At 45.2% G+C, this 144,179-nt stretch overlaps 1 long non-coding RNA gene and 2 pseudogenes across 1 annotated transcript; 1 reads left to right on the top strand and 2 right to left on the bottom strand.

The window, feature by feature from the left end:
* Nucleotides 1–41,655: 41,655 nt before the first annotated feature.
* Nucleotides 41,656–98,782, top strand: LOC115846675 (uncharacterized). The gene is made up of 3 exons (XR_011377359.1): nt 41,656–41,813; nt 64,979–65,104; nt 96,427–98,782. It is a non-coding gene; the product is annotated as an uncharacterized lncRNA (long non-coding RNA).
* On the bottom strand, nt 82,364–84,341 carry LOC115846681 (protein FAM76A pseudogene; annotated as a pseudogene).
* LOC115846682 (protein KHNYN pseudogene) lies at nt 84,411–86,555 on the bottom strand (annotated as a pseudogene).
* Nucleotides 98,783–144,179: the final 45,397 nt, after the last annotated feature.

Below are 144,179 nucleotides of genomic sequence, written 5' to 3'. Positions count from 1 at the left end.
TACTACTGTGTGTAGTCATCGCCTGCATTTTTTTTTTTTTGCCCCCCTCCCAACATTATTTTTGGGATTTAGTTTTTATACCCCAGGGTTTCTCAAACTTAACACTGTTGACATTCAGTACCAGATAGTTCTTTTTTGGGGGGCCGTTCTGTGCACTGTAGGGTGTTGAGCAGCATCCCTGGCCTCCACTCACCAGATGCCAGTGACAGCCCCTCCCCAATCAGTCGTGACGTTCAAAACTGTCTCCAGACACTGCCAAGGTCCCACCAGGGGGCAAAATTGCCCCTGGTAGAGAACCAGTATATATGTTAAGATGTAATTAGTTCCAGACATCTCCTTTGTATGTGGTATTTTTTTTCTCAGTGTTTTACTTTTGTTACCCACTTGGCTCCTTGGACTCTTTAATCAATAGAAATTGATAGGAAGCCAGATGAGGAATTCAGGCAGGGCTTTACTGGGACTCGTGCTGTGAAGGAGAGAAAACAAGGATCGGGGGCCCTTGCTCGCTCCCTGAGGTGGGGGAGCTGGTCCTTTAAATGGGATGGGGGGGGCAGGTCCATGGGTCCCCCCAGAGGGGTGGCGTAGGTGGCCTCACGCCCTTGGTGGTGCTGTGTGCAGGTATCATGCACAGTACACTGCTTTTCCCCCAGCACCTCAGAAGTAGCAACTGGGTTTTCGGTCATTTTATATCTTGTTCAGAATTCGCCACAACTATGCTTGGATGCAGTTATTTTTAGTCCCTTATAGTTTCTCTGTATTCTGTTGCGGAGATTCTGGTGCTCCAGGAGATGTTTGTCCAGGTGCAAGCACTGCAGCAAAGGGTCCCAGGTCCCAGCCTACCTCAATTTGTGTAGTTAAGTGAACAAATTCTCCTTGTTAAAAACTGGGCAACGTATGGCACCAAATGGTATACTGTGAAAAAGAGGTCTCCCATGCCAGTCCTCATGTCATTTGGTTGAGCTCCTTGAAAGCCATCAAAATTTCCAGTTGCTTTTGTGAGTTTTTAGATCTCTGCATGTACCAACGCGTGTTCTGTAAGCCCAAGAAGACAACTGATGGATACATTTTCGATTGTAATAGAAAATGCCACATTGTCCTCAGAGTGGCTCCCCGGGGTGTGAAACGAGCTTCCCGCCCGAATTCTGGCCAGTACTTGAAAGCACACAGCTCTCAAGTTCATGGTGAGGTGGAAGGGTTGAGTCAGCTCTCACTTGTGTGGCTGGGTTCACCTTACTCACCTAAGCTAGCTTTGCATCTTTTTGAAGTTTCCTTCTATGGCAAGATTCCCTGGCCAGGTTTTGCAGAGCTCACTTTTGCTAAGAAGATTTGATTCTTCTGTCAATTTTAGTCCACAGTTTTTTTTTTTTCTACCATGTCTGATTTCTCAGAGTGAATACTTGCAGTTTTCAGTGTCCTGCAAGCTCTGATTTTTCTGGTGTTTTTCTTTCACGGAGGCATGTGCTGACCAGTATGATAGCCAGTAGCCACAAATCTTGTTTTTATTTAAACAGCTTAGTGTGTATTTTTTTTTCAAAAAGCTTCATTGAAATATAACTCACGTACCATACCATTCACCATTTGAAGTGTACACTTTAATGGCTTTTCCTATTCACAGAGTTGTACAACCATCATCACAGTCATTTTTTTAAATAAATTTATGTATTTATATTTATTTTTAGCTGCATTGGGTCTTCGTTGCTGGGTGTGGGCCTTCTCTAGTTGTGGCGAGCTCGGGCTTCTCATTATGGTGGCTTCTCGTTGCAGAACACGAGCTCTAGGTGCGCGGGCTCAGTAGTTGTGGCATGTGGACTCAGTAGTTGTGGCTCGCAGGCTCAGTAGTTGTGGCGCACTGGCTTAGTTGCTCCGTGGCATGTGGGATCTTCCCGGACCAGGGATCGAACCCGTGTCCCCTGCATTGGTAGGCGGATTCTTAACCACTGCACCACCAGGGAACTCCTGTCGCAGTCATTTTAAGAATATCTTCACTACCTCAAAAAGAAACCCTGTACCCTTTACCTGTCGCCCCCTATCTCCCCAACCCCTACCCCAGCCCTAAGCAACCACCAATCTACTTCTGTCTTATGAGATTTCCCTCTTTGGGATATTTCATATAAATAGAATCATACAATATGTGGTCTTTTGTGATTGGCTTCATTTATAATGTTTTCATGGTTCATCCATGTTGTAGCATATGTCAGAATTTCCTTTTTAAGGCTGAATAATATTCCTGTGTAAGGATGGACCCCATGTTTATCCATTCATCTGCTGATGGACACTTGGGTGGCTAACACCTTTTGGCTGTTGTGAACATTTGTGTACAAGTATGTGTTTGAAGCTGTTCTCAACTCTTTTGCTAGATCCCTGGGAGTGGAATTGCTGGGTCATGTGGTAACTGTATGTTTACTCATTTGAGGAACTGCCAGACCTTTTTCCACAGCAGCTACACCATTTTACATTCCCACTAGCAGTGAATGAGGATTCTGATTTCTCCACGTGTCACCAAGACTCGTTGTTATTTGACTTTTTGATTCCAACTGCCCTAGTGGGTGTGATACCTCGTCGTGGTTTGGGTTTGCACTTCCTGGTGGCTCATGGTGTTGAGCATCTTTTCATGTGTTTATTGGCTCCCTGCGTACCTTTCTTGGAGAAATGTCTCTTTAGCTCCTTTGCCCACTTTTATTGGATAACATCTTTTTATTCTTGAGTTGTAGGAGTGTTTAAAAATCCATTCTAGATACAATTCCCTTATCACATATATGATTTCCAATTATTTCCTCCTATCCTGTGGATTGGCTTTTCACTTTCTAGATCACATAAACACATCCCCAGTCTTGCCCCAACCCCTGTTCAGTCACCCTGGGTGAGCCCTCCAGCACCAGAAGCATTCCTTCTAGAACCTGGAAAAGGTTGGGGCTGGCTCTCTGGGGAGGTGGGGTGTGGGTGAGGTGGGGGTCGGCAGAGCAGAGGCTTCCCTGTGTGTGATGGGAATCAAACAGCTGTGCTGGGCCTGGGAGAGGCAGCAGAGGACAGGTGCTCACAGACACTCCCCTATTCCTTACCTGTGTACTATGCCCTTAACATGTGCCCCCATACTGGGATATATTATATTTATTATATATGCTCTTAATATGGTTAATTCTTTCTTTTTTTTTTTTTTTTTTTGCGGTACGCGGGCCTCTCGCTGTTGTGGCCTCTCCTGTTGTGGAGCACAGGCTCCGAACGCGCAGGCTCAGCAGCCATGGCTCACGGGCCTAGCAGCTCTGCGGCATGTGGGATCTTCCCGGACCGGGGCACGAACCTGTGTCCCCTGCATCGGCAGGTGGACTCTCAACAACTGCGCCACCAGGGAAGCACGGTTATTTCTTTATTTTAAATTGGAGTATAGTTGATTTACAATATTGTGCCAGTCTCTGCTGTATAGCAGAGTGACTCAGTTATACAAATACGTACACATATATGTACATTATTTTTTTATAATTCTTTTCCATTATGGTTTATCAGGATATTGAATATAGTTCCCTGTGCTATACATTAGGACCTTGTTGCTTATCCATTCTAAATGTAATAGTTTGCATCTATCAACCCCAAAATCCCAGTCCATCTCTCCCCCCAGCCCCCTCCCCCTTGGTAACCACAAGTCTGATCTCTGTGTCTGTGAGTCTGTTTCTGTTTTGTAGATGGGTTCACTTATGCCATATTTTAGATTCCACATATAAGTGATATTATTTGGTATTTGTCTTTCTCTTTCTAACTTACTTCACTTAGTATGATAATCTCTAGTTGCATCCATTGTTTATTTTTTTGGCCTTGCCCAGAGGCTTGTGCGATCTTAGTTCCCCCACCAAAGATTGAACCCGCTCCCCTGGCAGTGGAAGCATGGAGTCCTAACCACTGGACAGCCAGGGAATTCCCAATATGGTTATTTCTTGTCCCTCCTCACTGGAATCTAAGAAGGGTAAGGGATTTTTGCGGTCATTTACCACCATATTGTCCAGTGCAGAGACCGGTCCGGGACATAGGAGATGTTTAATGAGTATTTATTAGAGGAATCAGCCGCATTTTTGTTTGTGCACACACAGAAAGTCTTTGGGGAGAGCGCTGGGGGACAGGGTGTTGGGACTGAGAGGATCTTTTGATTGATAATGGATTGCCACAAAAAATCCTTATCCTTCAAAGAGACCCTATGCTTTGGTTTGGGCAGATTATCATTGTATTATTTAGTTGTTTTTTTTTTAAACTAGTTGCATAGAAATGTGTATGAAACGATCCCATTTTTCTAAAAAAATTAAGAGAAAATCCTGAATATGGGCATATTGTCCTCGAGCACGGGGTGGGTGTGGGGGACAGGGTGGGTGAGGGGGACAAAAACTACGACGCAGAGGTGGAGACAAATAGAAACCACACCCCCGAGGAAGCGGCATCTGTTAGGTACGCCCCCAGAAGGGCGGGGACAGATACAGCTACGCCCATGGGGCGGTCTCAGCCTCAAAACACGCCCTAGATGCACGGATTCTGTCTTAGAGCCCAATCGCGTTGCAGTGGGCGGGAACTCCAGTGCTTCCGTCCATGATCAGCGGATGCTGCTCGCCCCTCCCACCTCAGAGGTTCCGCGAATTCCCGGAACGTCCCATCTCTTCCGGCCTCGGAGTGGTGGTGGTAGCTTCCGCCACCGCTGGCTGCGGCCGCAGTTCTCCGAGGCCAGCGGGGCTCAGCGAGGGGTGGGGTGGTCACAGGCCAGGGCGGAGCTCTACGGGCAGCGGGTAGGGTCGTTTTGACACGTCTCCTGCCCCATGGAGGTAGCTCCGAAGGCCGGTGGACCTCGGGGACCTAGGTAGGGGCTCCCGACGTTTTCACCCCGGGAGTCCGGGACCCCCGATGGCCCCGCCGCCAGACTCCTCTGCCGGCGCCGGTCTGGGGTCCCACTGCCATGGTAGGCGAGTTGCGCCCCCTCCCACTGCCTCAGATTCTCCATTTATTTATTTGAGTTTTGGCTGCGTTGGGTTTTCATTGTTGCACGCGGGCTTTCTCTAGTTGCGGTGAGCGTGGGCTACTCTTCATTGTGGCGCGCGGGCTGCTCATTGCCGTGGCTTCTCTTTGTTGCTGGACACGGGCTCTAGGCGCGTGGGCTTCAGTAATTGTGGCATGCAGGCTCAGTAGTTGTGGCTCGCGGGCTCTAGAACGCAGGCTCAGTAGTTGTGGCGCACGGGCTTAGTTGCTCCATGGTATGTGGGATCTTCTCGGACCAGGGCTCGAACTCGTGTGCCCTGCATTGGCAGGCGGATTCTTAACTACCGTGCCACCAGGGAAGCCCAAGCCTGGCTCTCTTTAAGCCTTCCTCAATATCACCAAACCTAGTTTCCTTCTTTCTTTTTTTTTTTTTTTTTGTCCCCACCTCCGCTTGCGGGATCTTAGTTCCCCAACCAGGGATGGAACCTGTGCCCCCAGCAGTGAAAGCACCAAGTCCTAACCACTGGCCGCCAGGGAATTCCCTCAGTATCATCGCACCTAAGCCAAATCACTGTAAGTCTTTTCTAGCACCCTCTTAGAGCAACCCCATGATTCCTTATGCTATGTGTTCTTCCTGGCTGCAGGGAGTGATAAACCCACTCTGTTCAACCACAGGCATGTGCCTGGTGGTCTTTGCCTGGGGAGGCCCTGATGGGCTAACACAGAAGCATTTCCAGCAGTGTCGGCACCTGGCAAGTATTGTATTAGTGCAGCTGAGATTTTTATCATCATCCATCGCACGTGCAAAAGGGTGCAGACCAATTTCTGACAAACGGGACATCCTCATTACTATTCAATTTCATCGCAAATTACTTTCAAAAGCCAATTCTTGAATCTTGTGTTCGGGCATTTAAACCATTTCCTTCCATCTGCATTTTATTTCTTGTTGAGTGTGAAATAGTTCAAACAAAGGAAAGTTCAGAGACCAATAAAACAAATCCCTCGCATATTTGCCACCCAGGTTTAATAAAATTGAACAGTGTGGCATTTTGGCTGCATAAAAATATAAAACATGTATTTGAAGCTCCCTTTGAAGCCCCTTCCACTCTCCCCAGAGGTAAGCAGGGTTTAGCGTCTGTGAGTCTTTGTGTTTATGTTGTTACACTTTTACTACCTGAGTGAGCATCCTTGAGCAGTGTGTGGAATTCTTCTCTGGCTTTGGAAAGTTTACATAAATGTAAATGGTATTTATTGTATTTCACATAGCTATCTTTTTTTTTTTTTTTTTGCGGTACGCGGGCCTCTCACTGTTGTGGCCTCTCCCGTTGCGGAGCAACAGGCTCCGGACGCACAGGCTCAGCGTCCATGGCTCATGGGCCTAGCCTCTTCGCAGCATGTGGGATCTTTCCAGACCGGGACACGAACCTGTGTCCCCTGCATCGGCAGGCGGACTCTCAACCACTGCGCCACCAGGGAAGCCCCACATAGCTATCTTTGAAAGACTATGAAGCAGTCATTAAAATTGTATTTAAATTATCTGATGACAGAGGAAAGTGTTCAATATATATTATTAAATGAAAATGTTACAAAGCAGTATGTATAATATAATTTTTTAAAATTTTTGTTGAAATATAGTTGATTTACAATGTGTAGTTTGAGGTATACGGCAAAGTGACTCAGTTATACGTATACATATATATCTATTCTTTTAAAGATTATTTTCCATTATAGATTATTACAAGATATTGAGTATAGTTCCCTGTGCTCTACAGTAGGACCTTATTGGTTATCTATTTTATATACAGTAGTATATATATTTTAATCACAAACTCCTAATTTATCCCTCCCCACTTTCTCCTTTGGTAACCATAAGTTTGTTTTCTATGTCTATGAGTCTGTTTCTGTTTTGTAAGTAAGTTCATTTGTATCTCTTTTTTTTTTTTAGATTCCACATATAAGCAATATCATATATTTGTCTTTCTCTGTCTGACTTCCTTCAGTTAGCATGATAATCTCTAGGTCCATCCATGTTGCTGCAAATGCCAATATTTCATTCATTTTTATGGCTGAGTAGTATTCCATTGCATATATGTACTGCATCTTCTTTATCCATTCATGTGTAGAGGGACACTTAGGTTGCTTCCATGTCTTGGCTATTGTAAATAGTGCTGCTATGAACATTGGGGTATGTGTATCTTTTCAAATTATGGTTTTGTCTGGATATATACCCAGGAGCAGGATTACTGGATCATATGGTAACTCTATTTTTACTTTTTAAAGGACCCTCCATACTGTTTTACATAGTGGCTGCACCAATTTATATTCCTACCAACAATATAGGAGGGTTCCCTTTTCTCCACACCCTCTCTAGCACTTATTATTGGTAGACTTTTTGATGATGGCCATTCTGACTGGTGTGAAGTGATATCTCATTGTAGTTTTGATTTGCATTTCTCTAACAATTAGTGATGTTGAGCATATTTTCATGCGCTTTTTGGCCATCTGTACATCTTCTTTGGAGAAATGTCTATTTAGATCTTCTGCCCATTGTTTTATTTTTATTTTTTTTATATATAGAGCTGTATGAGCCATTTAGATATTTTGGAAATTAATCCCTTCTGGGTCACATCATTTGCAAATATTTTCTCCTATTCTGTAGGTTGTCTTTTCATTTTGTTCATGATTTCCTTTGCTGAGCAAAAGCTTTTGAGTTTAATTAGGTCCCATTTGTTTATTTTTATTTCTATCACTCTAGGACAGAGATCCAAAAAAATATTGTTGCGATTTATGTCAAAGAGTGTTCTGCCTGTTGTCTTCTAGGAGTTTTATAGTATCCGGTCTTACATTTAGGTCTTTAATCCATTTTGAGTTTATTTTGTACATGGTGTTAGAGAATGTTCTAATTCGATTCTTTTATGTGTAGATGTCCAGTTTTCCCAGCACCACTTGTTGAAGGGACTGTCTTTTCTCCATTGTACATTCTTGCCTCCTTTGTCGTAGATTAATTGACCATAAGTGCATGGGTTTATTTCTGGGCTTTCTATCCTGTTCCATTGATTTAATGTTTCTGTCTTTGTGCCCTTACCATACTGTTTTTTTGTTTGTTTTTTGTTTGTTTGTTTTTTGCAGTATGCAGGCCTCTCACTGTTGTGGCCTCTCCTGTTGCGGAGCACAGGCTCTGGACGCACAGGCTCAGCAGCCATGGCTCACGGGCCCAGCCACGCCGCAGCATGTGGGATCTACCCAGACCGGGCACAAACCCGTGTCCCCTGCATCAGCAGGCGGACTCTCAACCACGGCGCCACCAGGGAAGCCCTACCATACTGTTTTGATGACTGTAGCTTTGTAGTATGGTCTGAAGTCAGGGAACCTGATTCCTCCAGCTCTGTTTTTCTTTCTCAAGATTGCTTTGGCTTTTTGGGATCTTTTGTGTTTCCATACAAATTTTTTAATTTTTGTTCTAGTTCTGTGAAAAATGCCATTGGTAATTTGATAGGGATTGCATTGAATCTATAGATTGCCTTGGGTAGTATGGTCATTTTAACAATATTGATTCTTCCAATCCAAGAACATGGTACATCTCTCCATCTGTTTCTGTCCTCTTTGATTTCTTTCATCAGTATCTTATAGTTTTCAGAGTACAAGTCTTTTGCTCCCTTAGGTAGGTTTATTCCTAGGTATTTTATTCTTTTCGATGCAGTGGTAAATGGGGTTGTTTCCTTAATTTCTCTTTCTGCTATTTCATTGTTAGTGTATAGAAATGCAATTTCTGTATATCAATTTTGTATCCCACAACTTTACCTAATTCATTAATGAGTTCTAGTAATTCTCTGGCATCTTTCGGATTTTGTACATATAGTATCATGTCGTCTGCAAAACAGTGACAGTTTTACTTCTACTTCTTCTTTTCTAATTTGCACTACTTTTATTACTTTGTCTTCTCTGATTGCTGTGGCTAGGAATTCCAAAACTATGTCGAATAAAAGTGGTGAGAGTGGGCATCCTTGTCTTGTTCCTGATTTAGAGGAAATGCTTTCAGCTTTTCACCGTTGAGTATGATGTTAGCTATGGGTTTGTCATATATGGCCTTGATTATATTGAGATATAGTCCCTCTATGCCCACTTTTTTGAGAGTTTTTATCATAAATGGATGTTGAATTTTATGAAGAGCTTTTTCTACACCTCTTGAGGTGATCATATGGTTTTTATTCTTCAGTTTGTTAATGTGGTATATCACATTGATTGATTTGTGGATATTGAAGAATCTTTGCATCCCTGGGATAAATCCTACTTGATCATGGTGTATGATCCTTTTGATGTATTGTTGGAGTTGGTTTGCTAGTATTTTGTTGAGGATTCTTACATCTATTTTTCATCAATGATACTGGCCTGTAGTTTTCTTTTTTTGTGATATATATATATATATATATATATATATATAATCTTAATTGTTTAAATTTTTTTAAATTAATAAACCTTATCTTTTAGAGCAGTTTTAGGTTTGTAGAAAATTTGAGCAGAGGGTACAGAAAGTTCCCACCTACCCTTTGCCCACCACACACACACACACACACACAAACACACACACACACACACACACACACACACACACACACACAGAGTTTCCCTGCCTTGCATTCATGTAGTACATTTGTTACAATTGATGAGCTGATATTGATTCATTATTATTTTTAACATTTTTTTATTGAAGTATAGTTGATTTACAATGTTGTGCCAGTCTCTGCTGTACAGTAAAGTGGCTCAGTTATACACGTATAGACATTCTTTCTTTTAATATTCTTTTCCATTATGTTTTATCACAGGATATTGACTATAGTTGCCTGTGCTATACAGTAGGACCTTGTTTATCCAGATACATTATTATTAACTAAAGTTCTTAGCTGACATTAGGCTTCACCCTTGGCTTTGTACAGTTCAGTGGTTTTCGACACATGTATAATGGCATGTGTCCATCATTATTGTATTATACAGAATAGGGTCACTGCCCTAAAAATCCCCTGTGCTCCACCTCTTCATCCCTCCCTCCCCCAACCCCTGGCAACCACTGATTTTCTTTTTTAAGTTTTTTTTTTTTAATTTTTGGCTGCATTGGGTCTTCGATGCTGTGCATGGGCTTTCTCTAGTTGTGGCGAGCGGGGGCTACTCTTCATTGCAGTGTGCAGGCTTCTCATTGAGGTGGCTTCTCTTGTTGCTGAGCACGGGCTCTAGTCATGCGGGCTTCAGTAGTTGTGGCACGTGGGCTCAGTAGTTGTGGCTCACAGGTTCTAGAGCAAGGCTCCGTAGTTGTGGCACATGGGCTTAGTTGCTCCGCGGCATGTGGAATCTTCCTGGACCAGGGCTTGAACCCATGTCCCCTGCACTGGCAGGTGGATTCTTAACCACTGTGCCACCAGGGAAGTCCAGCCACTTATCTTTTTATTGTCTCCATAGTTTTGCCTTTTTCAGAATGTCCTAGAGTTGGAATCATAGTGTGTAGCCTTTTGAGATTGGCTTCTTTAACTTAGTAATATGCACTTGAGGTTTCTCTGTGTCTTTTTGTGGCTTGTTGGCTCATTTCTCTTTATCACTGAATAACATTCCCCTGTCTGAATGTACCATACTTTATCCATTTACCTACTGAAGGATATCTTGGTTGCTCCCAGTTTTGGTCAGTTACAAATAAGGCTGCTGTAAACATCCATGTGCAAATTTTTGTGTGGATATAAGTTTTCAACTCCTTTGGATAAATACCAGGGAGTGCTATTGCTGGATCATATGGTGAGAGTATGTTTAGTTTTGTAAGAAATCACCAACCTGTGAAATCGCCAACCTTCCAGAGTGGCTGGACCACTTTGCATTCCCACCAGCAATGGATGAGAGTTCCTGTAGCTCCACATCCTTGACAGCACTTGGTGGTGTCAGTGTTCTGGATTTTGGCCATGCTTATAGATGTGTAGTGGTTTCTCATTTTAATTTGCATTTCCCTGATGACACAGGATGTAGAGCATCTTTTCATATGCTCATTGGTATCTTCTTTGCTGAGATGTCTGTTTAGGTCTTCTGCCCATTTTTAGATTGGGTCATTTGTTTCCTTATTGTTGAATTTGAAGCATGCTTTGTATATTTTCAACACAAGTCCTGTATCAGATGTGTGGTTTTTTTTTTTTTTGCGGTACGCGGGCCTCTCACTGCTGTGGCCTTACCCCTTGGAGAGCACAGGCTCCGGACGCTCAGGCCCAGCAGCCATGGCTCACGGGCCCAGCTGCTCCACGGCATGTGGGATCTTCCCGGCCCGGGGCACGAACCCATGTCCCCCACACTGGCAGGCGGACTCCCAACCACTGTGCCACCAGGGAAGCCCCAGATGTGTGTTTTGCAGATTTTTTTTCTGCCAGTCTGTGGCTTGTCTTCTCATTCTCTTAGCAGCGCCTGTCACAGGGCAGGAAGTCCAGCTTGTCAAACTTTTTTTAAAAAAATGTTTATGTATTTATTTTGTTGCACTGGGTCTTAGTTGTGGCACGTGGGCTCCTTAGTTGCGGCTTGCCAGCTCCTTAGTTGTGGCATGTGAGCTCTTAGTTGCGACATGCATGTGGGATCTAGTTCCCTGACCAGGGATTGAACCCCTGCATTGGGAGCGTGGAGTCTTAACCACCACGCCACAAGAGAAGTCCCTATCAATCCTTTCTTTCATGGATCGTGGGGGTGTTGAGGTTGCAGGTGGAAGTGCTGTGTCTCAGTTGCACGGGTGGGTACAGATCACATCTGGGAGAGCTTGGCTGGCGCCAGGGCCTTTCAGGTGGCCTGTGGGTGCCGGAAGAGAGACATAGCAGGAGGGAAGAGGGAGTCAGCTGAAAGTTTTGGTTTGAGATCAAAATGATCTGAGCGTGGGTGAGCGCTGAGGGGAAGGGCCCCTGGGCTGGGGCTGCCATAACAAAGGACCACCAACTCAGATGGCATCAAACGGGGAGCTTATTAAGGTGTTGGCAGGTGTCTGAAGGCTCTGAAAGAGGATGCTTCCTGTCTCCTCCAGCTTCTGGTGGCTGGCAATCCCTTGGTGCTCCTTGGCTTGTAGACCATCACGCCAGTCTCTGCCAGCATCTTCATGTGGCCTTTTTTTTTTAATATTTATTTTTTTATTTAGGCTGCACCAGGTCTTAGTTGTGGCATGTGGGATCTAGTTCCTGACCAGGGATCAAAGCCGGGCCCCCTGCATTGGGAGCGCAGAGTCTTATCCATTGGACCACCTGGGAAGTCCCTTCATATGGCCGTTTCCTTGTGTGTCTGTGTCGGGTTTCCCTCTTATAAGGTCACCAGTCATTAGATAAAGGCCCACCCTACTCCAATATGACTTCATCTCAACTAATGAAATCTGCCATGACTTGTTTCCAAATAAAGCCCACTTCTCAGGTGCCAGGGGTTGGGCTTTGAACATATCTTTTTGGAGGACACAACTTGACCTGCAGCAGAGGGGGGACCCTGGCGGGTGATGACAAGGCAGGAGCAGAGGCCATGGGAGTTGGGGGGCGGGTTAGGCGGTGAGGAGTCCAGGATGTGGAGGACAGAGCACTGGGAGTGTCCTTGTTGGGGACTTTGGGACCCTGAATGATGCAGCTCCGAGGGTGCTAGGTAGCACCAGAGGGAGAAGGGGAGTGAACAGGGGAGGGGGATGTGACAGAGACCGGAGAGGAAGTTGGTGATGGCAATGGGGAGAGGATGACTTGGGGGAGTGTGGGTAGCAGAAATAGGCGGAAGAGCCTTTGGGAATGGACAAACTGTCCTGCTCACCAGCAGTACCAGTCATTGTCCTGATTGCAAAGAGAGACTTAGGACCTAAGACAGAAGAGGCTGTGCAGTGGCAGCCAGGAGGGGGGCCCAAGGGAGCACTCTGTCCAGAGTTCTTTCAGTTCTGGGAACGTTCACCCCCTCTCTTCCCTTTGTTCTCCCACATGGGCCAAATTTCCATGTCCATATGGAGTCTCACCTGTTTGCACCACTGCATAGTTCCCTTGCATGGTCCTGATAAAGTTCATTATACTCTCTGACACTTCAGTGCGGTATTTGGTCACTTTGAACTCTGTTGCTTTTATCATCCTTTTATATCCACGCTTAGTATCTGCTGTAGACTGAATGTGTCCCCCCAGGTTCATGCTGACTCCTACTCCCTCCCTTCCGTGGGATGGTGTTGGGAGATGGGGCCTTTGGGAGGTCATTAGTCATGAGGGTGGGGCCCCATGATGGGATTAGTGCCCAGTCTGTGGATTCTGTTATGGCAGCCTGAGCAGGCACTGAATTATGAAATTTACTGAACTCACCTGTGCCGAGTTCCCAGCCCATCTGGTGTGTCATCATTGCTCAGGGGTGGCGTCTTTTATTATTAATAAGACTGTTCCCTATCTTAAACTTGGGGTGGTTTTCATGTTAAGCCTCTTCCTCTGGGATGGGGACCTGTTCGGTGCTGGCATTAGTGACTGATGGCTCAGACAGGACCCAGAAACCATTCCCTGAGAGGTCACAGGGCCATGAAGGGGAACATTCTGGCATTGCTGCTGCTGAGCCCAGCAACAGTGGTACGGATGTTCTCACCAGACGGCAGCTGCTGACTGGCACCCCGAGTGAGGTGAATCCCTGGTCTTGGTGTGGGCACCTTCCCTCAGTGGGGATGCTGCATGGTCCTGCCAGAGGCTGGCCAGATGGAGGCCCAGGCGCCCAGCTGGCTGATGTCTGAGTTGGGCAGGGCATTTTCTGAGGGTGCAACTCCAGAACCCCACTCAAAAGTTCATTTGCCCCCTTAAACAGCCAATCTCTCTGAGCTGGTCTCCTCTCGTGCACACCGGGGATATTGTCACCCCTTCCGTGGGCTGTGCGGGTGGGCCCTGGGTGTGATGCGGCCACAGGTCTCTGGGAGTAGGAGTGTGGTGGCCTGGAGGACTTGGGGATGCGTGGGGTCACCTGGCCTCTGTCTCCCCAACTCCCTCCAGCCCTGCCTGCTCAGGATCTTGTCCTCTCCATGAGGGGGACTCAGTAGAAGATGGGACGTTTGCTGGGCTTCTGATGATTTGGTTGTAAGTGAATGAATGGAAAATCCCTCCTCCTTCAGAAGGACTTTCCCTTTTCTTTTTTTTTTTAGGATTCTTTTCACGTGGACCACTTTTAAAGTCTTTATTGAACTTGTTACACTATTGCTTCTGTTTTTATGTTTTGGTCTTTTGGCTGCGAGGCATGTGGGATCTTAGCTCCCCAACCAGGTATCGAACCCACACCCCCTGCACTGGAAGGCGCAGTCTTAACCACTGGACCTCCAGGGAAGTCCCAGGACTTTCCATTTTCTCAAGGGTGGACACCTCTCCTTCCCAGCCTGGAGTCAGCAGCCAGCCAAGGCCGGGCTCCGGTTTCCCTCAAGTCCTTGGGCCTCTTAGGGGCTGGAGGGGCTGCCCTGACACACGGGTCTCTCTCACACCTCTTTTTAGCCGACTAGTTGCTGCATGTCCTGAGGTCCTGTGGGGACACAGAAGGAGCTGTGAGGCCCCAACGTCCCAAGAACTCGTGGTCCCCGTGGGGAGATGTTGACTTGTTCACTGGATGTTCCCTCCGTGCCCTCAGTGGGCCTGGGCCTCTGTGGACCCGGGACAGGTCTGGGTGAGGTAGGACGAGCCCGTCTGACAGCAGAAAGCCACATTCAGCCTCCAGACCTGCATCAGAGAGATTCTGCAACCTCTAGCTGGTAGGTGATCACCGCCAGGCGCCCACAGTGCCGGCCAGGTTGGAGGGCGGGCTCAGAACAGCGCTGCGTGTGCTGGTTCCCCTCCTCAGCCAGCCCCGTAGGCGTGTGGGGTGGCGTAGGACTCCGGAGTGTTTGAGGATGTGGCCGTGGACTTCACCCCGAGGGGTGGGTGTTGCCGAATCCTTCCCAAAGGAATGTCCACAGAGAAATGATGCTGAAGACCTGGCCTTGCTTGGGAACACTGTCCACTCCTCCACGTTCCCTGGGCCAGGGCTCCCCGGCACTGCTGACATGGGCGCCGTCCTGGGCGCTGTGGGGTTTGGAGTGGCATCCCTGGCCCCGCCCCCTCGATGCCGGGAGCCCCCCAGTCGTAACAATCCCAGAGGTCGCCAGACATGTGCGCGTGTCCAGGGGCAAGCTCACCTGGGTGAGAACAGGCAGATTCACACCTTAAGGCAAGGTGTGTTTATTTGGCTTATGCTCTTGCTGGAGTGTTCCCCGGATTCGGGAGCCGTGGCAACAGCACCGGGACCCGCCCTCAGTGAAGAGCCCTCCCCAGGCGGCCACGTTTCCCCAGCAGTGACTCGACCTCCTGTTTCCTGATCCCCTTTGGCGTGCAGGGTGAGGGCGGCTGGGGGATTTGGTCCCGTGAAAACCATCACCTGCGTCCACAGAAGTCTGGGTCCCCGTTGGCAGGTCTAGGGTCAGATTTGCCAATCCTTGGAGCCCTGGAGACGGCAGTATCGGCTCCAGTCTGAGGGAAGGATTTGTAGTTCGGGGCTGCGTCCTCCTACACCATCCATCCCGCATCTTCCTGTGCGATCAGGAAGCCCCACAGACCTCCCAGGATCTCCCAGTGGGACCAAGAAGAGTCAGGGACTCTGGATGGAAAAATTGTCCAGGGCACCTGGAGAAAAAACTAAATTAAAAAAACTAAAAAAAAAAAAAAAAAGTATTTGCTATTTCTACCCTTTGTTGCCAAGATCAGCAGACCCCTCGGAGGTCAACACCAGCCCTGTTCTCTACCCAGTGGTGGATGCTGCTTCCCCACATTTCCCTTCACATTTTGGGGCCCATGTTTTAAGATATCTCTATGGGGTTTGCCTGGTTTTACTCACCTTTGTCCAGCCATTTCTTTCTTTCTTTCTAGCATTTTAAAATTGAGATATAATTCACATACCATAAAAGTCACCATTTTAAACGGTCCAATTCACTTGTTTATAGTATATTCACAGGGTTGTGCAGCCATCACCACTATCTAGTTCCAGAACATTCTCATCACTCCCAAAACAAGACCCCCTGCCCATTAGTAGTCAGTCCCCACCCTCCTTCCCCAGCCCCTGACAACCACAGGTGCACTCTCTATATATTTGCCTGTTCTGGATGGGTTTTTTTTTTTTAATTTTTTAAAATTATTTTTATTTTATTTTATTATTATTATTTTTGGTTGCATTGGGTCTTCGTTGCTGTGCATGGGCTTTCCCTAGTTGTGGCGAGCAGGGGCTACTCTTCGTTGTGGTGCACGGGCTGCTCATTGCAGTGGATTCTTTTGTTGTGGCGCACAGGCTCTAGGCGCACATGCTTCGGTAGTTGGAGCACACAGCCTCAGTAGTTGTGGCATGTGGGCTCAGTAGTTGTGGCGCATGGGCTTAGTTGCTCCGTGGCATGTGGGATCTTCCCGGACCAGGGATTGAACCCGTGTCCCCTGCGTTGGCAGGCAGAATCTTAACCCCTGCGCCACTAGGGAAGTCTGTTCTGGATGTTTTGCATCAATGGAATCACATTCTGTGTGTCCTTTTGTGTCTGGCTTCTCTCACCGAGCATCGTGTTCTCAAGGTCCATCCATGTTGTAGTGAGTGTCAGTGCTTCTCTCCTTTTCATGGCTGAGTAATATTCCATTGTATGGATGCACACATAGTGTTTATCTCTTCATCAATTGATGGACATTTGGGTTGTTTCTACGTTTTGGCTGTTGTGAATCATGCTGCTGTGAACATTTGGGTACAAGTTTTTGTGTGGACATCTGTTTTCATTTCTCTTGTAACTCCATGTTTAACTTCTTGGGGAACTGCCAAACTTTTCCACAGTGGCTGCACAGTTTAACATTCCCACCAGCAGTGCATGAGGTCCACTTTCTCCACATCTTCGCCAACACTCTTTTGTATGAGTTTTTGTTTTCGGCCATGCTGTGCAGCATGGAATCAAATCCGCCCCCCCTGCAGTGGAAGCATGGAGTCTTAACCACTGGATCACCAGGGAAGTCCCCTGTATGAGTCTTCTTTTTTTTTTTTAATAAATTAATTAATTTATTTAGTTTTGGCTGCATTGGGTCTTTGTTGCTGCATGTGGGCTTTCTCTGGTTGCAGCGAGCGGGGGCTACTCTTTGTTGCGGTGTTCGGGCTTCTTATTGAGGTGGCTTCTGTTGTTGCTGAGCACAGGCTCTAGGCGCATGGGCTTCAGTAATTGCGGCTCGTGGGCTCTAGAGCACAGGCTCAGTAGTTTTGGCACACAGGCTTAGTTGCTCCGCGGCATGTGGGATCTTCCTGGACCAGGGATCAAACCTGTGTCCCCTGCATTGGCAGGCAGATTCCTAACCACTGAGCCACCAGGAAAGTCCCTGTATGAGTCTTCTTGATCCTACTATGTGTGAAGTGGTATCTCATTGTCGTTTTGATTTACATTTCCCTATTGAGTAGTGATGTTGAACATCTTTTCATCTGCTTATTGGCCATTTATATGTCTTATTTGGAGAAATGTGTATTAAAATCCTTTGTCCATTTTTTTTTTTTTTTTTTGCGGTACGCAGGCCTCTCACTGTTGTGGCCTCTCCCGTTGCGGAGCACAGACTCCGGATGCGCAGGCTCAGCAGCCATAGCTCAGGGACCTAACCGCTCCACAAGATGTGGGATCTTCCCGGACCAGGGCACGAACCCGTGTCCCCTGCATCGGCAGGCAGACTCTCAACCACTGCGCCACCAGGGAAGCCCCTTTGTCCATTTTTAATTGTTTTTTTTTCTCTCTATTGTTCAGTGTCACTCTCTTTTTCTAAGACTTTAGTAATTTTTTTGTCCATTTTATTGTAGACTGGAGGACTCAGCTTACAACCAAGGAGTCAACTTCTAAACAGGATATTTTTGGAGAAAACACATTTGAGGGCATAAAAATGGTAAGATTCAGAAGCGATAGATCCTGGTCCTTTGCTCTCAGTAAAGTCAGTTGGGGTCAGGAGAGAAATGTGAGGCAAATGACTTTTATTCAAGACAAATTGTATCTCTGGGGAAAGTCTTTGAAAAGTATGAATCAGGAGAAAACTAATGCAAACTTTTTCTGCCTAAAGCCAGTTGGCAAATGTTTTTGGTTTTGAGGTCCGTGGGTTTTCTATGACAGCACCTCAGGCAATAAAGGAAGGAACGTGTCCGTGTTCCAATACCCCCCTTTTTCCCTCCCAGTAACCCTTTATTTACATGGGGTTGGATTTGGCCGGCAGGCCAGAGTTTGCCGGCCCCACCCTAAACCTAACTCAAAAGTTTTTTTTCTGGAACATTCCCAGAAGTAAACATTTCCACAGACGTTCCTCAGTTGGAGTGAGTGTTTGAAGGAGAATTCAGAATTAAACAGGGATCCAAAACTGACTTCCTGTAATCTGCCTCAGGAGAGCCACAAATGTGATGGAGTCTCTGGCAGTGCATTCACCCTCCTCGCTTCACACACACTTACTCAGGACCCAGGCACCTCTCACACTTGCTCACGCTCGCCCAGAACCAGAGACTCTGCGTCTGTGATCACAGCCGGGCTCGTGCTGGGGAAGGCCCTATGGGGCGGAAGAGCCTCCAGGAGGAGCCCAGATGTGGCACAAGCACCGGCAGGAAACTTGGGAAGTCCGTCATCCTTCTGGAAGCGTGTGAGAACTCACCAGGGGGAGGCCCTGCAAGGATGCCCAGTGCTCAGAGCCTTCAGCCCACACAAAACATATTAATAATTCTACAGTGAAATGTAGAAAGAGTCATCCTAAGTGGGATAAATAATACTACAAAGTGCTGTACAAAAGTTGAGGTCAGATTTTCCCAAAAATTAATGCAGAAATGATCTTACATTACTGCAAAATGAGTTGCCAAAATTACACATTCAAAGACTTGTGGATTTTGGAATTGCAGATAAGGGTCTGGGGAGCTCTATAAAATTTCTAAACCTGTATGCACCTAATAACTTGGCCTCAAAATACTGTAAGGAAAAAAGAATTAAAGGAATTAAATTAAATTAAATTAAAGGAGAAACTGCAAAATTCACAGTCAAAATGGGAGATTTAGGGCTTCCCTCGTGGCACAGTGGTTGAGAGTCTGCCTGCCAATGCAGGGGACATGGGTTCGTGCCCTGGTCCGGGAAGATCCCACATGCCGTGGAGTGGCTGGGCCCGTGAGCCATGGCCGCTGAGCATGTGCATCTGGAGCCTGTGCTCTGCAACGGGAGAGGCCACAACAGTGAGAAGCCCGCGTACTGCAAAAAAAAAAAAAAGGAGATTTAGGCACAACTCTCTGAGTAAGAGGAAGTTCCAGCAGTTAAAAATTAGTTTACACAGTTGTTTTTCAGGTTTTCTCATAGCTTGATCTAATGAACTTACATAAAACTATTAAACCAACAATTAGAAAATACACAATCATAACGAACCCACATGGAGAGTTAACGTTAAAGTAACAACATATTGGACGCATCAGGGATTGCAAGCATCCTTAAAACAATGGCTTCAAGAGGGATCTATAGGGCTTCCCTGATGGCACAGTGGTTGAGAATCTGCCTGTTAATGGAGGGGACACGGGTTTGAGCCCTGGTCTGGGAGGATCCCACATGCCGCGGAGCAACTAGGCCCGTGAGCCACAACTACTGAGCCTGTGCGTCTGGAGCCTGTGCTCCGCAACGAGAGGCCGCAACAGTGAGAGGCCCGCTCACCGCGATGAAGAGTGGCCCCCGCTTGCCACAACTAGAGAAAGCCCTCGCACAGAAACGAAGACGCAACACAGCAAAAATAAATTAATTAATTAATAAACTCCTACCCCCAACATCTCCAAAAAAAAAAACCAACGTATCTATAGGGACTTCCCTGGTGGTCCAGTGGGTAAGACATCAGGCTCCCAATGCAGGGGGCCTGGGTTTGATCCCTGGTCGGAGAACTAGATCCCGCATGCATGCTGCAACTAAGAGTTCACATGCCACGGTGAAGAAGTCCGCATGCCACAACTAAGAGTACACATGCTGCAACGAAGATCCCACATGCCTCAATGAAGACCTGGCTCAGCCGAAATAGATAAATAAATAATTTTTTTTTTTAAAAGAGGGATCTATGTAGTGACAAACAGCAGTGTGGGGACTCCCCTGGTTGCACAGTGGTTAAGAATCCACCTGCTGGGGCTTCCCTGGTGGCGCAGTGGTTGAGAGTCCGCCTGTCGATGCAGGGGACACGGGTTCGTGCCCTGGTCCGGGAAGATCCCACGTGCCATGGAGTGGCTGGGCCCATGAGCCATGGCCGCTGAGCCTGTGCATCTGGAGCCTGTGCTCCACAACGGGAAAGGCCACAGCGGTGAGAGGCCCGCGTACCACAAAAAAAAAAAAAAAAAAGAATCCACCTGCCAATGCAGGGGACATGGGTTCGAGCCCTGGTCTGGGAAGATCCCACATGCCATGGAGCAACTAAGCCCATGCACCACAACTACTGAGCCTGCGCTCTAGAGCCCACGAGCCACAACTACTGAAGCCCGCACGCCTAAAGCCCAAGCTCCGCAAGAAGAGAAGCCAATGCAATGAAAAGCCCACGAACCACAACAAAGAGGAGACCCCACTCACCGCAACTAGAGAAAGCCTACACGCAGCAACGAAGACCCAATGCAACCAAATAAATAAAAATTAAAAACAAACAAAAAACAGCAGTGTGACCTGATTTTGTTGGCAGGTGCAAGAACCTACTCACATGGTAAAATGGCACAGGACTCCACACACATGTAAATACACACACACACACACACACACACACACACAAATGTGTGCATGAGAAAATGGCGAAATCTGAATAAGGCCTTTGTATTGTACCAAAGCCAGTCTCCTGGTTTTGACACCACACTGCAGTTACATAAGATGTTACCGCTGGGGGAAGCTGGGGAAAAAGCACACGAGAGGTCTCTGTACTATTACTGCATCTTCCACTGACAGATGAGCAGATAAAGATGTGGTACACATATACAATAGAATACTACTTGACCATAAAAAAGAATGAAATAATGCCATTTGCAGCAACATGGATGGACCTAGAGATTATCATACTAAGTGAAGTAAGTCTGAAAGAGAAAGACAAATACCCAATGATGTCACTCATATGTTGAATCTAAAACAGGACACAGATGTACTTACCTACAAACCAGAAACAGACTCGCAGACATAGAGAACAGACCTGTGGTTGCCAAGGGGGAGAGGGGATGGGGAAGGGCTGGACTGGGAGTTTGGGATTAGCAGATGCAGACTATAATACATAGAATGGATAAACAACAGGTCTTACTATACAGCACAGGGAACTATATTCAATGTACAGCAGTAACAATGTCCTGTGATAAACCATAATAGAAAAGAGTAGGAAAAAGAATGTATATATACACTCCTTAACATGGGAAAGGAAATAGTCACCCAAGTCCAGGAAGCACAGAGTCCCATACAGGATAAACCCTAGGAAAAACACACCAAGGCACATATTAATCAAACTAACAAAAATTAAATTCAAAGGAAAAGTATTAAAAGCAGCGAGGGAAAAACAAAAAATAACATACAATGGAATCCCCATAACGTTATCAGCTGATTTTTCAGCAGAAACTCTGCAGGCCAGAAGGGAGTGGCAGGATATACTTAAAGTGATGAAAGAGAAAAACCTACAACCAAGATTACTCTACCCAGCAAGGAACTCATTCAGATTCGATGGGGAAATCAAAAGCTTTTCAGACAAGCAAAAGCTAAGAGAATTCAGCACCACGAAACCAGCTTTACAACAAATGCTAAAGAAACTTCTCTAAGCAGGAAACACGAGAAGAAGACCCACGAAAACACACCCAAATGGACTTCCTTGGGGGCACAGTGGTTAAGAATCTGCCTGCCAATGTAGGGGACACAGGTTTGAGCCCTGGTCCAGGAAGATCCCACATGCCATGGAGCAACTAAGCCTGTGTGCCATAACTACTGAGCCTGTGCACAACAACAACTGAAGTCCGCATGCCTAGAGCCCGTGCTCTGCAACAAGAGAAGCCACCACAATGAGAAGCCAGTGTACCATGATGAAGTTGCTGCAACTAGAGAAAGCCCGCACACAACAAAGAAGACCCAGTGCAGCCAAAGATACATAAATTAATTAATTAAACAAACAAACCCAAAAGAATTAAGAAACTGGTAATAGAAACATACATATTGATAATAACCTTGAATGTAAATGGATTAAATGCCCCAAACAAAAAATACAGACTGGCTGAATGGATACAAAACAAGACCTATATATATATATATATATATATGCTGTCTACAAGAGACCCACTTCAGACCTAGGGACACATACAGACTGAAAGTGAAGGGATGGAAAAAGATATTCCATGCAAATGGAAATCAAAAGAAAGCTAGAGTAGCAATACTCGTATCAGATAAAGTAGACTTTAAAATAAAGACTGTTACAAGAGATAAGGAGGGACACTACATAATTATCAAAGGATCAATCCAAGAAGAAGATATAAGAACTATAAATGTTTATGCACCCAATATAGGAGCCCCTCAATACATAAGGCAAATGCTAACAACCATGAAAGGAGAAATCGACAGTAACACATTAATAGTAGGGGACTTTAACACCCCACTTACACAAATGGACAGATCATCCAAATGGAAAATAAACAAGGAATCACAAGCTTTAAATGACACAATAGACCAGATAGGTCTAATTGATATTTATAGAACATTCCACCCAAAAGTGGCAGAATACACTTTCTTCTCAAGGGCACACAGAACATTCTCCAGGATAGATCACATCTTGGGTCACAAATCAAGCCTCGGAAAATTTAAGAAAATTGAAATCATGTCAAGATCTTTTCTGACCACAACACTATGAGATTGGAAATCAATTACAGGAATGCAGCAAAAGCAGTTCTAAGATGGAAGTTTATAGCAATTCAATCTCACCTCAAGAAACAAGAAAAATCTCAAATAAACAATCTAACCCTACACTTAAAACAACTAGAGAAAGAAGAACAAAGAAAACCCAAAGTCAGTAGAAGGAAAGCAATCATAAAGATCAGAGCAGAAATAAATGAAATAGAAACGAAGAAAACAATAGCAAAGATCAATAAAACTAAAAGCTGGTTCTTTGAGAAAAACAAAATTGATAAACCTTAGCTAGACTCATCAAGAAAAAAAGGGAGAGGACGCAAATCAATAAAATCAGAAATGAAAAAGGAGAAATCACAACTGACACTGCAGAAATACAAAGGATTATAAGACTATTACAAACAACTATATACCACTAAAATGGACAACCATGAAGAAATGGAAAAATTCTTGGAAATGTACAATTTTCCAAGACTGAACCAGGAAGAATTAGAAAATATAAACAGACCTATCACAAGTAATGAAATTGAAACCATAATTACAAATATTCCAACAAACAAAAGTCCAGGGCCAGATGGCTTCACAGGCAAATTCTATCAAACATTTAGAGAGGAGCTAAGGCCAATCGTTCTCAAACTCTTCCAAAAATTTGGAGAGGGAGAAACACTCTCAAATTCATTCTACGAAGCCACCATCACCCTGATACCAAAACCAAAAAAAGATATCACAAAAAAAGAAAATTATAGACCAGTATCACTGATGAACATAGATGCAAAAATGCTGAACAAAATACTAGCAAACAGAATCCAATAGCACATCAAAGGGATCATACACCATGATCAACTGGGATTTATCCCAGGGATGCAAGGATTCTTCAATATATGGAAATCAATCAATGTGATACATCACATTAACAAATTAAGGAATAAAAACCATATGATCATTTCAATAGATGCAGAAAAACCTTTTGACAAAATTCAACACCATTTATGATAAAAACTCTCCAGAAAATGGGCATAGAGGGAACCTACCTCAACATAATAGAGGCCATATATGATAAACCCACAGCAAGCATCATACTCAATGATGAGAAACTGAAAGCATTTCCACTAAGATCAGGAACAAGACAAGGATATCCACTCTTGCCACTCTTATTCAACATAGTTTTGGAAGTCCTAGCCACAGCAATCAGAGAAGAAAAAGAAATAAAAGGAATACAAATTGGAAAAGAAGAAGTAAAACTGTCACTGTTTGCTGATGACATGATAGTGTACATAGAAAATCATAAAGATGCCACCAGAAAACTACTAGAACTAATCAATGAATTTGGTAAGGTTGCAGGATACAAAATTAATGCACAGAAATCTCTGGCATTCCTATACACCAACAATGAAAAATCAGGAAGAGAAATTAAGGAAACACTCTCATTTACCATCGCAAGAGAAAGAATAAAATACCTAGGAATAAACCTGCCTAAGGAGGTGAAAGACTCATACTCAGAAAACTATAATACACTGATGAAGGAAATCAAAGATGACATAAACAAATGGGGAAATATACCATGTTCTTGGATTGGAAGAATCAATATTGTGAAAATGACTATACTACCCAAAGCAATCTACAGATTCAATGCCATCCCTATCAAACTACCAATGGCATTCTTCACAGAATTAGAACAAAAATCTTACAATTCGTATGGAAACACAAAAGACCCTGAATAGCCAAAGCAATCTTGAGAAAGAAAAATGGAGTTGGAGGAATCAGGCTCCCTGACTTCAAACTATACCACAAGGCTACAGTAATTAAGACAGTATGGTACTGGCAAAAAAACAGAAATATAGATCAATGGTACAGGATAGAATGCCAGAGATAAACCCACGCACATATGGGCACCTAATTTATGACAAAGGAGTCAGGAATATACAATGGAGAAAAGACAGCCTCTTCAATAAGTGGTGCTGGGGAAACTGGACAGCTACATGTAAAAGAATGAAATTAGAACACTACCTAACACCATACACAAAAATAAACTCCAAATGGATTGAAGACTTAAATGTAAGACCAGACACTATAAAACTCTTAGAGGAAAATATTGGAAAAACACTCTTTGACATAAACCACAGCAAGATCTTTTTTGACCCACCTCCTAAAGTAATGGAAATAAAAACAAAAATAAACAAATGGGACTTAAAACCTTTTGCACAGCAAAGGAAACCATAAACAAGACAAAAAGACAACCCTCAGAATGGGAGAAAATATTTGCAAATGAAACAACAGACAAAGGATTAATTTCCAAAATATACAAACAGCTCATGGAGCTCAATATCAAAAAAACAAATAATCCAGTTAAAAAATGGGTGGGGGCTTCCCTGGTGGCGCAGTAGTTGAGAGTCCGCCTGCCGATGCGGGGGACACGAGTTCATTCCCCGGCCCAGGAGGATCCCACATGTCGCAGAACGGCTGGTCCCGTGAGCCATGGCCGCTAAGCCTGTGCGTCCGGAGGCTGTGCTCTGCAACGGGAGAGGCCACAACAGTGAGAGGCCCACGTACCGCAAAAAAAAAAAAAAAAAAGGCGGAAGACCTAAATAGACATTTCACCAAGGAAGACGTACAAATGGCCAAGAGGCACATGAAAAGGTGCTCAACATCACTTATTACTAGAGAAATGCAAATCAAAACTACGAGGAGTTATCACCTCACACTGGTCAGAATGACCATTATCCAAAAATCTCGAAATAGTAAATGCTGGAAAGGATGTGGTGAGAAGGGAACCCTCTTACACTGTTGATGGGAATGTAAATTGATACAGCCACTATGGAGAACAGTATGGAGGTTCCTTAAAAAACTAAAAATAGAACTACCATGTGACCCAGCAATCCCACTACTGGGCATATACCCTGAGAAAACCATAATTCAGAAAGAGACATGTACCACAATGTTCATTGCAGCACTATTTACAATGGCCAGGACACGGAACCAACCTAAATGTCCATCAACAGATGCATGGATAAAGAAGATGTGGCACATATATACAATGGAATATTACTTAGCCATAAAAAGAAAAGAAATTTAGTCATTTGTAGTGAGGTGGATGGACCTAGAGTCTGTCATACAGAGTGAAGTAAGTCAGAAAGAGAAAAACAAATACCATATGCTAACGCATATATATGGAATCTAGGGGAAAAAAATTGGTACTGATGTACCTAGTGGCACGGCAGGAATAAAGAGGTAGACATAGAGAATGGACTTGAGGACATGGGGTGGGAGGGCAAAGCTGGGGCGAAGTGAGAGTAGCATCGACATATGTACACTACTGAATGTAAAATAGATAGCTAGTGGGAAGCAGCAGCATAGCACAGGGAGATCGGCTCTGTGCTTTGCGATGATCTAGAGGGGTGGGATAGGGAGGATGGCAGGGAGGCTCAAGAGGGAGGGGATATGGGGACATGTGTATGCATATGGCTGATTTGCTTTGTTGTGCAACAGAAACTAACACAGTATTGTGAAGCAATTATACTCCAGTAAAGATGTATTAAAATAAAAATATACATGTACCCCTATGTTCATAGCAGCACTATTTACAGTATAGCAGCACTATTTACAGTAGCCAAGACATGGAAGCAACCTACGTGTCCATCAACAGATGAATGGATAAAGAAGATGTGGTACACACACACACACTGGAATACTACTCAGCCATAAAAAAAATGAAATAATGCCATTTGCAGCAACATGGATGGACCTAGAGATGATCATACTAAGTAAGCCAGAAATGAACTTATTTACAAAACAGAAACAGACTCACAGACATAGAAAACAAACATGGTTATCAGAGGGGAAGGTGGGGAGAGATTAATTAGGAGTTTGGGATTAACAGATACTACTATACATAAAATAAATAAAAAACAAAGTCCTACTGTATAGCACAGGGAACTATATTTAATATCTTGTAATACTCTATAATGGAAAAGAATCTGAAAAAGAATATATACATGTATAGATAGATAGACAGATACATGTATAACTGAATCACTTTGCTGTGCACCAGAAACTATCACAACATTGTAAACCAACTATACTTCAATAAATAAAAAGCTTTGTACTTTAGCACTTACATTTTGATCTATAATTCATCTCAAAATAACTTTTGTTTATAGTGTGAAATTGGGATTAGAATTTATTTATATATGGATTTCCAGGTGTTGCAGAACAATTTCTACCTTGAATTGCCTTTTGGCAAAATTAATTGAACATATATGTAGGGTCTACCACTGGATTTTTAAATTCCATTTCATCCATCAATTCAACTATCTTTTAAAAAAAATTTTAAATAAACTTATTTATTTTTGGCTGCATTGGGTCTTCGTTGCTGTGCTTGGACTTTCTCTAGTTGCGGCGAGCGGGGGCTACTCCTTGTTGCGGTGCGTGGTCTTCCCATTTCGGTGGCTTCTCTTGTTGCAGAGCACGGGCTCTAGATGCGCGGGCTTCAGTAGTTGTGGGACGCGGGCTCAGTAGTTGTGGCTTGCAGGCTCTAGAGCACAGGCTCAGTAGTTGTGGCGCGTGGGCTTAGTTGTTCCACGCATGTGGGATCTTCCTGGATCAGGGCTCGAACCCATGTCCTCTGCATTGGCAGGCGGCTTCCCAACCACTGCGCCACCAGGGAAGCCCAATTCAACTATCTTTATGGCAATACAACACTGTCTTGATTACTAGATGTATTAGTTTGTTGGGGAAAACTAATTGGAAGTATTTAGGGATGTGAACATTGCCTTCAATTTTGACTTAGATATAAATAGTAAATATGCACTGTCAATTGAGAAGGAATGCACAACCTAAAAGTTGAGAATTACGCCTTTCAGATAGGTCTAAGGGACTGCTCCAAAGAGATAACGGAGGGGCCAGAATATATATGAGTTTTGTTTTTTTTTAAATTTTATGTAGTTTATTTATCTGGTTGCGCTGGGTCTTAGTTGCACCAGACGGGCTCCTTAGTTGTGGCAGGCACTCTTAATTGTGGCATGCATGCGGGATCTAGTTCCCCAACCAGGGATGGAACCCTGGCCCCCTGCATTGGGAGGGCGGAGTCTTAACCACTGGACCACCAGGGAAGTCCCATATGAGTTTTTGCAAAACAAAAAAATTCCCAGGTAGTCAGAACAGCTCATTAAAGGAAACCAGACATCTTTTAAGTTAGTGAATTTAGCACTTTTCTAGGTAAGGGAAGATGCGGAGTCTGGGCTTATTTTTATTTTTTGAACTTTATTAATTTAAGTATAGCTGATTTACAGTGTTGTGTTAGTTTCAGGTGTACAGCAAAGTGATACAGTTATGCATATATATCTATATCTATATTCTTTTTCAGATTCTTTTCCATTATAGGTTATTACAAGATATTTAGCATAGTTCCTGTGCTATAGAGTAGGTCCCTGTTATTTTATTCTTTTTTCTTTTAAGACGCTATGCTAGTTTTGCAATACTGTACTTGTTTTGTGTGTGTGTGTGTGTGCGTGTGCGTGTGTGTGTGTGTGTGTGTGCGTGTTTTAGTTTTGGCTGTGCTGGGTCTTCACTGTGGCATGCGAACTCTTAGTTGTGGCACGCGGGATCTAGTTCCCCGACCAGGGATCGAACCGGGGCCCCCTGCCTTGGGAGTGGGGAGTCTTACCCACTGGACCACCAGGCAAGCCCCTCTATTCTGTTTTAGTCTGGGCTGATTGAAATAATTCCTTTCCTATGCACCTTAACCATCTAGGGCCAGTATCCTGCTTTTCTCCATCCTGAATCGCCCCAGGGTGCACCGCTGAGGGCGGCTGCAGGGGCTGCTGGTTGGCCAGGCTCAACGTCCTTTGTTTATTGATGGGGCAGGCAACATTCTTAGTCCAGGACAGGCACTGTCAGGGCTGCCTGAACACCTGCGTTTTGAGCACAGATGGGTTACAAGATGACTTCCATATAAGGGAGTGAATTGAGCATAACATGAACTTCACATTTGTTTGGGTGCAGTTTTCTCCGAGGGAAACACTAAGTGAGCTTAAGAAACTGTACACAGGGACTTCCCTGGTGGCGTGGTGGTTGAGACTCTGCCTGCCAATGCAGGGGACACGGGTTCGAGCCCTGGTCCAGGAAGATCCCACATGCCGCGGAGCAGCTAAGCCCGGGCACCACAACTACTGAAGCCCGCGTGCCACAACTACTGAAGCCCGTGCGTCTACAACCCGTGCTCCGCAACAAGAGAAGCCACCGCAATGAGAAGCCTGTGCACCACAAGGAAGAGTAGCCCCCCGCTTGCCGCAACTAGAGAAAGCCCAGGCGCAGCTACGAAGACCCAATGCAGCCAAAAATAAAATTAATTAATTAATTAATTAATTTTTTAAAAAAGAAAAGAAACTGCACACACTCGGTTGAACAGAGCCTGATAAGAACACATAGATACATACACACCACAGGAAAGGCTTTTCAGGATAATTCCAGGAATAGTTTCTGAAATTTCAAAGGCGGCAGAATTACACCCAACCCTACTTAGTAATAAATAATAGATGATACAAGTTATGAAGAATTACCACAAAATTCAGGGTGGTGGTGACCGCTGGGGTCTGGGGGAGTAGCAGTCAGGGTGGGGCACCCTCAAAAGACCAGGAGTTGCCTTAGTCTGTTCATAAGTGTGGGTGCCCAGTCTATGGTGCCCATTTATTATTTATTCCTCAAGCTTAGCAAGTGAAAAAAAAAAGCACAACCTAAATGTTGAGAATTATGTTTTATTTGGCAGATGTTCTGAGGACTCAAGCCCAGAAGACAGCTTCTCAGATCACTCTGAGGGACCGCTCCAAAGAGGTAAGGGAGGAACCAGGGTACAGAGAAGTTTTGCAACAAAACCCAAGTAGTTGGAACAGCAAAAAGATTACTGTTAATTAAAGAAAACCAGGGAGTTCCCTGGTGGCCTAGTGGTTAGGATTTGGCCTTTTCACTGCAAAGGCCTGGGTTCGATCCCTGGTCCGGGAAGCATCCCGCATGCCACTCGGTGTGGGCAAAATACAAAAAAACAAATTAAAAGGAAAAAAAAAAAAAAAGAAATCCAGACATCTCAAGTTAATGAATTTAGCACTTTTCTGGGTATGTGAAGATGCAGGAGTCTGGGCTCATTGAAATCATTCCTTTGCTGTGCACCTTGACTGTCTAGGACCAGTATCTTGTTCTTTCTAATCCTGAGTCCCCACCCCCCCGCCCCCAGTGTGCACCGTTTTGGGGGGTGGCTGCAGTGGCCGAGGACTTGGTGGGCAGCAGCCCCTTTGTCTCCATCCTGAGTTCCCTCCTGGCTCACTGTTGGGGCTTGGGGGCGGCGGGGTAGGGCTGGTAGTGGCTGATGGCTTTATGGCCACAGCACCCTTTGTCTGCTGATATGGCAGGCAACATTTTTCATTCACAATCTGAACACGATTTTTTTAACTTAAAATGATTAAACGTAGCGTACAACATTTAGTGCATTCTTTTCTGAGTGCCACGTATTGTACTTCTCCATAATATTTCAAAGGCGATTTTAAGCATGAAACAATATCCAGTTTTCCAATATTTTCTTCACCATATTAGGTCACCCCCTCCCAGTTTTTTTTTTTTTTTTTTTTGCGGTACGCGGGCCTCTCACTGTTGTGGCCTCTCCCGTTGCGGAGCACAGGCTCCGTCCCTCCCAGTTTTGATTCCAATCTTGGTTTGGAAGAGCTTCTAAAATCTTTCATTCCGGTCCCTTGAAACTTAACCATTGTTTTGTTTTTGTTTTTTACAGATGTAAGGGCAAATCAAATTGAGAACAAGAGCCCTAACTCTCCCTGTTGAAAATAAGGAAAGAGATTTATCCCTTCTCCTTTTGGTAGACCATTTTCTTTAGAGAACGTGTGGTGGGGTAAATTCTTTCTCTGTCCTTTGAAATGTAAATAAACCTTTTTAAAAGCTAAATAAGGCTCTTGCGAGCTTTACCACCTGGGAGTCTTTCGGGAGGACCTGAGAGCCTTCTCCCTGAAATGCAGTTGTCAGGGGAGCTCGTGCCCCTCTGTGCAAAACTCCCTCCTGTCCTAAAGGTAAAAGTGGGTTTTGCCTTTGAATAAAGTCAGTTAACTAACACAGATGGTCACCCAATTACCAGGAGGAGTGAATTTGAACTAAGCGTGACCGATGCTCTCGGGGTCTCTCACCTGAGGACTGGTTATGGCTTATCTTGAGAACAGGTATTCATGAGTTGCATCCATTTAGCTCCAAAAGGGGACGAAATGTTTTTCTGTTTTTGCAACCTCTTAGCGGATTGCCTGCCATGTGCCTCACATTTTGGCTTAGTGCTGTCAATAATAAAAGTTTTTTTTTTTAATTTTTATTGGAGTATAGTTGATTCACAATGCTGTGTTAGTTTCTGCTGTACAGCAAAGTGAATAAGTTATACATATATCTACTCTTTTTTAGATTCTTTTTCCATATAGATCATTACAGAATATTGAGCAGAGTTCCCTGTGCTATACAGTAGGTCCTTATTAGTTATCTGTTTTATATATAATAGTGTGTGTATGTCAATCCCAATCTCCCAATTTATCCCTCCCCCCTTTTCCCCGCTGGTAACCATAAGTTTGTTTTCTACACCTATGACTCTATATCTGTTTTCTTTCTTTTCTACATTTGTGAGAGGTTTTCTGGGTTGGCAGGAGGTCTTGTTTTGAACTCTTTGTGAATTAAAAATGCTACTTGCCGGGAATTCCCTGGTGGTCCAGTGGTTAGGACTCGGTGCTTTCACTGCTGGGGGGCCCGGGTTCAATCCCTGTTCGGGGAACTAAGATCCCAAAGCCCTGCGGGGCAGCCAAAAAATAAATAAAAATTAAAAAAATTACAATGCTGCCTTCCCTATCAGTAAACAAAGGACGTTGCAGCCATCACAGGACAGCCACCCCTGAAGGGGAGCCCCGAGGGAACTCAAGGTGGAGACAGGATGTCCCCCAGCAAGCTGTCAGCCTCTGTAGCCACCCCCCACCCTCCAATGATGCACCCTGAGGACACTCAGGATGAGAAAGCCCAGGATACTGGCCCCAGATAGCTGAGGTGTATCTTGGAATTTAAAAAGCCACTAGCCTTAACTGTCTCTTCCTCTTTTATCTGAATTGCCTGATCCCGAGGCGCTCTCTCCCTCTCTCTCTCTCTCTCTCTCTCTCTCTCTCTCTCTCTCTCCCCCTCTGTCTCTCTCTCCCCCATCAACCTCGCCTCCTGCTGCTTCCCCTTTCCCAGCAAAGGAAGACAGAAAGTCAGAAGCAATCACAGCTCCCTTTATGGAGAAACCTGTTACAGGGAGAGATGAACTGTCCTTGGTGCTTAGGTGCACACCCTTGGACCAGAGCAGAACTTAGAGCTTTAGCTAAGGAATTTCCCAAACCTAGTCAAGATCCACCGGGATTTGCTAAGGAGTTTGAGTTAACCATCCGAACCTATGAGCCCAGCTTTGCAGATCTATATCAATTAATATAGCTGTTAGTTTCCGAAAGTAAAGCACAGGAGTGGATAGAGAAAGCAAGCTGAAAGACACCCTCAGAGAATTTCCATCTACGTAGCCCGCAGACTGGAGCTGAATGCAGGCAGTTGGCTGGTAAACTACTCAGACTTATCCCAGGGCTTTTCCCCAAAGCCTTAGACTGGGCAAAGATTCAGCAATGTAGACAAAGACCAGAGGAATCAATCGCGGATTACTATGAGGGCTTCGAGAAAACTTCGAAACAATATTCAGGCGTGACACCTGACTCATTCTCTAACCACCAAAATGATCCTCTACTTAACTCTGCCTTTTTAGAAGGCATAGATGGTGAATTGGCTACTCTATTTTATTATTATTATTATTTTTATTGAAGTAGAGTTGTTAATTTCTGCTGTACAGCAAAGTGTACACTCTTCTTCATATTCTCTTCCATTATGGTTTATCACAGGATATTGAATATAGTTCCCTGTGCTAGACAGTAGGACCTTGTTTATGCATCCTATATATAATAGTTTGCATCTGCTAACCCCAAACTCCCACACCTTCCCACCTCCACCCCCTTCCCTTGGCAACCACAAGTCTGTTCTCTATGTCTGTGAGTCTGTTTCTGTTTTGTAGATAAGTTCATTTGTGTTGTATTTTACTTTATTTTTTAATTTTTGGCTGCACCACGAGGCTTGTGGGATCTTAGTTCCCTGACCAGGGATTGAACCCGGGCCCTCAGCAGTGAGAGCATGGAATCCTAACCACTGGAGCTCCAGGGAATTCCCTGTGTCATATTTTAGATTCCACATATAAGTGATATCGTATGGTATTTGTCTTTCTCTTTCTGGCTTACTTCACTTAGTATGATAATCTCTGGGGCCATCCATGTTGCTGCAAATGGCATTATTTCATTCTTTTTTATGGCTGAGTAATATTCCATTGTATATATATACCATATCTTCTTTATCTAGTCATCTGTCGATAGACATTTAGGTTCTTTCCATGCCTTGGCTATTGTAAATAGTGCTGCTATGAACATAGGGGTGCATGTATCTTTTTGAATTACAGTTTTGTCTAGATATATGCCCACGAGTGGGATTGCTGGCTTACCTGGCAACTCTATTTTTATTAACTGACAATCCTTTATCTCCTAGGATTGACCTTCGAGAAAGCCCAATGGATAATGCTGATTTTATATTACTCACTGATGGTTCACGTCTACAAGGACCTCAGGAAGGTACCAGGCTGGCTATGCCATTGTTTCTCCAGTGTCTATCTTTGAAAATGGTCCCTTGCCTTATATCTCTTCCACCCAACAGGCTGAATTAATAGCACTAATAAGAGCCTGTTTGTTGGCAAAAGGAAAATTTGTTAATATTTACACAACTAGTATGCTTTTGGAGTGGCATATGATTTTGGTATGCTTTGGAAACAAAGAGGACTTTTTTTTTTTTTTTTTGGGCCTCGCTGCATGTGGAATCTTAGTGCCCCAACCAGGGATCGAACCCATATCCCCTGTATTGGAAGTAGAGTCTTAACCACTGGACAGCCAGGGAAGTTCCAAAGAGGACTTTTTAACATCCTCAGGACCGTGTATCAAAAATGGGAAACAGACACAAATGAACCTATCTACAAAACAGACAAACTCACAGACATAGAGAATAGACTTGTGGGGACTTCCCTGGTGGTGCAGTGGTTAAGAATCCGCCTGCCAATGCAGGGGACACGGGTTCGAGCCCTGGTCTGGGAAGATCCCACATGCCGCGGAGCAACTAAGCCCACGCGCCACAACTACTGAGCCTGAGCTCTAGAGCCCTCGAGCCACAACTACTGAGCCCGCGTGCCACAACTACTGAAGCCCGAGCGCCTAGAGCCTGTGCTCCGCATCAAGAGAAGCCACAGCAATGAGAAGCTGTACACCGCAACGAAGAGTGGCCCCCGCTCGCCACAACTAGAGAAAGCCGGAGTGCAGCAACAAAGACCCAACACAGCCAAAAATAAATAATAAATAAATAAATAAATTTATTTAAAAAAAAAAAAAGAGAGAGAATAGACTTGTAGATGCCAAGGCAGAGGGGGTGGTGGAGGAGGGATGGGTTGGGAGTTTGGGGTTAGCAGATGCAAACTACTATATATAGAATGGATAGACAACAAGGTCCTACTATATAGCACAGGGAACCATATTCAATATCCTGTGATAAACCATATTGGAAAAGAATATATGTATAAAAAAGAATGTATATATATATATATGCATAACTGAATCACTTTGCTGGACAGTAGAAAGTAATACAACATTGAAAATCAGCTATACTTAAATTTAAAAAAATAGGAAATAAGTAGTGGAGTTACTAGATGCAATTCTTTTTTTTTTTAAATTTATTTAAATTTGAGTCTTTGTTGCAGCCCTCGGGCTTTCTCTAGTTGCGGCGAGCAGGGGCTACTCTTCGTCGCGGTGGGTAGGCTTCTCATTACGGTGGCTTCTCTTGTTGCGGAGCACGGGCTCTAGGTGCGTGGGCTTCAGTAGTTGTGGCACGTGGGCTCAGTAGTTGTGGCTTGTGGGCTCTAGAGCGCAGGCTCAGTAGTGGCGCACGGGCTTAGTTGCTCCACGGCATGTGGGATCTTCCCGGACCAGGGCTCGAACCTGTGTCCCCTGCATTGGCAGGCGGATTCTTAACCACTGCACCACCAGGGAAGTCCCTAGATGCAATTCTGCTACCAAGGGCACTTGCCATTGTTAAGGCATCAGATCATTCTAAGGGTGACACTGCAGAAGCAAAAGGAAATTCTCTAGTGGATAACACTCCCAAGCAGAAGCTTTACAAGCCAACAAGGACCAACTAACCGCTGCCTTTCCCTTTCAGCCTCCCAGTAACCTTACTGACATATTGTTCAAGTTTCAGAGAATGGTACCAGACAAAGAAAAAGACACCTGGACACAGAATGCAGGAAGATTCAACTCCAATACAGAGCTGTGGATAGGCCCAAAAGGGAAGCCTATCCTTCTGTTTGGAGTTCAATATCCTATTTTACAATATACTCATGAGTTAACCCGTTGGAACCCAGATAAGATGGTGTTATGGGGTAAACAATATTTTTGGAAGCCTTCTTTTACTATACCTCCAAAGGTCTATTCAGGATACAGTCCTTGTCCCAAATATAACCCATGGAAGCCAATCCATTGTTCTCAAGGACATTTTCCATTACCTGTGGGTCCTTTTGAAGTATACCAGGTTGGTTTTATACAAATGCCTCCTTCCCATGGTTATCAATATGTTCTTGTTATGATTTGTACGTTTTCACACTGGGTTGAGGCATTCCCATGTAGATGTGCCACAGCACAATCAGTAGGGAAATTGATTTTAATATTTATTTATTTGTTATTTTTATTTATTTATTTTTGTTGCGCCGGATCTTAGTTGCAGCATTCAGGATCTTCAGTTGTGGCAAGCGGGATCTTTAGTTGAGGCACGTGGGATCTTTAGTTGCGGGATGCGGACTCTTGGTTGTGGCATGCATGCAGGATCTAGTTCCCTGAACAGGGATCAAACACGGGCCCCCTGCATTGGGAGAGTGGGGTTCGATCCCTGGTTGGGGAACTAAGATCCCACAAGCCGTTTGCTGTGGCCAAAAAAAAAAAAAGATAGTGATTGGTATGGAGCATTTTGGGTCAGGTGACCAGGAATATAATGGGTCGCACCTAATGGGACTCGATGGCTTTGTGGGTTCAACCTATGGCCCTGACTTCTGCCATGATGGATAGGAAGATGTACTTTGGGATTCCCTTAGACGCAACCCCAGCAAATTTACCATCAATATGAGCCCGATGAACCAAAAGATCTGTGTCTCACTGGTAGGATCACTTAACAGCTATTTTGTACCTTCAGTAGGACTGGAAGATGTAATTTCCCACAGTGAAGTCTTAACAGAATTCACCATAAGGCCTTAAATGATAGTAACCAGGCTATTAGCCTACTGAATTCTGAGGTCTCTGTAAGGTCCGTTGGTTCGGGTGAAAGGAGGCCCGGGGGGTAAGAGAAAACATCGACCAGTATGAGGTAGGAGAGGCATTGAGACATAACGACTTCACCTGTTCTGGGAATCAACAAGAGACTCTAACTTCCTGCCCAGAAAACAATGGGGCTGACTGGAAGGGAAAATGGGCTTACGCCCCACAACAGACCAACCAACACCTGGCCCTGCTGTATCCTCACCAAATAAGGAATTACCCTGTATAGCAAACCACCCCTCCCCTTGCAAGCCGCCTTCTGCTTTTACCCCAATAAAAATCCCCCTTATCCAGTACTGGACGTGACTTCTCTGGCCCCTTTCTTTCAGACCAGTGAAACTCGCCCGGGAGCGCTCCCTAATAAAGCTCACATGAAGCTTTCCTTTGTTTCGCGGTGCCGTTTGTTAAGATCCGACCTTACAGTCTCTATGATGAGGAAAGCTGTGTTACAAAATCATATGGTCCTTGATATCCTTACAACATCTCAGGGAGGCACCTGTGCCATAATTCAAACTGAATCCTGTGTTTTCATACCAGATGAATACTCCAATATAGTACATTTAATAAGCTACCTGAAAAATCAGATTGCTGCCTTAGAGGACCTACTTCCTAGCCTTGGTGAACTTTTGGGAAGCTGGTTTTGCTCTGGAAGCTCGTAGCTTAAATCCCTACTTGTGACTTCATTAATGTTACTAGGTATATTACTTATATCCTGTCTATTTTATAAGATTGTTGTCTCTTACATTACCCAGTATGTAACCAGGCCTCCAACAAAATTGATGATGGCTAAACATCTTGAGGAAATAGATCTCATTTATAACTCTAGACAGAACAGTTGTAATAGTGTAATTCTAGGTATGGGAAAAAGCAACAGGGGAAAACATTTCCTGGATCATAGTAAACTAGTAAGACAGGTGATCCAGAGAATTTTAAATTATCAACAGGGCCCCATCTGGGACTTCCTTGGTGGCGCAGTGGTTAAGAATCCGCCTGCCAATGCAGGAGACACGGGTTCGAGCCCTGGCCCAGGAAGATACCACATGCCGTGGAGCAACTAAGCCCTTGTACCACAATTACTGAGCCTGAGCTCTAGAGCATGTGAGCCACAACTACTGAGCCCACGTGCCACAACTACTGAAGCCCGCATGCCTAGAGCCCGTGCTCTACAACAAGAGAAGCCACCGCAATGAGAAGCCCGCGCACCACAACGAAGAGTAGCCCCCGCTCACCGCAACTAGAGAGAGCCTGTGCAGCAACAAAGACCCAACACAGACAAAAAAAAAAAAGTCATTACATTTCTAATCACTATGGAAAAGAGGTTGAGGATTTAATTTAAAAGATAATGTGTCGGGCTTCATTGGGTGCAGTGGTTGAGAGTACGCCTGCCGATGCAGGGGGCACGGGTTCGTGCCCCGGTCCGGGAAGATCCCACATGCCTCGGAGCGGCTGCACCCGTGAGCCATGGCCGCTGAGCCTGCGCGTCCGGAGCCTGTACTCCGCAACGGGAGAGGCCACAACAGTGAGAGGCCCGCGTACCGCAAAAAAAAAAAAAAAAAAAAAAGATAATGTGTCCAAAAGTAGAAATGACAGTCATGTCAAAATAAGTCTAATGAAAGATTGAACCTAATGTAAAAAATGTAGGATTATGTTGAATGACATCAAACCAAATAAATGGAAAGGTAAAGCATGTTCTAAGAAAGGAGAGAGCAGTATCACCGTGATGTCAGTTCTTCACAAATACCTATAGTGTCTTCATAAAATCCCTTTTTTCTACAATCAGTGTTTCTTAGAACTTCACAAATCTCACTTCTAAGCTTTACAAATAAGGACAAATGTTTAGTAGTAGCAGTGTTTTTCTAAACAACGTTGGGGGGTGGTTAGCTTAAAATGATCAAGGATTAAAAACTTACATTGGTAGCTTAATTATGAAAATATGAAAGTAAAGTATGTTCCCATAGGAATGGATGATTACCATTTAAAAGAGTGAAAATGGGCAGAAGACCTAAATAGACATTTCTCCAAAGAAAGATATACAGACTGCCAACAAACACATGAAAGAATGCTCAACATTATTAATCATTAGATAAATGCAAATCAAAACTACAATGAGATATCATCTCACACTGGTCAGAATGGCCATCATCAAAAAATCTAGAAACAATAAGTGCTGGAGAGGGTGTGGAGAAAAGGGAACCCTCTTGCCCTGCTGGTGGGAATGTGAATTGATACAGCCACTATGGAGAACAGTATGGAGGTTCCTTAAAAAACTACAAATAGAACTACCATATGACCCAGCAATCCCACTATTGGGCATATACCCTGAGAAAACTACAATTCAAAAAGTCATGTACCAAAATGTTCATTGCAGCTGTATTTACAATAGCTAGGCGATGGAAACAACCTAAGTGTCCATCATCGGATGAATGGATGAATGGATAAAGAAGATGTGGCACATATATACAATGGAATATTACTCAGCCATAAAAAGAAACGAAATTGAGTTATTTCTAGTGAGGTGGATGGACCTAGAGTCCGTCATACAGAGTGAAGTAAGTCAGAAAGACAAATACCGTATGCTAACACATATATATGGAATCTAAGAAAAAAAAATGTCATGAAGAACCTAGGGGTAAGACAGGAATAAAGACACAGACCTACCAGAGAATAGACTTGAGGATATGGGGAGGGAGAAGGGTAAGCTGTGACAAATTGAGAGAGTGGCATGGACATATATACACTACCAAACGTAAAATAGATAGCTAGTGGGAAGCAGCCGCATAACACAGGGAGAACAGCTCGGTGCTTTGTGACCACCTAGAGGGGTGGGAGGGAGGGAGACGCAAGAGGGAAGAGATATGGGAACATATGTATATGTATAACTGATTCACTTTGTTATAAAGCAGAAACTAACACACCATTGTAAAGCAATTATACACCAATAAAGATGTAAAAAAAAAAAAGAGTGATATACCTTAAACTTCACTGGCTTTCACATTAAAAATTTACCTAGGGACACCTGCTTTACCAGGAGCTTCTTTCCAGTTCCAGGAGTTGAAAGTGTCTGCTGAGAATCCCATCCCCACCCCACGGGCTATCCTGAGTAACCCAGTGAATGAAGGAAACACAGGGATAAATCTATGAACTTGGATTTCATAATGATTTCTTAATATGACACCAAAGGCACAAGCAACACAAGAAAAAATAAAGTGGACATCATCAAAATTAAAATCTCTTGTGCATCAAAGGATACTGGAAAGACATCCCTACAGAATAGAAGAACATATTTGCAAATCATAAATGTGATAAGGTTTTATTGTCCAGAGAACATTAAAAAGCCTAACATGTCAATCACAAAAATGCACACAACTCAATTAAAAAACGGGCCAAGGGCTTCCCTGGTGGCGCAGTGGTTGAGAGTCCGCCTGCCGATGCAGGGGACACGGGTTCATGTCCCGGTCCGGGAAGATCCCACATGCCGCGGAGCGGCTGGGCCCGTGAGCCATGGCCGCTGAGCCTGCGCATCCGGAGCCTGCGCTCCGCAACGGGAGAGGCCACAAGAGTGAGAGGCCCGCGTACCACACACAAAAAAAACAAAAACACAAAAAACGGGCCAAGGAGGTAAACAGACATTTATCCAAGGATAACATACTAGTAGCCAATAAAGACATGAAAATATTCATCACTAATCATCAGGGAAATGCAAGTCAAAACCACAATGAGATAACCACTTTGCAACCACCAGGACGGGTAGAATTAAAAAGTCAGAAAAGAAATGTCAAGGATATGGAGAAATTAGAACCCTGTACACTGCTGGGGGGAATGTAAAATGGTGCAGCCACTACAGGTAAGATGTTGGTAGTTCCTCAGAAAGTTAAACATAGAATTAGCCTATGACCCAACGATTCCACTCCTGTCTTTACTGAAAGAGATGCTCAAATACGTGTACATGAATACTGGTTGCAGTACTATTTAAAATAGCTAAAAGGTGAAACCTTCCAAATGTCCATCAGTGGATGAATGGATAAAGTGTAACCTGTACATAAGATGAGAATAATAGTCACAAAAAGGAAGGAAGCTCTGACACATGCTGCAACGTGGATGAACCTTGAAAACATGCTGAGGAAAAAAACAGGCAGAAAAGGCCAATATTGTATGATTTTATATACATATAAGATCCAGAATAGGCAAATCTAGAGTCAGAAAACATTTTAGTGGTGACTAAATGGAGGCAGGAGGTAGAGTTATCATGGCTATTACTGCTTTTAATTCTTTTTCAATGGCGATATAACTCACATACCATAACGTTCACTTTTTTTTTATTTTTGCGGTACGCGGGCCTCTCACTGTTGTGGCCTCTCCCGTTGCGGAGCACAGGCTCCGGACGCGCAGGCTCAGCGGCCATGGCTCACGGGGCCAGCCGCTCTGCACCATGTAGGATCCTCCCAGACCAGGGCACGAACCCGAGTCCCCTGCATTGGCAGGCGTACTCTCAACGACTGCGCCACCAGGGAAGCCCCGTTCACTCTTTTAAGTGTAAAACTCACTGTTTTTTGTATGTCGCTCACCTGTGCAACCATCACTCAATAATCTGAAAAAGGAAATAATAGCTTTTAACGTTTCAAATTTCACATGGACTGACTAAAGCCTGGTCTGACATAAATTTCCTTGTAGTGTAAAATGCACACCTGTGGCTGTGCTAAGACCAGTCCTGCACGTAGTCTGGGGACTGGGGGTCCGAATTCCCACGGGGCAAAGGTCCCTGGCTGAGGGCTGCTGACCTCTAGCCCAAGAGATGGGGAAGGGGATGGAAGGCGGGCCCTCCCCGTGTCAAAGGTCACCTGTGGGACGGAACCTGACCCTTCGTTGCACGCGGTGACGTCACTGAGTCTTTGTTCTTTAAGGGCACAGGCCTAGGATGACCTCGCATCGGGCCGACCCCTGACCCCGAAGGTCACCACAACAGGACCCCCTGCCCTGTCCCATTCTCGTCCTTCCAGTCCCCGCTCCGGACAAGGGGCGGACGGCGAGTCCTCCTTGCAGGGAGGGGTTTCCGCTCGGAGACCCGTCCCGGGAAGGAGGCCACGTAGGTACCGTCTGAGGCAGACAACACGTGACCTCAGCCGGCCTTTTGCTCGGGTTCCCAGAGAGTCCGTGATGCTGTTCAATTAGGAACGGCGGGGGCGGGGCCTGGAGGACTAACCTCTCACCTGTAAGTAGGGGCTGGAGAACTGCCCAATCAAGTGTCAGGGAAGAATTTGGAAACCCGCCAATCAGGGCTGGAGTCCCGAACTCCGTCCAATCAGGGCGCGGGGCCCAGGGCACCGTCCAATTAGGGTCTGGGGCGGGCGCAATTTCGGCCCGTGTTGTCGTGGCTCTTGTACTTAAGCAGCGCTGGTGCGCACGCTGAGCTCGTGAGCACGCCGAGCTCTTGCGCGCTCGGCCCACGGTATCCTAGGTGTACGTTCCCCATCGCTCTCACCTACCCAAGTCTCGGGGCCGCTGGCGTGACGCCGGGGAGAGCTCAGAGCGAGGAGGAGATGGTGAGTGCCCGAGCTGGGGCCGGAGACCAGGAGGGGCTGGTTCCAACCGGCAAAGAACCCGCTGGAAGCTGACGGGGTCCCGCGTCTCCCTCCCCGCTCCCCCTGCTAGTCTCCACCCCAATAAGTCCTCCGCCCCGGGGTGGGGTCTTGGCGTCCTGTCCCGTCCCCACACGGGGGTCCCTCCCCGAGTCCTTGGCTGGGTGGGGTCGGAGGGAGGACAGGACTTGGGGAGGGCGGTTGGGGTGTCTGCAGGGGACCCACCCTGGACCTGACGGTTCTGCTTTCACTCTGGCCTCAGTTTTCAGTAAAGGTAAAATAACGGCTCCTTTCCCCCTCTCTTTCCACTTAGAGTAGTAAGTTCCTCAGGTCTGTTCTTGGTCTCCTGGCGCGGAGCGTGTTGTTTCGACTCGTGTTCTGGGAAGGGTCTCAGGAATGTCCTGTCTTCCACTGCAGTTGTGGGGAAAATGCAGAAAGTTCTGCGGAATTAATTGAAGAAAGCTCAGCTAAAGTTGGAGTGGAAATGGGTCTATAGGGAGAGCTCTCTGCGTCCCCCTCCCTCTCCCCAAGCTTCATCAATTACTCCAAACAGGTAGGGACCACCCTCTACATCTCCAACGGGAAGGCGCATCTTACTACCCAGCAGAAAGAAGAAAACCTCTCTGGGCCAGGACAGCCCAGGCACTGAGAAGCCTCCATATTTTGGACGCCCAGCTCCTCCAATGGACTCCTCGGTTATTACAGCCCCTCCAAACTACTCCTTTTCCCTATAATAGTAAGCGCCCCTTCATTATTCTCTGGGTTTGCCGGTGGTCCGTCATAGATTGCAATTACTCCCTCTATTGCTGAACTCACTTTTGCTGGTAAGATAAGTGGCTATTACACTGATAAACTTGACAGTACACTGAAATAAGGTCAACAAAGAGGTGGATTCATGTCTTTATAAAAATAATAGTGACTCTTCCATACAAGGTACAGAGTTCCTGACGCTGTGGTCCTGTTCCATTTCCTGTTAACACGTGGCATTCAGATTAATGAAAATTCTGTAAAATGTGACCTGTAAAAGCAACTAGTGTTCAATTCTGATTAATTTACAAACACTGTGTTACCATGAGGGTATTAGCTGATAACTGTTACCTGGGTTCTTGGAGCCCTTAATCAGTAGAAATTGATCAGGCCAGGTGAAGAGTTCAGGCAAGGCTTTATTGAGGTTCCTGCTACAGCACGAGGGAGCGAGAACAAGTAACTGGTGCCTTTGCTGGATGCAGGAGGAGGGGCGGGCTGGTCCCTTAAAGGGGGTGAGGGTGTGGGTAGGTGGGTGCGTGGGGCCGGAGGGGCGGCTTAGATGGTCTAGGCCATCCCCTTGGTGGTGCAGTGTGCGGGGATCATGCACAGGACTCTGCTTTTGCTCCCGTACCTCGGAAGTGGCAATTGGGTTTTGGCCTTTTTGTAGCTTGTTCTTAATTTGCCCCCACTGCGCATGCGTGCAGTTATTTTTAGTCCCTTAGCGTTTCTTTGCATCTGTTGCTGGAGGAGATGGCTGTCCAGGTGCAAGCACTGCAGCAAAGGGTCCCAGGTCCCAGCCTGCCTCAATACCTGTCTTCTGAAAGGAATAAGCAGGATCCAGTTATTAAAACCGTAAAAGTGCCCTAGAATTTCCCTCTATGTTATCCGTGAGCACAGGTGGAAGCAGGGATCCTGCAGGCTCCCATTCACACTCTGGGAGGAGGGGCTTTGTCTCCTGTAAATGGCCCACGGAGCTTGAAGCAGGGGCATCACCTGGGGTGGGGGACAAGCTGAGCGCAAAGCTGAGCCTGCGAGGGAGGTGAAGGGAGGTGCCCTGGGGTCTTGCTGCCCCCTCACCCCATGCAGGTGGCCTCCAGACCATGGAACTACCACAGGAGGAGCTGTCGATGCCATGATCATGAGGGGAGGGGACCCACTTCCAGTAGTGCTGGGGGTAGTGTGTCCTCTCTGAGGTGTGCTGTGCTTGCCGTGGGGCTGCTCTTAAATCGTGTGACTTTTGCATTAAGTTAATGATGCCAAAATAATCTTGGCTCTGTGCACCGATGCGGAACAGAAATATGGAGAGAGAGTTTTGAGGAAAAGAAAGAATAGCTGGATTCTTTGCCAGGCAAAGGGGGGAACACAGTAGGCTAGCGCCTCAAGAGCTGTGCCCCCTCCAGAGGGTAGAGAGAAGTTTTTTATACTCAGGACTCTCGGTCTGGGGTGGGTGATAAGGATCAAAGTTGTGAAGGTCTTGCATTTTTTTCTTGCATTATTTCAAAGTGGTCACAGCTGGCGTTAGGCAGCCTGGCAGCCGGGTCTGGTATCCCTGAAGTTATAGGCCTGTGAAATAAAGAGCGCTACAAGGGAGTGTAGGGGAGAAGAGTGCCAGGTGCAGAGTGTTAATTCATGTGGATTCCTAGAGTAATCAGCTTTGGGAAGGACAAGTCTAGCTACAGGTGTTTGTTAGTAGTAACAGCTACAGAATAACCAAGGTTGCTTATCTCTTTCAGGCCCGTTTGGCTGGTCTGTGCCTAAGCCCGTTTGCTTCTTTCTGTTTTGCTGCAACATTAATAATAACAATATAAACACCTGTGGACTCAGCCCCCAGGTGTACAGGTAGGCCCTGGTACCTGTTGGCATCTCCGCACCTCCTGTGCTTCTCCCACATCTTCTCTCCCTCCTGTTGCCAAGGTGACCTCTGTCCTGATTCTTTGTTATTATTCATACCTTTACCATCTCTTATCACCAAGCAGTGTGTCGTCTGATTTTGCCCCTTCAGTTTCCAGTAAGTGAACGTTAGTTCGTAAATCACCAGTAATGTCACACAGAAGTTTCTCTGGGGTTTCTCAGCCCCAGTCTGTTTCACACGTGCTGGTGTCTGAGGCTCAGCTCTCCCCATTGACTCATGTGTTCCAGTGCCTTTGCTGCCTGGGTTCTTCCAAGTGTTTTTTTTCTTTTTTTGACTGTACCATGGCTTGTGGGATCTTAGTTCCTGGGCCCCCTGCAGTAGAAGCGCAGAGCCCTAACCTCTGGATGTCCAGGGAATTCCCCAAGTGCATTTTTTGATTAGTTAGCAATGCTGCGACAGTCATTCTTCTTTTTATCTCCAAGTGCGAGATGCGACTTGAGTTTCTGCACTTCAGAGAAAAAAGCGTGGCTTCGTAGCTTATGGATAAGTTTAAATTTACTCAGAAAATGCTGGTCGTGTCTGGAGTGTATTCTTGCCCCGCTGTTTATTTCTTCCTTGTGGTCCCCATCGCTGAGTGACCTCAATAAATGTCCACCTCGAGTGGGAGCCGGGGTCTCTTTGTGGTTACGTAGGGTTCTTACCGGATGAGGGTGTGGTGGTTCATCTTCTGTGTGATGTGTTTATTTGTATGTTTATTGATTTCTTCAGTTTTCTTTAGATGCTCTGGGCATGAATCCTCTTTCGTTTGCAGGCACTGCCAATATTTTCTCCCCATGTGTGGTTTATCTTTTCATCCCCTTTATTCTGTGGTGAGTGAACTCAAGGTTAACAGGTCAATCTCCTCCTTTGTAGCTTCTTTTTTATTTTCTTTATATAAGAAAAATCTGTATACAGAAGTCGTGGGACACTTGCCTTTAACTTCTGAAAGTACTTCCCTGGCGGTCCAGTGGTAAAGACTCTGTGCTTCCACTGCAGGGGGTGCGGGTTCGATCCCTGGTCAGGAAACTAGGATCCCTAATGCCTCGGGCCTCGGCCAAAGAAAACCCCCCAAAATCTGCATTAAATGGATTATTATACATGACATTGACAGTGTTACCCACCCTCCTACCCCACCTCCCGTAGACAGCCGATTGTCCTGCGCTGGAGGAGATTCCTGCCCCATGTCCATTGTTTCCCCAGGTCTGTGAGTCCCTCCTCCTGCTAATGCTGTGTGGCCCCAGCTACTGTCCAGACTTAAATGCTTTGATGTGTTTTAGGGAAAGTTCTTCCACCTTGTTCTGTAGGAAACGTGGCTATTCTTAGACATTTGGCTCTCATTTCAGTTTTTAGAAGTCGTTTTTCATAAACAAAGCAAAAAACCAGACCTAGTTTTGGATGTAATGGAATTTTGTTAACACTCTGCATCTGTTTGGGAGAGTTGCTATCGTGATGGCATTGTGTCTCTTTTCCGAGAACACGTACTCTCTCTTTCTTTCTACATTGATGTCGTTCGGTAACACTTTATAATTTTCCCTTTATGATCGTTTCAGGGACTTCCCTGGCGGTCCAGCGGTTAAGACTCCGAGTTTCCATTGCAGGGGGCCCGGGTTTGATCTCTCGTCGGGGAACTAAGATCCCGCAAGCCAAGTGGTGCGGATGAAAAGAAAAAAAACATCATTTTATGTCCTTCATTAGAGATTGCCTTGGAAGAAACTACAGCTGTCCGCACTGTGTTGGTCTGTTTTACTTCCACACAGAACATTTCACTTCTGATACTTCTGGTCACCAGAGCTACAGGGGTTTCCCAGACCCAGCAATTCTGTGACACCAACCAGGTGTCCTACAACCCAACTCAGTTCTGACACCGTCCACCTGGAGACAGTGTCAGACCCCACAGGTTAAGGGCTCAGTCCCTAAGGACGGTCCCCCCACCTTAGATGCTAATCGAAGGTAGTTGGTCCCTACGTTGTCCACAACTTCTGTCTGACTTGGCTACAGATCAGAGTTTCCCATAACCCCCTTCTCAGGTTCAGTTAATTTGCTAGAGTGGCTCTCAGAACTCAGGGGAACATTTGCTTATGTTTACCAGTTGAGCGAAGCATATGATAAAAGATACACACGGACGTCCAGATGAAGAGATACACAGGGCGAGGTCTGGGAGCGTCCCGAGTGCAGGAGCTTCTGTGCCCCTGGACCTGGGGTGTGTCACCCTCCTGGTGTGGATGTGTTCACCTTGAAGCTCTCAGAACCCCCTGCTACTGGGATTTTAAGGAGGCTTCTTCACACAGGCGTGATCACTTATTCAGTGTTTCCAGCCCCTCTCCCCTCTCTGGAGGTTGGGGGGTGGGGCTAAAAAGCCCAAGCTTCCAATCATAGCGCAGCCTTTCTGCTGACCAGCCCCATCCCGGAGCCCACCCAGTTGCCTCCACAGAACGAAAGATGCTCCTGGTGCACTTATCGCTTAGGAATTTACAAGGGTTTTAAGAGCTCTGTGCCAGGAACCCGGGGTAGAGATCCCTATATAAATTTGGTATTATTTCCCAGACATAGTTTAGGAGTTAAAATTTCTAACAAATTGAAAAGGTGCCATTAAAGTTAGTTTTAATGGTCTAGGTTATCCTCTCAAAATGTCTTTTAGCTGCTGTTACTAGTGATTCACAATGCACCAAGATCTGTTTTTGTATCGCATTTCTGGAAACTTACCAAAACCCCTGTACTCTGATTATAAGCTTATTCTCTGGTTCCACTTCTTTGTGGATCTTCCATATGTAATACTTAGAGTTATTTCATGTTGGACTGTATTTGATTTACAGTGTGATAGTTTCAGATGTACAGCAAAGTGATTCAGTTACACATATACATATATCTATTCTTTTTCAGTTTCTTTTCCCATTTATTATGGAATATATATTTTTAAATTTTATTATTTTTGGCTGCGTTGGGTCTTCGTTGCTCCACGGCATGTGGGATCTTCCCGGAGCAGGGCTCGAACCCGTGTCCCCTGCATTGGCAAGCAGATTCTTAACCACTGCGCCACCAGGGAAGCCCTATTATGGAATATTGAGTAGAGTTCCCGGTGGTCTTGTTGGTTATCTATTTTATATATAGTAGTGTGTGTATTTTTTAAAATTAATTTTTATTGGACTATAGTTGCTTTACATTGTTGTGTTAGAGTACTGTGTGTATGTTAATCCCAAGCTCCTAATTTATCCCACCCCCCAGGTTTACCCTTTGTAACCACAAGTTCGCTTTTGAAATCTGTGAGTTTGTTTCTGTTTTGTAAATAAGTTCATTTGTATCATTTTTTTCAAATAAGATCCAACATATGAGTGTTATCATATATTTGTCTTTCTCTGTTTGACTTACTTCACTTAGTATGACAATCTCTAGGTCCATCCATGTTGCTGCAAATGGCATTATTTCATTCTTGTTAATGGCTGAAAAATTACATTGTATATAGGTACCACATCTTTGTCCATTCATCTGTTGATGGACATTTAGGTTGCTTGCATGTCTTGGCCATTGTAAACAGTACTTCAGTGAACACTGTGGTGACGTATTCTTTCGAAGCATGGTTTTCTACAGATATATGCCCAAGAGTAGGATTGCTGGATCATGTGCTAGCTCTATTTTAAGTTTTTTAAGGAACCTCCATGCTGTTCTCTATAGTGGCTGTACAGGTTTACATTAACACCAACAGGGTAGGAGGCTTCCCTTTTTTCCACACCCTCTCCAGCATTTATTATTTGTAGACTTTTTTTTTTTTTTTTTTTGGCAGTACACGGGCCTCTCACTGTTGTGGCCTCTCCTTTTGCGGAGCACAGGCTCCGGTCGCGCAGGCTCAGCAGCCATGGCTCACGGGCCTAGCAGCTCTGCGGCATGTGGGATCTTCCCAGACCGGGGCACAAACCTGTGTCCCCTGCATCGGCTGGCGGACTCTCAACCACTGCGCCACCAGGGAAGCCCTATTTGTAGACTTTTTGATGATGGCTATTCTGACTGGTGTGAGGTGGTATCTCGTAGTTTTGATTTGTATTTCTTTAATAATTAGCGATGTTGAGCATCTTTTCATGTGCCTCTGGCCATCTGTATGTCTTCTTTGGAGAAATGTCTATTTAGGTCTGCCAATTTTTTTAAAGATTTTTTTTTTTTTTGATGTGAACCATTTGTAAAGTCTTTATTGAATTTGTTACAATATTGCTTCTGTTTTATGCCTTGGTTTTTTTGGCCACGAGGCATGTGGTTTCTTAGCTTCCCGATCAGGGATCGAACCCACCCCATACATTGGAAGGCGAGGTCTTAACCAGTGGACTGCCAGGGAAGTCCCTTTCTGCCTATGTTTTGATTGGGTGTTTGTTTTTTTGGATATTGAGCTGCATGAGCTGTTCGTAAATATTGGCGATTAATCCCTTGTTGGTTGCATCGTTTCTAAATATTTTCTCCCATTCTGTGGGTTGTCTTTTTGTTTATGGTTTTCTTTGCTGTGGAAAAGGTTTTGAGTTTAATGAGGTCCCATATGTTTATTTTTGTCTTTATTTTCATTACTGTAGGAGATGGATCAAAAATACGGTTGCGATTTATGTCAAAGAGTGTTCTGCCTATGCTTTCCTCTAAGAGTTTTATAGTGTCCGGACTTACATTTAGGTCTTTAATCCATTTTGAGTTTATTTTTGTGTATGTTGTTAGAGATTGTTCTAATTTCATTCTTTTACATGCAGCTGTCCAGTTTTCCCAGCACCACTTACTGAAGAGACTGTTTCCTCCATTGTATATTCTTGCCTCCTTTATTGTACGTTAATTGACCATAGGTGCGTGGGTTTATCTCTGGGCTTTCTGTCCCGTTCCATTGATCTATATTTCTGTTTTTGCGTCAGTAACACACTGTCTTGATCACAGTAGCTCCGTAGTATAGTCTGAAGTTAGGGAGCCTGATTCCTCCAGCTCCGTTCTTTGTTGACCCAAAGATTGCTTTGGCTCTTTGGGGGTCTTCTGTGTTTCCATACAAATTAAAAAATTTTTTGTTCTAGTTCTGTGAAAAATGCCATTGGTAATTTGATAGGGCTTGCATTGAATCTGTAGATAGTCTTGGGTAGTATAGTCATTTTGACAATATTGATTCTGTCAATCCAAGAAAATGGTATGTTTTTCCATCTGTTTGTGTCATGTTCAGTTTCTTTCATCAGCATATCATAGTTTTCAGAATACAGGTCTTTGCTTCCTTAGGTAGGTTTATTCCTAGGTATTTTATTCTTTTTGATGTGATGGTAAATGGAACTGTTTCCTTAATTTCTCTTTCTGATCTTTTGTTGTTAGTGTATAGGCATGCAACAGGTTTCTGTGTATTAATTTTGTATCCTGCAACTTTACTGAATTCCTTGATGAGCTCTAGTAGTTTTCTGCAGCATCTTTATGGTTTTCAATGTATAGAATCATGTCATCTGCAAAGAGTGACAGTTTTACTTTTTCTTTTATTTCATTTTCTTCTCTGATTGTCATGGCCAGAACTTCCAAAACTATGCTGAGTAAAAGTGGCGAGAGTGGACATCCTTGTCTTGTTCCTGATCTTAGAGGAAATGCTTTCAGCTTTTCACCATTGAGTGTGATGTTAGTTGTGGATTTGTCATATATGGACTCATTATGTTGAGGTATGTTCCCTCTATGCCCACTCTCTGGAGAGTTTTTATCATAAATCGGTTTTGAATTTTGTTAAAAACCTTTTCTCTATCGAGATGATCAGATGGTTAAAGTGGTGTATCACAGTGATCGATCTGCAGATATTGAAGAATCCTTATATCCCTGGGGTAAATCCCACTTGATCATGGTGTATGATCCTTTTAATGTATTGTTGGATTTGGTTTGCTAGTATTTTTTTTTTTTTGGCCATGCTGCATGGCTTATGGGGTTTTAGTTCCCTGACCAGAGATCGAACCCTGACCCTCAGTAGTGAGAGCATGGAGTCCTAACCCCTGGACCGCCAGGGAATTCCCACGGTTTGCTAGTATTTTGTTGAGGATTTTTGCGTGTGTGTTCACCAGTGATATTGGACTACAATTTTCTTTTTGTTGTGGTATCTTTGTCTGGTTTTGGTATCAGAGTGATGGTGGCCTCATAAAATGAGTTTGGGAGTGTTCCTTCCTTTGCAGTGTTTTGGAATAGTTTCAGAAGCATAGGCATTAACGCTTCTCTAAGTGTTTGATAGAATTCACCTGTGAAACAGTCTTGTCCTGGACTTCCGTTTGTTGGGAGTTTTTAAATCACAGTTTCAATTTCAGTACTTGTGATTTTTCTCTTCATATTTTCTATTTCTTCCTAGTTCAGTCTTGGGAGATTGTACTTTCCTAAGAATTTGTCCATTTCTTCTAGGTTATCCATTTTATTGGCATATAGTTGCTTGTAGTAGTCTCTTATGATCCTTTGTATTTCTGTGGTGTCTGTTTTAACTTCTCCATTTGCATTTCTAGTTTTTTTGATTTGAGCCCTCTCCATTTTTTTCTGGATGAGTCTGGCTAAAGGTTTATCAGTTTTGTTGTTTATCTTTTTAAAGAACCGGCTTTTAGTCTCATTGATCTTTTCTATTACTTTGTCTCTAATTTCATTCATTTCTGCTCTGATCTTGATGATTTCTTTCCTTCTACTAAGTTTGGGTTTTGTTTGTTTTTCTTTCTCTAGTTGCTTGAGGTGTAAGGTTAGGTTGTTTATTTGATATTTTTCTTGTTTCCTGAGGCACAACTGTATTGCTATAAACTTCCTTCTTAGAACTCTTTTTGCTGCGTCCTGGAGGTTTTGAATCATGTTTTCGTTTTCATTTGTCTCTAGGTATTTTCGATTTCTGCTTTGACTTCTTCAGTGATCCATTGGTTGTTCAGTAGCATATTTAGCCTGTATGTGTTTGTGTCTTTTACAGATTTTTCTTGTTGAATTATAATCTCATAGCATTGTGATCAGAAAAGATGCTTGATATGATTTCAGTTTCATAAATTTACCGAGACTTGCTTTGTGGCTCAGCATGTATTCTATTTTGGAGAATGTTCCATGTACACTTGAGAAGAATCTGTATTCTGCTGCTTCTGGTTGGAATGCTCTATAAATATCAATTAAGTCCATCAGATCTAGGGACTTCCATGGTGGCGCAGTGGTTAAGAATCTGCCTGCCAATTCAGGGGACATGGGTTTGAGCCCTGGTCTGGGAAGATCCCACATGCTGCAGAGCAACTAAGCCCATGCGCCACAACTACTGAGCCTGTGCTCTAGAACCTGTGAGCCACAACTACTGAGCCTGCGTGCCACAACTACTGAAGCCCCCACGCCTAGAGCCTGTGCTCCACAACAAGAGAAGCTACTGCAATGAGAAGCCTGTGCACCACAATCAAGAGTAACCCCCGCTCGCTGCAACTAAAGAAAGTCCACATGCAGCAATGAAGTACCAAAAATAAATAAATAAGCATTAAAAAGACTCAATGTATAAATAAATAAAAAATAAATAAGTCCATCTGGTGTAACATGTCATTTAAGACCTATGTTTCCTTATTGGTTTTCTGTCTGGATGATCTGTCCATTGATGAAAGTGGGGTGTTAAGTTTCCCCAGTATTATTGAGTTACTGTGAATTTCTCCTTTGATGGCTGTTAGCATTTGCCTTATATATTGAGGTGCTCCTCTGTTGTATGCGTATATATTTACGATTGTTATATCTTCTTCTTGGATTGATCCCTTGATCATTATGTAGTGTCTTTCTTTGTCTCTTGTAACAGCTTTTATTTTCATGTCTGTTCCGTCCGATATGAGTATTGCTACTGAGCTTTTATTTGATTTCCATTTGTGTGGAATACCTTTTTACATCCCTTCACTTTCAGTCTGTATGTGTCCCTAGATATGAAGTGGGTCTTTTTTAGACAGCATATGTACAAGTCTTGTTTTTGTATCCATTCAGCCAGTCTATGTCTTTTGGTTAGAGTATTTAATCCATTTATGTTTAAGGTAATTATTGATTTGTATGTTCTTATTGCCATTTTGTTAATCGTTTTGGATTTGGTTTTGTAGGATTTTTTTCTCTTGTGATTTGATGACTGACTTTAGTGTTGTATTTGGATTCTTTTGTGTGTGTGTATGTATTGTAGATTTTCGGTTTGAGGTTATCATGGAATTATGATATAGCAGTCTATATACATACAAGATTGTTTTCAGTTGTTGGTCTTTTAATTTCGAATGCACTTCCAGTATCCTGTATTTGTACTTTCCTCTTCTCACGATTGCTGGTTTTGATATTATATTTGTATGTGGATGATTTCCTACCTCTGCTGTATGTTTGCCTTTAGTGGTGAGCTTTCCCATTTGTAATTTTCTTGTTTGTAGTTTTGGCCTTTTCTTTTCCACCTAGAGAAGTTTCTTTAGCATTTGTTGTCAAGCTAGTTTGGTGGTGCTGAATTCTCTTAGCTTTTGTTTCTTTGCAAAGCTTCTGTTTCTTCATTGAATCTGAATGAGAGCCTTGCTGAGTAGGGTATTGTTGGTTGTAGGTTTTTCCCTTTCATAACTTTAAATATATTGTGCCACTTTCTTTGGGCCTGTAGCGTTTCTGTTGGAAAATCACCCTATCACCTTATGGGGATTCCCTTTTATGTTATTTGTTGCTTTTCCCTTGTTACTTTTAGTATTTTCTTTCTGTCTTTAATTTTTGTAAGTTAATAAAATCTTTATTTATGTATTTGGCTGTGCTGGGTCTTATTTGTGGCACGCAGGATCTTCAGTCTTTGTTGTGGCATGTGGAATTTTGAGTTGCAGCATGCAGCATCTTTTATTGTGGCATGCAAACTCTTAGTTGTGGCATGCAAACCCTTAGTGCGGCATGTGAACTCTCAGTTGTGGCATGTAGGATCTAGTTCCCTGACGAGGGATGGAACCTGGGCCCCCTGCATTGGGAGCGTGCAGTCTTCTCCACTGGACCACCAGGGAAGTCCCAGTTTTTGTAAATTTGATTAATATGTGCCTTGGCTTGTTCCTCCTTGGGTTTATCCTGCCTGGACTCTCTGTGCTTCCTTTCTTGTGATAAGGAAGTTTTCAGCTATTATTTCTTCGAATATTTCCTCGGGTCCTTTCTTATCCTTCTGGGACCCCTATAATGTGAACAAATTTTGGTGTGTTTAATGTTGTTCTAGAGGGCCTCTTAGACTGTCATTATTTCTTTTCATTCTTTTTTCTTTATTCTGTTTCAGGGTAGTGATTTCCATTATTCTGTCTTCCAGCTCACTTATCTGTTTTTCTGCCTCACTTATTCTGCTATTGTTTCCTTCTAGTGTATTTTTCATTTCAGTTATTGTATTGTTCATTTCTGTTTGTTGTTTAGATCCTCTAGGTCTTTGTTAACCATTTCTTGTATTTTCTTGGTCTGTGCCTCCATTCTTTTTCCGAGATCTTGGATCATCTTTACTGTCATTACTCTGATTCTTTTTTGGGTAAATTGCTTATCTCCACTTTACTTAGTTGTTCTTCTGGGCTTTTATCTTGTTCCTTCGTCTGGGACATATTCCTCTGCTGTCTAATTTTGTCTAACTTTCTGTGATTGTGGTTTCCATTCCACAGGCTGCAAGATTGTAGTTCTATTTTAAATTAATTAATTAATTTTATTTTTGGCTGCATTGAGTCTTCATTGCTGCACATGGGCTTTCTCTAGTTGTGGCGAGCAGGGGCTACTCTTCGTTGTGCGCGGGCTTCTCATTGCGGTGGCTCCTCTTGTTGCGGAGCATGGGCTCTAGGTGCGTGAGCTTCAGTAGTTGTGGCACTCGGTCTCAGTAGGTGCGCAGGCTCTAGAGTGCAGGCTCAGTAGTTGTGGCACATGGGCTTAGTTCCTCTGCGGCATGTGGGATCTTCCTGGATCAGGGCTCGAACCTGTGTCCCCTGCATTGGCAGGCAGATTCTCAACCACTGCGCCACCAGGGAAGCCCGGGATTGTAGTTCTTGATTCAGGTGTCTGCCCCCTGGTGGGTGAGACTGGCGAAGGGCTTGTGCTGGCTTCCTGGTAGGAGGGACTGGTTTCTGCGCACTGGTGGGTATAGCTGGGTCTTGTCCCTCTGGTTGGCAGGGCGTGTCAAGGGGTGTGTTTAGTAGGAAGCTGTAGGATCAGGAAGACATTAGGCAGCCTGTCTTCGGATGGGCAGGGCTGTGTTCCCGCCCTGTTGGTTTTTTGGCCTGAGGCATCCCAGCACTGGAGCCTACAGGCTGTTGGGTGGGGCTGGGTCTTAGTGAGAACAGCTTGGCCTCCAGGCGGTCTCACGCCAATGAGCACTTCCCAGAACTTACACTGCCAGTGTCTCTGTCCCCACAGTGAGCCACAGCCGCCCGCCTCCCCCCCCCCCCCACCTCCACGGGACATCCTCCAACATCAGCAGGTAGGTCTGGCCCAGGCCCTTATGAGGTCACTGCTTTTCCTCCCGCGTCCTGGTGTGCTCGAGACCTTGTGTGCCTCCTGCAAGAGTAGGGCTTCTGTTTCCCCCAGTCGTGTGGAATTTGCTGATCAAACCCCAGTGGCCTTCAAGCCCAGCTGGTTTGGGCACTCACCCTCCCGATGCCAGACTCCCTGGCTGGGGAGACGGATGTGGGGCTCAGAACTTTAACTCCTGTGTGCGAACCTTTCCAGTGTAAATATTTTCTAGTTTGTGGGTTGCCCAGCCGGTGGGGATGGAGTTTGATTTCATCGTGATTGTGCCCCTCCTACTGTCTCTTTGTGGCTTCTTCTTTGTCTTTAGATGTAGGGTAACTTTTTTGGTAGCTTCCGGCAGTTTTTGGTCAGTTGTTTTTCAGCAGTTAGTTGTGATTTTGGTATTTTCATGAGGGGGGCGAACTCAACGTCCTTCCACTCTGCCATCTTCTCTCCAAGCCCCCACTTCATAGGATTTAATTGTCAAATATACTGTCTGTAGAAAATGCATAAGCCATTGCGGGACCCACCTAAACCTACTAAAGTGGACATCCACAGAAGGACGGCCAGGCCAAGGCCTGGATGAATCCCTCACACCAGCCCCTGCTCAACATGACTCCTAGACAGGCCTCCTCTGTCGGGTGAGTGACAAGTGTGTGCCTCCCTGGGTCACTGTGTTTTAATTCTGTGTGCTTTCTTTGGAGTGCAAATGGCATTCTGTCAGTTTTCCATTACCCAGTGCTGTTAGCTGCCCCTGGGATGGCAGTCTGGTCACTTTTGCTAGTCTGTAGGGCCCTGTGATGGGGCTGCACCCTGTTCATTTCTTGATTCTACTGCTAGTAGCCACTTGGGTGGCCTCGAGGGATTTCTGCTATGACATGTGCTTCTGAAAACTTTGGAAATCGTATACACTTGGATGTCTCGGCCTCATCTTCTCCAAATTGCCCATACTAGACCCCTGTTTCTCAGCCCCCAAACATCTTCTCTTCTGTTCTATGGTTGCCCTATAGGACGGGGATCAACCCTGTCCCCCACCCAAGATGGGCTTGGTTGTCAAGATGATGCCATTTGCACCAAGAGGATCAGAAGATAGTTGGTAATGTGGGGAGATGGACGCAGGTGTACGCTCTTGCAGGAGGCCAGAGGAAGAGCTGGTGGGGCCTCCGTCGTGGCTGGGCGTTTATGAGGTTTGATCTTCCCACGCACAGGACACATGGCACTCGTGGGCCTCCTTATCCATTCGCATAGACCGGGCCGGGCAGGGAAGAGGGTGGGGCTCTGGAAGTTCTTCCTAGTCAGACCACAGATCCCATCACGAATGGATCCAGCCTCTTTACTGTAATTCACCTCCGATGTTTGGTTGAAGACTGACACACCTCATCTCATCTAATCGAATATGAACTTGTCTGAGTGTGAAGCTTAGAAGCCTAGTGCCCAAGCAGTGTAATGTAGTTGAGACAGCAGACGTTGGAAGAGTGTTGGAATCCGCTTAATCCCAGGGCATTGGAGAGGGGCGGGAGACACCCTGGGGGCTTCCGGGCTCTGTCCAGCTATTCCTGCCATGCTTTTGTGCAGCCTCGCCAGGGCTGTCTACCCACATGCAGTGAAAGGCCCCTTCAGGGAAACTGCCCCTGCCCTGGCTGGGCAACGAATAGTCCTCAGCCAGGCGGTCAGCAGCTCCACGGAAAGCATCTAAACACAAGGCATCTGCTGCACGTGGCTCGAGTATTGGGGTATTTCCTGAGTGCCACCTGGGCTGTGGGCCCACAAGACCATCGTCACGTGGGAGGTGCCGGGGCTCTGGCTCACCTCTGTCCTGCCAGCACCAGTTCAGGAAGGAGGCCTGTGTGGTGCTGCAGGCACAGCCCAAGGCATCAGGGCAGCTGGGGGCCAGCAGCCCGGTCTCAGGGCCGGGAGGGCCTCGGCTCCAGCAGGGCCCAGGGAGTGGCCGTCGTGGTGCGCCACTGCTCTGTATTGCTAGGAGGGCTACCAGATGCCCGTGGGCAGTTAAAGGCGCATGGTAAATTGGGCCTGCCGGCCTACAGAACCTTGGACGTGTGAGATGGTGGTGTGTTTGTTCCAGTGGATGAACCTACACTGACATGTCGTCACCACCCACAGTCCACAGCTGACTTTGCATGTATGTTCTGTGGGTCTAGATGAAGATGCGTCCACCTTTATAGTGTCCTGCGAAACACGTTCGCTGCCCTAAAAAATGCCCTGTGCGCCTCCTAGTCACCCCTCCCCCAACCCCGATCCCCGGCAACCACTGGTCCTTTTACTGCCATCTCCACAGTCTTGTCTTTTCAAACAGATTTAGAAAAATCTTTTGATATGCTGTGATTTTTCTTCTTTAGACCATTGAAGTGATTTTTAAAAATTATTTATTTTTATGATATTTTGCTGTGTTGGGTCTTAGTTGCCGTATGTGGGATCTTCGTTGTGGCATGTGGGATCGTTCGTTGCAGCGCATGGGCTTGTCTCTAGTTGCGGCCCACGGGCTCTCTAGTTGTGGTGCATAGGATCCAGAGCGCATGGGCTCTGTAGTTTGCAGCATGCTGGCTCTCTAGTTGAGGCACGCGGGCTCAGTAGTTGTGGTGCCTGGGCTTAGTTGCCCTGTGTCATGTGGGATCTTAGTTCCCTCACCAGGGATCAAACCCATGTCCCCTGCATTGGAAGGTGGATTCTTAGCCACTGGTCCATCCAGGAAGTCCCCTGAAGTGATTCTTGAATGTTGAGCCAACCTTGCATACCTGGCATAAATACCACTTGCTTATGGTGTATAATTCTTCTATATTACTGGCTTCAGTTTGTTAATATTATTATTATTTTTCCCGGTACGCGGGCCTCTCACTGTTGTGGCCTCTCCCGTTGCATAGCACAGGCTCCGGATGCACAGGCTCAGCAGACATAGCTCACGGGCCCAGCTGCTCCGCGGCATCTTCCTGGACTGGGGCACGAACCCGTGTCCCCTGCATTGGCAGGCAGACTCTCAACCACTGCGCCACCAGGGAAGCCCAATTTTGTTAATATTTTAAAAAAATATTTATTTATTTATTTTGACTGCACTGGGTCTTAGCTGTGGCTTGTGGGATCTTCAATGAGGCATGCGGTCTTCTTAGTTGCGGCGGGCAAACTCTTAGTTGCGGCATGTGGGATCTAGTTCCTCGACCAGGGATCAAACCTGGGCCCCCCATGGAGTCTTACCCAATGGACTACCAGGGAAATCCCCAGTTTGTTAATACTTTGTTTGTGACTTTTACATCACTGTTTATGAGAGAGACTGATCTGTAGTTTCCTAGTCATGTCCCTGTCTGGTTTTGTTATTATGGAAATGCTTACCTCATATAATGAGTTAGTACACATTCCCTCTGCTTCTGTCCTCTGAAACTAATTGTAGAGAATTAATTTCGTCCTTAAATGTTAGGTAGAATTCACCAGTGAACCCATCTGGATCTGGTGTTTTCTGCTTTGGAAGGTTAGTAATTATATTATTTTTTACTTTACTTTTTTACTGAAGTATAGTTGATTTACAATAGTGTGTTAGTTTCAGGTGTACAGCACAGCGATTCAGTTTTATACACACACACGCACACATATCTTTTTCAGATTCTTTACTCTTACAGATTGTTACAAAATATTGAGTATAGTTCCCTGTGCTATACAGTAGGTCCTTGTTGGTTATCTATTTTATATATAATAGTGTGTATATGTTAATCCCAACTTCCTAATGTATCCCTCTGTCCATGCCCCTTTCTCCTTTGGTAACCATAAGTTTGTTTCCTATGTCTGTGAGTCTCTTTCTATTTTGGAAATAAGTTCATTTGTATATTTTATTTTCTTTTATTTATTTACTGTTTTAGATTCTACATATAAGCGGTATATGATATTTGTCTTTCTCTGGTTTACTTCACTTAGTATGACTATCTCTAGGTCCATCCATGTTGCTGCAAATGGCATTATTTCATTCTTTTTTATGGCTGAGTAATATTCCATTGTATGTGTACCACATCTTCTTTATCCAGTCATCTGTTGATAGAAATTTAGGTTGCTTCCATGTCTTGGCTATTGTAAATAGTGCTGCTGTGAACATTGGGATGTATGTATCTTTTTGAGTTACCGTTTTGTCCAGATGTATGCCCAGTAGTGGGATTGCTGGATCATATGGTAATTCTGTTTTCAGTTTTTTAAGGACCCTCCATACTGTTTTCCATAGTGGCTGCACCAACTTACATTGCCACCAACAGTGTAGCAAGGTTCCTGGAAGGTTACTGATTGTTCATTCAGTTTCTTTCATAGATATAGGGCTATTCAGATTATCTGTTTCTTCTTGTGTGAGTTCTTGCAGGCTGTGTCTTTCAAGAAATAGGGCCATTCCATCGAGGTTATTAAATTTGTGGGTATAGTTATTCATAGTATTCCATTATTACCCTTTCAACATCCATAAGACATGTAATGATATCACCTAGTTCTTTGCTGATAGTAATAATTTCTGTCTTCTCTATTTTTTTCCTAGTTAGTGTATGATTTTATTGATCTTTTCAGAGAGCCAGCTTTTGGTTTACTTGATATTCTCTACCAATTTCTTGTTTTAAATTTTATTGATTTCTGCTCCAAATTTTAGTATTTTTTTCTTCTGATTACTTTAGATTTAATTTGCCCTTTTTCTAGTTTCTTAAGGTAGAGGTTTAGATTATTGATTTTTAAAAAAATTTTTTTTATTATTTTTTTTTGTGGTATGCAGGCATCTCACTGTTGTGGCCTCTCCCATTGCGGAGCACAGGCTCCGAACGCGCAAGCTCAGCGGCCATGGCTCACGGGCCCAGCCGCTCCGCGGCATATGGGATCTTCCCAGACCGGGGCACGAACCCGTGTCCCCTGCGTCGGCAGGTGGACTCTCAACCACTGTGCCACCAGGGAAGCCCGCCAGGCAGATTCTTAACCACTGGGCAGGTGGTTCTTAACCACTGAGCCACCAGGGAAGCCCTGCATCCCTCAAATTCTGATAAGTGTTATTTTCGTTTTCATTAAGTTCAAAATATTTTTTATTTCTCTGGAGATTTCTTCTTTGATCCATTTGTTATTTGGAAGTTTGTTGTTTACAAGTACTTGGAGGACTTTCCAGCTACCTTTACGTTATTTCCAGTTTAATTCCACTGTGGCCTAAGAGCATCCAGTGTGATTTCTCCTTTTAAATTCATTAAGGTTTGTTTCATGGCCCAAGATATGGTGTTTGTTGGTGATGGTCCCGTGTGCACTTGAGAGGATCTGTGTGCTGCTGTCTTTGGATGACGTCGTCCATAGTTGTGAATTATATCCAGTTGTGGATGGTACTGTTGAGTTCATTTATCTTCTTACTCACTTTTTGCCTCCAGCATCTGTCATTTCTGATAGAGATATATTGAAGTCTCTAACTTAAATAGTGGATTCATCCATTTCTCGATGCAGTCATATCAGTTTTTGTCTCTAGCATGTGGACTCTGTTGTTAGGTGCACACGCACTAAGGGTTGTTATGTCTTCTTGGAGAATCGATGCCTTTATCATCATGTCGTGCCTCTCTTTATCTCTGAGAATTTTCCTTCCTCTGAAATCTGCTCTATGTGAAATACAACTACTCAAGTTTTGTGTTTTTTCGTTTTTCGTTTTTTTTTTGTTTTTTTTCCGGCTGTGTTGGGTCTTAGTTGCTGTGTGCAGGCTTTCTCTAGTTGAGGTGAGCGGGGGTTGCTCTTCGTTGCAGTGCACGGGCTTCTTACTGCGGTGGCTTCTCTTGTAGCGGAGCATGGACTCAGGCATGTGGGCTTCAGTAGTTGTGGCACGCAGGCTCAGTAGTTGTGGCTCGCGGGCTCTAGAGCACAGGCTCAGTAGTTGTGGTGTACAGGCTTAGCTGCTCCACGGTATGTGGTATCTTCCAGGACCAGGGTGCGAACCCATGGCCCCTGCATTGGCAGGGGGATTCTTAACCACTGCACCACCAGGGAAGCCCCTGCCCTCTCCTATTTATCACCAAAGAGTGTTTGGTGTAATTTTGCTTCTTTCGAACTTTTAATCAATGGGTATTCCCAGTAATACACTACTGATATCATATTGAAAATGTTTTCTGTCTTTGCCCCGTCTGTTTCACGCAAGCTGGTATCTGAACCTGTGAGTCATCTGATTAACTCATCCATTTGCTCTTGGGGCCTCTGTTGTTTCAGGGGTGTGTGCGTGTGTGTGTTCAGCAGTGCAATTGCAGTCTTGTTTTTATCCTTTTTTTTTTTTTGGCTGTGCTGCGCAGCTTGTGGGATCTTACTCCCCCGATCAGGGATCAAACCTGGGCCCCCTGCAGTGGAAGCGTGAAGTCTTAACCACTGGACCGCCAGGGAAGTCCCAATTGTTTTTATCCTTAACTGCAAATACATCAGAAATTTGCTTCACGTTGGGGAGAAATCGGTGCATTGTAGATTATGCATCTACAGGTCCCTCAAGGATTTCACACTGTGGCAGTGCCACCTGGGGAGTCGACACCCGAATTGAGCTTGACCTTCATGGCAGAGATGTGGTGCTCCTACCTGTTGGCCTTGAGAATGGGGCCAGAAGCCAGGGGTCAAAGGACTGACCCTCACCCATGTTGACATTCTTCAAGATGAGGGGCCACTTACCCTGGCTTCACAGCAAATGAACAGCAGTAGAGAAAACGAGGAAAAAGGATATTACCGGTTCTAACTTTAAAAGGAAGTAAGCCAACGGGAAAGGAAGTGAAAAAACCTAACGCTGCAGAAAAGACATCATTTCCACTCTCTTGGTCTTCCTGCAACTGTCGTCATGTGTTTTACTTCTAGATATATACTAGCCCTCCAGTATATCGGCGTTTTATTGAAATAATCAAGTATTTCTCAGACTAAAATGACAAAAAAATGAAAAACCATCTAAGCTTTTTTTTGTTTGTTTTTTGGCTGTGTTGGGTCTTCATTGCCGCGCGTGGGCCTTCTTTAGTTGTGGCGAGTGGGGGCTACTCTTTGTTGCGGTGAGCAGGCTTCTCACTGTGGTGGCTTCTTGTTGCGGAGCATGGGCTCTAGGCGCACAGGCTTCAGCAGTTGTGGGTCGCGGGCTCTAGAGCTCAGGCTCAGTAGTTGTGGTGCACGGGCTTAGTTGCCCTGCGGCATCCAGGATCCTAGTTCCCTGACCAGGGATCAAACCTGTGTCCCCTGCATTGGAAGGAAGATTCTTAACTAGTGCACCACCAGGGAAGTCCTCCATCTTATATCTATGTCCATGTATCTACACATCCAGAACCTTCCAAGCTTTTGTACAGATCTCCCATCCTAGCTGACGTCCTGTCTCTTCTGCCTGAAAGACTTCCTTTCCCTTTTCTGGTAGTGCCAGTTTGCTGGGAATGGATTCTTTCAGCATTTGTGTGTCTGACTGAGTTGCCATAGTGTAGAAAGGTGTTTCGTCTTAGTATAGACATTTTCTGTGACATACAGTTTTGCTCTGAGCATTTTAAGTATGTTACAGCAATGTATTTGCACTGGCATTATTTCCAGTGAGAACTCGTGTCAACCTTATGTTTGTTCATCTGTGTATTATGTTGTTTTTCTCTGGGTGCTTTGAAGAGATTCTCTTCATCTCTGGTTTTTGTTTTATTTTGCCTCACTGCATGGCTTGTGGGATCTTAGTTCCCTGGCCAGGGTTGGAACCCAGGCCCTGGGCAGTGAAAGCATGGCGTCCTAACCACCGTACAGCTGGGGAATTCCCTCGTCTCTGGTGTTGAGAAATACAGTTATGACAAGCCTTGGTGGAGATTTCCTTGTTTCCTCTGCTTGGTGATTGTCAACTTTCTTAGATATGGGCTTTATATGTTTCATTCACTTTGAAAAATTCTCAGCAATAATTTTGATTATTATAGCTAGAAGATTTTCTTCTAGCTTCCTTCTCTCATTTGGGAATCTAGGTACATGTGTAGTTGGTTGTTAGGGGTCCTTTCACGGCTCACAGATACTCTCTACGTTTTTTGATACTTTATTGCAGAGTTCACATCTTTGCAGTAAAGACCCATCCTTTTATGTTCACCTCTCTTTTTTCTGCAGTATTTTATCTGCTTTTAATGCCATGCAGTGTGTGTGTGTGTTAATTTAGTTATTTTAGGCTGCGTTGGGTCTTTGTTGCTGCATGCGGGCTTTCTCTAGCTGTGGCGAGCGGGGGCTACTCTTCGTTGCGGTGCACGGGCTTCTCATTGTGGTGGCCTCTCTTGTTGCAGAGCACAGGTTCTAGGCGTGCGGGCTCAGTAGTTGTGGCTCGCGGGCTCTAGAGTGCAGGCTCAGTAGTTGTGGCGCACGGGCTTAGCTGCTCCGCGGCATGTGGGATCTTCCCAGACCAGGGCTCGAACCCGGTCCCCTGCATTGGCAGGCGGATTCTTAACCACTGCACCACCAGGCAAGTCCCTCCATTCAGTATATTTTTCATCGAAGATGTTGTAGTTTCCGTGTCCTGAAGTTTGATTTGGGTCTTTTAAAGTAATATCTCCATTTCTCTATATAAGGTTTTTGTCATATAGAACAGGGGTCCCCACCCGCGGGCCTGTTAGGAGCCAGGCCACACAGCAGGAGGTGAGTGGTGGGCAAGCAAGCGAAGCATCATCTGCCGGTCCCCATTGCTCACATTACCGCCTGAACCCCCCCCATCTGTGGAAAAATTGTCTTCCACAAAACCGGTCCCTGGTGCCAGAAAGGTTGGGGATCACTGATATAGAAGACAATTATAAAAGTTCCTTCTCTAATTTTAACATGGTGTCAGTGCTGGGGTGTCTCATCACCATGAGTCTTGCATTTCAACCTTTTAAAAATTTTTATTTCTTTTTTGGCCACACCTGGAGGCACGTGAGATCTTAGTTCCCCGATCAGGGATGGAAACCATGCCCCCTGCAGTAGAAGCGTGGAGTCTTAACCACTGGACCGCCAGGGAAGTCCCTACATTTCAGCTTTTTCGAATGTCTTATATTTGATCAGATGCCAGACATTATGACCTTTACCTTGACGGGTGTTTGGTGTTTTCATGTTCCTGTCATGATGGATCTGAATTCACAGAATCCTGTTGTTTACTTCTTTTGGGCCTTGGGTTCAGTGTCAAGAGCTTTGCGCTTCTCCCTCACAGTTAATTTGCACAAAACTTAACGCTTACGTCCAAACTAAAAATTCTCCAAAATAATATTCCGATTGGGAAAATAGGCCTGTGTTCTTTTTAATTTATTATTTTTTAATTTATTTTTGGCTGCATTGAGTCTTTCTTGCTTGCGCAGCCTTTCTCTAGTTGTGGCGAGTGGGGGCTACTCTTCGTTGCGGTGCAGGGTAGGCCTGTGTTCTCTTAATGGCCTAGTGTTCTTCCAGAAAGATGGCCAGTCGAGACTGGTGGTGGTCGTTCTAATTTCCCTCTGGGTTTCTGACAGTTTGGGAGGTGCATTAAAAAGAATACCACCTCCCCCGTCCTTCAGTGTTTTCCCATTGTTAACCACCTCTGTAGATCTGATGCTTGTCTCATGTGCCGATAGCTGTGTTGGGCAAGGAAAAGGGAGATGAAATAGTTGTTGTCATTTGAAATGGGTGATCTTGATGCAGAGACATGGTTCATTTCTAGAGCATTTCTGGCACTTCTTCATAGTGCACATGGGGACAAAAGAAACCAGGAATGGTCACAATGTAACTGCTGGGGAAATAAGTTCAGGATGTCAGAGGTGCTTGGGGAATTCCCTGGCAGTCCAGTGCTTAAGACTCCATGCTTCCACTTGAGGGGGCGTGGGTTCAGTCTGTGGTCGGGGAACTAGGACCTTGCATGCTGCCGTGGCTTGGCAAAAAAAGGAAAAAAAAAAAAAGCTGTCACAGGTGCTGTTAGATCTGTGGGATGTGATGAGATCAGTGAACAAGAGGACTCTGGATAGAGTGGAAAGGTCTGACCCCTAAGGCTTAGATTTGAAGCTGGAGGACGACAGAGCCTTGGGCGAACGTAGCATGATTGAGTCCAGTTCCCCTGGGCTGTGAGCTGCACCAGCCTTCCTGCTTGTACTGGAGGACGTGGGTTTGTTGCTCTAACACATGTGTTCTGTTTCAGGACTCAGTGGTCTCTGAGGATGTGGCTGCGGACTTCACCTGGGCAGAGTGGGCTTTGCTAAGTCCTGTTCAGAGGAACTCTACAGAGATGTGAGGCTTCAAACCTTCAGGAACTTGGCCTCAGCAGGTAGGGGTGGCATCATTCCTTCACTTGTCCTTTCAGAGAACAACCTATCTTACTCTGTTGACCTTGTTCCAAGGTTAGGGCTGAGAAGCGGGCACACGTTAGCAGACACACAGACGTGGTCAGAGGCCTCATGGAGTCTTGAGACTAATGAACAGCTTTACTGTGAAAACAAAGATCTGCTTAAACATCTTTTAAGATGTTTGAAGCTGACTTTTAAAAAAAATATTTATTTGGCTGCACTGGGTCTTAGTTGCGGCACACGGGATCTTCGTTGCCACGTGTGAGATCTTCCTTGCAGCATGCGGTTATCTAGTTCCCCCACCAGGGATTGAACCCGGGCCCCCCCTGCATTGGGAGTGTGGAGCCTTAACCACTGGACCACCAGGAAGTCCCTAAGCTGACTTTTTATTTCTCTCTTGAGGCTCCTTAAACTGATAAGCGAGCATAGTTTTCAAATGTTGGGTTGGGGCACCCTTATCCGAGGAATACTATGCTTAAAACACACTGCAGCATCAAAAACATAGTCACAAATATTGGGAAATGTGTCGTTATAATAATCGTGAAAAACTATCAGTCCTTACATCATTAATGATTATGAATTTTTAAAAATATTTATTTTTGGCTGCGTTGGATCTTTGTTGCGGTGTGTGGGCTTCTCATTTCAGTGGCTTCTTTTGTTGCGGAGCATGGGCTCTAGGTGCGCGGGCTTCAGTAGTTGTGGCTCGCGGGCTCAGTAGTTATGGCTCACGGGCTCTAGAACGCAGGCTCAGTAGTTTTGGCACATGGGCTCTAGAGCGCAGGCTCAGTAGTTGTGGCATGTGGGCCCAGTTGCTCCGCGGCATGTGGGATCTTCCCAGACCAGGGCTGGAATCCGTGTCCCCTGCATTGGCAGGCGGATGCTTAAACCCTGCGCCACCAGGGAAGCCCGATTACGAATTGTTAATGTACTTCGTCCATATGTGGGACAACAGTGCTGTAGATGATCAGTGGGGAGAAACCAAAGCGAGACTACAGTCTTACTGTGAAACAAAGACACGCTGCTGGAGTCGAATCCTACAAATGTACCGAGTGCTGGGGGGCTTCAGTGGATACCCAAGTCTAGACCCCCGCCTTCAGTGTGAGGCTGGGCAGACGGGTCTCGTATCTAAGCGCTGATGTGAGATCTCACGCTGTGGACAAAACTTATCCGTGTCAGGAATGTGGGACGGCCTTTCTTTTTCTCTCCTCTTCAGAAACATGTCTCCCTGGTAAATGCCACGTGAGGAATGTGGCAGAACTCTACCGTCACTCATCTTTTCAGACATGGGAGTGGTCACAAGTGAGCAGAAAACCTATGAAGGGAAAGAACATGGCAAGGTTCTTACTTATTGCTGTGTCCTTAGAAGACCCGTGACTGCTCATAATGGAATAAAGTCTTGGGAATATAAGGAATGCGGGAAAGGCTCTCGTCATCATTACACGATATATAAAAGCACTCACCTTGTAAGTGTGAGACGTGGGAGAACCTTTATTCCTTCCTCACACCCAGCAGCACAGTTATGGTGGAATAGCGTCCGCTTACTGACTGCAGTGAGTCCACGAGGAGCCGTATGTTCGCTCACGTGGACGGTGTGAGAGACCTGATCAGGGGATCTCGCCCCGTGTCCGCCAGGTTTGTGGAAGGAGCAAGGAAGCAGGATTTGTGGACTGGACGTACTCATGGGGTAGTGTATGGAAAGGATTTTAGGAATTCTTACCTACAGAGCTGGAAAAATGGAGTGGAGCTAACTTGTAATTGGGGAAAGTGGAGAAAGTTCCTCCAAATATTGATACAATAGGTTTGAGAGCTGGTCTTATTTTTGGTTTGGGCAATCCTTCTTGTGTTTTTAGACATGACTGTGCAGTGGCCTTCTGGGTGTTCTCCATCCCCATCAGAGCGGCAGTGTGGTTTTATGCCCCACGGATTGTTTAACAGAACCCGCCGACCATTCTGTGAGCGCCGGCAGTATGTGCCAGGACAGCTGTTGGGCTGTCAGGCAGCCCGTTCTTTTGTCCACAAGCAGATGAAGTCCAGCTTCAAGACCCTACTGTGTGGTACCCAGAACTTTATTACAGATTTTGTCCAGAGAATGTCTGTACTTGGAATAGGATTAGTCTCGCCTGCCTTTTTTTTTTTTTTTTTGATGCAAAATGATCAGATGACTCCTCTGATGCGACAATGGCTGTGCAGTTGCATTTATTTATTTATTTCTTTTTGCGGTACGCAGGCCTCTCACTGTTGTGGCCTCTCCCGTTGCGGAGCACAGGCTCCGGATGCGCAGGCTCAGCGGCCATGGCTCACGGGCCCAGCTGCTCTGCGGCATGTGGGATCTTCCCGGACCGGGTCACGAACCTGCGTCCCCTGCATCGGCAGGCGGACTCTCAACCACTTTGCCACCGGGGAAGCCCTGCATTTATTTTTTTAAAATATTTATTTGGCTGCACTGGGTCTTAGTTGCGGCACACGCGATCTTTATTAGTTGCGGCACACGGGATCTTTAGTTGTGACATGTGGGCTCTTAGTTGTCACATGCGGGATCTAGTTCCGTGACCAGGGATCGAACTCGGGTCCCCTGCATTGGGAGCGTGGAGTCTTAACCACTGGACCACGAGGGAAGTCCCTGCAGTGGCATTTAAACCTCTAAACAGAGTAGGGCAACTGTAACACAGAAATTTCCTAGAAATGAAAATGTTTTTTCCCCGAAGACAGGGTCCTAGGTTACCAAACACAGTCAATGGAAATATCCCCAAATCTAGACGGTCTTTTGCAAAGATCTGCACGGCTTTGTAAAAAAATCGAGATGAAATTCACAAACCTACAGCTAACCGTTTAATAATATACAATTTGGTCCGTTCACTGTGTTGTGCAACCACCGTCTCTAATGTGAAAGCCTCTTCCTCACGCCAGGACACCTTGTGCCCTTTAAGCAGTGGCTCCCTATTTCCCCTGTAGCCTTCCTGGCAAGCGCTCATCTACTGTCTGCCTGTATGGATTTGCCCGTTCTGGTGATTTTTTATAAAAGCAGTCACACGGGGACTTCCCTGGTGGTCCAGTGGTTAAGACTCTCCCTGCAGGGGGTGCAGGTTGGACCCCTGGTTGGGGAACCAAGTTCCCACGTGCCATGCTGCGTGGCCACCCCCCCCCCCACAAAAAAACCCAGTCACACAATATGTGATCATTTGGGTCTGGTGTTTACTCAGCGTAATGTTTTGTGGCTCATGCACGTTGCAGCCTGTGTCAGCACCTCTTTCCTTTTTATGGCAGCATGTGATTCCACTGTGTCTGTGTGCACCACAGTTTGCCTATCCATTCGTACGTTGATAGATATTGGGGTTGTTTCCACCTTTTGGTTGTGGAAGAAAACCCCTGCTGCTCTGAGCATCCGTGTACAAGTTTCCGTGTGCACCTAAGTATTCATCTCTGTGAGGCGGATACCTGCGAGTGGAGTTGCTGGGTCCTGTGGTGATTCTTTGACTTTCTGAGGTACTGCCAAACTGTTTTCCATAGTGGCTGCACCTGCACCATTTACATTCCCATCGGCAGTGCACAAGGTTTCCTATTTCTCCACATCTTTTGGGAAAACCTGTGTTTTATTTTTTTTAAATTATAATCCCCATAGTGGGTATGCCGTGACAGCCTCAGTGACCAATGATATTGAACTTCTACTCGTGTATTTGCTGACTATGTATCTTCATTAGACAAATGTCTGTTCAAGTCTGTTGCCCATTTTTGAAAACTAGGTTGCCTTGCTGAAAGAGTTCTTTATATTCCGGGTACTAAACGCTTCTCAGATCAAGGACATTTGAACAAAAGGAAATGTATGGATCTTGTTATATCCCTGTAGTGATCATTAGGGAAGCTGACTGCTGCTCGTGGTTATTTGAATATGGTAAACGCAGGTTGTTTATTTTTAGGTGTGATAATGGACTTCGGATTATGTTTTTTAAAAAACATATATTCCCTAATATTCATGGATTAAATGGTATATCTGAGAGTTTCTTCAAAATTATGTGGAGAAATGAGTGGAGTAGAAATAAAAATTGAAAAGTGTTGTAGGAAAGTAATGGATATATACAGTTTTATTGTCTTTTCGCATCCTTCTAAAAACGATTTTTTAAAATCATAGATACACATAAAATTTACCATCTTAACCATTTTAAGTGGTATTAAATACATTCACATTGTTGTGCAACCATCATAATCCAAGCCCATAACTCTTCATCTTGTAAAACTGAAACAGTAATTCATACTCCCTCCCCCCAGCCCCTGCAACCACCATTCTACTGTCTTTATGAGATGTGACTCCATACCTCCTATAAGTAGAATCATACAGTATTTGTCACTCGTGATTAGCTGATTCCATGAACATAATGCCCTCAAGGTTCATGCATGTTGTAGCATAGTAAAGAATTTCCTTCCTTTTATTCCAGTGTAGATGGACCACACTTTGTGTATCCATTCACTCTTTGAACACTTACATTGCTTTACATACTTTAACGATTGGGAATCATGCTGCCATGAACATGGGTAAACAAGCATCTTGGAGACCCTACTTTCAGTACTTTAAGGGTATATACCCAGAAGCGGAATTGCGGGAGAATATGGTAATTCTTTCAGTTTTCTGAGGAACTACCATACTGTTTCCACAACTGCTTTACATCTTACATCCCTACCAGCAGTGCACAAGGATTCCAGTTTTTCCACATCCTTGTCCATACTTGCTTTCTGGGTTTTTTTTTTTTCTTTTTGATAACAGCCATCCTAATGTGTGTGAGGTGATACCTTATTGTAGTTTTGGTTTGCATTTCCCTAATGATTAGTGATTCTGAGCATCTTTTCATGTGCTTATTGGCCACTCGTATGTTTCTTTTTTTTTCTTTTTTTTATTCAATATGAATTTTTATTAACACACATTTTTCAAAGTCTGTACAAATGAAAACATTCCTGTGTTTTAAAAGGTCCATTATTACAAACATACAAATAAACAAAAGATGTTACCAAAAGTTAGCTACTCAATTTCATGGTAAAACAGTGTCATGATTTTTAAAAACCAAAATTTCAAGACTGAGGTTTCTGCCTTCCCTTTTTAGAACTTGTGGAAAGTTAGAAAATGTGTGGATTTGCTTTATATTAAATGCCAAGACCTTAAAAAAAGATTTAGTATAAAACTAAATGTGGTTTTTACATTGTCACTTCATGTAACAGAATTTCTCAAGTCTTTAAAAATTTAAAAAAAAATGACTTTTTTCAGTTTTTTCCCCATAGTCAATGTAAATGCATCTGAAAAATATTATCTGACAGTTTTTTACCTAAACGTTTCTCATTCAAAAGTTACAAAACTATTTAGCGCTGCCATTTCCCTTGCTTAGAAGGGAAAATTACATCCTCTACTAGAGTGATAGATAAGTAACATGGCTCTGTCCAATTACGTGCATAAAACATTGTTTTATTTTAAACTAAGTATTATATTTATCTCATTCTAGGCCTTTTTGGGTTCATTCATAGGCTAGGCTAGCTGCTAGTAGGGAGATTAGGAATAGGGCCATAAGGAGTATTGTTGTTAAGTTATTTGTTTGGATTGCTCAAGGTAAGGGGAGCAGGAGGGCAATTTCTAGGTCGAAGAGGAGGAAAGTAATTGCTACTAGGAAAAATTTTATGGAAAAAGGCAAGCAGATCCTATTGGGTCAAAGCCACATTCGTAAGGGCTGTTTTTTTCTGCATAGACGTTTAGTTGGAGTCAAAAAGCGATAAGTATGAGCAGTAAGGCTAGGGTTGTGTTCGTTAGTAGCGTTAATAGAAGGTTTATTGTTCTTTTTCGGGGTGTACCGAAACTAACTGATTGGAAGTCAGTTGTACTTGTTAATACTAAAAGGACTACGAACCTCATCAATAGATTGATACATAGAGGAAGAATCATACAACGTCTACGAAATGTCAGTATCGAGCAGCGGCTTCGAAGCCAAAGTGGTGGTTTGATGTAAAGTGGAACATTAATTGGCGTATAAAGCAGACGATAAGGAAAGTTGATCCGATGATGACGTGTAGTCCGTGGAAGCCTGTGGCTACGAAGAAGGTAGAGCCGTAGACTCCGTCTGAGATTGTAAATGGGGCTTCATAGTATTCTGATGCTTGAAGTAGGGTGAAATAGAGGCCGAGTATGATTGTGATGAGAAGAGCTTGGAGTATGTGTTTGCGGTCGCCTTCCATGAGACTGATGGGCTCAAGTGATAGATACACCGGAAGCTAATAGCACGGAGGTATTGAGGAGTGGGACTTCTAGTGGATTTAGAGGGTGAATACCTGTGGTGGTCAGGAGCCTCCTAATTCGGGAGTAGGGGCAAGACTTGAATGGTAGAAGGCTCAGAAGAAGCCTGTAAAGAATAGCACTTCTGATAAGATAAATAAGATTATGCCATATCGAAGTCCTTTTTCAACGGTTGGTGTGTGGTGGCCTTGGAAGGTGCTTTCTCAGACGATATCTCGTCATCATTGGTATATTGTTAGGGTATTTGTCAAAAAGCTTAAAGTCAGTAAGATTATTGAGTTGAAGTGGAATCATATGATTAGGCCTGATGTTATAAGAAATGCTGAGAGAGCTCCTGTAAGTGGTCAAGGACTGGGGTTTACTATATGATATGAGTGGGTTTGGTGGGTCATTATGTATTGTCCTGCAAGTATAGGCTTACTAGTAAGGTGAATACGTAGGCTTGGATTAGGGCTACGGCGAATTCGAGGATGATTAATAAGGTGAGGATGGTGAATGTGCTGAGGGCTGTGAATAGACTAGTATCTATTAATGCAAGAGTTGCACTTCCGATTAGGTGTAGTAATAGGTGACCTGCTGTGACGTTCGCTGTTAGCCGTACTGCTAGAGCTAAAGGCTGAATAAATAGGCTGATAGTTTCGATTATTACTAATATAGGGATCAGGAAAGTGGGTGTGCCTAGTGGTAGAAGGTGGGCTAGGGATATTTTTGTCTTGTTACGGAAACCGATAAAGACAGTGCCAGCTCATAATGGAATAGCTATGCCTAAATTTATAGAGAGTTGAGTAGTGGGTGTAAATGAGTGGGGTAGTATTCCAAGAAGATTTGTGGAAGCGATGAATAGGAAAAGTGAGATAAGTATTAGAGATCAGGTTTGTCCTTTGTGGTTATGTGTAACTATCAGTTGCTTTGATGTGAGTTTGGTTAGTCATTGTTGGATAGCGATTATACGATTGTTGATTAATCGATTTGATGTTGGGAATAGTATGGTGGGAAATATAATAATTAGAGTAGTGATAGGAATACCTAGTATAATCGGGATTATGAAAGGGGCAAATAGATTTTCGTTCATGTGTAATTTCAGGGGGTTTGTTGTTTTTGTAATTTAGTGCACATTGGTTTGGGGGAAGGAGAATAAAAATGCTTTGAGATTTTTAGTTGAAGTAATGCAAAGAGGGTAAAGGTCATAGAGAGAATGGTAAGGAGCCATGTTGATGTATCTAGTTGTGGCATATCACTAAGGGGAGTTTATAACTCTCAATCTTTAACTTAAAAGGTTAACGCTAGTTCAGCTTCTTAATGAAGTTATAATATGGATGCAGATCATTTTTCAAAGTTCTCCAAGGGTACTAATTCGAGAACGATTGGCATAAAGCTGTGATTTGAGCCACAGATTTCTGAACATTGTCCACAGAACAGGCCAGGTCGTGTTGATATTGGGGTTGTTTGGTTTAGGCGTCCAGGAATTGCATCTGTTTTTAGACCCAGGGAAGGAACAGCTCATGAGTGTAATACATCTTCTGAGGAAACTAGTATTCGGATTGTTATTTGTATGGGTAGGACCATTCGATTATCTACTTCTAGCAATCGTAGTTCTCCTGGTTTTAGGTCCGAGGTTGGAATCATGTAGGAGTCAAAATTTAGGTCTTCGTAGTCAGTATATTCATAGCTTCAATATCATTGATGTCCTATTGTTTTTACGGTAAGGGAGGGATTGTTAATTTCGTCTATTATGTAGAGAATTCGTAGAGAAGGTAGGCGATTATAATTAAGATAACGGCAGGGAGGACAGTTCAAATAGTTTCTACTTCTTGAGCGTCTGTTGTACTAGTGTGTGTTAATTTGGTTGTAAGTATTAGGGTAATAATATAGAGGACTAGGGAGCTAATTAGGAAAACAATCAGTAATGCGTGGTCATGAAACTGTAGGAGTTCTTCTATAACAGGTGATGCTGCGTCTTGTAAGCCTAGTTGGAAGGGGTATGCCATGGAGATATACAGGATTTTCACTTGTGATTTAACTTTGACAAAGTTACGTAAGACTTTACTAATATCTCACTCATAAAGAAAGACATAATGGTTATGATGTTGGCTTGAAACCGATTAGAGGGGGTTCGATTCCTTCCTTTCTTGAATATTTTAGGTTGACATATACTGGTTCCTCAAATGTGTGATATGGTGGAGGACATCCGTTTAGTCATTCAAGGTTTGTGGAGGTGAGGTCTACTGCCAGTACTTCCCGTTTAGATGCGAATGCTTCTCAGATAATGAAGATTATCAGTATGACTGCTGTCAGTGAGGTAAAGGAGCCTATTGATGAGATGGTATTTCATGTTGTGTAGGCATCTGGATAGTCGGAGTATCGGCGAGGTATTCCAGATAGGCCTAGCAAGTGCTGTGGAAAGAATGTCATATTTACACCTACGAATATAATTATAAATTGGATTTTTGTTCATGTTGGGTTAAGTGTATAGCCTGAAAATAGTGGAAATCAGTGGACGAAACCTCCTATGATGGCGAAGACAGCTCCTGTTGAAAGCACATAGTGAAAATGGGCAACTACATAATAGGTGTCGTGGAGAATAATGTCTAGGGATGAATTAGCCAGGATAATACCAGTTAGACCTCCTACTGTGAATAAGAAAATAAAGCCTAAAGCTCATATTAGGGCGGGAGATCATTTAATATTTCCTCCGTGAAGTGTTGCCAGTCAGCTGAAGACTTTTACTCCTGTAGGAATAGCAATAATTATAGTGGCCGATGTAAAGTATGCTCGTGTATCTACGTCTGTTCCAACTGTAAATATATGATGAGCTCATACAGTAAAACCCAGGAAACCAATAGACACTATAGCTCATACTATTCCAATATACCCGAAAGGTTCTTTTTTCCCCGAATAATAGGTAACGATAATGTGAAATTATTCCGAAGCCGGGCAGAACTAGAATATATACTTCGGGATGGCCAAAAAATCAGAACAGGTGTTGATACAGGATTGGGTTGCCTCCTCCTGCCGGGTCGAAAAAGGTTGTGTTTAGGTTTCGATCAGTTAATAGTATGGTAATTCCGGCTGCTAAGACGGGTAGCGACAGTAAGAGTAAAACTGCTGTGACCAAGACTGATCACACGAAGAGAGGTGTTTGGTATTGGGTTATAGCGGGCGGTTTTATATTAATAATAGTTGTAATGAAGTTAATAGCCCCCAGGATTGAAGATATACTGGCTAAATGTAGAGAGAAAATAGTAAGGTCTACTGAGGCTCCTGCGTGTGCTAGGTTTCCGGCTAGAGGAGGATATACAGTTCAGCCTGTGCCTGCGCCGGCTTCAGTGATTGAAGATGCTGTCAGTAGTAGAAAGGAAGGGGGAAGTAGTCAGAAGCTTATGTTGTTTAGACGAGGGAATGCTATATCAGGGGCTCCAATTATCAAGGGAACTAGTCAGTTTCCAGATCCCCCAATTATGATAGGTATAACCATAAAGAAAATGATTACGAAGGCGTGGGCTGTTACTAGAACATTATAAAGTTGGTCGTCTCCGATAAGCGTGCCAGGCTGACCTAATTCAGCACGAATCAGCAAGCTCAGACCAGTACCCACTATTCCTGCCCAGGCGCCAGATAGTAAATGCAGGGTACCAATGTCTTTGTGATCGGTAGAGAATAGTCATCGGTTTATGAACATGGGTAAAATGGCCGAGTAGGCATTAGACTGTAAATGTAAAGACAGGGGTGAAGTCCTCTTTTTGCCAAGTCCTGTGGTGAGTAATCATTTTGAATTGCAAATTCAAAGAAGCAGCTTCAATCCTGCCGGGACTTCTCCCGCCTTTTTTTTCTCGCGGCGGGAGAAGTAGATTGAAGCCAGTTTATTAGGGTATTTAGCTGTTAACTAAAAGTTCGTGGGAGATGTATCCCTCCAATCTAGTGAGGATTTAGCTTAATTAAAGTGTTTGATTTGCATTCAATTGATGTGAGATATGGTCTTGCAATCCTTATTGGGCAGGGGTTAAGTAGAATTATACTTGCTTAGGGCTTTGAAGGCTCTTGGTCTTATTTAACCTAAACCCCTATAGTAGGACAAAGAGTGCTGGTGTAAGAGGTAGAAGTATTGTGGATAGTACGATTGCTGTTGGTAGAAGGGTTATCTGTTTTGTGGAGTAGAATTGTCATTTTATTTTTATGTTGTTGGAATAGGGTTAATGCTGTGGAGTAGGTAAGGCGTATATAGAAATATAGGTTGAGTAGAGCTGTGATGGCTATGAGGGTGGGTAGGATGAGGGTATCATTTTTTGTTAGTTCTTGAATAATCATTCATTTGGGTATAAAGCCTGTGAGTGGAGGAAGTCCTCCTATGGAGAGTACGGTGAGCATAGTAAAGGTTGTTATAACAGGTATTGTATTTCATGTTTGGGATAGTAGTAGTGTGGTGGTAGTGGAGTTTTGGATAAGTAGCATAAATATGGTGAAGGTTATTACAATGTAAATTAATAGATTTAGTAGGGTGAGGGCTGGGTTGTATAATAAAATAGCGGTTATTCATCCTATGTGAGCAATTGATGAGTAGGCTATGATTTTTCGGAGTTGCGTTTGGTTTAGTCCACCTCAGCCTCCGATTAGAATCGATAGAAAGGATATAGTGATTATTAGGTGTAGATTGATTGATGGTGAGATTTGATAAAGGATTGAGATGGGTGCGAGTTTTTGTCACGTAAGTAGAATTAGTCCTGTGCTTAGGGGAACACCTTGTGTAACTTCTGGTACTCAAAAGTGAAAAGGGGATAATCCTAGTTTAATGGCTAAAGCTATTGTTATTAGAACGGATGCTGTTGGGTCGAATAATTTTATGATAGTTCATTGGCTGGAGTGTATTAGGTTAATAATAATTGCTAGTATGAGTAATGAGGATGCTGTGGCTTGTGTTAGAAAGTATCTGGCTGAGGCTTCTGTGGCTCGAGGATTAGGTTTTTTTATTATGATAGGAGTGATGGCTATCATGTTTATTTCTAGTCCAATTCAGGCGAACAGTCAATGGGAGCTAATGGTTACAATTATTGTGCTTAGGACGAGGGTTGTTAATAGGGTGATGGAGACGAATGGGTTAATTAGTATGGGAAGGATATGAACCAACATTTCCGGGGTACGGTAGCTTATTTAGCTGACCTTACTATAGATTATGGTGTAGTGTGGTAGCACGGAGAATTTTGAATTCTTAAGGGTAGGTTCGATTCCTATTATTCTAGAAATGAGGACTCAAACCTCTATTATTTACTCTATCAAAGTAATTCTTTTGTAAGACATATTTCTTATTTTATGTTTGGGGTGGGATGCCTGCTGCTATAATGGGCAGTGAGATGTGTCATATGCAGAGAGCTAGTGTCAGTGGGAGGAAGTTTTTTCAGAGGATGTGTATTAGTTGGTCATATCGGAATCGGGGGTAGGATGCTCGGATTCATAGGAAGGATATTGTTAATAGTAGTGATTTAATGATTAGGTTTGTTGTGCATAGTTCTGGTGTGTAGGGGTCGTGGAATGCTCCTAGAAATAAGATAGTTGTGAATATGTTTATTATGATAATGTTAGCCTATTCTGCTAGGAAGAACAGGGCGAAAGGGCCTGCTGCATATTCTACATTAAAGCCAGATACGAGTTCTGATTCTCCTTCTGTGAGGTCGAAAGGGGCTCGGTTAGTTTCTGCTGACGTGGAAATAAATCATATTATGGCTAATGGTCATGAGGGGAAGAGTAGTCATAGTTTTTCTTGTGTAGTGTTTAGTGTGGATAGAGTGAAGGAGCCATTTATTAGAAGTACAGATAGAAGAATAATAGCTAATGTTACTTCATGTGAGATTGTTTGTGCTACTGCTCGTAGTGCTCCGATTAAGGCGTATTTTGAATTAGAAGCTCATCCGGATCATAGAATAGAGTAGACAGCTAGGCTTGATATTGCTAATATGAAGAGTACGCCTAGGTTTATGTTGATGAGGGGGTGTGCTATGGGTAGGGGAGCTCATATTGTGAGGGCCAGGGTTAGTGCGAGTACGGGTGCGATGATGAATATGGTGGTGGAGGAAGTGGCTGGTCGTAAGGGTTCTTTGGTGAATAGTTTGATTGCATCGGCGAAGGGTTGTAATAAGCCATATGGACCTACGATGTTTGGTCCTTTTCGGAGTTGTATGTAGCCTAGGATTTTGCGTTCTACTAATGTTAGAAATGCTACAGCTAAAAGAATGGGAAGGATGAGTGTTAAAATGTTAATTATAAACATTTGTTGAAGAGAGGATTTGAACCTCTGGGTATAAAAGCTTAAGTTTTATGCAATTGCTGTACTCTGCCACTTCAACAAAGCCCTGGTCTTGGGCAGAGTATGTTTGCGCTAGTTTATTAGGTTGAGACTGGGTCACTAATTGTTTGAAGGCGCTTTTTTAAAGTTGGCCTTATTTCTCTTGTCCTTTCGTACTGGGAGAAATGCGTAATAGATAGAAACCGACCTGGATTACTCCGGTCTGAACTCAGATCACGTAGGACTTTAATCGTTGAACAAACGAACCCTTAATAGCTGCTGCACCATTAGGATGTCCTGATCCAACATCGAGGTCGTAAACCCTATTGTCGATATGGACTCTAGAATAGGATTGCGCTGTTATCCCTAGGGTAACTTGTTCCGTTGATCAAAATTTTGGATCAATAAGTGATATTATACTTTGGCTAGTAGGCCTAGGTTTTAATCACTCGGAGGGCTTTTTATACTCCGAGGGCACCCCAACCAAAATTGTCAACTCATATAAAGCTTTGTTATCCCTTGGTGGTATTATTTTGTGGTTTTTGGGTTGATTAATTAAAGCTCCATAGGGTCTTCTCGTCTTATTGTGTTATCCCCGCCTCTTCACGGGGAGGTCAGTTTCACTGATTAAAAGTAAGAGACGGTAAAACCCTCATGTGGCCATTCATACAAGTCCTTATTTAGAGAACAAGTGATTATGCTGCCTTTGCACGGTCAAGATACCGCGGCCGTTTAACGATTGTCACTGGGCAGGCAGTGCCTCTAATACTGGTTATGCTAGAGGTGATGTTTTTGGTAAACAGGTGGGGTTTGTGTTTGCCGAGTTCCTTTTACTTTTTTTAATCTTTCCTTGGTGCACACCTGTGTTGGGTTAACAGTATGTTTAATAAATAGTTGAGTGTTAGGTTATATTTATTGGCTGTTAACTATCAGTATATTATCAGTCACTGATATAAGCTTGTGCGAGGAGAAAATTTTTCTTGTTACTCATGTTAACAGTATTTCTTCTATAATTAAATAGATTAGTCCAATAGTCAGGCCAGGAGTTATTTTACTTATTGTTGAAATTAAAACTTATTTTTGTTGTTGAGCTTGAACGCTTTCTTAATTGGTGGCTGCTTTTAGGCCAACTATGGTTTAAGTTTTATATTACTCTCTAGTAAAGGTTGTATCCATTTCTAAAAAACTGTACCTTTTTAGACTAACAATTAAACATACGTTGAAACTTGCTGTGGTTTTTAGTATTGTTTAATGTTGAACTGAAATTCCTTTCTTGGACAACCAGCTATCGCCAGGCTCGTTAGGCTTTTCACCTCTACTTACAAGTCTTCTCACTATTTTGCCACATAGATGAGTTTGTTCTAGTTACTGCTTGTAAGTAGCTCGTCTGGTTTTGGGTAATTTAACTTAAGATCTCTTTGCTAAATTATTACTAGTTAAGTCATTATGCAAAAGGTACAAGGGGTAAGCTTTGCTTTTTTCTACTTTTAATAATTCTTTCATCTTTTCCCTTACAGTACTTTCTCTATAGCGCCACTGATATTTAAATTTCTATCTCCTATACTTTAAATGTATGGTAAATGTTTTATTTGATTAACTTATAGTAGTAGTAATGGGGAGGGGTATGGGCTAGATATAGTTCAAGATGTGCACAAGTTGTGAAATCTTCCAGGTGTAAACTAGATGCTTTATTTAAGCTACATCTTGTTTATCCAAGCACACCTTCCGGTATGCTTACCTTGTTACGACTTGTCTCCTCTTGTACGCTTGCTTAGCATGGGTTAGCGATCTGGGGCTTTGCTATGGCACTTGAGGAGGGTGACGGGCGGTGTGTGCGTGCTTCATGGCCTTATTCAATTAAGCATTCTATTCTTAATTTACTGCTAAATCCTCCTTTAGTTTTTAGGTTTCATAAAAACTTTCGTGTGGGTTATAAGGGGTGTTCTTATTATAGAAAATGTAGCCCATTTCTTCCCAATCCATAGGTTACGCCTTGACCTAACGTTTTTATGTGCGATAGTTGTGCTTGCTTTCGTTCCTTTTTTAGGGTTTGCTGAAGATGGCGGTATATAGACTGAAGTAGCAAGGATTGGTGAGGTTGATCGGGGTTTATCGTTTACAGAATAGGCTCCTCTAGAAGGATATGAAGCACCGCCAAGTCCTTTGAGTTGTGGGCTGTTGCCGATAGTACTCTGGCGAATAGTCTTGTTTTAGGACTATTTAAGTTTACGACTAAGCATAGTGGGGTATCTAATCCCAGTTTGGGTCTTAGTTGTCGTGTACTCAGTTTATGATAAAGTTACTTTCGTAGTTTAACTTAATTTTAATTATGGCTTTTTACAGCTTAATTAAGGCTTGACTTTATTTTTGTATTGCTCCTTGACACTCTTTACGCCGGGTGTCTGTTAATTTGGGTCAATCATATGACCGCGGTGGCTGGCACGAAATTTACCAACCCTAGTTAGCCATTATGAGCTACTAGCGTAGTGTGCTCGATACCCGCTCCTTTTAGTCTCTAATGATTTGGAGGGCATTCTCACTGGGATGCGGATGCTTGCATGTGTAAGTCTGCTAAGAACTAATAGAAAGGCTAGGACCAAACCTTTGTGTTGATGGGGCAGTAATGCCCATCTAGACATTTTCAGTGTCTTGCTTTATAAAAATTTAAGCTACATTAACCCGTGGAGTAGAAAATTATTTGTATGATTTCATTATGGGGCTTGTGTCCGATTTAGTGTTGATTTATTAAAAAAAAGTGCACGTAGATCTAGGGACGAAGCAGTGTAGGGGGGTGGTGAATATTAAAGCAGACCATCAGTTTTGTAAGGGGTAAGGGGGGTTTAAACCCCTATGAGATAGAGTTTTTTGAGCCCGGGGGGAATAATGGAGTACTATGTCCTGTAACCATTAATTAAATTACACCTGTTGGTTGTGCTAGTCCAATCAAAAATACACACAGGCCCAGCTACAATTTATCGGACTGTGACAGGGCCTTTCTAAGGCCATAGCTGAGCCTTGTGAGAATGCTCACCAATTAGAAGCATTTGCTCCTCGGAAACGCCTAGCAAGTTAAACTTACTGCTACACTTTTGGTAGACTGAGGTACAAATGTCGTCTGCCCTTATGATTACCTCTAACTCTAGTTCCGCCCCCTGCACTAATGATTCCAAGGTAGCTGGTTTTCCTGTTTCATGGCACACTACACATCTCTAGTTCCTTTCACAAACATCATCTAGAGGACCTGAGACAATGGCTAGAAATGCCAATCTATCCTCTCACCTGGAAAAGGCCTGAAGGGAAAACAGGACAAAATTCAGGCTGGGGCCAAGCTGCTTTTGATAGAGAAGCACCTGTTTTCAACACATTTCCATTAAAAGCAGGGCTGGGTAGGGAGGAGTGGGGAAGAGGTGGAGTGATATCACTGCCCCAGTCAGACTTATGGTCCCTACTAGAGCAGCTCATACTAACCTCCAAAATGCTCTGTAGTCCAAATATTATCCCATTTTGAATCAGGTAAAAAAAAAAAAAAGTTACCTGAAAATGGCCCAGTATGACAACGGATATAAGGGTATTTTTTAAAAAATAGGTGGCAGTGTGAGAATTTAAAATCAGTCACATAAAACAATCAAGAAAGCGGTAGGGGAGAGAAGTGTCCAGTACAACCTGGACAACCTTTCTTTCTGCCCTTAGGTGCCTTTTGGAGGATTTCTTGGAAGAGCATGTAAGAAGATACTTAACTCCATACTTACATATTGAATTGTTTCACCTTAGCCATCAGTTTTTAAGACTCCAAGGTAACAAAGAAAAGATCTGATTCTTTTACTAAACGCTAGAGAGTAGGACTTCTTTTTTTTTTTTTTGCAGTATGCGGGCCTCTCACTGTTGTGGCCTCTCCCGTTGCGGAGCACAGGCTCCGGACGCGCAGGCCCAGCGGCCCTGGCTCACGGGCCCAGCCGCTCCGCGGCATGCGGGATATTCCCGGACCGGGGCACGAACCCGTGTCCCCTGCATCGGCAGGCGGACTCTCAACCACTGCGCCATCAGGGAAGCCCCAGGACTTCTTTTTAAGAGGCATCACTTTTACAAGAAGAATGAGCTAGGCTATCATTATTCCTTTATCAAGAAAAAGTTTGTTTTTTTAAAAACTCTGGCTATACGTAGTATAAAGTTCATACATAATATACCTGGAAAAAAACCAAAGAGTATACCCTGAAGCAAAAGGTTTATTGGAGAGAAAAAGTCTCTTCCACGGTACCAAGTCTTAAGGTGGCAGTTTTCAAAGTTCAGAGGGTGGCAGTGATGTAATTAATGCCAAAGTGTTTGCTCATGGGTGTGGCAGGATGCAATGATGGACCAAAAACAAAAAGCCATTCTGCAGTGACCAGCACACACATGCACAAGTAACGAGAGAGACGGTAGTACTGAGAGAAGGGTTTGGGATAGAGAGAGGGGAGTGAGGGAGAGATGAGAGAGAGCGAGCCTGAAACCCCAAATCATTCAAGCATGCAGTCATAATACAGCACAAAGCAGGTGTTTCCATTCAGCCCACTGCAATCGCACAAAGAAGGGTAACTATAGTAAAACAGATTTCTTAAGAAAGCTTGCAATTCCCAGAGAACAGCCAGGTTGCCACCCTAACCCAGGAATCCGTTGCTATTGCCAGGAGCGTCCTTGTGGTCTCTCGTGGTCTCTCGTGGTCTCTCACGGAGAGGTTATAGCTCCTGACTTCTCTGACTTCTTGTTCTTGGACAAGGCAGCTGCTTGGCTTCAGGAGCTCTCGGTTTTTGGCCTGCAATTGTTTGTGGGTTTTCTCCATCTGGTTCATTTTGGCTCTCATCTGAGATGCTTGGTATTGAGAATCAGCCTTCAACTCCGTGACCTTCTTCTCTTCTCTAAAATCATCTGATCCTTTTGATGCGGCATCTTCTTCAGAGTGGCTGCTTCTTCCTTTGGGCAAAGGTGACAGAGTGGTCAGTGCCTGGTGAGTCCAGAGTCAGGTCTGAGGAAAAGCTATCGCCATTGGTTGTGATCAACTCAAGCCTGGATTTTTTCTTTAGGATTTCATTTTGAATTGCAGATGTAGGAAGTGTTTTCTTGCTGCTTCTCCTGGTGGCTGGCACGGGAACAACTGCTCAGGTGCTTCCTCTGCTCTTTGGTCTTCTGAAGGACCCGTTTGTATGAAAGTGTGCACAGCCAGCGTAACAATTTCCCGTCTGGCTTTTTTCTGCCATCTTTCCTGTCAAATGCACCCTGCTGCTTGCCCTGTTCACAGGATTCTCTGAATGTGTGCAGCACTGGCTTTGGTGCCAGTGAATGCTGCAGTTACACTGCAGTGCTGCCGAGGTTTGGGCATTCCACACAACTGCACATTCTGAACACACTTCTCGCATACTGTATTGGTTTTACTCTCCTGCCGGTACTCAGTCCTACAGTAGGTGCACTTCACAACGGGGGGTACAAGCCGACATTCCTTGCACAGCTGCTGCCCCTGAGACAGCGCCTCGAAGGGGAAGTGCTGGCGGCATTTGGTGCGGGCGTTGCTCACCGCCCTACCGGCCCCGCCCGCCGCTTTCTCTCTTGTGTGTCTCTTTGGAGAAATGTCTATTCACGCTCATTGCCCATTTTGGTGTTTGGTTTTTTGTTGTTGAGTTTTAGTTCTTTATATTCTGGATATTAATCCCTTATCAGATACATGATTTGCAAATGTTTTCTCACATTCTATGTGTTGCCTTTTTACTCTGATGAGAATGTCTTTAGATTCACAACTTTAATCTCAAGCAGCCCAATTTGTCCTTACTGTTTTGTTCTGGGCTTTTGGTATCATATCCAGGTGTCATATCCAGGAAATTATTGCCAAATCCATTGTTACAAAACTTTTGTCCCGTTTTCTTCCAAGAGTTTTATTGTTGTAGGTCTTACATTTAGGAGCTATTCGAGCTATTCAGTTAATTTTTTTTTTTTTTTGAAGTGGGTCTCGCTTTATGCAACATATATGTTCTGTAAAGAAGATGCTAGGGTCAGGTCACATGAACGTTTTCCTCGCAGAACATGGCTTCATTGGTTTGGTGACTGCTCAGCGCTTGAGCAAGTGCATTAACCGGTGACTGCGGACTTTCTGACACATATTCGTGCCGGCGGGGGGGGGTGGGGGTTGCCCAAAAGGGACGCAGCCATTATAGGGCATATTATACTGAGGATGCAGTGTTAAAAATCTAGGGCACAGGTCCTGGGGACAGAGGACCGTCAGCTCTCTGAAAGTGAGGTTTTGGTTAGGAAGCCTGTGCAACCACAGACAGACACACCTGAGGCTTGGTCCAAGTACCTTTCCTCCAAGGAGCTTTCCTCCACGTTCTCATCTCTCCTCCCAACAGGCTTTTTTACCCCTGACTTGTAAGGTCACAGGCAGGCATAACTGAGACCAGAAGCCAAGTCTCCCTCTGCCTTCTCCAGCAGATCCCTGCTGCCCCACTGTGGCCCAGGAGCCCAGCCAGGCCTGGGACTCGTCCTGTCCTCTGGCCGTCAGAGCAGCAGCCAGGAGGAGGAAAGGCTTAGCTTCCTGGCCACCTGTTCTACATTCCCCTCCCACCCACTCTAGCCTCCATCCCCAGCTCAGTTCCCCTCCCATCCACTCTAGCCTCCATCCCCAGCTCAGCATAGAGGAGGGGCCGACAGTCCCCATCTCCGTGACTCACCCTTCCCAGCAGCCCCCATTCCCTACAGCAACCCTGCATAAAGCAAGGTTAAGAAGTTAAGGCTGAGCAGAACCTCCTGAGAGCTGGTTGAGGTCCTTACAGACCTGTCCCCAAAGTGCCCCAGGCAAGAGCATCCCCCACACACGAATGCGCTTCCTTGGTGCTTCCCTGAAAAGCACCAACTCAGGGTGAGACTGGGTCAGGGTCTGAGCAGCAGAGGGACCCTCACAGAATGAGCTGAGCTGGATGAGGCTGGGGCTGACGGGGTGGCAGTCACTCAGACAGGTGAGACTGAGCAGGGCCTCAGAGAGCTGGTTGGCGTCCCGGCAGTACGGCCGCCGCAGGATGAAGTCCAAACACCTCCAGCAGCTGGTGCCGGAGCCGCTCTGGCTCCACGTCTTCCGAATGCCACCACTGCCTTTTTCCTCCTCTTTTCTCCCCCGCTGCTGCTGACTGTGTTCTGTGAAGCCCCTGGCAGAATGCCGCGCCTTAGAAGACCCCTGTGCCCTGACCGGCTTCTTCAGGAACTCATCCAGTGCAGGGCCATTTCGCCCCAGTGGGTCGTCAGGCACCATGGTTTCCCACGAAGGTGAAGGGCAGCAGGCGCTCTAATGATTGCCATCCACTTCTCAGACTCCTCTGCCAGGTCCCGATGATCCCATCGGTCTCTTCAGCCAGCTTCACCATGAACCTGTCGTCATAGGAAGAGATCCTCTTGCCATCCAAGACCCGGGAGGGAGTCCCGGGAGGGAGTGAGGGAGAGCAGGCTGAGGGAATACAGCTTGTGCAGGAAGTGACCCTCTCTGACACCTTGGAGTCCCTACTGAAATGCCACTGAGGCACAAAGACAGTTATGTCGCGGTGGCCACGGCCCCAGAAGTACTGCACAGCAATGGCAATGCCCCGGCTGGAGGCCATGCACCATGGCCACGTTGCTGCCATCGATGACAATATGGCGGAGGTCTGGCTTGCGTGGCACATTGGCAAGGCACAGGGTGAAAGGGTCCTGGAGGGCCTCCTGGAAACGCTGCGTGCCAGTCACCAAATTACCCCCCCAGGTGGCTCGTTTCCACGGAGACCCCCGACCTTGAGCCATGACCTGCTGCTTGTCTGCCCAGTCTCCTGTGTCCCCTTCATCTCCACAGTGCCAAGGGGGTTCAGGCGCTGGTGGGGGGCTGCACACTCTTGGAGGTGAGGCTTCCCCATTATGGAGCTGCTGCAGGAGAGAGGCTCCCCGGGGTTGGGCTGCCTTCTGAAGGGGCCCTGGGTGCCAGGGCCCTGGACCCAGAACCTTCCTCTCTCCTGAGGCACCCCCTTCTTCCCCAGAGCCTTCCCTTTCAGAGGCACTGCCTGCCCTGCCTCTCCTCCTCCTGTGGCCTGAAGGCCACTTGTCTTTCCCAGTCCTCTTTCCCGGGCCACTCCTTCCATCCCAAATCCATCTCCCTGGGACCACCGTGCTTTGTCCCCTCCTTCCCCATAGCATGTCTCTCTCCCCTTGACTCCTGCCACCCTGCAGGTCCTGTGTCCAGAGACTCCCTGCCATCACTCAGGGGACTCCTGACTCCCTGGTGCTGAGCACCCAGCAGACCCCTGCCCCCCGGATGCCTCTTGAACCAGGCTCAGCAGTTCTTCCTGGACAGCAAGGGGCAGCTGCAGCAGGGCCTCTGCAGCAGAGAAGAGAATTCTCTCAGCACTCCGGCGCACTGAGAGGCTCCGGGGGATGGCCCCAGCCGAAAGTCCCAGCTCAGCCGCTCCACCAGCTCCTCCACTCGGCTCTGGACCATGACAAAGGCCTCGGTCAGGCCGCTGACAATCAGCGAGCGGGGCGCCCCCGGCACCAGGTGGGCTGATGTGCTCCAAGTCAGGCAATCAAGGAAGAAGCCCTGGGCTCCCAGAAAGATGCAGTGCAGTTTGGGTGAGTAGTGAATTGCATTCTGTAGCTCTGGGCTGCAGAGACCCTTCAGGTACTCCTTGGCTCTGCTAGCGTTCTCCTTGGGGCCCTCCAGCTGCAGCCAGATGTGAGGGTTCTCAGGACAGTCCTTCGGGAGGACGCTCATGGGGTTGCTGTTCTTGCACCTTGTCCTCGGCCTCTGCAGACACCGCAAAACGGTCATGGGACGGGGAGGCAGCCCCCCAGGTAGGCATGGCTCCTTGGCCGCCCAGCCCCAACGGGGACCTCTCTTCCCCACATCACGAACAGTTTTTTGAGTCATTTCCTGGCCAGGGGCGGAGTAAGCTGGGCCCCTCCCAGGGCTGGGCCTGCACTGAGCCCCAGTGCGTGCCCGCCCCTGCCAGCTGCAGGCTGCTCCCTGCCTGCGGCCAGAGCCTTGGCCCCCCAGAGTTAATTTTTGTATATCATGTTAGGTAAGGGTCCAACTTTTCCATGTGGATATTGCATTTCCCAGTGTTGTCTGTTGAAAATGCTGTCCTCTCCCCCATTGGATGGTCTTTTCACTCTATTCCCTTGGTCTATACATCTGTCTTTATACCAGTACCACACTGTTTTGAGTACTGTAGCTTTGAAATCAGGATATAGGAGTTGTCCAGTTTTATTCTTTTTTATCAATATTGTTTTGGCGTTTCAAGACCCCTTGAGATTCTAATTTGAATTTTATGATGGGTTTCTCCTTCTGCAAAAAATATTGGGGTATATATAGTTGGTTAACAATATTGTGTTACTTTCAGGTGTACTTATACATGTATCTATTATTTTTCAAATTATTTTCCCATTTAGGTTATTATAGAATATTGAGCAGAGTGTCCTGTGCTATACAGTAGTACAGTAGGTCCTATTTTAAATATAGTAGTGTGTATATGTCAATCCCAAACTCCCAGTATATCCCTCCCCCTACATCTTTCCCCTTTGGTAACCATACGTTTGTTTTCTAAGTCTGTATTTGTTTTGTAAATAAGTTCACTTGTATCATTTTTTTATTTAAAGATTCCTCATGTAAGTGATATCATATGATATGTCTTTCTCTGACTTACTTCACTTAGTATCACTTAGTATTATAATCTCCAGGTCCATCCATGTTGCTGCAAATGGCATTATTTCTTTTTAATGGCCGAGTAATACTCCATTGTATATATGCACCACATCTTCTTTATCCATTCCTCTGTTGACAGACATTTAGGTTGCCTTTCATGTCTTGGCTGTTGTACGTGAAACAGTGCTGCAGTGAACATTGGGGTGCATGTATCCTTTCGAACCATGGTTTTCTCCAGATATATACCCAGGAGTGGGATTGCTGGATCGTATGGTAGCTCTATTTTAAGTTTTTTAAGGAACCTCCATACTGTTCTCCATAGTGGCTGTACAAATTTACATTGACACCAACAGTGTAGGAGGGTTCCCTTTTCTCCACACCCTCTCCAGCATTACGTGTAGACTTTTTGAGCATCTTTTCATATGCCTGGGTGTTTGTTTTTTTTTTTGGATATTTAGTTGCATGGGCTGTTTGTAGATTTTGGAGATTAATCCCTTGTCTCTAGCATCATTTGCAAATATTTTCTCCCCTTCTGTGGGTTGTCTTTTCATTTCTTTATGGTTTCCTTTGCTGTGCAAAAGCTTTTGAGTTTAATTAAGGTTCCATTTGTTTATTTTTGTTTTTATTGCCATTACTCTAGGAGACTGATCAAAAAAGATACTGCTGCAACTTATGTGAAAGAGTGTTCTTCCTATGTTTAGGTCTTTAATCCATTTTGAGTTTATTTTGTATATGGTGTTATGTGCAGAAGTCCAGTTTTCCCAGCACCACTTGTTGAAGAGACTGTCTTTTCTCCATTGTATATTCTTGCGTCCTTTTCTTAGATTACTTGGCCATAGTGCATGGGTTTACTTCTGGGCTTTCTATCCTGTTCCATTGATCTATATTTCTGTTCTTTTGTGCCAGTTCCGTACTGTTTTCATCATGTTTGTAGTATAGTCTGAAGTCAGGGAGCCCGATTCCTCCAGCTCTGATATTCTTTCTCAAGATTGCTTTGTCTATTTGGGGTCTTTTGTGTCTCCATCCGAATTTAAAAATGTTTTGTTCTAGTTCTGTGAATGACATTGGTGATTTGATAGGGATTGCACCGAATCTATAGATTGCCTTGGGTAGTTACAGTCATTTTGAAGATATTGATTATTTCAACCCCAAAACATGGTATACCTTTCTGTCTGTTTGTGTCATCTTTGACTTCTTATAGTTTTCGGAGTACGGGTCTTTTGCCTCCTTAGGTGAGTTTTTTCCTAGGTATTTTATTCTTTTTGATGCAGTGGTAAAGATTCCTGATCTTTCGTTGTTAGCATATAGAAATGCAACAGGTTTCTCAAATTTGTATCTCTCCATTTTTTGTATCCTGCAACTTTACCAGATTCATTCATGAGCTCTAGTACTTTTCTGGTAGCATCTTTACAATTTTCTACATATAGTATCATCTCATCTGCAGTGAGTTTTACTTCTTCTTTTCCAAGTTGGATTCCTATTATTTCTTTTTATTCTCTGATTGCCATGGCTAGGACTTCCAAACTGTGTTGAATAAAAGTGGTGAGAGTGGGTGACTTCCCTGTTGGCACAGTGGTTAAGAATCCGCCTGCCAATGCAGGTGACATGGGTTCAAGCCCTGGTCCAGGAACATCCCACATGCTTTGAAGCAACTAAGCCTGAGCACCACAACTACTGAAGCTTGCGTGCCTAGAGCCTGTGCTCCGCAACGAGAGAAGCCACTGTGATGAGAAGCCTGTGCACCACAACAAAGAGTAGCTCCTGCTCACCGCAACTAGAGAAAGCCTGTGAACAGCAACAAAGATCCAACACAGCCAAAAATAGTAAAAACAAAGAGGAAAACAAAACAACCCAGGCTCGCAACTCCAAGGTTCGGGTGAGCTCTCCTGTTAGTAGTAATATTTCATACCTGTTGTCGCAAATTAAGCCCTGCCCATGCAACTCCACTGAGGATAACAAACTCTGAGCCTAGTTTCTCCTGGATTCTGCCCTAAGTACTAATTCACTAATTTAAATCCATGTCCTTTCCCTGTAATATAAACTGTGTATAACTGCTTTTCTGAAACAGGTCCTCCTGTGAGCTCTGTAGTGAATCCCCAGACCTGGGGCTGGTCTTGGACACCCCTGACACCCCACAATATGATAAGAAGTAATTCACTAGAGGAGCTTCACAGTCAATTGAAACTGGCAGAGGAAATTAGTGAACTTGAACACTGACTGATGGTACAATCTGATATGAATGAAGGTGGAAGAGCCTCAGAGAAATGTGGGGCAGCGTTTAGTGCACCAATACCGGGTGACGGCAGCAGGAGAGAAAGAAGAGGACAAATACTCAAAGAAGTACCGGCTGAAAACGTGCTAAATTTATTGAAAATCACCAAACTACATATACAGATGTCCAATGGACTCTGAAGAATAAACTGCCAAGTGTTCCACACACAGATACGTCACAGTGAAAATGGTGAAAGTCAAAGACAAGGAGAAAAGCTTGAAAGCAGCAAGAAAAACACCTTGTCCCCTAAAAGCGAACCACTGTAAGACCATGAGCTGGCTTTTCAGCTGAAACCAGGGAGGTTACAGGTAATGGGATAACACAAAGTTATGAATATGAAGAGAAGCCACTGCAATGGGAAGCCCGCGCACCGCAAGGAAGAGTGGCCCCCGCTCGCCACAACTAGAGAAAGCCCACGCAAAGCAACGAAGACCCAACGCAGCCGAAATAAATTAATTTAAAAAAATTAAATAACTAAGTAAATAAACAACAAAGAAAAAACTGGCATCACAAACAGGATGGATGGAGTCATGCTTGCAACTGACCTCAGGGAATAGGAACTGGGAACCAGGCCAAGCAGTGCCACCGAGGAAATGCAACATGAATTGGTATCTGTATCACCTGGAGCGATGTGCAGGGGGCCTTCAGCCCATCATCAGAGAGGGGTCATCCTGTGACAGCCCGCTCTGCCAGTGCTGTTGAAACAGACGCACAGCTCCTGCCGCAAAGGTTCCCATCCCCAGTATTACAGACATGATACTGACATCTCAAGGCTCCTATTTAGCTGTCCAGGATCCGGCCAACAGGTTCTTGGCCCCAATAATTGAAGACTCACAACCTCAACTTGCTTCCACTTTTTATTTTATTTTATTTTTTTATTGTCTGAGGCTAGATCCTCGTGATGTGTAGCGGTCCCACAGGGGATCCCGCTGCAACCATTCTGCTCACCACGGGGGGCATAATAAAGGCTGATCCCCCAATGCCCCGAGCACCCACGGCAGTTTTAGGCTGTCGGAAGGAGAAACCGAGGCACTTAACAGAGTCAAACCGACCCAAGGGCTACTCCCTGACGAGCTAGACTCAGAAGCCGCACACATCTGATCCATCGCACTGCCCTTAGAAAACTGTTCAGATCATGTCTCATATCTGAATCAGGCTAGCAAAAGTAACAGTGGGAAACTGTGCCTTGAAGGCTGAATAGCTCCTGGACAGACAGCCACCTATGGTAACACCAGCTGAGTTTATGTATGATGCCCATGGAACTGATACTTGCAAGTATTTAACCAAATGGGAAAACCTGACCAAAGATAACTTGTCCCTGAAATGGCCAAAATGGGGTACTTTTGATTTACCTACATTGGTTTATTTGCACGTTTAATTAGAAAAAGCATACATCTTTATTGGAGTATATAATTGCTTCATGATGCTGTGTTAGTTTCTGTTGTACACCAAAGCGAATCCACCATATGCATGCACATGTCCCCATATCCCCTCCCTCTTGTGTCTCCCTCCCACCCTCGCTACCCCACCCCTCTAGGTGGTCACAAAGCACCGAGCAGATCTCCCTGTGCTATGTGGCTGCTTCCCACTAGCTATCTGTTTTACATTCAGTAGTGTATATAGGGCCACTAGCTATCTGTTTTACATTCGGTAGTGTATATAGGGAGGCATATTCTAATTGGGACCTGGAAGCCTCACAAGTGAGGAAATAATAAAATGGCTTCATTGTAAGAAACAAACCAAAAATGATTAGAAACGGCGGTGGCTGAATTAGAGAAAGCCTCAACCTCCATCTCCAGCTTCTTGATGTTCTCTTCTTTCTGAGTTGCCCGCTCTGCCCTGCCCTTCCTGTTCTCCCTCCTCCACCAAAATATATTGAATGCGAGATAGAAAATGAAAGCAACACCAAGTTTAAGGAGAAGCCCATGAGCAGAGGGGAACCTGCTCTATCTACAGCCCCTGGACTAGGACAAAACTTAGGAACTTGACTAAGGATTTTCCAGATCCCTTACAAAGACCCTTTAGCTTTTGCTAAGGAATTTGATCTTCCAGTAAGAACTTACGAGCCTGGATATTCAGACTTGTACCAGCTCTACACTGACTAGTCTCTGAAAGTAAAGCAAAAGAATGGCTCTAAGACATAAATTGGAAAGCACCTATGGAGGGTTTTCAGAAGTGTGAGGATACAGATCGCCAGACAGGTAGAGAAGTTGCCCACATTTTATCAGGCTATTCCAAAAATCTTCCCACAGAAAACAGATTGAGCATGGGACTTCCCTGGTGGTCCAGTGGCTAAGACTCCACGCTCCCAATGCAGGGGGCCCAGGTTCGACCCCTGGTCAGGGAACTAGATCCCACATGCAGCAACTGAAAGATCCTGCATGCCACGACGAAGACCCAACACAGCCAAATAAATAAATGACATGTATTTTTAAAAAAGAAAACAGATTGGGCAAAGATCCATCAGTGTAAATAGAGGCCAAGAGAAACTGATTATTTTGAAAGATTTGAAAAAACATTCAAACGACACTCTGGCATGGATCCAGAGAGTTTTGTAAACCATCAGAATGATTCAGTATTACATTCTATTTTTCTAGAAGGTATTTTTCTAGAAGAATTAGATGAAGAATTGGTACGCCTGGTTAAAAGACATGAACTTGATTGGGCCACTATGCATACTAATGCCCTTGTCACTGCTGCGGCTAAGCTTTCTAAAACCTTATGGAAAGGAGAGAAGGAAAAAGCCAAGATTATGACTGCAGCTACAGCAGTTTGGCGGCCCTCCAAAACTCACCTGCCCAAATTCCAGCCAGGCTTGGAAACTGCAAAAAACATGTACATTTTAAAAGGGATTGCCACAAATTCAAGCGAGACTTGGAACAAGGTAAAATAAAAAAGGAAGAGAGGTGCTCTGAGGATTACGAGAGGGCATTTTCCCCTCCTCCTCACAAATACCTTAGGGGAGACTGAAATAACTATCAGAGGGGAAACTTCTAAGGCCCTGTGGACACGGGGGCTCCACTCTGTCCTTAACCCGACCCTTATTCACTGCCCTCTCGCTCGGGGTAAACAATCGATTCTCATGGTAGGGGTTTCAAACTTTCCTGTGCAGGTTTTTAAATCAGAACCAGTAATTGTTCAGCTAGGAACTGTCACAGGAGGACATGTACTCCTTTTGGTGAATGTGCTCCAATTCATCTGATTGGATGAGACCTTTTAGAGGCATATAATGCCCATATTGCCTTTTCACCTGTAGGTGAAATGATTTTAGACTTAGAAGCTGTAGATGCTGAGAACATAATTACTGAAAAGTGAATGGTTATGAAAATCAAAATTCAGACAAATCAAGAGGAAATTAATGATTTGCTGTTACAGGACAGCTGCATGTAAATCAATGGAGTTAGAACACACCCTCACACCATGCACAAAAATAACCTCACAATAAAGACTTAAACATAAGACATGATACCATGAAACTCCTAGAAGAGAGCATAGGCAAAACATTCTGACATAAACTGTTCCCTTAATGTCAGGGATGTTCCCTTAAGTCAGTCTCCCAAGGCAATAGAAACGAAAACTTACAAGCTTTTGTACAGCAAAGGAAACCATAAACAAAAGAAAACCTAAAAGACAACCTACGGAATAGGAGAAAATATCTGCAAATGATGTGACTGACAAGGGCTTAATTTCCAAAATATATTGGGTGGGCCAAAGTTTGGGTTTTTCCATAATATCTTATTGGCCAACCCAATACAAACAGCTCATACAACTCAACAACAACAAAAAAACCCAATCGAAAAATGGGCAGAAGACCTTAATAGACGTTTCTCCAAAGAAGACACAAATGGCCAATAGGCATGAGAAAAGATGCTCAACATCACTAGTTATTAGAAAAGTGCAAATCAAAACTACAGTGAGCTACCACCTCACACAGGTCAGAATGGCCATCATTAAAGTCTACAGATAACAAATGCTGGAGAGGGTGTGGACAAAAGGGAACCCTCCTACACTGTTGGTGGGAATGTAAGTTGGTGCACCCAGTATGGAGAACAGTATGGAGGTTCCTCAGAAAACTAGAGTTACCATATGATCCAGCAATCCCAGTCCTGGGCATATATCCAGACAAAATTATAATTCAAAAAGATACATGTACCCTAACGTTCACAGCAGCACTATTCACAACAGCCAAGACATGGAAACAACCTAAATGTCCACAGAGGAATGGATAAAGAAGATGGGGTACATTTATACAATGGAATATTAGCCAAAAAAAAAGAACGAAATAATGCCATTTGCAGCAACATGGATGCAACTAGAGATTACCATGCTAAGTGGAGTAAGTCAGAGAGAGAAAGACTAATACCCTATCACTTAAGTGTGGAAATTAAATATGGCAAAAATGAACGTATCTACAAAACAGAAACACACTCACATAGAGAACAGACTTGTGGTTGCCAAGGGTGGGGGGAGAAGGGAGAGGGACGGGAGTTCAGGGTTGGTAGGTGCAAACTATTACATTTAGAATGGATAAACGACAAGGTTCTACTGTGGAGCTCAGGGAACCGAGCACAGGGAACTATATCCAATCTCCTGGGATAAACCAGAATGGAAAAGAGTATTTCGAGAAGATGTACATGTAAAACTGAGTCACTTTGCTGTGCAGCAGAGACTGGCGCAACACTGTAAATCAACTATGCTTCAGTAAAAAAATAAAATGATTTGCTATTACAAGTGCCTAAGGAATTATGGTCCTCTTCTTCCTCAGATATTGGGAAAGTTTAAATGGCTACTCCTATTAAGGTAACTATGGATAATTCCAAGCCTCTATCTAATATCCGACAATAGCCACGCAGACCGGAGGCATTAAAAGTATTCAGGAATTCCTTAAGAAAAGACTTACAATTCCTTGCACCAGTCCCTGCGATACTCCCATTTTACCAGTAAGAAACCAAATGGAAAGGCCTGGAGGTTGGTTCAGGACCAGAGCTCTAAGTACTCTTGTGATTCCCTGCCACCCTGTCGTCCCTAATCCTCCCACACTGCTCTCGGCCATCCCATCAGACACCTGTTATTCCCCAGTAGTTGACCTACGGAGCGCATTCTTGAGTATTCCAGTAGAAAAGAAAGTCAATACCTACCTCTTCACCTTTACATGGGAAGATGGCCAACCTACTTGGACAGTTATGCCACAAGGCTATACTGAAAGCCCTACTTTTTCTCAAATACTTCAGGCCGATTTGGCCGATGTACACTTTCCTAATGACTCTGCTCTGATTCAGTACGTATACTTTTGTGTTCTAGAACTGGACAGGATTGCCAAGAGACACTATCCACTTGCTGCAACAATTAGTGTCAAGAGGCATAAAGTGTCCAAAGACCAACTACAATGCTGCTCACCAACTGTGCGATAATTAGGTCATTTAATATCTAAGGAAGGATTGTTGATTGATTCTGAAAGGCTTAAGGGAATCCTAGCTTTCTCACTCCCCCAGAGAAAGAAACAGTGGAGAGGATTTCTAGGTCTAACTGGGTATTGCAGGAATTGGGTACCGAGTTTCTCCCTCGTGGCCTAATAACCTCTATGCGTTACTCAAGTCTCATCAGCCAGAGGGACTTCCCTGGCCGTCCAGTGCTTAAGACTCCACGCTTCCACTGCAGGGGGCACGGGTTTGATCCCTAGTCGGGGAACTAAGATCCCACATGCTGCGGGGCATGGCCAAAACAATTAATTTTAAAAATACTTAAAAAAAAAAAAAAAAAACCTGATCAGCCAGACCCAATTGAATGAATGAACAGAAGGAGAGAAAGCTATAAATGCCCTGGAACCTACACTAGCCCGGGCTCCAGCTCTGGCCCATCCTAACTATAAACTACCATTTTCCCTCTTTGCGCCTGAAGACAGAGGACACGTCCTGGGTGTATTCAACTCAGAGGCACTGTGACCACAGGATGTTATAGTCGCCAAGAGCTCCCACCCTGTATGAGAGCTATTTCGGCGACTGCCCTCTTTATGCAAAGCTACTGAAGAACTTCTCATGGGGTCTCCTCTGGCTGTGTTTCTCACTCAGTTCATTCTCTCTTAAGTTCCCATCATACTCAACACTACTCTGTGAGTCGCTTGGCCTCTTACGAAGGTTTATGACCTATGTTGTATCTGTCCTAAATGTAATCCTGGTAAACCCCTTCATGGCTCGCAAGGCCACTTCCCCCTCCCTGAGGAGCCCCTTGTAGGTTTGGCAGCTGGACTCCATCCACGTGCCTTCCTCTGAAGGCTATAAATGCATCCTGGTCACGGTCTGCATGTTTTCACACTGGGTGGAGGCATTTCCTTGCAGAAGGCCGGTAGCCTTCACAGTAGGCAAATTACTGTTGGGAAAAAAATAATTCCACTTTGGGGCATTCCTTCTGAGTTGCATAGCGACCAGGGAACCCATTTTACTGGACAGATTATTAACTCCACTGGTAAGATTCGGCCGCTAATGCAACATTTTCACTGCACCTATCACCTCAATCCTCAGTGGTAGTAGGAGGGACCCAAGAGCACTATTAAAACACAATTGGCTAAATTTTCAGAGGCTTTTCATCTTCCACGGCCAAAAGCTCTTCCCTTGGTAACTCCTCAACCTTAGCTCTACCCGCTTTGGTAAACATCAGTTGTCTCTCTTTGAAATAATTACTGGGCGGCGACCTGTGCCTTTAGATGAAGGTACGTATGAACCAGCGCTGCTTCAAGGTCACATTCTACATTACTGTCAGGGACTCATCAAAGTGCTTAAAGAAAATGAAAAATTAGTAACTGATTTCCTTCCACAGTGAGCTCCTGGGAGACGAAGACCTTATTAAGGGTCACGGGTTACAGCCTGGAGATATTGGAAAAGACGTCAAAAAAGGGACTCTCTACAACCACGTTGGAAAGGACCATACCAGCTACTCATAACAAATCCCTGGGGGGGCAAAACTTAAAGGACTAATCTCTTGGAGTCACGTCTCTCACCTCAGAAGGGCCTCCCCTCCTGAATGGACTGCAGCCCCTATTTGTGACACCCCACTTGCACTAAGAGAGGCTCCATCAGACCAGGATGAGAGGAACACGACAGCAGTGGTAGACAGCCAACCCAAGAGTCCAGACCAGACCTGTAAGAAACCGCCTCTCTCCATCAAAATGGAAAGTTATGGGACTTCCCTGGCGGCCCAGTGGTTAAGACACCCCGCCTTCCCTGCAGGGGTCACGGGTTCCATCCCTGATCAGGGAACTAAGATCCCGCATGCCGCGCGGCACAGCCAAAAAATAGAAAAAGAAATGGAAAGTTACTGTTCTGTTTCTAGCTGTGTTCTTAGGCCAATGTTTAGGGTGGAAGGAAAACTCTTTAGTAAAACTATCACAAAGTATAGGTACTGGGGGAGGTTAACTGATTGCTGTCATCACTTTAATCTGTCAGTACAAGGCCGATTAAACCCCTTGTAATTCCTGCCACTGACTTTTCAGATGTTTCTAATGGTACCACTTACTCAGACACACCTCCCTCTGGCCTAACTTTTCAGGTTCAAATTCTCCAAAACACTAATATGTCCGTCCCTTGACTGACACTATCTTCGGTTCTTAGAGATGGCACACAACTCACCCTAGGCCCCCCTCACTCTGTCGCTTACTTTTTTTTGGCCGTGCCGCGCAGCTTGCGGGATCTTAGTTCCCCGACCAGGGATCAGACCCGAGCCCCCTGCAGTGGAAGCACGGAGTCGTAGCCACTGGACCGCCGGGGAAGTCCCCGTGTCCCGTACTTAATTAACAGAGGTCTTAAAGAGAAAGATACAAGTCACGTATGCCAGCAACTCCCCCACCTCCAGTATCATACGGATAGCTTTTGGAAAGTGTGCAAAAGAAATGGCCCACGGTTTAATACTGTGTTACGAGAACTTCCAGTTAACGAAGCCATCGACAAAAGCCCTCTGGGAGGAGTCACTTGTGCTCCCCCAGGTTTTGTCTTCATATATGGTATTGGAACGGACCCACCTTCCCAAGGGTATTCACATAAATGTGTGAAGAGCTGGCAAGTAGAAGGCGGGACGTTATGTTACCCCATTGTCTATCCAAAAAGAGAGATGGACCTCCTTTTTCTCCCCATTACAGAGTCAGGAGATCCATGAGAGGAGGATACCAAAGAAACCTGGTGGCAAAGTCTTTTCGGAATCTTGGTTCGTAGCGCAGGAGTATATGTGAACAGGGATACGTTTAGAAACCTATCAGCCACCATTGGTCAGATGGTTGAAGAAACTCCAAGCAGCACTGCAGCACAGCAGAAATGCTTAGATTCCTTAGCCCAAGTTGTGTGAGATAACGGAATTGCCCTAGATCTCCTACTGCCCAAACAGGGAGGTGTTTGTGCTATTGGCCACACGTGTTGCACTTAGGTTAACACCTCCAGAGGTTGAGACACGCCCGGGTAAAATTTTCCGAAGAGCAAAATGGTTACAAGATGTAAGAAAGAGTGATCCTTTAAGTCAGCGGTCCCCAGTCTTTTTGGCACCAGGGACCGGTTTCATGGAAGACAGTTTTTCCATGGACCGGGGCGGGGGCAGGGAGGTATGGTTCAGGCAGTGATGCAAGTAATGGGGGGTGGCAGGTGCCACTCACCTCCTGCTGTGCGGCCCGGTTCCTAACAGGCCGAGGACTGGTAGTGGTCCGCGTCCCAAGGGTTGGGGACCCCTGCTTTAAGTGACCTTTTTAGTCAGCTACCCTCAGGACTAGGCAACATTTTCCTCTTGCTTTACAGACAATTGTTATTCTATGCACTGCCATTCTTTTCCTGGCTATCAAATTACTCACGACATGTATCCCTGCTTGTTCTAAGTCTACGGCCAAAAGCACACCTACAATGATTGTACAACAAACTGAGATGACTGATCAAATGTATAATCTATAAAACTTGCCTTCATCAGTGTATTTCTATGATTACTGCATTAAATTACTATGATAAAATATATAATGATGCTTAAACAAATTGAAACTGCTGATCATTTCTATAATTCTGTATAAGGTAATGGACATACACAGTGCACATAAAGTACAACTGGCCTAAGTCCTATTGGACACCCTAGAATTGGCTACCAGTCAGTCCTTGCCAAGCATCCTACTAGCGCATCCCCCTCCCCCCAAAAGAAAAAAAAAGGACCGGGCTCTCGAGACCCAGCATGGAGGGTCATGATGAATCGGAGGCAGGTAAGCAACCACCTCGGCACCAAAGGACCAAATAGTTGATCATCTAATGCTTTCTATCAAAAGATTTATGATCTAAAGGGGGAAGATGATGAGGGAAATCATAAATATTTTATGGCAGGACAATCAAACTAAGAAAGAAAACAAATGACATGCTCCCTTTGTGACAAGCTTTTCCCAGTGTTCAATGTGCATATCTATAGGATACATTAACCGGCTCTCCTCAAAGCAGCAGGATGAAATCAACCTTTGAGAAAAACATGACCCTTTCTTTAGACGCCAGCATTTCAATATTGTAATTCTATGACTAATATATCTCTTTTTCATCTCATACAAGGGTACAGGGGGTCACACTGACCAAAGGCTTGTCTGTACATGCAATATTAAGGGGAAAAAAACCCCAACTTGTGGATTGAGCTATGTACACAGTGCTAACCTGTCAATATGAGACATAATTTGTCTCAAAAATGTATAAAACTGCATCTCTGACTCCTGATCAATGGAGCCGTTTTCAGACTTTCTGAGAATGTTTCCTGGGTTATAATCCTCAGTTTGACTCGAATAAAATTCTCTTTTCTTTTTTCTTAACTTGACTGTTATTTGATTTTCCGTCAGCAGGCCTCACTGCTGAAATGGAAATTACACCTTCAAGAAAGGGCTATACCTGATGTCAAGGGCCTTTCCAGAATACAGGAGGATGTGGCTTCCCCCATGCTCAGCCCCTTGCCCTCTGACATGAAGATACAGTTAGTGTCGGCCTAACAGTTGCGAAGCCCCTTGGGACCAACTGTCTGACACGGAAAGGGAGCTGGTGTTCTTCACTGACAGAAGCACCACCCCTGTACACAAGGCCGCCTGCTGGACAGCTGTGCCGTGCTTTCCTGCTGGTGGCATATCCCCCATCTAGGAGGGCTTGCCTGGCAGAGTTGGTGGTGGTGTGCCTGGCTCTACCACTGGCCATCAAAACGAGACCCCCAAGGACACAGGTTTTCACTGACTCCCGAGCAGTAGCCAGTGGGCTCACAGTCTGGTCTGGACAGTGGCCTCCTTGGGGCACCTCCACTTGGAAAGAGATGGCAACACACACACTGGCGATGGGTACTCGTGGCTCTGCGCACACGTGCCAACGCCAGAAGGACACCTGTTCCAGAGCCCGACGCGAGCTATGACACAGGTCCAGACACAGCTATTCCTCCAGAGATGCACACCTGCTAACACAGTGGGTCCACGGGGAAGCCTAAGTGGCGGCAGATAGTTGCCCCCTCTGCTCTCAAACAAAATTCTGGAAGCCTCCCAGGTAGGCACATGCATACACCCCGGGTGACAGACCCTACCTTCTGGTGAGAAATAGATTTTATCAGGCTGCTGCCACCCTCTGCTAGAGGTAGTGGGTATTCAACCACTGTCATTGATTCCTCCCCTGGACTTCTGCTGACCACTCCCTCCAGAAATGCTGTAATCTCCTTCTTGACCAGGTATGTGCCCGTCCCTTTTGGCCCACCAGGCATCATGGATTCAGATCAAGGTACCCATTTCACCGCCCAGTCTGTTCGGTCATGGGCTCTGGCACATGGACTCTTGTAAAATTTCCAACTAACTTAGCAGCCCCAAGTGGCTAAACTTAGAGATATACCATGGTCTACTCAAAGGCAGGCCCCCGCCCCCAAAGCCTTTAAACAAAGGTGGTCCCCAAAATGGACAAAAAAACATGACCACAAGCTCTAACACTGCCTAACCCCCGGCCCTCAGATCTCCACACCCCACCATACACACACCAGCTGCCAGTCTTCTCCACGGACTCCTCTGTGAGCACGTAAAGGGAACCCTCAGTCCTCTGACGTCAGGCATCGTTCACATCTGCTCAGCAGAGCAATGCTCCCCTTGCCCACCATCTCACCGTCTTCCACGCACCTAATCAGGTCGATCATGGGCTGGTTGTGCAACGTGATCTAGAGAGCGAGCCCCCAAGGGGACAAGCCCCTGCCCAACTGCTTAGAGATCATGATTACACAGATTTTATTGGCCCACATGATGGCCCAGGACTAGCCGCAAATCTTAAGGCCACTGGCTTCACCTCACTTTTTGAACAGCTGGTTTATTAAACCATATTCATCAAAAGGTTTGCAGGAGATTGAAGTTACAGCTCCAGGACCCACTAGCGCAACTTGCGTGTATCTCAGAGAAAAGACAAGAGGCTCCCCACCTAGTGGATGCTGGTGTCGTTAGGAAATGAAATTCACAAGGGAAGCCCGGAGTCCAGTGTCACTATCAGCAGACATGGGCCAGGTCCCTACCCGACTTTAGACAAAGAGACAAACAGCCTCTTGCCCCAAAGCAGCTACACACAGTATTCACACTTCTCAACTCGAAGGAGGCCCCAGCAAGCCAAGTGCACATCTGACTCCTTGCTTGTGGCTCTTAACGTGTACGGCCCGGAGAGCAGGGTTGCTAGTGGACCCCTGGAGCCTAGTGCTGTCCCAGGAGCTGTGCGGGAACACATCAGCCAAGTGCATGACTGCACCACGGGATGGCTGAGTGCCAGTGCAGGCAGGCCCTGTGAGAAGAGCTTCGGCTGGCACGTGACTGGGCGTAGATTCTAACCAGAGCTCACCTCTCTCCACGTTAAATGGTGCCGGTAGAAACGATGCTGAAACAAGTTGCTCCCTCCTTTTACAAAACCTCAAGTTATAAATCCCAGGCAAAAACGGCAAAAACGGCCTTCCCAGTGTTAACCGAATCAGACCCAGATGGCTGGCAGTTTTGGGCTGTCATGATCCTACCGTCGTTTCATAGGGTGAACTCCGGATTCTGAAGCTGTTGGCCGCAACGTGTGCCTACAATCAGCCCATCAGTGTGTCCGGAATCTGTGTGCATCATGGATGGGGTCCCCACAAGGCTCGGTCCTGGACACGGCCGTGCCCTTCCCAAGATGCACCCCTGCTGCTCCGATGGCGCTGATCCGCTCAACCGCCGGCAGAGCCTGTGCTTGTAGCTGTGCCCTGCACAGGCCTCCAGCAGATCTGCTCGGAACTTAACACCTCTTAGCCACTCTGCCCTTCACGGGTCTCCACCTGGGAAGGCCACCCCAAGCACACCAACGTCTCAGTGGGTGACGTCTCAACCCAAGAGAATTATGAGGGAAATCATGCTCCCCAAGCTCGTGGGACGGTGGGACCTTCCCCTCCCAGACCGCCTTCACATCAGCAGGGAAGAGACTGGTGACGGTCAACCTCAAGATCGAGCTGCCCCAGTGCCCCCAGTGCTGGGGGCCCTCGAGAAGACTGTTTTTGTGAAATGGCTAATTCCTTGCCGCTATCACAATACTTACTAGGCACTACCATATATAAAATAGTGAACTGATAAGAACCTGCTGTATAGCACGGGGAACTCCACTTTGCGGTACAGTAGAAACTAACAACACTGTAAAACAACTACCCCAATAAAAAAAAAAAGCAAAAAACAAACAAACAGTAGGCCCCCTGCCAACTGCATGGCACCAGTAACGTCATTTGGCCTTCATGACAAGTCAAGCCGTGTGTTCTAACCCCCATCGGCCACGGGGGGCACCTCCTCACAACGGTCCTACCTTGACCTACCTAGAGCCTATGATCAGGGACCTCTTGCCGCCGTGTGTGCCGGCTGATGCGCTGACGACAGCGTTTGCTCCCCACCCGATGCAGCCACAACAGATCCAACTCCCTCGTTATTCCCACCACCACCTTCCGTACTCAGAGCTGCTGCCCTCCTTTGTACCCACATCGTAGGCACAAGCCGCTCCCCGCTATACGCCAGAATCCCCTCCAACACCACGACCAAGTAGGCCACACCTGCCAGGACACATGTATTTGTGCAAACCTCTGACAGCAGCCTCGGCCTTACAAGCAAAACAACGCTGTGTGTGTCTCTACAGGGCCAGACCTACATCCCCAGGGCACTAACCTGCAGTTCCTCACAGTGATCAGCTGTGTGCTAATTCCCTCCAAAATACCTTGAGCCTCACTCAGGCTAAACAAACCCCTAATCAGGACCCCGTACGGGGCACCCTGAGGGTAAGCATCAGGATAACCAGAATAACCACCGCCCCCCACCCCCCGTCGTGGTGGTACTTTCTAAAGGCTACAACTGTATGCAAGCACAAAGCCTGCCCCTCGCCCTGTACGCTCACGGCCCCCAAATGATAATTAACACCTCATTCAGATTCTGCTTTGGACCTGCCTCGAGCAGTCGGGAGCAAGCCCACTGGACCCTGCCCAGTCTGCAGCATATCCACAGAGATAACCCCTATGGTTACAATACTTTTCCTTTTAGGATCCCAGCACCCTTCACTCTTCTGACACTTTTCCACTAGAGCTGTCCTGCTCACAGAAAGGGCCATCCTGTACCTGTCCTGTTGGGACTGGTAATCACCAATGGACTGGGGGGCATAGGAGCAACATCAAATATTAAAAGCCACCCAGCAGGGAATTCCCTGGTGGTGCAGTGTTTGGGAATCCACCTGCCAATGCAGGGGCCATGGGTTCAAGCCCTGGCCCTGGAAGATCCCACATGCCGTGGAGCAGCTAAGCCCGTGCACCACAACTACCGAGCCTGCACTCTAGAGCCCGCGAGCCACAACTACTGAGCCCGCATGCCACAACTACTGAAGCCCACGCGCCTAGAGCCCGTGCTCCGCAACAAAGAGCAGCCCCCGCTCACCACAACTAGAGAAAGCCCGCACACAGCAATGAAGACCCAACGCAGCCCCCCCCAAAAAAAACCCCCGAAAAACAAAAAACCCACAAAACTTGAGTAGCTGTATTTCACACAGAGCAGATTTCAGAGGAAGGAAAATTCTCAGAGATAAAGAGAGGCACGACATGATGATAAAGGCATCGATTCTCCAAGAAGACATAACAACCCTTAGTGCGTGTGCGCCTAACAACAGAGTCCACATGCTAGAGACAAAAACTGATACGACTGCATCGAAAAATGGATGAATCCACTATTTAAGTTAGAGACTTCAGTATATCTCTATCAGAAATGACAGATCCTGGAGGCAAAAAGTGAGTAAGATAAATGAACTCAACAGTACCATCCACAACTGGATATAATTCACAACTACGGACGACATCATCCACAGACAGCAGCACACAGATCCTCTCAAGTGCACACGGGACCATCACCAACAAACACCATATCTTGGGCCATGAAACAAACCTTAATGAATTTAAAAGAATAGAAATCACAATGGATGCTCTTAGGCCACAGTGGAATTAAATTGGAAATAACATAAAGGTAGCTGGAAAGTCCTCCAAGTACTTGTAAACAACAAACTTCCAAATAACAAATGGATCAAAGAAGAAATCTCCAGAGAAATAAAAAGTATTTTGAACTTAATGAAAACGAAAATAACGCTTATCAAAATTTGAGGGATGCAGGGCTTCCCTGGTGGTACAGTGGTTAAGAACCACCTGGCAATGCAGGGGACACGGGTTCAAGCCCTGGTACAGGAAGATGCCATGGAGCAACTAAGCCCATGTGCCACAACTAATGAGCCTGTGAGCCACAACTACTGAAGCATGCGTGCCTAGAGCCCATGCTCTGCAGCAAGAGAAGCCACTGCAATGAGAAGCCCGTGCACTGCAACGAAGAGTAACCCCTGCTCGCCACAACTAGAGAAAAGCCCGCACGAAGCAACGAATACCCAATGCAACCAAAAATAAAATAAATTTTTTTTAAATGCGAGGGATGCAGTGAAAGCAATGCTTAGAGAAAGCACTGAAAGGATATATTAAAAAAGAAGCAAGATCAAAAATCAATAATCTAAACCTCTACCTTAAGAAACTAGAAAAAGGGCAAATTAAATCTAAAGTAGAAAACAATACTAAATCAGAAGAAAAAAATACTAAAATTTGGAGCAGAAATCAATAAAATTTAAAACAGGAAATTGGTAGAGAACATCAACTAAACCAAAAGCTGGCTCTCTGAAAAGATCAATAAAATCATATGCTAACTAGGAAAAAAATAGAGAAGACAAATTATTATTATCAGCAAAGAACTAGGGGATATCGTTACACGTCTTATGGACGTTGAAAGGGTAATAATGGAATACTATGAATAACTATACCCCAAAATTTAATAACCTCGATGGAATGGCCCTATTCCTTGAAAGACACAGCCTGCAAGAACTCACACAAGAAGAAACAGATAATCTGAATAGTCCTATATCTATGAAAGAAACTGAATGAACAATCAGTAACCTTCCAGGAACCTTGCTACACTGTTGGTGGCAATGTAAGTTGGTGCAGCCACTATGGAAAACAGTATGGAGGGTCCTTAAAAAACTGAAAACAGAATTACCATATGATCCAGCAATCCCACTACTGGGCATACATCTGGACAAAACGGTAACTCAAAAAGATACATACATCCCAATGTTCACAGCAGCACTATTTACAATAGCCAAGACATGGAAGCAACCTAAATTTCTATCAGCAGATGAGTGTATAAAGAAGATGTGGTACACATACAATGGAATATTACTCAGCCATAAAAAAGAATGAAATAATGCCATTTGCAGCAACATGGATGGACCTAGAGATAGCCATACTAAGTGAAGTAAACCAGAGAAAGACAGATATCATATATCGCTTATATGTAGAACCTAAAACAATAAATAAGTAAAAGAAAATAAAACATACAAATGAACTTATTTCCAAAATAGACAGAGACTCACAGACATAGGAAACAAACTTATGGTTACCAAAGGAGAAAGGGGCGTGGACAGAGAGATATATTAGGAAGTTGGGATTAACATATACACACTACTATATATAAAATAAATAACCAACAAGGACCTACTGTATAGCACAGGGAACTATACTCAATATTTTGTAACAACCTGTAAGAGTAAAGAATCTGAAAAAGATATGTATGTGTGCGTGTGTGTGTATAAAACTGAATCGCTGTGCTGTACACCTGAAACTAACACACTATTGTAAATCAACTATACTTCAGTAAAAAAGTAAAGTAAAAAATAATATAATTACTAACCTTCCAAAGCAGAAAACACCAGATCCAGATGGGTTCACTGGTGAATTCTACCTAACATTTAAGGACGAAATTAATTCTCTACAATTAGTTTCAGAGGACAGAAGCAGAGGGAATGTGCACTAACTCATTCTATGAGGTAAGCATTTCCCTAATAACAAAACCAGACAGGGACATGACTAGGAAACTATAGATCAGTCTCTCTCATAAACAGTGATGTAAAAATCCCAAACAAAATATTAACAAACTGGGGATTTCCCTGGTAGTCCATTGGGTAAGACTCCATGGGGGGCCCAGGTTTGATCCCTGGTCGGGGAACTAGATCCCACATGCCGCAACTAAGAGTTTGCATGCCGCAACTAAGAAGACCGCATGCCTCAAGGAAGATCCCGCAAGCCACAACTAAGACCCAGTGCAGTCAAAATAAATATTTTTAAAAAATATTAACAACCTGAATCAAATAATATAGAAGAATTAGACACCATAACCAAGTGGTATTTATCCCAGGTATACAAGGCTGGCTCAACATTCAAAATTCACTTCAGGGGACTTCCTTGGTGGTCCAGTGGTTAAGAATTCACCTTCCAATGCAGGGGACGTGGGTCTGATCCCTGGTGAGGGAACTAAGATCCCACATGCCACAGGGCAACTAAGCCCACGCGCCACAAATACTGAGCCTGCGCGCCTCAACTAGGGAGCCAGCATGCTGCAAACTACAGAGCCCATGCGCTCTGGAGCCCGTGCACCACAACTAGAAAGCCCACGGGCCACAACTAGAGAGAAGCCCATGCGCTGCAACAAAAGATCCCACATGCCACAACAAAGATCCCACGTACGGCAACTAAGACCCAACACAGCCAAAAATAATAAAAATAAATAAAATAATTGTAAAAAGTCACTTCAACAGTCTATAGAAAAATCACAGCATATCAAAATATTTTTCTAAATCTATTTGAAAAGGCAAGACTATGGAGATGGTAGTAAAAGGATCAGTGGTTGCTGGGGATTGGGGTTGGGGGAGGGGCGACTAGGAGGCGCACAGGGCATTTTTTAGGGCAGCGAATGTGTTTCGCAGGATACTATAACGGTGGACGCATCTTCATCTAGACCCACAGAACATACATGCAAAGTCAGCTGTGGATTGTGGGTGATGACGACATGTCAGTGTAGGTTCATCCACTGGAACAAACACACCGTCTCATACGTTCAGGGGTCTGTAGGCCGACAGGCCCAATTTACCGTAGGCAATTTATGTGCTGTTAGCTGCTCAGGCATCTGGTAGCCCTCCTAGCGCTACAGAGCAGTGGCGCACCACGACGGCCACTCCCTGGGCCCTGCTGGACCCGAGGCCCTCCCGGCCCTGAGACCGGGCTGATGGTCCCCAGCTGCCCTGATGCCTTGGGCTGTGCCTGCAGCACCACACAGGCTCACCCCTGCAGAGGCCTCCTTCCTGAACTGGTGCTGGCAGGACAGAGGTGAGCCAGTGCCCCGGCACCTCCCACGTGACGATGGTCTTGTGGGCCCACAGCCCAGGTGGCACTCAGGAAATACCCAAATACTCGAGCCACGTGCAGCAGACGCCTTGTGTTTAGATGCTTTCCGTGGAGCTGCTGACCGCCTGGCTGAGGACTATTCGTTGCCCAGCCAGGGCAGGGGCAGTTTCCCTGAAGGGGCCTTTCACTGCATGTGGGTAGACAGCCCTGGCGAGGCTGCACAAAAGCATGGCAGGAATAGCTGGACAGAGCCCGGAAGCCCCCAGGGTGTCTCCCGCCCCTCTCCAATGCCCTGGGATTAAGCGGATTCCAACGCTCTTCCGACGTCTGCTGTCTCAACTACATTACACTGCTTGGGCACTAGGCTTCTAAGCTTCACACTCAGACAAGTTCATATTCGATTAGATGAGATGAGGTGTGTCAGTCTTCAACCAAACATCGGAGGTGAATTACAGTAAAGAGGCTGGATCCATTCGTGATGGGATCTGTGGTCTGACTAGGAAGAACTTCCAGAGCCCCACCCTCTTCCCTGCCCGGCCCGGTCTATGCGAATGGATAAGGAGGCCCACGAGTGCCATGTGTCCTGTGCGTGGGAAGATCAAACCTCATAAACGCCCAGCCACGACGGAGGCCCCACCAGCTCTTCCTCTGGCCTCCTGCAAGAGCGTACACCTGCGTCCATCTCCCCACATTACCAACTATCTTCTGATCCTCTTGGTGCAAATGGCATCATCTTGACAACCAAGCCCATCTTGGGTGGGGGGCAGGGTTGATCCCCCTCCTAAAGGGCAACCATAGAACAGAAGAGAAGACGTTTGGGGGCTGAGAAACAGGGGTCTAGTACGGGCAATTTGGAGAAGATGAGGCCGAGACATCCAAGTGTATACGATTTCCAAAGTTTTCAGAAGCACATGTCAGAGCAGAAAACCCTCGAGGCCACCCAAGTGGCTACTAGCAGTAGAAACAAGAAATGAACAGGGTGCAGCCCCATCACAGGGCCCTACAGACTAGCAAGAGTGACCAGACTGCCATCCCATGGGCAGCTAACAGCACTGAGTAACGGAAAACTGACAGAATGCCATTTGCACTCCAAAGAAAGCACACAGAATTAAAACACAGTGACCCAGGGAGGCACACACTTGTCACTCACCCGACAGAGGAGGCCTGTCTGGGAGTCATGTTGAGCGGGGGCTGGTGTGAGGGATTCATCCAGGCCTTGGCCTGGCTGTCCCTCCATCGATGTCCACCTTAGTAAGTTTACGTGGGTCCTGCAATGGCTTATGCATTTTCTACAGACATTATATTTTACAGTTAAATTCTATGAAGTGGGAGCTTGGAGACAAGATGGCAGAGAAGGACGTGAGCTCGTCCCCCTCATGAAAATACCAAAATCACAACTAACTGCTCAACAACCACTGACCAAAAATCACCGGAAGCTACCAAAAAAGTTACCCTACATCTAAAGACAAAGAAGAAGCCACAAAGAGACAGTAGGAGGGGCACAATCACGATGAAATCAAATTCCATCCCCACCGGCTGGGCAACCCACAAACTAGAAAATATTTACACTGGAAAGGTTCACACACAGGAGTTAAAGTTCTGAGCCCCACATCCGTCTCCTGAAATCAAATTCCATATCCACCGGCTGGGCAACCCACAAACTAGAAAATATTTACACTGGAAAGGTTCACACACAGGAGTTAAAGTTCTGAGCCCCACATCCGTCTCCCCAGCCAGGGAGTCTGGCATCGGGAGGGTGAGTGCCCAAACCAGCTGGGCTTGAAGGCCACTGGGGTTTGATCAGCAAATTCCACACGACTGGGGGAAACAGAAGCTCTACTCTTGCAGGAGGCACACAAGGTCTCAAGCACACCAGGACCCGGGAGGAAAAGCAGTGACCTCATAAGGGCCTGGGCCAGACCTACCTGCTGATGTTGGAGGATGTCCCGTAGAGGCAGGGGGCAGCTGCGGCTCACTGTGGGGACAGAGACACTGGCAGTGTAAGTTCTGGGAAGTGCTCATTGGTGTGAGACCGCCTGGAGGCCAAGCTGTTCTCACTAAGACCCGGCCCCACCCAACAGCCTGTAGGCTCCAGGGCTGGGATGCCTCAGGCCAAAAAACCAACAGGGCGGGAACACAGCCCTGCCCATCCGAAGACAGGCTGCCTAATGTCTTCCTGATCCTACAGCTTCCCACTAAACACACCCCTTGACACGGCCCTGCCAACCAGAGGGACAAGACCCAGCTATACCCACCAGTGGCAGGAACCAGTCCCTCCTACCAGGAAGCCAGCACAAGGCCTTCGCCAGCCTCACCCACCAGGGGGCAGACACCTGAATCAAGAACTACAATCCCGGGCTTCCCTGGTGGCGCAGTGGTTGAGAATCTGCCTGCAAGTGCAGGGGACACAGGTTCGAGCCCTGATCCAGGAAGATCCCACATGCTGCGGAGCAACTAAGCCCATGTGCCACAACTACTGAGCCTGCGCTCTAGAGCCTGCGCACCTACTGAGACCGAGTGCCACAACTACTGAAGCTCACGCACCTAGAGCCCATGCTCCGCAACAAGAGGAGCCACCGCAATGAGAAGCCCGCGCACAACGAAGAGTAGCCCCTGCTCGCCACAACTAGAGAAAGCCCATGTGCAGCAATGAAGACTCAATGCAGCCAAAAATAAAATTAATTAATTAATTTAAAATAGAACTACAATCCTGCAGCCTGTGGAATGGAAACCACAATCACAGAAAGTTAGACAAAATTAGACAGCAGAGGAATATGTCCCAGATGAAGGAACAAGATAAAAGCCCAGAAGAACAACTAAGTGAAGTGGAGATAAGCAATTTACCCAAAAAAGAATTCAGAGTAATGACAGTAAAGATGATCCAAGATCTCGGAAAAAGAATGGAGGCACAGACCAAGAAAATACAAGAAATGGTTAACAAAGACCTAGAGGATCTAAACAACAAACAGAAATGAACAATACAATAACTGAAATGAAAAATACACTAGAAGGAAACAATAGCAGAATAAGTGAGGCAGAAAAACAGATAAGTGAGCTGGAAGACAGAATAATGGAAATCACTACCCTGAAACAGAATAAAGAAAAAAGAATGAAAAGAAATAATGACAGTCTAAGAGGCCCTCTAGAACAACATTAAACACACCAAAATTCGTTCACATTATAGGGGTCCCAGAAGGATAAGAAAGGACCTGAGGAAATATTCGAAGAAATAATAGCTGAAAACTTCCTTATCACAAGAAAGGAAGCACAGAGAGTCCAGGCAGGATAAACCCAAGGAGGAACAAGCCAAGGCACATATTAATCAAATTTACAAAAACTGGGACTTCCCTGGTGGTCCAGTGGAGAAGACTGCACACTCCCAATGCAGGGGGCCCAGGTTCCATCCCTCGTCGGGGAACTAGATCCTATATGCCACAACTGAGAGTTCACATGCCACAACTAAGAGTTTGCATGCCACAATAAAAGATGCTGCATGCTGCAACTCAAAATTCCACATGCCACAACAAAGACTGAAGATCCTGCGTGCCACAAATAAGACCCAGCACAGCCAAATACATAAATAAAGATTTTATTAACTTACAAAAATTAAAGACAGAAAGAAAATACTAAAAGCAACAAGGGAAAAGCAACAAATAACATAAAAGGGAATCCCCATAAGGTGATACGGTGATTTTCCAGAAGAAAGGCTACAGGCCCAAAGAAAGTGGCACAATATATTTAAAGTTATGAAAGGGAAAAACCTACAACCAAGAATACCCTACTCAGCAAGGCTCTCATTCAGATTCAACGGAGAAATAGAAGCTTTGCAAAGAAGCAAAAGCTAAGAGAATTCAGCACCACCAAACTAGCTTGACAACAAACGCTAAAGGAACTTCTCTAGGTGGAAAAGAAAAGGCCAAAACTACAAACAAGAAAATTACAAATGGGAAAGCTCACCACTAAAGGCAAACATACAGCAGAGGTAGGAAATCATCCACATACAAATATAATATCAAAACCAGCAATCGTGAGAAGAGGAAAGTACAAATACAGGATACTAGAAATGCATTCGAAATTAAAAGACCAGCAACTGAAAACAATCTTGTATGTATATAGACTGCTATATCAAAATTCCATGATAACCTCAAACCGAAAATCTACAATACATACACACACACAAAAGAATCCAAATACAACACTAAAGTCAGTCATCAAATCACAAGAGAAAAAAATCCTACAAAACCAAATCCAAAACAATTAACAAAATGGCAATAAGAACATACAAATCAATAATTACCTTAAACATAAATGGATTAAATACTCTAACCAAAAGACATAGACTGGCTGAATGGATACAAAAACAAGACTTGTACATATGCTGTCTAAAAAAGACCCACTTCATATCTAGGGACACATACAGACTGAAAGTGAAGGGATAGAAAAAGGTATTCCACACAAATGGAAATCAAATAAAAGCTCAGTAGCAATACTCGCATTGGATGGAACAGACATTAAAATAAAGGCTGTTACAAGAGACAAAAAAGGACACTACATAATGATCAAGGGATCAATCTAAGAAGAAGATATAACAATCGTAAATATATATGCATACAACAGAGGAGCACCTCAATATATAAAGCAAATGCTAACAGCCATCAAAGGAGAAATTCACAGTAACTCAATAATACTGGGGAAACTTAACACCCCACTTTCATCAATAGACAGATCATCCAGACAGAAAACCAGTAAGGAAGCATAGGCCTTAAATGACATATTAGACCAGATGAACTTGTTTATTTATTTATACATTGACTCTTTTTGTTGTTTAAAAGTTATTTATTTATTTACTTTTGGCTGTGCTAGGTCCCCGCTGCTTTGAGCAGGCCCTCTCCAGCTGTGGTGAGCCGGGGCCACTCCTCCCTGTGGTGCGCGGGCTTCTCATTGTCGTGGCCCCTCCCGCTGCACAGCACAGGCTCCAGGCACGCGGGATTCAGCAGCCGTGGTGTACTGGCTTCAGTATTTGTGGCTCATGGGCTCCAGAGCACAGGCCCAGCAGCCGTGGCGTACGGGCTCAGCTGCTCCGTGGCATGTGGGATCCTCCAGGGCCAGGGATCGAACCCGCGTCCCCTGCACTGGCAGGTGGACTCCCAAACACTGCGCCACCAGGGAAGCCCCACATTGACTCTTTTTAATACTTACTTATTTATTTATTTTTGGCTGCGAGGGGTCTTCATTGCTGTGCATGGGCTTTCTTTAGTTGCGGTGAGCGGGGGTTACTGTTGATTGTGGTGCACAGTCTTCTCATTTCAGTGGCTTCTCTTGTTGTGGAGCACAGGCTCTAGGCGCGGGGCCTTCAGTAGTTGTGGCACGTGGGCTCAGTAGTTGTGGCTCACAGGCTCCAGAGCACAGGCTCAGTAATTGTGGCGCATGGGCTTAGCTGCTCCGCGGCATGTGGGATCTTCCCAGACCAGGGCTCTAACCTGTGTCCCCTGCATTGGCAGGCGGATTCTTAACCACTGTGCCACCACGGAAGTCCCTAGATCAGATGGACTTAATTGATATTTATAGAGCATTCCAACCAGAAGCAGCAGAATACACATCCTTCTCAAGGGCACATGGAACATTCTCCAAAATAGAACACATACTGAGCCACAAAGCAAGCCTCGGTAAATTTATAAAACTGAAATCATATCAAGCATCTTTTCTGATCACAACGCTATGAGAGTATAATTCAACAAGAAAAAACTGTAAAAAACACAAACACATATAGGCTAAATAAACAATATGCTACTAAACAACCAATGGATCACTGAAGACATCAAAGCAGAAATCAAAAATACCTAGAGACAAATGAAAACGAAAACACGATTCAAAACCTACAAGACGCAGCGAAAACAGTTCTAAGAAGGCAGTTTATAGCAATACAGTTGTACCTCAGGAAACAAGAAAAATATCAAATAACCTAACCTTACACCTAAAGCAACTAGAGAAAGAAAAACAAACAAAACCCAAAGTTAGTAAAGGAAAGAAGTCATCAAGATCAGAGCAGAAATGAATAAAATTAAAGACAAAGAAAGAAATAGAAAAGATCAATGAAAGTAAAAGCCGGTTCTTTCAAAAGATAAACAACAAAACTGATAAACCTTTAGCCAGACTCATCTAGGAAAAAATGGAGAGGGCTCAAATCAAAAAAACTAGAAATGAAAATGGAGAAGTTACAACAGACACCACAGAAATACAAAGGATCATAAGAGACTACTACAAGCAACTATATGCCAATAAAATGGATAACCTAGAAGAAATGGACAAATTCTTAGGAAAGTACAATCTCCCAAGACTGAACTAGGAAGAAATAGAAAATATGAAGAGAAAAATCACAAGTACTGAAATTGAAACTGTGATTTAAAAACTCCCAACAAACGGAAGTCCAGGACAAGACTGTTTCACAGGTGAATTCTATCAAACACTTAGAGAAGCGTTAATGCCTATGCTTCTGAAACTATTCCAAAACACTGCAAAGGAAGGAACACTCCCAAACTCATTTTATGAGGCCACCATCACTCTGATACCAAAACCAGACAAAGATACCACAACAAAAAGAAAATTGCAGGCCAATATCACTGGTGAACACACACGCAAAAATCCTCAACAAAATACTAGCAAACCGTGGGAATTCCCTGGCAGTCCAGGGGTTAGGACTCCATGCTCTCACTGCTGAAGGTCTGGGTTCGATCTCTGGTCAGGGAACTAAAACCCCATAAGCCATGCAGCATTGCCAAAAAATAAATAAGTAAAAAACTAGCAAATCAAATCCAACAATACATTAAAAGGATCATACATCATGATCAAGTGGGATTTACCCCAGGGATGTAAGGATGCTTCAATATCTGCAGATCGATCACTGTGATACACCACTTTAACCATCTGATCATCTCAATAGATAGAGAAAAGGTTTTTGACAAAATTCAAAACCGATTTATGATAAAAACTCTCCAGAGAGTGGGCATAGAGGGAACATACCTCAACAAAATGAAGTCCATATATGACAAATCCACAACTAACATCACACTCAATGGTGAAAAGCTGAAAGCATTTCCTCTAAGATCAGGAACAAGACAAGGATGTCCACTCTCGCCACTTTTACTCAGCATAGTTTTGGAAGTTCTGGCCATGACAATCAGAGAAGAAAAAGATATAAAAGGAAAAGAAGAAGTAAAACTGTCACTCTTTGCAGATGACATGATACTATACATAGAAAACCATAAAGATGCTACAGAAAACTACTAGAACTCATCAAGGAATTCCGTAAAGTTGCAGGATACAAAATTAATACACAGAAACCTGTTGCATTCCTATACACTAACAACAAGAGATCAGAAAGAGAAATTAAGGAAACAATTCCATTTACCATCACATCAAAAAGAATAAAATACCGGGGCTTCCCTGGTGGCGCAGTGGTTGAGAGTCCGCCTGCCAATGCAGGGGACACGGGTTCGTGCCCCGGTCGAGGAAGATCCCACATGCGCTGGGCCCGTGAGCCATGGCCGCTGAGCCTGCACATCCGGAGCCTGTGCTCCGCAACGGGAGAGGCCACAGCGGTAAGAGGCCCGCGCACCGCAAAAAAATAAAAAATAAAAAATAAAATAAAATAAAATACCTAGGAATAAACCTACCTAAGGAGGCAAAGACCTGTACTCTGAAAACTGTAAGATGCTGATGACAGAAACTGAACATGACACAAACAGATGGAAAGATATACCATTTTCTTGGATTGACAGAATCAATATTGTCAAAATGACTATACTACCCAAGGCAATCTGCAGATTCAATGCAATCCCTATCAAATTACCAATGGCAATTTTCACAGAACTAGAACAAAAAATTTTTTAATTTGTATAGAAACACAGAAGACCCTAAACAGTCAAAGCAATCTTTGAGTCAACAAAGAACGGAGCTGGAGGAATCAGGCTCCCTAACTTCAGACTGTACTACAGAGCTGCTGTGATCAAGACAGTGTGTTACTGACGCAAAAACAGAAATATAGATCAATGGAACAGGATAGAAAGCCCAGAGGTAAACCCACGCACCTATGGTCAATTAACGTACAATAAAGGAGGCAAGAATATACAATGGAGAAAACAGTCTCTTCAGTAAGTGGTGCTGGGAAAACTGGACACCTGCATGTAAAGAATGAAATTAGAATATTCTCTAACAACATACAGAAAAATAAACTCAAAATGGATTAAAGACCTAAATGTAAGACCAGACACTATAAAATTCTTAGAGGAAAGCACAGGCAGAACACTCTTTGACATAAATCGCAGCCATATTTTTGATCCATCTCCTACAGTAATGAAAATAAAGACAAAAATAAACATATGGGACCTCATTAAACTCAAAACCTTTTCCACAGCAAAGGAAACCATAAACAAAAAGACAACCCACAGAATGGGAGAAAATATTTAGAAACGATGCAACCAACAAGGGATTAATCGCCAATATTTACAAAGAGCTCATGCAGCTCAATATCAAAAAAACAAACACCCAATCAAAACATAGGCAGAAAGGGACTTCCCTGGCAGTCCACTGGTTAAGACCTCGCCTTCCAATGCAGGGTGGTGGGTTCGATCCCTGGTTGGGGAGCTAAGAAACCACATGTCTCATGGCCAAAAAAACCAAGGCATAAAACAGAAGCAATATTGTAACAAATTCAATAAAGACTTTAAAAATGGTTCACATAAAAAAAAAATAATCTTAAAAACGAAAAAAATAGGCAGAAGACCTAAATAGACATTTCTCCAAAGAAGACATACAGATGGCCAAGAGGCACATGAAAAGATGCTCAACATTGCTAATTATTAGAGAGATGCAAATCAAAACAACGAGGAGGTATCACCTCACACCAGTCAGAATAGCCATCATCAAAAAGTCTACAAATCCTAATGCTGGAGAGGGTGTGGAGAAAAGGGAACCCTCCTACCCTGTTGGTATTAATGTAAACCTGTACAGCCACTATAGAGAACAGCATGGAGGTTCCTTAAAAAACTTAAAATAGAGCTAGCATATGACCCAGCAATCCTACTCTTGGGCATATATCTGGAGAAAACCATGCTTTGAAAGAATACATCACCCCAGTGTTCACTGCAGTGCTATTTACAATAGCCAAGACATGCAAACAACCTAAATGTCCGTCAACAGATGAATGGATAAAGAAGATGTGGTACCAAATACAATGGAATTTTTCAGCCATTAAAAATAATGAAATAATGTCATTTGCAGCAACATGGATGGACCTAGGAATTGTCATAGTAACTGAAGTCAGACAGAGAAAGAGAAATATATAATAACACGCATATGTTGGATCTTATTTGAAAAAAATGATACAAATGAACTTATTTACAAAACAGAAACAGACTCACAGATTTCGAAAACGAACTTATGGTTACCAAAGGGTAAACCTGGGGGGTGGGATAAATTAGGAGCTTGGGATTAACATACACACAGTACTCTAACAATGTAAAGCAACTATAGTCCAATAAAAATTAATTTTTAAAAATACACACACTACTATATATAAAATAGATAACCAACAAGACCACCGGGAACTCTATTCAATATTCCATAATAGGGCTTCCCTGGTGGCGCAGTGGTTAAGAAACCGCTTGCCACTGCAGGGGACACGGGTTCAAGCCCTGCTCCGGGAAGATCCCACATGCCGTGGAGCAACGAAGACCCAACACAGCCAAACATAAATAAATAAAATTTAAAAATATATATTCCATAATAACTTAAATGGGAAAGGAAACTGAAAAAGAATAAATATATGTATATGTGTAACTGAATCACTTTGCTGTACATCTGAAACTATCACATTGTAAATCAAATACAGTCCAACATGAAATAACTCTAAGTATTACCTATGGAAGATCCACAAAGAAGTTGAACCAGAGAATAAGCTTATAATCAGAGTATAGGGGTTTTGGTAAGTTTCCAGAAATGCGATACAAAAACAGATCTTGGTGCATTGTGAATCACTAGTAACAGCAGCTAAAAGACATTTTGAGAGGATAACCTAGACCATTAAAACTAACTTTAATGGCACCTTTTCAATTTGTTAGAAATTTTAACTCCTAAACTATGTCTGGGAAATAATACCAAATTTATATAGGGATCTCTACCCCGGGTTCCTGGCACAGAGCTCTTAAAACCCTTGTAAATTCCTAAGCGATAAGTGCACCAGGAGCATCTTTCGTTCTGTGGAGGCAACTGGGTGGGCTCCGGGATGGGGCTGGTCAGCAGAAAGGCTGCGCCATGATTGGAAGCTTGGGCTTTTTAGCCCCACCCCCCAACCTCCAGAGAGGGGAGAGGGGCTGGAAACAGTGAATAAGTGATCACGCCTGTGTGAAGAAGCCTCCTTAAAATCCCAGTAGCAGGGGGTTCTGAGAGCTTCAAGGTGAACACATCCACACCAGGAGGGTGACACACCCCAGGTCCAGGGGCACAGAAGCTCCTGCACTCGGGACGCTCCCAGACCTCGCCCTGTGTATCTCTTCATCTGGACGTCCGTGTGTATCTTTTATCATATGCTTCGCTCAACTGGTAAACATAAGCAAATGTTCCCCTGAGTTCTGAGAGCCACTCTAGCAAATTAACTGAACCTGAGAATGGGGTTATGGGAAACTGATCTGTAGCCAAGTCAGACAGAAGTTGTGGGCAACGTAGGGACCAACTACCTTCGATTAGCATCTAAAGTGGGGGGACGGTCCTTAGGGACTGAGCCCTTAACCTGTGGGGTTCTGACACTGTCTCCAGGTGGACGGTGTCAGAACTGAGTTGGGTTGTAGGACACCTGGTTGGTGTCACAGAATTGCTGGGTCTGGGAAACCCCTATAGCTCTGGTGACCAGAAGTATCAGAAGTGAAATGTTCTGTGTGAAAGTAAAACAGACAAACACAGTGCGGACAGCTGTAGTTTCTTCCAAGGCAGTCTCTAATGAAGGACATAAAATGATCTTTTTTATCTTTTCGGCCGCACCACTTGGCTTGCGGGATCTTAGTTCCCCGACGAGAGATCAAACCCGGGCCCCCTGCAATGGAAGCTCAGAGTCTTAACCGCTGGACCACCAGGGAAGTCCCTGAAACGATCATAAAGGGAAAATTATAAAGTGTTACCGAATGACATCAAAGTAGAAAGAAAGAGAGCACGTGTTCTCGGAAAACAGACGCAATGCCATCATGATAGAAACTCTCCCAAAAAGATGCAGAGTGTTAACAAAATTCCATTACATCCAAAACCAGGTCGGGTTTTTTGGTTTCTTTATGAAAAACTACTTCTAAAAACAAATGAGAGTCAAATGTCTAAGAATAGCCAAGTTTCCTACAGAACAAGGTGGAAGAACTTTCCCTAAAACACATCAAAGCATTTAAGTCCGGACAGTAGTTGGGGCCACACAGCATTAGCAGGAGGAGGGACTCACAGACCTGGGAAAGAATGGACATGGGGCAGGAATCTCCTCCAGCGCAGGACAAACGGCTGTCTACGGGCGGTGGGGTAGGAGGGTGGGTAACACTGTCAATGTCATGTATAATAATCCATTTAATGCAGATTATTGGGGGGCATCGGCCGAGCCCCGAGGCATGAGGGATCCTAGTTTCCTGACCAGGGATCGAACCCGCACCCCCTGCAGTGGAAGCACAGAGTCTTTACCACTGGACCACCAGGGAAGTACTTTCAGAAGTTAAAGGCAAGTGTCCCACGACTTCTGTATACAGATTTTTCTTATATAAGGAAAATAAAAAAGAAGCTACAAAGGAGGAGCCTGACCAATTTATTTCCTTTAACCCTGAGTCCATTCACCAGCACAGAATAAAGGGGATGAAAAGATAAACCACACATGGGGAGAAAATATTGGCAGTGCCTGCAAACGAAAGAGGATTCATGCCCAGAGCATCTAAAGAAAACTGAAGAAATCAATATACAAATACACACATCACACAGAAGATGAACCACCACACCCTCATCCGGTAAGAACCCTACGTAACCACGAAGAGACCCCGGCTCCCACTTGAGGTGGACAAACATTTATCGAGGTCACTCAGCGATGGGGACCACAAGGAAGAAATAAACAGCGGGGCAAGAATACACTCCAGACACGACCAGCATTTTCTGAGTAAATTTAAACTTATCCATAAGCTACGAAGCCACGCTTTTTTCTCTGAAGTGCAGAAACTCAAGTCGCATCTCGCACTTGGAGATAAAAACAAGAATGACTGTCGCAGCATTGCTAGCTAATAAAAAAAATGCACTTGGGGAATTCCCTGGACATCCAGAGGTTAGGGCTCTGCACTTCTACTGCAGGGGGCCCAGGAACTAAGATCCCACAAGCCATGGTGCAGTCAAAAAAAGAAAAAAAACACTTGGAAGAACCCAGGCAGCAAAGGCACTGGAACACATGAGTCAATGGGGAGAGCTGAGCCTCAGACACCAGCACGTGTGAAACAGACTGGGGCTGAGAAACCCCAGAGAAACTTGTGTGTGACATTACTGGTGATTTACGAACTAACGTTCACTTACTGGAAACTGAAGGGGCAAAATCAGACGACACACTGCTTGGTGATAAGAGATGGTAAAGGTATGAATAATAACAAAGAATCAGGACAGAGGTCACCTTGGCAACAGGAGGGAGAGAAGATGTGGGAGAAGCACAGGAGGTGCGGAGATGCCAACAGGTACCAGGGCCTACCTGTACACCTGGGGGCTGAGTCCACAAGTGTTTATATTGTTATTATTAATGTTGCAGCAAAACAGAAACAAGCAAACGGGCTTAGGCACAGACCAGCCAAACGGGCCTGAAAGAGATAAGCAACCTTGGTTATTCTGTAGCTGTTACTACTAACAAACACCTGTAGCTAGACTTGTCCTTCCCAAAGCTGATTACTCTAGGAATCCACATGAATTAACACTCTGCACCTGGCACTCTTCTCCCCCTACACTCCCTTGTAGCGCTCTTTATTTCACAGGCCTATAACTTCAGGGATACCAGACCCGGCTGCCAGGCTGCCTAACGCCAGCTGTGACCACTTTGAAATAATGCAAGAAAAAAATGCAAGACCTTCACAACTTTGATCCTTATCACCCACCCCAGACCAAGAGTCCTGAGTATAAAAAACTTCTCTCTACCCTCTGGAGGGGGCACAGCTCTTGAGGCGCTAGCCTACTGTGTTCCCCCCTTTGCCTGGCAAAGAATCCAGCTATTCTTTCTCTTCCTCAAAACTCTCTCTCCATATTTCTGTTCCGCATCGGTGCACAGAGCCAAGATCATTTTGGCATCATTAACTTAACGCAAAAGTCACACGATTTAAGAGCAGCCCCACGGCAAGCACAGCACACCTCAGAGAGGACACACTACCCCCAGCACTACTGGAAGTGGGTCCCCTCCCCTCACGATCATGGCATCGACAGCTCCTCCTGTGGTAGTTCCATGGTCTGGAGGCCACCTGCATGGGGTGAGGGGGCAGCAAGACCCCAGGGCACCTCCCTTCACCTCCCTCGCAGGCTCAGCTTTGCGCTCAGCTTGTCCCCCACCCCAGGTGATGCCCCTGCTTCAAGCTCCGTGGGCCATTTACAGGAGACAAAGACCCTCCTCCCAGAGTGTGAATGGGAGCCTGCAGGATCCCTGCTTCCACCTGTGCTCACGGATAACGTAGAAATTCTAGGGCACTTTTACGGTTTTAATAACTGGATCCTGCTTATTCCTTTCAGAAGACAGGTATTGAGGCAGGCTGGGACCTGGGACCCTTTGCTGCAGTGCTTGCACCTGGACAGCCATCTTCTCCAGCAACAGATGCAAAGAAACTCTAAGGGACTAAAAATAACTGCACGCATGCGCAGTGGGGGCAAATTAAGAACAAGCTACAAAAACGCTAAAACCCAATTGCCACTTCCGAGGTACGGGAGCAAAAGCAGAGTCCTGTGCATGATCCCCGCACACTGCACCACCAAGGGGGTGGCCTAGACCATCCAAGCCGCCCCTCCGGCCCCACGCACCCACCTACCCCCACTCTCACCCCCTTTAAGGGACCAGCCCGCCCCTCCTCCTGGATCCAGCAAAGGCACCAGTTACTTGTTCTCGCTCCCTCGTGCTGTAGCAGGAACCTCAATAAAGCCTTGCGTGAACTCTTCACCTGGTCTGATCAATTTCTACTGATTAAGGGCTCCAAGAACCCAGGTAACAGTTATCAGCTAATACCCTCATGGTAACACAGTGTTTGTAAATTAATCAGAATTGAACACTAGTTGCTTTTACAGGTCACATTTTACAGAATTTTCATTAATCTGAATGCCACGTGTTAACAGGAAATGGAACAGGACCACAGCGTCAGGAACTCTGTAACTTGTATGGAAGAGCCGCTATTATTTTTATAAAGACATGAATCCACCTCTTTGTTGACCTTATTTCAGTGTACTGTCAAGTTTATCAGTGTAATAGCCACTTATCTTACCAGCAAAAGTGAGTTCAGCAATAGAGGGAGTAACCGCAATCTATGACGGACCACCGGCAAACCCAGAGAATAATGAAGGGGCGCTTACTATTATAGGGAAAAGGAGTAGTTTGGAGGGGCTGTAATAACCGAGGAGTCCATTGGAGGAGCTGGGCGTCCAAAATATGGAGGCTTCTCACTGCCTGGGCTGTCCTGGCCCAGAGAGGTTTTCTTCTTTCTGCTGGGTAGTAAGATGCGCCTTCCCGTTGGAGATGTAGAGGGTGGTCCCTACCTGTTTGGAGTAATTGATGAAGCTTGGGGAGAGGGAGGGGGACGCAGAGAGCTCTCCCTATAGACCCATTTCCACTCCAACTTTAGCTGAGCTTTCTTCAATTAATTCCGCAGAACTTTCTGCATTTTCCCCACAACTGCAGTGGAAGACAGGACATTCCTGAGACCCTTCCCAGAACAATACGAGTCGAAACAACACGCTCCGCTCCAGGAGACCAAGAACAGACCTGAGGAACTTACTACCCTAAGTGGAAAGAGAGGGGGAAAGGAGCCGTTATTTTCCCTTAACTGAAAACTAAGGCCAGAGTGAAAGCAGAACCGTCAGGGCCGGGGTGGGTCCCCTGCAGCCACCCCAACCGCCCTCCCCAAGTCCTGTCCTCCCTCCGACCCCACCCAGCAAAGGACTCGGGGAGGGACCCCCGCGTGGGTACGGGACAGGATACCAAGACTCCACCCCAGGGCGGAGGGCTTATTGGGGTGGAGACTAGCAGGGGGAGCGGGGAGGGAGACGCGGGACCCCGTCAGCTTCCAGCGGGTTCTTTGCCGGTTCGAACCAGCCCCTCCTGGTCTCCGACCCCGGCTCGGGCACTCACCTTCTCCACCTCGCTCAGAGCTCTCTCCGGCGTCATGTCAGCGGCCCCGAGACTTGGGCAGGTGAGAGCGATGGGGAACGTAAACCTGAGGCTGCGCGGGGCAGGCGCGCACGAGCTCGGCGTGCGCACGAGCGCAGCAGAGGGCGGACAGCCTCTCCCTGGGACAGAAATTGCGTCCGCCCCCGACCTTGATTGGACAGTAATCCTTGCCCCGCCCCCACGCTCAATTCTCCTCACCCCATCCTTCTCTGATTCCAAGTTGTCCGGACCCCGCCCAGTCGCCGCTGATTGGACATTTTAACCAGACCCCGCCCCTACTCCTGAGTGATAGGCCACAGGGACACGCGTAGCTTATCCGACCGCCTGGAACTTGGGCTCCCTGCTTGGCCGACCCTGTGGCAACTGCCCACAGCTGGGCGGCTCCCTTGTGTCCTCCTCCTGCACCTGGTAGTCCACACTCAGTTTCCCCGCTGTTCGCTACATATCCGGAGTAAGGATGAGAAAAGGCGGGACATTGCAAGGGCCGAGGTCACTGTGGAAATGTTCCCTTTAAAAACAAAGACTCGCAGTTAACATCACCACGTGCAAAGCAGGTTCACCTTTGACACGGGAAAGCCCCTCCCTTCGTCCCCTCCCCCGCCTCTGGGGCTTGAGATCAGCAACCCAAGGGCCAGGGACCTTTCCCCCGTGGGAAGTCGGACCCCGAGGCCCCAGCGGGCGTGCAGAATTCGTGTCAGCATATCCACAGTTGGGAGATGCCACAGTTCTCAGGTGTGCATTTTAAACTGCAAGGAAATTTTTTTAGTTCCGTTTTTTATTGTGTCGCTAGAAAACTGTGAAATACAAAAAGGCTGGGATATCCCTAAAGCAACTGAACTATTTTAACTGACATAAGAAAAAGCAAGAAAAGCTTAAATAAGTTTCCATTGGACCTGAAAACTCTTAATATTCTGATTGAATTAGGCGAAAACACTTAATAGCATTTCATATGACTGGTCATTTCAGAAAATACCCTTCATGAATATTGCTGATTTGTAAAACTGTTGTCTTCCCTGGGACCTCGAGGGAAAGTTGTTTGGTTTTCTTAAAGGAGCTGGTGTCCGCCAGTTTGTCAGCCAGGTGTCTGTATTCTTCTTGACTTGTGGCAGGGTCTTGCTTGCCAAGGGGGTGAATAACCTCTGGGTCTCTGGAATGGGAAATAGTTCTTGCAGCGATTCTTGACTGATTTGAGTACGTGTGACATTTGTTTTATTTGTTGATACGAATCGTTGTCATCTCTTGTTGGAGTAGCAGTTCTTGAGGTGGAATACAAAGGCTTTTTGGAAGCAGGGAAGTTACTGGGTAAACTTGAGGATGGAAGGGCAGTTATCTGCTGGCCTACTGGCCTGGGAGTTACAGGGAGAAGACAGAGGCCTGACCTAGAGACGTCTGAGGGGTGGTTATTGTTTTGGTTTGTTAATGGAATGGAGCTAGTTTTTAAACTCTTAAAATCGTCGTCATTTTTTGAATGAAAAGTAGATTTGGGTTGTTATTAATTTCTATAAGGGGTACATTTTGGTTAGGGAAATAGAACCGAATTGCTAGTGTGCAAGTTTAACTTGAACAATAAAAATTGAGCATATTTCATTTTGTGTTTCGGAGAGTATTCTGTATGAGGGAGCTGTTTGTTTCCCTATGTGGGGCATGAGCCAAAGATCAGTTTTGTCCATTGATGGAGAAAGAATCAAAGAAATGGAGCCGTGTTCCCCAAAGCGTGCTGCTTGTCTGATCTTGAGAGTGCCAGCGCAGACAGCAGCTTTCTGATCTAGAGTTCTTCAGATTTGCAAACGGACAGTGGTTTCAAGACTTGACGCTGACGTCAGAGTCTAATATGAGTGATGGTTACACTGACTGGTAGAGGGGATCCCAGCTAAGTGAGGTGATGTGAATAGTTAGTAGATGCCGTGCAGTCACTGGACGGTAACAACACCGCGCCGTCTGCCAGGTAAAGCGGCAAATTACTCTTGAGTTTATTGGAAACGTCTTCTGTTGATGAAGCTTCTAGGGGAAGATGTGCTTTGACAGGCTTTTGAAAGTGGGTCACCTTCCCCTATACTCCCCTGGTTTGGTACTTTCTGTAGACAAAGAAAATCAGTTGATTTTTTTAAAAAATTAATTTATTTATTTTTGGCTGCATTGGGTCTTCGTTGCTGCCCACGGGCTTTCTCTAGTTGCGGCGAGCGGGGGTTACTCTTCGTTGTGGTGCGCGGGCTTCTCATTGCGGTGGCTTCTCTAGTTGCGGAGCACCGGCTCTAGCCCCGCGGGCTTGCGTAGTTGCAGCACATGGGCTCAGTAGTTGTGACTGGCGGGCTCTAGAGCGCAGGGTCAATAGTTGTGGCACACGGGCTTAGTTGCTCCGCAGCATGTGGGATCTTCCTGGACCAAGGGTCGAACTCGTGTCCCTTGCATTGGCAGGCAGATTCTTAACCACCGCGCCACCAGGAATATCCCAGCTGATATGTTTTTAAGGGCATCTGGTGGAAGCTAGCGTTTGTCCACTTCAAGTCCTTTATTAAAAGACACACCAGGTACCAGAGCTACAACAAGAGCTGCCTCGGGCCTATGAACCCCTGGTGGTATTTAGCCAGACCCGTGAGCTCAGCACTCAAGGTAGATTGACTGCCACTCGGAAGCCTCTGGACACTGAACCCCAGCAGTTAGTGGCTTATCTGCTCACACTGCTGATGGCTGGGTGACTTCACCCAGAAGCACAGACGGCCTTTTGGAGGTGGGGGCAGTGGGCTGGCTGTGTCTGGCTGGTTGTCGACACCTTTTTGAAGTTGTCTTTTCTGCACTGGCTGCACCCATTTAGTCTGGGGGCCTCGGCACTGTCACAGTCTTGTGATTGTCTCACTGTAACCAAATGCCACACACATTCCCAATCTGATGGTTTTGTTCTCCAATTGGTCCTTCTTTTTTTTTTTTTTTTTTGCGGTACACAGGCCTCTCACTGTTGTGGCCTCTCCCGTTGCGGAGCACAGGCTCCGGACGCGCAGGCTCAGCGGCCATGGCTCACGGGCCCAGCTGCTCCGCGGCATGTGGGATCTTCCCGGACCGGGGCAGGAACCTGTGTCCCCTGCATCGGCAGGCGGACTCCCAACCACTGCGCCACCAGGGAAGCCCCAATTGGTCTTTTTTTTAAATAAATAAAAAATATATTTATTTATTTATTTATTTATTATCTTTGGCTGCGTTGGGTCTTCGTTGCTGCGCGCAGGCTTTCTCTAGCTGCAGTCAGCAGGGACTACCCTTCGCTGTGGTGTGAGGGCTTCTCATTGCAGTGGCTTCTCTTGTTGTGGAGCACGGGCTCTAGGCACATGGGCTTATTAGTTGTGGCATGTGGGTTCAGTAGCTGTGGCTCACGGGGTCTAGAGCACAGGCTCAGTAGTTGTGGTGCATGGACTTAGTTGCTCCGCGGCATGTGGGATCTTCCCAGCCCAGGGATTGAATCCGTGTCCTCTGCATTGGCAGGCGGATTCTTAACCACTGCGCCACCCAGGGAAGCCCCTTCAATTGGTCATTTGAAGCATTTAGTTTGAATGTGGCATTTTGTACCTTTCTTTTGGCAAAACATAGGTCCATTTATAAGCATTTTTATATTTTCTTCCTTAAACGTGGCTTGTGTATTTCTGCTATAAAATACAGCAATAACTGGGGAGTGCTGCAAGGTGTGTTCTTAAGCACAGGGTCTGTATCATGCGAGGGTCAATAAAGTTCACAGAAATTTAAAAAACAATACCCTCCAACTTGAGATGGAGTAAAAAACTATAAACTTCTATACAGTTGACCATTTTACTTATAACTAGAAAAATTCACTTTCTGTTTCATTTTCTGTTCTAGCTGCTTTTGTTGCAAAAACTCCTATATATCCTGGCTTCCCCCCTTCCTCTTCAGAGCAGTCTCTCAGAGTTATGTGAGATGCTGTCTCCCGGGCCTGAAGTCCTACGAATGTCCACCGAATAAAACATAATTCTCAACTTTTAAGTTGTGCATTTTTTTTAGTTGACAATAGCCTGTATCTTCATTTCCTTTAATTATCCCCAAGTGTTCTCTATAGCTGGTTGTCCTAACCAAGGTCCAACACAAACCATTTGTTGCATCTTCTTTTTTTTATTTTTAGAGTATTAAACAGTAAAATTGATTTAATTCTTTCAGTGTGCAGTTCTATGAATTTTAGTATAAGGATAGTGTTTAGTGTCAGCAGAGCTGAATTGTGCGCCCCCCAATTCATTTGTTAAAGCCCTGACCCCCAACATCTCAGAATGTGACTATATTTGGAGACGGGGATCTTTAAAAAGGTGATGAGGTTAAAATGAGATCCTAATCCTCATTTTATTTTTTTCCCAACCTTTTTTTTTTTTTCTGGCCACGCCCCGAGGCATTCAGGGTCTTAGTTCCAAAACTGGGTATTGAACTCGGCGCCCAGGCAGTGAAACGGCTGAGTCCTAACCACTGGACCGCCAGGGAATTCCCCTAATCGTCATTTTACTCCAACACTAATCCAATCTTACTGGTGTCCTCATAAGAAGAGATTAGGACACACACACACACACACACACACACACACACACAGAAGGACCACCATGCGAGGACACGGGGAGAAGGGGAGAATACAGCCAACTACAAGACAAGGTGAGGCCTCAGAAAGAACCGACACTGCTGACACCTGGATCTTAGAAGTCTGAATTTCTAAGCCTCTAGAATCGGAAGAAAAATAAACTTCTGCTGTTTAAGCCACCCAGTCTGTGGTATTTTGCTATGGCAGCCCCAGCAAATTAATACATGTAGTAATCAAGACAGTGTTGTATTGCCATAAGGACAGTTGACTCAATCAATGAATGGAATTTAAATATCCAGTGGTAGACCCTACATATATGCTCCATTAATTTTGCCAAAAGGCAATTCAAGGTAGAAATGGTTCTGGAACACCTGGAAATCCATATAAAAATAAACTCTAATCCCAATTTCACACTATAAACAAAAGTTATTTTGAGATGGATTATAGATCTAAATGTAAAAGCTAAAGTACAAAGCTTTTTATTTATTGAAGTACCGTTGATTTACAACTAGAGTTGTAAATAGTTTGTTTCTGGTGTACAACAAAGTGATTCAGTTATACATATCTATCTACCTATATTCTTTTTCAGATTCTTTTCCCTTATAGGTTATTACAAATTGAGTATAAAATTCCCTGTGCTATAGAGCAGGACCTTGTTGTTTATCTATTTCATATCTAGTAGTATCTGTTAATCCCAGACTCCTAATTTATACCACCTTTCCTCTTTGGTAACCATAAGTTTGTTTTCTATGTCTGTGAGGCTATTTCTGTTTTGTAAATAAGTTCATTTATATCTTTTTTTTTTTTTTTTTTTGCGATACGCGGACCTCTCACTGTCGTGGCCTCTCCCGTTGCGAAGCACAGGCTCCGGACACGCAGGCTCCGAGGCCATGGCTCACGGGCCCAGCCGCTCCGCGGCATGTGGGATCCTCCCGGACCGGGGCACGAACCCACGTCCCCTGCACTGGCAGGCAGACTCTCAACCACTGCGCCACCAGGGAAGCCCCATTTATATCATTTTTTAAGATTCAACATATAAGTGATATCATATGGTATTTGTCTTTCTCTGTCTGGCTTACTTCACTTAGTATGATAATCTCTAAGTCCATCCATGTTGCTGCAAATGGCATTATCTCATTCCTTTTTTATGGCTGAGGAGTATTCCACTGTGTAGGTGTATATATATATATATCTCTATCTCTATCTCTCACATCTTCTTTATCCATTCATCTGTCAGTGGACACTGTGGTTGCTTCCATGTCTTATCTATCGTAAATAATGCTCCTGTGAACAATGGGGTGCATGTATCTTTTCAGATTAGAGTTTTTTTGTCTTTTTCAGTTATATGCCCAGGAGTGGGATTACTGGATCATATGGTAACTCTATTTTTCGTTGTTAAAGGAACCTCCAGGGACTTCCCTGGTGGTCCAGCGGTTAAGACTCCGTGCTCCCAATACAGGGGGCCCGGGTTCCATCCCCAGTCAGGGAACTAGATCCCAAATGCATGCCGCAACTAAGAGTCTGCATGCCACAACTAAAGATCCCACATGCCGCAACGAAGATCCCTTGTGCCAAAACTAAGACCCGGTGCAGCGAAATAAAAACAAACAAATAAATATTTTTAAAAATAATAAAGGACCCTCCATACTGTCCTCCATAGTGGCTGTACTAATTTACATTCCCACCAACAGTCTAGGAAGGTTCCCTTTTCTCCACACTCTCTCCAGCATTTATCATTTGTAGATTTTTAGATGATGGCCATTCTGACTGATGTGGGGTGATACCTCATTGCAGTTTTGATTTGAATTTCTCTACTAATTAGTGATGTTGAACATCTTTTCATGTGCCTGTTGGCCCATCTGTAAAATGCAAACCTTTGAGAAGGAAACATTAGGGTCTATCCTTGAGTTCTAGGAACAAAGAATTATTAGATAGAACACAGGAAGCATGAGCTACAAAAGAAGAAAAAAAAGATAAAATAGATTTCATTAAGCTATAATTAAAAAAATGGAAGAAGTCTTGGCTGTTTTGAGATGCAGGGATTATTATTATTCAGCTATGGTGAGGCCAGCAGTTTAGGAGGTGAGTGCCACTGAAAAGATAATGTGTTCTCACAGACCCCCCCCCCAGGGGAGGGGGCACACAGGGCCACACGGGGAAGCACCAGGCATGCTCAGGAGGCAGGGGGATGAAGGGAGAATGTGGGCAAGAAGCTTTATTGCGGTTCCCTGGGGAAGGAGCCGGCAGGCAGGATGAGCAGGTTCAGGATCGGCTAGTTTGCATGATTCCAGGGCTCTGGGGAGGAGGGGCTGCTGGGTTGACTAGGACAGGGGGACAGTGGCCCTGAGTGTGGGAGCCCCGTAGAGGAGGGGCTGGGATGCAGCTCTGCACTGGCTGGTTTGTGTGTGAAAGGTGAACTCATGGGTGAGTTGTTTACTGTCTAGGGATTGGCCACCCCTGGGAGGGGCAGATCCCTCTAGGGTCACTGAGGTCCCGGCTGTCAGAGCATCAGGACACAGAAAATTTTAAAAAGCCTTGAGTAATGCATTGGTGAGGAGGTGGAGAAAGTGGAACCCCTGTACACTTCTGGTGGGAGTGTAAGATGGGGCAGGTGCTATGGAAATGTTTGGTGGTTCCTCAAAAAGTTAAACAGAGAATTAGCATATGATCCATTAATCCCACTCCTAGGTATTGTGAAAATAAACAAAATCCTCACTTAAAATTTCGGGAGGCCAGAAGGGGGAGCTCTTAAGCCTTTCTAACTCAATAGGAAGAGACATATCTTTGCATCTCTAGCAGGAAGGTTACTACTTTACTACTCAGCAGGAGGAGGAAGAATTTCTCCTTGCCTGGCAACAGCCCAGCCAATGAAAAACCACTACAGTCTGAACCCCCAGTTTCCTCCAATGGACTCTGTTTATAACAGCCCCTCCCAACTCCCCCTTCTCCTCTATAGAAGAATCCTGCTCTCTTTTGTCCTCCAGACTTGCCTGTGGCTCACCATAAATTACAAGTCCGGGACTGCAATTTTGCTGTTTCCAAATAAACCCATTTTGCTGTTTTATAGTTTTAGGTCAACAGCATATATCCAAAGGAATTGAAAACAAGTACTCAAACAGATACTTGTATATCAATGTTCACTGCAGTATTATTCACAACTGAAAGGTGGAAACAACTCAAGTGTCTATCAACAGATGGGTGGATAAACCCAATGTGAACCATCAACACAGCAGAATATTATTGTCTTGAAAAGGAATGAAGCACTGACACACAGTATGTGGACAGAACTTGAAAACAAGATGCTCAGTGAGAGAAGCCAGACACAAAAGGACACATAGTGTGTGACTCCATTTATGCGAAACGTCCAGAACAGGGAAATCCTGTTTATTTTTCTTCATGCTTATAAGGCTGTCAAATGATACACCCATATTTAGGGTTTTCTTATGATGTTTCTAATTTTTTCCAAAAGTGGGATCATTTCATACACACTTCTGTGCAACTATATCTTTTTCTTTTACTAAATAATAAATATGATAATTGGCCCAAACCAAAGCACAGGGTCTAACTCTTTGAAGGTTAAGGACTTTTTGTGGCAATTCATTGTCAATAAAAAGATCCTCTCAATCCAAATACCGCATCCCCCAGAGCCCTCCCTCAAGACAAACACCATCACCAGAATTCTGTATAACCTTACAAAGACTTTTTGTGTGCGCACAAAGAAAAATGCAGCATATTCCTCTAATAAATACTTGTTAAGTGTCTCCTATGTCCCAGACTGTTCTCCGAACTGGACAGTATGGTAGTAAATGATCGCAAAAATCCTTTACCCTTCTTAGATTCCAGTGAGGAGGGACAGGAAATAACCGTATTAACAAATAGCATATATAATAAATATAATATATCCCAGTATGGGGGCACATGTTAAGGGCACAGTACACAGGTAAGGAATAGGGGAGTGTCTGTGAGCACCTGTCCTCTGCTGCCTCTCCCAGGCCCAGCACAGCTGTTTGATTCCCATCACACACAGGGAAGCCTCTGCTCTGCCCTGACCCCCACCTCACCCACACCCCACCTCCCCAGAGAGCCAGCCCCAACCTTTTCCAGGTTGTAGAAGGAATGCTTCTGGTGCTGGAGAGCTCACCCAGGGTGACTGAACAGGGGTTGGGGCAAGACTGGGGATGTGTTTACGTGATCTAGAAAGTGAAAAGCCAATCCACAGGATAGGAGGAAATAATTGGAAATCATATATGTGATAAGGGAATTGTATCTAGAATGGATTTTTAAACACTCCTACAACTCAAGAATAAAAAGATAAGTTATCCAATAAAAGTAGGCAAAGGAGCTAAAGAGACATTCTCCAAGAAAGGTACACAGGGAGCCAATAAACACATGAAAAGATGCTCAACACCATGAGCCACCAGGGAAGTGCAAACCCAAACCACGACGAGGTATCACACCCACTAGGGCAGCTGGAATCAAAAAGTCAAATAACAACGAGTCTTGGTGACATGTGGAGAAATCAGAATCCTCATTCACCGCTAGTGGGAATGTAAAATGGTGTAGCTGCTGTGGAAAAAGGTCTGGCAGTTCCTCAAATGAGTAAATATACAGTTACCACATGACCCAGCAATTCCACTCCTAGGGATCTAGCAAAAGAGTTGAGAACAGCTTCAAACACATACTTGTACATGTTCACAACAGCCAAAAGATGTTAGCCACCCAAGTGTCCATCAGCAGATGAATGGATAAACATGGGGTCCATCCTTACACGGGAATATTATTCAGCCTTAAAAAGGAAGGAAATTCTGACACAGGCTACAACATGGATGAACCATGAAAACATTATGAAAGAAGCCAATCGTAAAAGACCACATTCTATACGATTCTATTCATATGAAATACCCCAAAGAAGGAACTCTATAGAGAAAGAAGGCAGATTAGTGGTTGCTTAGGGCTGGGGTAGGGGTTGGGGAGATAGGGGGTGACAGGTAAAAGGTATAGGGTTTCTTTCTGAGGTAGTGAAGATATTCTAAAGATGTCTGTGATGACGGTTGTACAACTCTGTGAATACGAAAAGCCACTAAAGCGTACACTTTAAATGGTGAATTGTATGGTATGTGAGTTATAGTTCAATGAAGCTGTTTTTTAAAAAATACACACTAAACTCTTTAAATAAAAACAAGATATGTGGCTACTGGCTATCATATTGGAGAGCACATGCCTCTGTGAAAGAAAAACAACAGAAAAACCACAGCGTGTAGGACACTGAAAATTTCCAGAATTCACTCTGATAAGTCAGACATGGTAGGAAAAAAAGAAGTGTGGACTAAAATTAATAGAAGAATCAAATCTTCTAGTTCTGCAAAACCTGGCCAGGGAATCTTGCCATAGAAGGAAACTTCAAAAAGATGCAAAGCTAGCTTCGGTGAGTAAGGTGAACCCAGCTAACACAACTGAGGGCTGACTCAACCCTTCCATGTGACCATGAACTTCAGAGCTATTGCCCAGAATGGGGGAGAACAGCCCTTCTCAGACCCTGGGAGCCATTCCAATGACAATCTGGTAGTTTCTATTACAATTTAAAACGTACATGTCAGTGGTCATTCGGGCTTACAGATCACACGTCAATACACGCAGAGATCTGAAAACCCCACAAGCACCTGGAAATTCTGATGGCTTTCAATGGGCCCAACCAAGTGACATGGGGACTGGCATGGGACCTCTTTTCACAGTATACCGTTTGGTACCATACTTTGCCCAATTTTTCACACAGAGAATTTGTTCAATTAGCGACACAAATCACATAAGTGTTCCACGTAAATCGTGATATTTAAACATGCGGCTCCATAAAAATTGTGTCACCAAACTGTTAATGATCCTGTGATTGTGCACCGCCTCTCTGGACCACTGTCACAGCTGCATACAGGATTCAATGGCAAGGATGGGTGGTGTGTGTGAAAGTGAGATAGGCTGGGACCCTGTACTGCAGTGCTTGCACTTGCCCTTGGACAAACGTCTTCTCCGGCAACAGGATACAAAGAAACTCTAAGGGACTAAAAGTAACTGCAAACATGCCCAGCGGGGACAATTAAGAACATAAGATAGGAAAAGGCCAAAACACAACTGCCATTTCTGAGGTGCCGAGGAAAAGCAGGGTCCTGTGCATGATCCCGGCACACGGCACCACCGGCAGCGGGGGCAGACCATCTAAGCCACGCCTCCGGCCCGACCCAGGTCTGCCCCCCCCCCCATCTACGGAATCATCCAACTCCCTCGGAGGGCGAGCAAGGGCACCTGTTGCTTGTTTTCACTCCCTCACAGCGAGTCCCAAAGAGACCTTTCCTGAATTTCTCCTTTGGCCTCTTATCAATTTCTATTGATTACAGACTCCGAGGACCTGAGTGGGTAACAAAAGTGAAACACTGAGAAAATAAACCAAAACACCGTCAACAAGAAAATGGTTAAATAAGTCATGGTATATACAAGGCAGATGTAAGGAACTAATTACATCTTTTTGTATAAACTGGTTCTCCACTAAGGGCAATTTTGCTCCCTGGGGGGACTCCCGGCAGTGTCTGGAGACAGGTTTGAACCTCACGACTGACTGCGGAGGGGCTGCTACTGGGATCTGGTGCAAGGAGACCAGGGATGCTGGTCCACACCCTACAGTGCACAGAAAGGACCCTCAAAAAGGAATGATCTGGTCCTGAACGTCAGCGGTGCTGAATTTCAGAAACCCTGGTGTATAAAAACTAAATCTCAAAAATAACGTTGAAGGAAAAGAAAAAAAGCTGGCGATGAATCCTAACAGTAGGATGCTGTTATGGCAGTTTTTAAAAACACACAAAAAATTACCATGTGCTGCTTAAGGGCACACACGTTTTAAAAAAGCCTATATACACATAAACTCCAAGACTACATGTCAAATTAGAAATGGCGACCTCTGGGGAGGGAGGGGGAGAAATAGCCATACTGTTTTACAAATGTGTGCCGCAAATATGGCTAAGTGTTAAAATCTGTATATTGCTTCTGTATATAAAATCTGTGGACACTTCTTTGAATTATTTCATTAAAAAGCAAATATGGAAATGGTGTTTTGTTAAGATTAAGGAATTACTCTGGATCTGGAAGAATATCATTTCTCTGTGAAAATTTACCAATAATAGAATAATAACGATATCATGGTATCTAATGAATGTCTACTCCACGTCATGCATCACTCACTCTAAACAGGGTTTCTCCATATCTGCACTATTAAATAATTTTAGTTGTAAGTGCGGCCCCATTCAGGGCAGGGTGTTGAGAAGCATCCCTGGCTTCCACCCACTAGATGCCAGTAGCACCCCACCTCCATCCCCCAGGTGGTACAAAAATTTCTCCAGATATTGTCAAGTGTCCCTGGGGGTAAAACTGTCCCAGGGTTGAAAAATCACTGCTCTAGACCGTTCATTTGATACTAGCGTCTTTTCTCCCAAGTCCAAGGTCGTAAGTGCTGTCATTCTGCCGCCTGCATTTCAGGGGTCTAAGACTTTAATATGAGGACGACCACAATGATGAGCTGACACTAAAAATAATCAACACCTTTTTTTTTTTTTTTTTTTAGGCCAAACCGCTTAGCATGCGGGATCTTAGTTCCCCGACCAGGTACTGAACCCGGGTCCTCGTCGGTGAAAGCTCAGAGTCCTAACCACTGGACCGCCAGGGAATTCAAATAATAGTCCACACTTTACATCCCACACATCACTTGCTAAATGCACGTACCGTTATGTACGTTCGATTTACAGGCTGGAAATAGGCTCTGAGGCTTAGCAACTTGCCTACTACCACCGGAGAGCTGATTAAGGCTTGGGGCTACGACTGGCGCCCAGCTGAGCAGGTCTGACGGGACACGAGTGAGATAGTAAAAATCAACTGAGAAGTACCTGCCCTGTCATTCATCATGCTGGGAGGACGGATAAAGCCAGATGCAAAATTATCGGGAAACGTATCCTCCAAGAACACGCTACAGCTGTAAAGTGACAAAACAACTCCCTTTTGAGCCATTCCCGTCTACCTCGCTGAATATTCTGTCCATTAAAAGCACACCTTCTGACCGAAGTCCTATCAGAAGGAAGACAACGTCCCTCTCCTGCCTGTCAGGCCTGATTCTCTTAGATACCAAGAATCCGTCTCCATCTCCACCCAGGTGCAGGACTCAGATAAGGGGTTTCCGGACATACAATCCACAGGCATCTTATCTTCTTGGTTCCCAAGGAAACAGGGCCTGGGTCCACGTCGCCGTTCAGACCCAACTCTGACCCCTCTGCACGGAGCTCAGTTTTGCTCTGAGCCAATGGAAACCAGGATGCATTTACATCTCACCTACAACCCACCCTTCCCCAAAATCCTACAGTGAGTCCGACCCGGGTCCTAAGGCCCAGGGGGTCAGAAGGTCCCGCGCTAACCAAAACCTCCGGGGCTCAGTCCAGTCCCACCGACCTCCACCCGGGCGGGACCCGGGAATTCGCGCTTTTAATGACCCCGCCCTCTACTCTTGGAACTATGCCCCGCCCTCTGACTCATTCCCACCGCCGCCCGCCACTCCTCCAGCCTCGGCCGACGAGCAGACGCGGGGCCAGGACCTGCGGTGAACACAGGAAAAACCTCCCTCTGGAGAAGCAGGATGGCGCGCAAAGTCAACCGCAGCCCCCGGCGCCCGCTCCACGACCACCGCTTCTGCTTCCGGCTCCAGGGCTGCTGGGAGCGGAAAAGGGGCTAAGCCTTCGGCTTGGGACTGGTGGAGCCCCGAGGATGGGCGGGCCAACAGCATCCTCCAATCGCCGAGCAGAGAAGGGCGATTTTTTTTTTCCCCCCGCCCCCCCGCGGGAAGCGATTGGGCCCAATGTCCGGCCTCTCCCCTCTAGGTCATTCCTGAAACCGAAATTAAGTTGTGGGCGCGGTTGAGGAGGGATCCGCCTTCGTGGGCATGGTTATCGCCTAATAAGGCCCAGGGATGCTGCTGGGGGCGTGGCCTCCCGCTAATCCTTGAACGCCCAGGTTACTCTGATAAGCAAAGGCCGCTCGCATAAGCAATAAATGCTTATTTCTCCGAACATGTTCCTCATGCTAACACACCCGTATAAAAAGACATTCCCATTGTTGGAATGTTTCTGCCCTGAAAGTCTTTTATTTCTTGGGGAAATGGGGTCATATTCTATTCATTTCTCTACGTGTTGCTTTTGTTACTAATATATGCCTTGTGATATCCTATGGTGGCCACTGGATGGCGACCTAGCTCATGTTTTCACTTTTGTACCTATATATGTATTTGTATTGGGTGTATCCGGGAAAAATGCATGGGGATTCCTCAAAAAAAATGCTCTTTAAGCATCTCTGTATTCCAGACTCTATTGTCTGCACGGGGGAAGACAGCAATAAACGAACACAAAAATCCTTGCCCTCATCCTTCTTAGATTCCAGTGCGGAGGGACAAAAATTAACTATATAAAGAGCATATATATTAAATATAATGTATCCCAATGTGGACAGGGGAGTGGCTCTGAGCACCTGCTGTTTCTGCTGCCTCCCCAGGGCCCTGCACAGCTGTTTGATTCCACTCACACACAGAGAAGCCTCTACCCTGCCCTAACCTCCCCCTCTCCCCCTTTAGGGACCCATCCCCAGCCTTTTTCCAGGTTCTAGGCAGGATGCTTCTGGTACAGGGAGGGCTGCCAGGGTGACTGAGGTGAGGCTGGGACAGGCCTGGGGGCTCTGCGAGCAGTTCCTGGCTGTGAACTGTCATCTTAGGCACTTGGAGAAGTTCAGATGTGCAGTGGATGGTGTCCAGGATGGGCTGCAGCTGGTTTATTTGCATTAAATTAACAGGTTCAATTTTGGGAGAATTGAAAATTCTTATAGGTCTTCTTTTTAAGGGCATGTCTGTCGATTCAGAAATGATAACTTCATCATAATATAGTGTACACAAGTCAATTCAGAGTGAATCATGGAACTGAACGTAAGAAATAAAACTCTAAAACATCTGGAAGAAACACAGGAGAAAAATCTTGGGACTTCCCTGGTGGTGCAGTGGTTGGGACTCCATGCTCCCAATGCAGGGGGTCCGGGTTCCATCCCTGGTCAGGGTACTAGATCCCACATGCATGCCACAACTAAGAGTTCACATGCCACAACTAAGGAGCCCACCTGCCGCAACTAAGACCCAGTGCAACTAAATAAATAAATAAATATTAAAAAAAAAACTTTGTGACCTTGGGTTAGGCAAAGATTTCTTAGCTAGGATACAAAATGTGGCAAATACACACAAAGGAAAGATAAAGTAGGTCATTAAATTTTTAAACATTTGCTCATTGAAAGGCACTATGAAGAAAGCAAGCAGGCAAGCCACAGCAAGAAGATATTTGTGAAACAGACACTGACAAAGTAATTGTATCCACAATATACAAAGAAAGCGTTCAGTGGAGAAAAGTAGTGACCACAAGAGGGCGCCCTTTCACTAGCAAAACCTTCTAGTTGGCTGTTTCAGAACAGCCACTGAAGTATTTCAGGATAAAGGGGATGTTACCGAACCAAACTGGGTCTGCTCACTTGCGGGCAGTAAAGCCAGTTTACTGACCCGGGTTGTGGTGAAGGAAAGGGCAGTGTTTATCGCAGGCGCCAAGCCAGGAGTCCAGGCAGCTAGTGCTCAAAAGCCCCAGACTCACTCCCCAATAGTTTTCAGGGAAAGGGTTTTAAAGACGGGGTTAGGGACGGGGTGGTGTGTGTGCGTGGTCAGCTGGTGGACGTTCTTCTGATTGGTTGGTGGTGAGGTAATCAGGCGTCAACATCATAAACCTGGTTCCAATTGGTCTGGGGTCTACGTGCTTGTGGGCATCATGCAGTTTACTTCATCCACCTAGTGGTTTTTTCAGTAACTCCAAAACAGCTCAAAGGACACGGCTCAGAATATGATCTATAGCCCTTGAGGAGGTACGGCAGGTCCTTGACTTTAATGGCTATATCATTGCTATTTCGTCTTGCTTGGCTGTTTTACTTTCTTTCTGCATTTTCTCCCTTCTCTGATTGAATTTATTCTTTGGAACTCGAGGAAGGCCTAGGAGGCTAAAGGTTTTTTTACAGACAAGAGGAAGGTGGAGGACACGGTGGGTGGGTTTGTCCTGCAAAGGCCCCATAGGGTCCTGCTTGGTTATAGGGGCACAGAATGCAATTTCCTCCCACAGTTAAGGGGGAAAATATGCATCGTTTATATATACATATGTATATATACACACAAAGAAAATGAAAAAGCAAAAGGGACCAGCTATTAATGTTGGGAAAACTGGGTGAAGGGAATATTCAGGAGTTCTTTGTACTGATCTTGCAACTTTTCTGTAAGCTTGAAATTATACCAAAATAAAAAGTTCCCCCCGCAAATAGTTTCCTAATTTGTACTAGAAAGCATATAGATAGCCAACCAGTGATCAAAGAACACCAGTCATCAATTTTAATTGTCTGTGACCATTTGGTTTCATTTGTTTTACTGTATCCCTGGTTTTATTGCTGTGTTTTCCACGAATATAACTGGTAAGATCATCCCTTTAAGGAATTTTATAATAGCTTATCTGTGGTTGAAAACAATGGGTCCCAAATGAAGCTGCTTCTCTGTGTCACCCTTTTTCTTTTTGTTTTTCATCCTGAATTTTAATCTCATGTTTATTTCTGAAAAGCAGATTGGACAGTGACAGGGGAAATTCATTCATGTAGCTCTACACAATCATTGCTTGGAAGCTGCAGCCCATGTACTCTTTTATTTATTTTTTTCATGGCCTCTCATGTTATTGGCATTCCCATCATGAAAACATTTTCTTACGTTTCTGTTAGTATGTCTCTCTCTCTCTCTTTTTTTTTTTACCACGCTGCACGGCTTCTGGAAATCTTAGTTCCCCGACCAGAGATTGAACATGCACCCTCAGCAGTGACTGGGCAGAGTCCTAGCCACCGGACCGCCAGGGAATTCCCAGTATGTCTCTTTTTTAATTGAAAATTTTTATTGAGAGAACTGTACATTCACATGCAGTTGTAAGAAATAATTCAGAGAGATCTCTTGTACATTTTTCCAAGTTTTCCCCAGTAGTAACATTTTTCAAAACTATAGTACAATGTCACAACCAGGATCTTAACATTGATACAATCTATTTTATTCAGGGGTGTGTGTTTGTATGTTTGTGTGTGTGTGTGTGTGTGTGTGTGTGTGTGTGTGTATTAAGTTCTATATAACACCTGGGTGGGTTCATTTATCCACAGTCAAGATACAGAGTATGTTCATCACCACAAGGGTCTCCTGTGTTGCCCTTATAATCACACCCACCTTCCTCCTAGTTTTCCTGCCACCCTAACCCACCAGGAAGGTTTTTTTTTTTAATTTAAAAAGTTACTCATTCTCCTAGGAATCCCCTAACTAGAAGCACCAGGCTTGAGCTCAGAAATCTGCATGTCAACAAAGATGATCCCGGGACTGGGACAGTAACCCTGGAGCATCTAGTTACTCCCAAAAGCCAGGCAGTGCTCAGAAGATGATGGGGGTTTGTCACTACAGCCCAAGAGCCAGTTGGAAGGGGCTCCTACTGGCCAAATCTGGGACAATGGGGCCATTAAAAGAATTAAGGAGACGAAAGCCAAGGCCCCAAGGGCAAGGCTGGGGGAGTTCTCCAGGGCTCAAACGATCATTTTGCAAGTGTCCCAGCAAAGATTGTTTCAGGCAAGAATCAGCCCGAGCAAAGGCCCTGAGGTAGTGTTCAAGGACTAGCAGGGAGGCCTGTGTGGCTGGAATAAAGGGACTGAAGTCAGAGGGGTGCTAAAGACCCCATGGGGCCTTCAAAACCCACCTGAGGACTTCGGCTTTGACTCTGGGAGACTGAGAGCCCTGGGAGGTGTTTGAGCAGGGGAGGGACAGGATTTGACTCAATGATAGGGATGTTTTCTATCAACAGGGTCCAATATGGCACCCGCCAGCCACATGTGGCTACTGAGCTCCTGTAAGGAGCTGAATTTTAACTGATTGAAGGTTAAAGAACCACATTTGACTAGTGGTTACCTCACAGGACCCGGCAGCTCTAAGGGAAGAAGAGAGACAAATAAATAAATAGAGAAACAAGATTCACAAAATGTAAGCGCCTAAAAGAAAATAGAAGGTGAACGGGTGAAAGTGAGTCAAGATTTTGAGCTAAAGTAATCAGGAAGGGCTTCTCGGAGGAAGTGACGTTCACAGTGAGACATGGAAGATAAGGAGTTCCTGCCACCCTAGAGAGAACAGGGAAGGCTGTTTCAGGAAGAGGGCACAGCATGTGCAAAAGTCCTGGGGCAGGACCGGGCCTGGTGTGTTGGAGGAATAGTGAGGAGGCCCGTGTGTCTGCAGCAGTGTGAACAAGGGGGAGAGAGGGAGGGGGTGAGGGCAGGGAGGGGACAGCACAGGTCATGCAGGGCCTAGCCGGCCACGGGGGAGGACTTGGGCTTTCCCCCCACCCCAGGGAGGTGGGAGTCCTGGAGTGCTGGGGGCAGAGGAGGTGGGGCCTGATGTGGAATCCCCAGGGTATCAGGGGGCCCCCCACATCTCAGGAGTGCATCTCTGGTCCCGAGCCTCTTCTCTCCTGTCCCCGGGTGCCTGGAGGAGGCCAGGGCCCTGTCAGCACGTTGCAGGTTAGTTGCCTGTGCTAGGAAGGGGCTGTTAGGTGCCAGGCACGGCCCGATGTGATCTCCGTGTGTATGAGGTACTCAAGGGCCTGACTCACACTAGGGGTGGGGAGGGGCAGCTCCCAGCTCGGGGCGCCTTGCCCAGGCTGAGCACGGCTTTCACCCCGCTGTCCTCCTGCTACCTGGCCCCTTTCTCCTGGGTGCTGGCAGGACTTTCTGCCTGTGCCGGATGTGACTCCTTCCCCAGCCACATTCCCAGACTAAGCCCCAGAACAGCACAAGTCAAAACAACAGCGTCCCCACCAGGAGGCAAAGAACAGAAATGAAACACTTGTTTTCACTAAGTGGAGGAAATTGGGAAAAGATCCGTTATTTTACCTTTGCTGAAACCTGTGGTCAGAGTGAACGCAGAACCGTCAGGTCCAGGGTGGGTCCCCTGCAGCCACACGAACTGCACCCCACATCCACCCTGCAACCAGTGGCCGTCCCATCCTCCCTCCGACCACTGCCCAGCAAAGGACTGGGGCGGAACCCCTGCGTAAGGTCCGGACAGGACGCCGGTACCTGACCCCGCAGCGCAGGGTGGAGACTTGGATTGTGAGCCATCGGGTAGGACCGGGTCCATGGCTGCTTCCAGCCCTCCTGACTCTCAGGGGCATTCTCCTTGCGGCTCCGCGGCCCAGGCAGGTGAGAGCGATGGGGACGGTACACCTGGGACCTCATGTGGCAGGTGAGCACAGCAGCTGGTCGAGAGCGAGGTCCACGCAGGGTGCCAGCGGGCCTGCCCCCAGCTCTGATTGGAGGGTGCTCTGGGCTCACCCTCTCACGGAGGGCTCTGATTGGACAATTTCCCAAGACCTGCTCCCACCTCTTCAGTGACAGGTCAACAGGACACCTGTGGCTGACCAGCCCATCCCCGACCTGGGCTCTGAGCTGAACCTGGTCCCGAGTGGGCATACCCTCCTGGAGCCAAATGTGTGTCTTTTTTTTTTTTTTTAACAATGTGTGTGTCTTGATTCAGTTTCCCCAGGGAGCCAGGACTGGACAGGATGGGATGGGGATCTGGTGACGTCCTGGGCCAGTGGTCTGCCCAATTTAAGATCGCCTTGGGTCTATGCCCTTTGTTTAAGAACAAAGACAGTGACGTCACCGCGTTCAAGGCAGGGTCAGACTCTGTCAGACGTGTGACCTTTGACATGGGGTGACCTCGTCCTTCATCCCCGCCCTCACATCTGGGGCTTGAGGTTAGCAACCCAAGGCTCCACCATGGGAAGCCGGACCATGAGGCCCTAGCCTCCCTGCAGGACTGGTTCAGTCCCACTTGCTGATCTTGTAGAACATCTCAGAGAGGTAGGAGGCATCTGGGATCCCCTTTAGGGACACCGATCTTGGCTGGCAACAGCCATTTTGGGGAGTTTGTTTTACCACAAGGACATCATTGTTGAAAAGCACCATTTTGGGGTCCTCTATCTAGGCTATAAGCTCTGGGGGCTTGCTAGCCCACCAGCAGGCCGGCACCTGTCCTGGGTCCCCCATGGGATGAGCAACCAGTCACTCCAGGACCTGGCCCCTGACCACCAGTGGGTCAGCAAAGCCTGAGAGCCAAACAGGCCAGGGAACAGTCCCACCTATGAGTGCACCCACAGTGGTCAGATTCACCACAACAGAAGGACCCATAAGCCCACCTAGGGAGCACCCCCAGAGCATATAGCACAGGTGTCCAGAAGGGAGTTTGCGTCTGGGCACCATAGGTTGTCTCTTACATTAAGGTCACATCTACAAGATTGGGAAATGAAACTGACCTACCTAATACATAGAAATAGACACAGAGAATTAGACAAAATGAGAAGAAGGAATATGTTCCAAATGAAGGAACAAGACAAAACCCCAGAAGAAGAACTAAGTGAAGTGGAGATAAGCAATCAAATGAATAAAGAATTCAAGGTAATGATCATAAGATGCTCAACAAACTTGGAAGAAGAACAATGAACACAGCAAGGATTTTTATGAAGAGTTAGAAAATATAAAGAAGAACCAATCAGAGCTGAAGAATACAATAAATGAAATTTAAAATACACCAGTAGGGAGCTTCCGTGGTGGCGCACTGGTTAAGAATCCGCCTGCCAATGCAGGAGACACGGGTTCGAGCCCTGGTCTGGGAGGACCCCACATGCCACGGAGCAACTAAGCCCGTGAGCCACAACTACTGAGCCTGCGCTCTAGAGCCCGTGAGCCACAACTACTGAGCCCCTGTGCCACAACTACTGAGCCTGCGCTCTAGAACCCATGCTCTGCAACAAGAGAAGCCACGCAATGAGAAGCCTGCGCACTGCAACAAAGAGTAGCCCCAACTTGCCTCAACTAGAGAAAGCCCTCACGAAGCAATGAAGACCCAAGGCAGCCAAAAAAAATAAAATTAAATAAATTTATATAAAAAATACACTAGTAGGAAATAACAAATGCTGGAGAGGGTGTGGAGAAAAGGGAACCCTCCTACACTGTTGGTGGGAATGTAAATTGGTGCAGCCACTATGGAGAACAGTACGGAGGTTCCTCAGAAAACTAAAAACAGAATTACCATATGATCCAGCAATCCCACTCCTGGGCATGTACCTGGACAAAACTGTAATTCAAAACAATACATGCACCTCTTATGTTCATAGCAGCACTATTCACGATAACCAAGACATGGAAACCACCTAAATGTCCATTGACAGATGAATGGATAAAGAAGATGTGGTACACGTATACAATGGAATACTACTCAGCCATAAAAAAGAATGAAATAATGGCATTTGCAGCAACATGGATGCAAGTACAGATTATCATACTAAGTGAAGTAAGTCAGACAAAGACAAATGCCGTATGATATTACTTATATGTAGAATCTAAAATATGACACAAATGAACCTGTCTATGAAACAGACTCACAGCCAAAAATTAAAAAAAATAAATAAAAACTTATGAAAGGGAAAAGCACATAGCCAAGAATACTCCACCCAGCAAACTATTATTCAGATTTGAAGGAGAGATAGCATTTTTGAGACATGCAAAAGCTCAAAGAGTTCAGCACCTCTAAACCAGCTTTACCAGAAATATTAAAGGGACTTCTGTAAGTGGAAAAGAAACTATCACAACTAGAAATGTGAAAATTAGGAAAGGAAATATTTCTTTGGTAAAGGCAACATACAGTAAAGGTAGTAG

Source organism: Globicephala melas, chromosome 3 (assembly GCF_963455315.2).
Source record: "Globicephala melas chromosome 3, mGloMel1.2, whole genome shotgun sequence".
Taxonomy (NCBI): Eukaryota; Metazoa; Chordata; class Mammalia; order Artiodactyla; family Delphinidae; genus Globicephala; species Globicephala melas.
The sequence above is the reverse complement of the archived record's forward strand: the minus strand, read 5'-3'. Positions and strand labels throughout refer to the sequence as shown.